We start from the raw sequence: 124970 nt of genomic DNA on the forward strand, positions 1-124970 counted from the left end.
TTATCAAGCCACACGCCACTTTTCCATTTTTATTTTCTTCTATATTTCTTGCAAAACAAACTCACGTAAGCATACTTTTATTTATAATGAGAAAAAGAGACCAAATGTTGACTTCCTTGGTGAGTACTGAACAGATGGAACCAGAAGCATCGAGGGGAGAGGAAATGGAGACAAATATGGTTGTCATGGTTTCCTTGAGCTGCAGTAAACACAGGGACCCCAATGGACAATGAAAGCCCCCACTGGGAAAAACCACATGTCGCGCTTTTCTTCCTGAGATAATTGCCAGGCTCACTTGGAAGATCTGAAGTCCACAGGAGATGAGAAAACAAGCAATGCTGTCACTCATCTCTGGCTATTCTCAAATTATATTTACCCTGAAACCACCCTCCCATCCCATATAATAGGCATCAAACAATTAATGACGATCTCATATTAATCAGTCATCCCCCTGGGCAATGCCCTGCAGAAATCCGTGACACATTAAACCCAAGACGTGAGGGGAGCACTACCCAAGATCATGTTCTCGGTTTCACTGGGAAGCAGTGAAGCCCCAATGCATAGAACAGCATCGTGAAAGATCTGCAAGTCCTGGCGACACGGTCAAGGTCCCAGGCTCAGGGCCACTTTCCAGTCATCTCCAAATTAACCTAAACCCACCTCCACTGTATTCTAGGTAATGTGTGAATCATATGAGAGCTTGATATACCTGCGTGGCCCAACTATACCCCCATAGTTTGTTTACAGGGGTGCTGGAAAAGGAGAGAATGGGAGTAGAGAGGGACCCTTTCGCAGCTGCTTTCTTTGAGGTTCAAATAAAGGTCTAGCACCATGAAGACTGTCTTCAAGTGATGGCGAACAGCTAAACGTTGGAAACATTCAAATGTTTGGCTGAACGCACGTGTTTTGTCTGGAGGTTCTGATCAAGTTAACACGAGGTCTTTTCCAAGGTCATTGCAGAGGCTGCCAGCGCTGAGGTCAGACTGCTTCAGCCCTGAGTCCAACGGCAGCCCCTCTCCCACACCTGCCAAAACAGGCTCTTCCCAGTCCACACGAGATTGGGGGTTGTTTTCTCCTAAAGATGCCCACGAGCGACCCTCCAGTTTGTTCCAGCCTTGTGAAAGGTGCGCAGATTCCCGTGTCGAGGGGACGAACGTGGGCTCTGTAGGGAACAGTGGTTCTGGGGTGATGGGTGCTGAGATGCCAGGCACTCGAGGAAGCTACAGACAGCAGGAGGAAGTGGGGTTCACTTTGGCTCAGCTGCATGTTCTCAGGAGCCAAGAAGAACTGTTTTTAGGCTGCTGAAATTTATCTCTCTCGTGAGTCTGTCCCCAAAGCCCAAAGCCTGCAACATCTCATTTCCTGTTTGGGGATTTCCTGAAATCGAAACGGAGATGCTGGCCTCTGTAAAGAAACCTGTAGAACGGCTTTTTCTTTGGAACTAGGACCATGTGCGGCAGCTTCACCGTACAATTTGGTCTCACCAGCTTGATGCTCTTTTGCCATCTCCTCTGAAAGTGCATGTACCACCTCTCCTTCATTACCCATGCTCTCTGTTCCTGGTCATCTGCATTCCCTCTCACTTTTTGAAAATGTGAAAGCCTCTTATAAAATTTAGTTGGAGGTATTGCTTTTCCAAAAGATGGGGGCAGAATTTGGGGGAAGCCACATTATCAGCTATAATTGCAAAACTAAAGGAAATTTTGGATAAGCCTCAAATTAGAAAAAGCACAGCCTTGATGAATGGTACCTTTGTTTCTTAGATGGGCGACTTGTATGGGAGAGTGGAGCTGGGCATAATAAACAGGACACAGGAAAGGACATCATAAGCTCTTTTCTTTCATCCTTAAAGCTGGTTTTCCTTCCCCATGATCATGGTTTACAATGGTGTCACTTACAAGATCCAAACTATTTGTTCTGAGTTTTTGATGTTTGTGTAAATACATCATCATTTTTGAGAGCTTTGCTCTGTCAGTTCTCACAGGAAAGAGAAAGGACTCATGTCGACAGAGTTGCATGAGCCTCTTCTAACAAATCAGGCACGATACCAGCAAACTGAGGCCTTCCCAAAGATGGGAGTAAGTTTTAAGGCCAACATACGAGCTTTCCTGTGGACTTCCAAGATGACTCAGTGGTAGAGAATCCACCTGCCAATGCACGAGACGCGGGTTTGATCCCTGGGTCAGGAAGATCCCCTAGAGAAAGAAATGGCAGCCCACTCCAGGATTCTTGCCTGAGGAATCCCATGGTCAGAGGAGCCTGGTGGGCTACATCCATGGGGTGGCAAAGAGTCGGACACGATTTAGTGTCCGAACAGCAACACAACAACAACGAGATTTCCCAAGTGTTTCACTTCCCAATACATACAAACCAAATTACTTATAACTCCAGTCCCACAAGAGCATTTCTGAAGAAGAAACAGACCGACTTACTAGAATGACACAAGCTCTCCTCCACTAGTAAAGAATACCTATTTTAAAGGCCGTAAGGGTAGAACTAGATTTTTCCATATCAGTGGGATATTTTCTTTTTTCAAAGGCACTGAAAAGAACGGCAGCAACCTCTCTGTCCCGCCATGGGACAAAACAGAGTATGGCAAAAAGGACGTGAACAAACAGTCTTGGGTTTGAAGTCTGGATCCGTCACTTACTAGTGACACAGAACTAATAAGCTATGTATATATTACGATGTCCTGCCTCACCATCTTAGGTGAAGGAAAAGCACATTTCTTTTAAAATGAGCTTCCATCTTCCTTAAAAATGTTTTTTTCTCAAGGGAACTCTCCTACATTATTGATGCAGCCACTACTATGGAAAACAGCATGAGGGTTCCTCAAACTAAAAATAGAGTTGCCATATGATCTTGCAATCCCACTTCTGGAGCTATAGTCAGAAAAAAAAACCATAATTTGAAAAGATACATGTAGCCTTATGTCCAAAGCAGCAGTATTTACAATAGCTAAGACATGGAAACAATCTAAATGTCCACTGACAGCTGAATGGATAAAGAAGATGGAAGATATTAGACACACACACACACACACACACACAATATTACTCAGCCATGAAAAAGAATGAAATACTGCCATTTGCAGGACCATGAATGGACCTAGAGATTATCATATTAAGCGAAGTAAGTCAGAGAAAGACAAGTATTTTACAATATGACTTTTACATGGAATTTAAATATGACACAGATGAACTTATTCACAAGACAGAAACAGGCTCACAGACATAGAGAACAGACTGGAGGTTGCCACGAAGAAGGGGATGGAGGGGATTTGTCATTTGGGATAAGCAGATGCAAACTATTATATATAGAATGGATAAACAATAAGGTCCTACTGTATAGCACAGAGAACTGTATTTAGTATCCTGTAATAAACCATAATGGAAAAGAATATGAAAAAGAATATATATGTATAACTGAATCACTTGGTTATATAGCAGAAATTAACATAAATTGTAAACCAATTATAGCTCAATTAAAGAAAAAAGATGACCAAAATATATTTTCAGTGGCATCCCTAGAGTTACTGCAAAAACAAACAAACAAACCAGGGAGCAGGTGTCAGAGAAGACGTGTTTCATTTTCTTCTTTCCACTTCATCACCTCCAGGCTAAAGACATACTGAAGCTGAGAGGTTGAACCATGAAAACAGGAAGTAGAAGACATCTGTGATTATACTATACTACTTAAAGATGTTCATCTAACTGACCTGCATTCTTTCAGACTAGCAGATATTATTATTTCAGTGGTGAAATGAGTCTTCTCATGGATGGTGTATGAGTTATATACACGATGACTGAATGCAGCCTGGAAGACAAAACTTTGTCAGGCGCTGCAACTAAGTAAATATTGACTTGCCCCAGCCCCTGTCATGAAGGTAAACAGATGGAGTTTAGCCACACCGCAGGACTGCTTGCCCAGTGAGCTTAATGCTGTTAACTGCCATTCCCAAGTCAGTTCTTATTCTTGCCGGAAATCACACAACGTCAGCAGGACAAATGCCTCTTCTTCTAGGAAACAGGAATAAAACAATGGAGTGAAAAATGAAAAGAACAGAGAAAGGATTTGCTTCTAGACTTCCCAACTCACTCCAAAATCTAACCTTCAGTACTTTGAACCATCTTGTCAATATAGCACATTTAATACACTCCTATCCATATAATCCGTTTATATCACACCTCATGTTTCAAATAGAGTAGCAGAAATTCAGGAAGTAAACTCCATCTCATGGGACTCTAACAGAATAAAGAAACAAAAACTTCCTGGAAGTGGTTTGTATTTTCTGAAGACATTTCTATTTTTATCCACTCCTAGAATTAGCAGGTAAGCTCTAATTGTAGCAAGGGTTTTATCATTTTCACTCACTGCTGTAGACTCTTGGCCCAGAATAATGTCTGGCACATATTAAGTGCACAATAAAAAAAATATTGAGTAAAGTAATAAATTCCAGGCAGCCTGACATTCTGAGTGACCCAAATAATGATAATTTCCTCAATATATTTTAAAAATATTTTTTGTTTTTTTGAACTTTTTTTTTCTGGTTTCCCAACTGAAAAAAACCAAAGGCTTTATTTCCCACATGGAAACCTCTGATTACCTTTTATCTCACCCCAATTTTGAAGTGATCTGTCATTTTCAAAATATCCATTGTAAACTCCATTTTCACTGATGGAACCCTTCGACCAAAAAAAAGTTATTTAAAATAAATGCCTATCTCTCTAGTATATAATACTATTGCTTCTTTCCTTCGAATCATAAAAGCAAAGAAATAAACTAAAAACATCTTTAAACATCATCATCTCTGTTTCCATTCAATGTCAGAAGTAACATCTGTTAACCTCCTAAACAAAGTCTCAAATATCAGGAAGCTGTCAAATTCAAAGTGACAGAAATTCATTTTCTAAAGTTTTAATGTGGTATATATATGCAAGGGAATATTTCTCAGCCATTAAAAAGAAAGAAATCAAGCCATTTGCAGCACCGAGGAGGGACCTAGAGATGTCAAACTGAGTGAAGCAAATCAGACAGAGAAAGAGAAATATCATATGCTATCTCTTATATGAGGAATCTAAAAAGAAATTATACAAATGCAGTTATTTCATTTGAAAGCTGAAGTTTTATCATTGGCAACAAAGTCTATCAAGCCTCTTAAAGTGATAGGCGCACTACATTCCCATGAAGATGACTGACAAAAATCCATCGCTGAACAACCACAGTTTGCCAGACATTCTTTTAAGCAAAAACGGTTTTCTGCAGAAAAGTTCAGTTCACAACTCGAACAATCACACAAGTGCTTTTCTTTGAGATTCCTGCTGTGCATTGGTGTACAGCAAACGCGTTTTATACATACGCCCCATTTTGTCACACAGAATATTAAAAAGACGTATACTCAAAGGTCAAGGTTTTATAAAATTAGTCATTTTTATTACTTCATCAAGAACACCATTAAGTAAACTTGCTCTATTGTAGTTTACTCTGTATATATAAGAAGCGATTTATGTGAGGCTCCTGGGATAATGCTCTTGCTTTAAAACCATTAATGTCACTTGCTACCTTCATTGATGGTCTCTAAAATCTTTAATTACCTACTCAATCAGTTTTTTTAAAATTAAGGATTTTGTAATAGTAAAGTTCCAAGTATCATAATGGCCTATCGGAGCTGGCTGTATAACCTCCCAAGCTTATTTACGTATTTATTTATTTGTCTGTTTTACAGTATCTATTTATTTATTTTTACTTTTTGGCTTCATAGCACGTAGGACTAGGGATTGAACCTGCACTCTTTGCATTGGAAGCGCGGAGCTGAACCACTGGACCACCAGGGAAGTTCCATGAACACAAACTTATTTAATTATCACAACAACTGCACAGAGAGCAAACATAACACATGAGCAAACCAAAGATTTAAAAGACCAAATAACTTGGCCAAGGTAATAAAGATGGTACATCGAAGAGGGGGGACTATAATCAGGTTTTTCTTACTCTAGAGTCACAGCTCATCATTCCATATTCCCTCTGAGTTTCTCAAGAATTTTCATTTCTGTAATCAGAAGGAACTAAAGATCTATGCTGACATAAGAATTATGTGTTCTTCTTAGGCACAAAAACGAAGGCCCAGGGAGGTCAAGAGGTTTGTTCAAAATATTTAGTTAATGGCAGAGCTGGGATGGAAAGAACCCAGTCCTAGGCGAGAAGCCCTGTGACGCTTCTTGCCTCTAAAAGAATGTTCTGGTTTCATCCTTATTTCTCTGGCATAGCCAGAGACAGACCTGCGAAGAGGAGATGCCCTTGGCAGGCACTGAAAGACACCGGCCTGTGATAAATGGGCAGCTAGTGTCAAGGGTGCCTTCCTCAGCTTCCTCCTTGTCCCACGGCAGGCACATGAGTACCAGGACCCTTCCTGTCCTCTGGAGCTTACGTCTTTCCGCTACAAAGCCATCACACGGCAAGTGGCAACAGGCTCAAGTGTCATCTAGAAGACTTCCCAGGCTCCCAAGAAAAGAGAATGGGAACTCATGTTTTCTCCCCATCTTTCATGAAGCTCCAGCAGAAGCTCCAGACAAGACAGCTGAAAGTCCTCTGTGACAGGGTCAGAAATGACGGGGGATGCTCCCAAAATGAAGGGCTGCCCACCCCAGGTTGTACATCTCCCTAAGACAAGTCAGCTTCCACACCACGGGAGTTCTGGCAGGCACGCGCTCTCACCACGATCCAAACACACAGACCATCCAGCCCAGCTCATAGGATTCGAGGTACTATTCTGCTCAGTGGGACATGGGACCTCGGGGAACTCATCACTCAGAATATCCGAAGAGGAGGCATGACTTCACAAAAGGAACTGGGGAGGATACAGGGCAAAGCGGAGATAAGAAAGGTGTGAGGGATGCTGAGAGCATGGGGGAGATGGAGACGCGCTACGTACTGTAGACTTGAGGCGACAGCGGATCAACCTCACGCAGCCTTCACGACACACTCACGGCCCTGGAAATCAACAGCTGGCTCCTCTCACTGCCAAGTTCTAACGCATTTCCTGTTCACGCTCAGCGTCAGGACACCGGGCTTGCCAAATACCAATCGATGCAGACAGCGAGGGGAGTGGAGGAACCCACAGCTATACACCCCTGCCTTCTTTTCAGGACCTCGCTCCTCGCAGCAAAGAAAACATTCACTCTGCAGCAGGTGAATTTTCACACAGGACAGCAAGGACATGTGTCCAGACATGCAGTCTGAAGGTGACTAGTATTTGGTAAGAAATGTTAAGCTCATTCAGGTTTTTCCATAAGATGGTATGGAAAAACCTAAACAAACTTTTTGGCCAACCCAATACTTGCTTTTTCTTTTCAGTATAAAAAATAGAGAAGCGACCTCTAAGGGTAATTCATATCTATCATCGGACGGAGCTCACTTGAGTACTGCAACCATTTATTCTCATCCTAATGGAGCATCAACAAAGCAGCTATTATATTCAAACAGTAAGGCAACCTAGAGAGTAAAACTAATACTTTTTGGATATTAGTCCTTGAATACTAGGGCCCAAAACTCTTGAGTTGAAAAGTTTTGATTCCTATCAACCAGCCACCTGAGTGCCCGGGCTTCTCTCTTGGATTGCTGGAAGCTTGGTATCCACATCTCTCGCAAGGAGCGCCGACGTGGGGCCAGCGGTGAGAAAGCAAACACTGCAGGCTCTGGGCAGCTCAGGTGGGTCACGTCTGCCTGCCATCTTTTGGGTGGTAAGCCCTGCATTGAGAGAAAGAGGGGAGAATGAAAAACGTAAGTTAGCACAAGTCTCATGTTCCCTCAGTACCGAAAGCAAGTACCTTCATTCCATGGAGTCTCCATAGTTACACTGCTGAAGAGTTAAAAGGAGAAAGAAAGTATCTAACGTTTATTGAGAATATCCTGTGGACTAGATGGGCTTCCCAGGTGGCTCAGTGGTAAAGAATTAGCCAGCCAATGCAGGAGATGCAAGAGGTGTGGGTTTGATCCCTAGCTCGGGAAGATCCCCTGGAGGAGGAAATAGTAACCCACTCCAGTCCTCTTGCCTGAGAAATCCTGTGGACAGAGAGGCCTGGTGGGCTACAGTCTACGGGGTCTCAAAGAGTCAGACATGGCAATGACGGAGCACTCAAAACACACATGCACTAGATGCTCTGCTAGGCGGGTTTCACAGGTGGTCTCATGCAGTCCTTCAATCCATTCAGCAACACCCTCAGGACAAAGCACATTTTTATGGAGTTTTACAACACAGATGAAAAGGAAGGGATTCCACAAACTTCCTAAAATGGAAAGATCAATTCGGAAGGTCAGAAGTTAGGATGGTTTTGGATGTCTGGACAGTAACACTAGAAGTTAAAAAGCAGTGGTGAAATTCATCGATGAGTATTAACACTAGTAAGTACAACTTTAAGGAGAAAAAGAAGAGTTGCACAGCCTCGAAACATCTCCCCCCAGATATTTACTAATTACTGTGGTGGTTTCAACATATGTCCAGGGACTTCCCTGGTGGTCCCGTGGCTAAGACTCCATTCTCCCAATGCAAGAGGCCTGGGTTCAACCCCTGGTCAGGGAACTAGATCCCACCTGCCATAACTAAAGATTCTGCATGCTGCAATGAAGATCAAAGACCCCATGTGTGGCAACCCAGTGCAGCCAAATAATTAATTAATTTAAAAAATATAAATATATATATATATCCTCAAATTAGTTTATATTCCTCCCCCAAGGAGGTGAAGCTTAATTCCCTTCTCTTTGACTGTGGGCTGGATTTACTGACTCGCTCAGTGTAAAGAGAAAATTAGTGACTTCAGAGAGGAAAAACCTAGCAGACACCACCTTAAGCACGTGATCAAAGAGAGCATCACCAGTAAAACATCATGTTGATATCACTCATCCTCTGACATGATACAATGAGAAGGGCCTTTTCACCTCTGTCCTCTTATTCTCCCAAATCCAAAACCCAAGTCTCAACATGAGAAAACATCAGAAACTCTATAGAGGAACATTCTGCAGAATATACTGACCAGTCTTCTTCAAAAATGTCAGTTATTAAAAAAACAAGGAAAGGTGGCACAGTTGTCACAAACTGAAGGTGTCTAAGGTGACATGAGGAGTAACTACAATCTGGTATCCTGGATCCGATCCTGGAACAGACAAAGGATGTGAGTGTAGAAGCTGGAGAAATAGGACTCAAGTCTGTACTGCAGTTCATTGTAGTAGTAACAGTTGATATTGGTTTCTCAATGTTGACAAATGTGCGTGGCTATGTAAAGTATTAACATTAGAAAAGAATTCTGGCACTCTGCACTATCTTTGCAAACCTTCTAACAATCTGTAATCCTTTCAAAAGTTAAAAAAAAAAATTTAAAGAAAGCCAATAACAAAATGCCTTCAAAATTCTGAAAAAACAAAAAAACCACTAATGTCCATTTTAGTAGTTTACAATTCAACTAAACTATAGCTTAAATGTTAGAATCGAATAAAGACATTTCAGACATCTCCCATACATCCTTTGTCAAGAAGCTGAGGGTCAGTTCAGTTCAGCCACTCAGTCGTGTCTGACTCTTTGTGACCCCACTGACGGCAGCACACCAGGCCTCCCTGTCCATCACCAACTCCTGGAGCTTACTCAAACTCATGTCCATCAAGTCGGTGATGCCATCCAACCATCTCATCCTCTGTCACCCTCTTCTCCTCCTGCCTTCAATCTTTCCCAGCATCACAGTCTTTTAAAATGAGTCAGTTCTTCTCATCAGGTGGCCAAAGTACTGGAGTTTCAGCTTCAGTATCAGTCCTTCCAATGGATATTCAGGACTGATTTCCTTTAGGATTGATTGGTTCAAACTCCTTGCAGTCCCAGGAACTCCCAAGAGTCTTCTCCAACACCACAGTTCAAAAGCATTAATTCTTTGGCCCTCAGCTTTCTTTATGGTCCAACTCTTACATCCATGCATGACTACTGGAAAAAACATAGCTTTGACTAGATGGACTTTTGTTGGCAAAGTAATGTCTCTGCTTTTTAATATGCTATCTAGGTTGGTCATAACTTTTCTTCCAAGGAGTAAGCGTCTTTTAATTTCATGGCTGCAGTCACTATCTGAAGTGATTTTGGAGCCCCAAAACATAAAGTCTCTCACTGTTTCCCTTGTTCCCCATCTATTTGCCATGATGGGACCAGATGCCATGATCTTTGTTTTTTGAATGTTGACTTGTAAGCCAGCTTTTCCACTCTCCTCTTTCACTTTCATCAAGACGCTCTTTAGTTCATCTTCACTTTCTGCCATAAGGGTGAAGTCATATGCATATCTGCGGTTATTGATATTTCTCCCAGCAATCTTGATTCCAGCTTGTGCTTCATCCAGCCCAGCATGTCTCATGATGTACTCTGCATTTAAGTTAAATAAGCAGGGTGACAATATACAGCCTTGACGTACTCCTTTCCCGATTTGGAACCAGTCTGTTGTTCCATGTCCAGTTCTAACTGTTGCTTCTGGACCTGCATACAGATTTCTCAGGAGGCAGGTCAGGTGGTCTGGTATTCCCATCTCTTGAAGAATTTTCCACAGTTTGTTATAATCCACACAGTCAAAGCTTTGGTGTAGTCAATAATGCAGAAGTAGACGTTTTTCTGGAACTCTTTTGCTTTTTTGATGATCTAACAGATGTTGGCAATTTGATCTCTGGTTCCTCTGCCTTTTCTAAATCCAGCTTGAACATCTGGAGGTTCACAGTTCATGTACTATTGAAGCCTGGCTTGGAGAATTTTGAGCATTACTTTGCTCGTGTGTGAGAGGAGTACATTTGTGTGGTGGTTTGTACATTCTTCGGCATTGCCTTTCTTTGGGATTGAAACGAAAACTGATCTTTTCCAGTTCTGTGGCCACTGCTGAATTTTCCAAATATGCTGGCATATTGAGTGCAGCATTTTCACAGCATCACCTTTTAGGATCAGGGTACAATCAACCAAATACAAAGAAAGAAAGTTAAGAGAAAAGGAGAAAAACATACATGAAACAGAGGTGTCAACATAAAAGAAAAAGACAGGAAAGGCAATTCCCAAAATGCTAAAGAAGGGAGATCTCAGGGTGGTCTCTACACAGTGTAGAGGGCAACCAGATGTACCTAATATATGTCACAAGGCTCCAGGAGAGATTTATTCAACAAGATGAAATGATTTGAATGCCTGGTATAGCTGAACATCTTCAAAGGAGGTTTAAACAATCAACAAGAATTGAATTAGTTATGTAAAAGAATAAAATAAAAATAAACAAATAAGAAATAAGACAATTATTAACTCGAGGGAAACCAAAAGCTGTACAGGTAAGGGAAATAAATAAATCATAGTATACTACATGGTTCATCTCTACATAAGTTACATGATCATATAAACAGTGGATATTAAAAAAAATTGTGTATAAGAGCATGTTATTTAGAATCATTGAGTAATAACCAAAATAATTAGCTAAGTATGGTAGTAAGTGGCTTCCCAGGTGGCGCCAGTGGTAAAGAATCTGCCTGCCAATGCAGAAGACGTGGGGTTCGATCCATGAGTTGGGAAGATCCCCTGGAGGAGGGCACGGCAGCCCACTCCAGTATTCCTGCCTGGGAAATCCCATGGACAGAGGAGCCTGGTGGGCTTCAGCCCGTGGGGCTCCAGGGAGTAGGACCCGCCTGAGCACAGCACGTGGCTGGTGGCAAGTGGCTGCCTTCTAGGGAAGGAGAAAAGGAAAAAGAAATAGAAGATTGCTTTGTTTTGAACTAACTTTGCAGAACTATCTGATACAAGTACAAGATATACTTGTACCTGTATACCTTTTTCTTAAAAATTCTTTTTATCTTTTGGCCACACCATGCGGCATGTGGGATCTTAGTTCCTCAACCAGGGAAAAAACCCACACCCTCTGCATTGGAAGCACAGTCTTAACCACTGAACCACCCGGGAAGTCCTAAAAAAAAATTTTCATGTGAAGATATTAAGAGTCGATAATAGTCAGGTCTGCAATGATTACTCTTCGTCCATACCAAATTTAGAAAGCAGAGCAGAAAAACCAATCTGAAATATACTAGAGATGTTTAGCCTATAAAAGAGGTGACTCTGAGTGAACATAAAGCTTGTTTTAAAGCATCTAAAGAGATTACAAACGGAAGAGTGAACTAACTTGTTTGGTAGAGCATGAAGGATAGGGTTGCCTAAATTCTCTCTCCTCTTGATAACTACTCACAGATGGTCATGGAGTTTGGCTTCCAAGAGCCTGGAACAAGAGTAAGGATTCTTTACCAAGACTAAATTGAGCACAGAAAACCAGAACAGGAATCCAAATGACAAACCACAAGAAAATGCTAAGACTTACAATCTGGGGAGTCTCAATACCCATCCAGTGACTTCCCTGATGGTCTAATGGCTAAGACTCTACGCTCCTGGGCTCGATCCCTGATCAGGGACTAGATGCCACATGCCACAATTAAAGGTCCCACATGCCACAATGAAGGTCCTTCTTGCATGCTGCAACTAAGACCCGGCATAGCCAAATAAATAAATACCAACTCAAAGTTCAAAGGAATAGATGCAGGTTCAAACGTGGGGTTACTACAACCAGAATTCATGGTTGGGGAGAGACTGTATTTGGAGCAAGACCACAATCAAATAAGGAGGACCCCAATCGACTACTACAAAACAGCTTTGGAAAGGCCATTGCTCATCTTTCCTGACTGATGGTCACACATGCAAAGCTGTATGTCACTGCATTATAGTCAGACGCGGGAAGCTAAGAAAAAACTATAGAAGGGGAAGTCTTGGTTCAATACAAAGACTGGTATAACTGTAGAAACTTAACAAAAGATAAGATTTGCTACCCTAAAAAAATGGTGAAATCGCCAGCCCTGGAAATGTAACATAAATTAGCAGATGACTTGGTCGTGACATTTGAAACATCAGTTTCATCTGTACTGACCACACCACCTTCAGTGGCCTTCCCAACCCTGACCTTGCGTAACTGTCTACAGGAGAAAGTCAGTCGTAGTACTCTTTCCCTGTCTGCCCACTCGAGAGTTCTTCCAGTTGTGTAGGATAAAGTCCCATTTAAGGTGACATCACAGAGAAAGGAATCTTGTGAAATGGACTCTTTTAACTCTAGTGTTCTTCCAGAAATGTTTCATAGTGTGACCTGAAGAAAGTGTGTCTGATGAAATAGTTATGGCATGTTTAGTAGTAACTAACTTTCAGCATCCCAAATTGCCTTTCCAGCGGAAGTCCTGGGCAGAAAAACAAGTTGTTTCTAAACTACAATTAATAAATATTTTGCTTCCAAGGAGAACATGGCTCCTATTTTAACAATAAGGAAAAAGTCAGATAATCTACAAATTCGTAACTCTTCTTGAGTTCGTCAGGGTACCAAGATCACACAACAACCAAGTGAACTGAATCCCAAAGTGACATGTTTTTTTCAGGAAAGATATACACAGGATCAATTTCACCTTTTGCAGAACACAGGAGAAAGAGGTGGCTACCACAAAGTAGGTAACAAGAAATCAACTAAAATTTTAACAAATCCTTATAGGTATGGGCTACCATGTTAGTTTGGAATAGCTGGGTTACACCAAAAAAGAGATCAAACTTACTCAAAAGCTCTTTTCTTTAAAAAAAAAAAAAAATTATTTATTTGGCAACATTGGGTCTTAGTTGCACGCAGGCTCAGTAACTGGGGCACATGGGCTTGGTTGCTCCACGGAATGTGGGATCTTAGTTCCCAGACCAGGGATCAAACTCACGTCCTTGGTACCGCAAGGCAGATTCTTAACCACTGAACCAGCAGGGAGGCCCCACAAGCTTTTTCCATGTACCTCCATCAGATGCCCAGGAAGAAGACTGGGGCCAGGGCAAAACACTGGAAACAGCCTCCTTCTTTGGCCCAGGGCAGGGAGGGGGACGTCAGGAAGCCCCTTCCATCTCCCCAGAACCTTCCCTCACAAAGAGAAGAAGCCTTACGACACTGAGGAAGCAGGAGCTAACCTTTTATCTTCGGATCCAAGGGATGAAAAGCTACCACTCCCCCATACAAAATTCACCTGTCTCATGGTCTGGGGGGAGGCTGGAAACCAATCTGGACCTAGGATCCCACCATGATACCAGAGGTCACCTACCCCTGAAGGGACACAGAACTCTCTTCCATCCAAACCAACCACAGATGCAAGGCAGAGTCTGGCTTGAAGGAGAGGCAAGAACACTGAGAAAGCTTCACTCCTGAGTTCCAGGAATGCAAAAATCTAAGCCTGATGCTGCCGAGAAAACAAAGAACCCACCCTGCCCACGCCACGAGCCAATCGCTGAGCAACAAGCAACAGGAGTTTACTGCTAATGGAGGCGCAAGAGAAGGGAGACCTCCCCTGTGACCCATCCATACAGGACCTGACAAAAGCTGAGGGTGGGGGGGGAAAGGCTGAGAAAAACCACTTAGTGCCAGGTCCCACTGTAAGTACAGGTAATCATCAGAGTTAATAATGATAATATTTAATTATTGATTACTCTAATTATAAATACTGGAATAATTTGAAGCTGCAGAGCACTAAACGTAACAGTAACAACACAGACCTTTCTTTTTCTCTTTTATGGCCACACCCCGTGGCATGTGGGGTCTCAGTTCCCTGGCCAGGGGTGGAACCCTCACCTCTGTAATGGAAGGCAGAGTCTTAGCCACTGGACTACCAGAGAAGTTCTGCAAACCCAAATTTAGGTCAGCTCTTGACTAGACCCTCAGGTGGCACTAGCGGTAAAGAACCCGCTTGCCAATGCAGGAGACACAGGTTTGATCTCTGGGTCAGAAAGATCCCCTGGAGGCAGGCATGGCAACCCACTCCAGTAATTTTGCCTGGAGAATCCCATGGACAGAGGAGCCTGGCCTATGGTTCACAGGGTCGCAAAGAGTCAGATACAACTGAAGCGATTCGGCACTTGACTAGACCAACTCAACTGGCATTAGATTCTCATAGGAGCGCAAACCCTACTGCAAACTGCACCTGCAAGGGATCTAGGTTGGGTGCCCCTTGTAAGAACCTAATGCCTGATGATCTGAGGTGGAGCTGAAGTGGTGCTGCTAGCCCTGGGGAGTGGCTGCTACTGTCTCCTGTCACCCTCAGATGTTTTCTAGTTGCAGGAAAACAAGCTCAGGGCTCCCACTGATTCTGAATTACGGTGAGTTGTATGACTATTTCATTATATATTACAATGCAATAATAACTGCAATAAAGTGCACAATAAATATAATGCACTTGAGTCTTCCCAAAACATTCCCCTCGCTGTCCCCTGGTCCACGAAAAAACTGTCTTCCATGAAACTGGTCTCTGGTGCAAAAAGGCTGGGGACCACTGGGTTGAAGGACTGAAAATGTGGATGAGATTCAGAACTTCCCATTTTTTAAACTTTTTTGGCCTTCATGCCTCCCCTGCAGCTTCCATGCATCACTGCCCAGCACCTGTAGTGTGGTATCCTCCAGAAGAAACAATAAAGTAGAATTTAAAGCCTTCAGGACAGACTAGCAAACTTCATGGCACTCCTCAAATAGAAATGAAATATCCACCCTTCCCGCAGAACCTGGCCTCTCTGATAAAAGTGAGGACCAGTGATAAGGCAGCTGCAACAGAAGAATGCAGAGCAGCGGAGAACATCAAGACGGCCATCCCAGCACCTCTCTGCCAAACCTGGGCTCACTCACCTTTTCCTGGAGCCTAATGTTATCCCACACCTTGGTGCACACCATACACTCAAATGCGTCGATGTAGTTGTCCTGCTTAATGTCCTGCACCCCCCATTTCCGTTCCCTGAGCGTGGTGAGAAGTCGCTGATTTGAGATCTCACCCTTCAGCTTCCATTCTATGTAGGCCTGGTAGCGTCTGTCATCCTGATCCAGTGCTCTGATGTAACTTGCCAGTTCTCTAGGGTGAGAAAATTCTGATACCAGGATAGCGCTTCTATTACTTGGAAGCCAGTCTGCGATGCTGGGGGATCCGTAATAAACAGGGACGACCCCCAGTTTCAGAGGTCTCCAGAACTTCTCGGTGATGTAATCATCACACACCGCATTCTCAAAAGCAAGGATAAACTTATACTGGGCGAGGATCCTGTAAAAGCCATCTGCGTCCATAGAGGCTGGATTGCTCAACTGTGGAGGGAGAGGTTTGTTTTGCAGACACTCGCCGTAGGAATCGACCTCAATGTATGTCATCAGCTCTCGAACATAACTGTCCCTGTCTGAGGGCGGGTCACAGTCGGACTGTACATACACCAGGGGAGCAAGGATCTTCCGGAGGTTGTTTTTAGACCGCAAGGGGACCAGGTATTGGAGGGACGTCAGGACTTCCGTGCCCTCCAAGTACTGGGTGGTTAGTGGCAGGTGGGAATGCCGGCTGAAGGTGGCGGTGTAGTTGAACAAGGTGATTACTGGCTGGTGAAAGAGCTTATAATTATTTTTTGGAGACTCTTCATGAAAAAGGGCCCAGTCGTGATGGGCTTTCCGAGGCAGAGGTAAGCTATTTATGCTAAAGTCAGTACCTAGGAGAAGAAAAGACAATGTTAGTATGTCCAAAAGAACTCTGGTGTTTCAGATTGAGTTCACCTGGGAAAACTAGTACACAGAGGAGGTTGAGGCTATACATAAGAAGCCTGTTATAATGCCTGCAAAATGCCTGCCAGTTAGACTTCCCTGGTGGTGCAGTGGATAAGAATCTGCCTGCCAGTGCAGGGGACATGGGTTCCATTCCTGGTCCTGAAAGATCCCACATGGCATGAAGCATCTAAGCCCAGACGCCACAAATACTGAGCCCAAGCACTAGAACCCAGGAGCCACAACTCCTGAAGCCCCAGTGCCCCAGAGCCTGTGCACCAGGACAAGAGAAGCCACTGCAGTGAGCAGCCCGCACATCCCAATAGAGAGCAGCCTGTGCTCACTGCAACTAGAGAAAAGCCTACACATAGCAACAAAGACCCAGCGCAGCCAAATATAAATACATACATAAATATTTTTTAAAATGCCCAATAGTCAAATCATGAAGCTTTCATCCTAGAAACTGCTTATAAGGAGGGTCATCAAGGAAAGGGACATTCTCTCTCATTTTATAAAAAGAGAAATGGGAGTAAGTGTCTAGCCTGGTTCTAAAGAATTTATTCCACTGCCTCCTGCAACTGGCTTTTTCCTTCCAGAGGCATTACCCAAAGAGGAAAGGAGAAATGAAGAGAGACAATTCTTAAAAAGGGAAAGAGAAAGGAAGCCAAAAGGGAGAAAGCAAACTAGCTTGGCAGATTGATTAAATGGAAAAAAAAAAAAAGGAAATTATGCAAAAGTAGCCAGAACAAATACACGGGATAGTTTTTTTTTTTTAATCCAAAATGATCGATTTTCAACAAAGTGCAGTGAATCAGTCTTAGTCAAAATGGTAGATAAGAGGCTTTTAAAGACTTAAGAGCTGATAATAGCACTATGTTACAGATCGCTGAAGGATGGATGTGAAATAACAAGCACATCATGAAATAAAGAAGGCATAACAGGATTATAACTGTGAGTGATTCTAGCTTCCAGAGGATTAATTGGGGAAAACTTCGAAACATGACAATGTGCAGACAGAAATGATGGATGTGGTAAACCATTGTTTCCTGACTGTGGGTGGAAACCCAATCAGGAAAAAGTAACTTCCATGACTGAGAAAGAAGAATTAAGACAATATCACAATACATAACACAATTTCTAAGGTGTTCCAGACACTGATGATATTTTGGCCCAGTGACTTGATTTTTTTTTTTTAATGCAAGAAAATGGTATACACACACACACAAAACCCATCTAGCATCCACTGGGGAAAAGACACACCAAATAAATTCTTCCAGGAAAATGAGACATATTCTCTGGTAGAACTCATAAAAATTAATTATGTAATGCCAGTGCACACTCTTTCAAATAAACACATACTCTTTTGTGCCAACAGTACATCAATGAGAAATCAATTAATCAAGAGAGGCTTTTAAACAATTGAAGACCAAAGAAGTTTATGCTGGAGGACGTATACTGAGCCCAGAGAAACGGCTGAAGATTGTGTATTACTGTCTTGATAATAGGCTTTTACTCTCAATGAGGAGGAATGAAAGACTAACATCTAAAAATGGTCATATCTTGGTTTACTTGGCATTTGCTACACAAGTCCTTTAGAAGCAAAAAGAATACTCAGGGGACTTCCTTGGTGGTTCAGGGGACTTCCCTGGTGGTCCAGGGGTTAAGAATCCATCTTCCAGGGCAGGGCACTCAGGTCCATCCCTGGTTGGGGAAGTAAGATCCCACAGACAGCAGGGCAACTAAGCCCTTGCCGCAACTACTGAGCCCAAGCACCACACCTAGAGAGAAGTCCGCGTGACACAACTAAGACCCGATGCAAATAAATGAATAAAAAGAATACTCACACATGCCTGACCGTAATGGCACGCAGAGCTGAATGGTCAGCAATGGTTAACAGACAAACATCGGACATGAAAGAGAGCTGGAGAAGAAAGGCAATTTACCACCTTGAACTGGCAGCTGCTCACAAAGGTTCTAAGTTGGTCAAGCGGCCAATGATGGGCACTGAACCCATAAACTTGAGTTAGAACATAAAGCTTCCACAGAAGGCAGAGCAGAGAATCAAGGCCATTTTCCTGGGAGAGGAAGATCCAGAGTCCAATCCATAGGCACAGAGGGCAGGGATCCAGATGTACGATCAGAGGCTGGAGGTGATACGGTTAAGATGAAAGCAGGTCTAGAATTAATGATCAGGCACAAGTGCTCGGAGTGAGGGACTCAGACACCAGTGGCCGTACGCTGTGGGTACCTGGCACATGGGTGACTCTTAATCGCCTCACCCTGTGGTCCGCATGGCAAAGATCCAAACTGCAGAGCGAGGAAGCAGAAAGACACAACTAGGGCTTCAGAACAAGGATATGACCTGACTCTCATCACTGCTTGTCTACATCTGTAAAGTATAAGAGGAAGTAAACACGTTGAAACCTCGTCACAGCCAGTATCTAAGTCTGTGTGTTGGTAATAAGAATGAGACTTATTCTTATGAAACTGCAACCAGTTATAATGAGCTTTTCATTCATTTTAACTAGGAGGTGAGGGCTTCCAGGCTCATTACACCTTGCATTATATGCCCCCCCACACACACACACACATTGAAATAAGTTGTGTTTTTTTTTAAATCATATTCTTCCTAACTAAAATTCTCTGAGGAAGATTAAAAAATATATGTCATCTCGCCCAGCAAGCTCCTCCCCTAAACTTACAGCTTATCATTGTAAACACCGAAGAATTCTTAAGTTTCAACCATGACAAACCTAAAACACTTCCCTGAGGATATTACAATCGATAATGCGGGTGGCGGTATTGAGCAATTTCGCAAAGGTACTTGGATGTGGGTTGGGCTTCCCAGGTGGCGCTAGTGGTAAAGAACCTGCCTGCCAATGCAGGAGACATAACAGACTCGGGTTCGATCCCTGGGTAGGGAAGATCCCCTGGAGGAGGGCATGGCAACCCACTCCAGTACTCTTTCCTGGAGAATCCCATGGACAGAGGAGCCCGGCAGGCTACAGTCCATGGGGTCACAAGAGTCAGACACGAATAAGCAACTTAGCAGGCACACACACACTGGATGTGGGTCAGGAAACAGCTGAGTTATTGAGCTCTCTCTGACTCCAGGGCAACGCCCGCTGTAACAAGAGTCGGAACCGGGGTATTTAAAGAAAAGAAAATCCACTGAACTATGATAAATCCAGACAAATGTGACTAACTTGCATGTGACTGGTTCAGGAGTTTGGTACAGCCACGTACACTTGCTCTTACAGGTAACAACTTTGGATTCAAACTCCCATTTCCCTGGGTTATTCTGTGTTTCCTGAATACTGACTAATTCACTCGTTCCTTAATTAGCTGACAAACAGGTCTTCAGCACTAAAGTGCACTGTAAAGGAAATCACAACTAGAAGCACGAAAGCAATACAATTCATGTTGGCAAATGGTGCTTCAGCCTCAGACGGGAAGGGGAGGGGGCCACCCGCCACAGCGCGGACAAACCTTGAGGATGTTGTGCTGAGTTCAGTGATGCAAGTTAGTTACCAAAAAAAATAAAAAATAAAAATACCGTGTGATTCCTCTTATCTGAGGTCCCTAGGATAGTCAAATCCACAGTCAAATCCAAACGGTGGTAGGGTGCTGATGATGGGAACTGAATCTGAAAAGGCAGAGAAGCAGAGTGACCATCCTCTATCTGTTTATGTGCTCTCTTTCTTCTTCAGGGGCATATACACTTCTTTTATTATTCCCACACAAACTGGGAAAAGCACGAGGCAACACACATTACTAACCCCGCTCTATGAAGAAAGTTTGGCTTGAGTTGTGTATCTGAAGTTAAAGATCCCTGGTGGGGACCAGAATTTTCAGACTGGTTAATGGCAAAGGACCAGAGAGATCACTGGCCCCACTACAACGCTGATGCTGTTGAATAACCGACTCTCGGCAGTCCCAAGACACTCACAGAAATATGACCCAGCTTACACCCAGTCCACTCGGGAAGAGGCATGCCTTAACTCAGAAAAAAGAAACGTTCCCACACAATGTCCCCCAAAGGTCACCTGTTTTTTAAAAAAGGACCTCTACTGTAAAACAGTATGGCCCATAAAATGTGATCCTGCAAAAAGACCCCAATAGAAGGACCTAAAACTTCGGAGGAAAACAATTTAGGCCAAGGGGCTCCCTGATAATATTATCATCTGCATAGTCCATTGCTATTTTTTAAACCATTTCACGTGAATTTTCTAGACTTACCCACACAGCCCCATCAGAGTGTTTATTTTCTGTAAGGTTCTGAGGGTTACCTAAAAATACCGCACACACACTTCCGCAGACAGCCTGGCCCCGCCACTTCAGAGGGACTCTGGGAGAGGTCCTGACTTCCAGACCCATATTCTCCCCTCTTCTCCCGCCATCTCTCTTCATGAGTCTGCTTATCTGACCGTTACATCAATTCTATGTCATGTAGCCCAGCAGTCCCCAACGTTTTAGGCACTGGGCAAAACTGGTTTCCTGGAAGACACTGACCGCCAGGCAGAGACTGGTTTCGTGCAAGACAATCTCTCCATGGATTGGGGGACAGGGGATGGTTTGGGGATGATCCTATTCAAGAGTACACGATCTAGGGCCCTCACACGTGCAGTTCACGGTAGGATTCAAGTTCCTCTGTGAACTGCGAGAAACGAATGAATGCCGCTGCTGAGCTGACAGGAGGTGACAATGCAAACGATGGGGAGCGTCTGTAAATACAGAGGAAGCTTCACTTGCCAGCCTGCTGTCCACCTCCTTCTGCCCAGCCCAGTTCCTAACACGCCCAGGGCTTAAGGACCTTTCTCGATGATACACATTCAGCTAGGCATCTGTGCATTCTACCACTAAGCATGGAAATCTCTCAGACCACCCTGAACTGAACCTGTGCTCAGGCCAGTCAATAACTTTGCAGTCTCCTTCCTAACAGCACAGGGCCAGATGCAAGAGTGCAGACAGAGTCCCACCCGCCATATGCCTTGCATGTTTCAAGGCTATAAATCGACCTAACAGGCTGTTAAATGTTTTGTCTTCTACCTTTACCATACATACACGACTCATGATTTTTTTTTTAAATCACGCAAAGCAACAGTTCACACCAAACATGGATAACATCTATTCAAAATTAACATCTTTCTCTACTACAAACCACAGTTCTCTTTGGGGCTTGGCAGGGCACGACAAGAGGAGAAGGGAGAGGATTCTTCCTCACTTGCTGACTCACCCGCACCTAATCGCTCAGACCTTGCCCTCCATTTACTCAGGACACCACAGAGGAAATACCCATTTGCTCTCCCTCCTCGGGGTCTCTCCCTCTCTGTCCCCCACTGACCAGTGGCCTCAGGAAGCACCTGAGTGTGTCGTCTGTAAGGTTTCTCCCCGGTTGAAAGAGCCTCCACCAAAACACCTCTGCCCCACCTTGCAAGTCCTTCAAAAGAACTTGCAGCCAGAAGGCCAGGTTCAAGCTCAGGACTCTCAGGCTCCTCCGAGTTCCAGGCTGGAGGGCAGTGGTGCCTGGACCCTCCTCCTTCCACCCTGGCTCTGTCCCACACTCTGGGGATCTTGCAAACATCGACACTGAAAACTGACCTCAATCTGCAAGGCCAAGTTCCATCACGAGCGCTCTTCTCATCACTCTTCAAGCTTGGTCAGCCACCCCCCTTGGCCCACAGAGCCCAGTTTCAGCAAAGAATCCTGCTATGTTGGTTTGGTGAGACACACCCCCAACCCCGACCCTCAACCCTCGATGTCTGAACAAGCTTCTCAATCCCCACACTCAGTGGCTAAAGTCTCCCTTTAGCAAGAATCCTGTTAGGCCAGTTTAGCACGAATCTTCCTGCCTTTGAGGTCCTCTGAGTCACTTTCTCTCGGCTGACTCCTCATTCTTGCTGGCTCTCAGTCCCCAGCTGTCTTTGCTGGACTTGGAGTTGAGCTCAGTTCTATACCGAAGTCTCTCTCTTCTACTACAGTAACTCCAGTAAAATCTTCCTTGCTGTTTTTAACAAGTGCCTAGTGTAGAATTTTTCTTCTTTTTGGCTGCACTGTGCAGCATGTGGGATGTTAGTTCCCAAACCTGGGGATCAAACCCCCTGCATTGGAAGCAGGGAGTCTTCACCACCGGGCCGCCAGGGAAGTCTCCAAAATTATTCTTTTACACTCCCCACGTTTGCAGTCACCCCAGCCGTCCTTCAAGCCCAGGAGTGCATACTAGCAGCCCAGTTTGACCTTGGGAGGAAAAAGCAGAGAACTGCCCAGTGCAAGGTCTGGAAGTGGGCTCCACCTTGGCCTTGGGGCAAGGAATTCTGGGGTCCTGGTGTGTGGAGTGTGATGCCTCAGCCAGGAAGCATGGGCTCTGTGAGCAAGTGACCTTGGTCTGTGGACTCTTCGCCCCACATGAAGGGGAACAGCTGAAGGAAGACCAGATAGACTCTTCCTGAACAAGTACAAATGCTCCATTATCCAAATTCACATTGCGTATGATCCTCTTCAAACACGGTTACTGGGAGGTTGGAATTCATGCTCTGAACTAGACAGGCACCTGATGTGCCTTTTCTGTTCCTTAAACCAAGAATACAAAGTAAAAGTGAAAGTCGCTCAGTGGTGTCCGGCTCTTTGCGATCCCATGGACTATACCATCCATGGAATCCTCTAGGCCAGAAGTAGGTAGCCTTTCCCTTCTCCAGGGGATCTTCCCAACCCAGGGATCAAACCCAGGTCTCCCGCAAGGATACAAAGTCAGACTTAAAACCTCTGAACAGTAATACCCAATATGGTTGGGGAGGAAGAGGAGTGACCAGGGGGGTGATCACTTCCTTTTAGCCCTTTTCCTTAAAATGACTCCTTTTTCAATGATTTATTCTAAAAGAGGCCTACATAACTACTGTTGTTCCATCTCCACTGAGGTTTTCAACTAAACCATGTTATGATGGATCCTAAATTTATACTCTATCCAGACTGTTCCCCTAAGCTTCGACCGGATATGTAACAGCATTCAGAAAAATTCTGCTTGCAGAGTCCAGAGACAATCACAAAGTACTGGGCTCTGACTAAATTAGCCATCTTGCTCTGAAACCCGTTCCTTCATGGGTCTTCTTTTTGTCCATCAATGTCATCACCAAGGTTGGTTTAAAACTCTTAGAGTAAGCCAGGTGTTCTACCTTTGAGCATAATGCTTCATTTTTTAAAAAGAGATCTCAGGTGCACAGAATTGGAGTTATCATAACCTTTGGTACATGAAACACTTTCAAAGGCCGAGTATAAAGCTACAGAAATGACATCACAGATATTTGGAATCTTAGCTCCAACACAGGACTCCAGAATACCTAGGAGCTGCTGCCTGTGTACAGCCCCAGAGATCTGAGCAGTTCCTAAAGCTTTTACAAGATGGACCGATAAATAGCTTTTAATGCTCATTTTTCCTTGGAATCCCTATGAGGAACAAAACATCATGCACGTGGAAGATTTTGCCATTTTTTAAACAATTTCCACCAAAATGGACCCAAGGTTCTCTGCAGTTACACAGGTTACACAGCCTTCCTCTCTCTTCTTGTGCTTTACTGACCCTTCAACCCCTCTGTAATCAATTCCTGTAATAAATTCCTACTGTTTGAAATACCTAGGATAACCTTTATTCCTATCAGACTATGATTAATACAGAAGCCTGTTTCCAAAACCTGAGATTTCTGTCTGATCACAACTTTTATTCCAAGTTTTGTTCTGAGTTTTCTCTTGGTATCTTTCTCTTTGGTTTTTCTAAAAGTGCTATCTTTCTTCACAGTTCTACCCCCTTGTAACCATTTCCACTTCCCAGGCTTCCATTTTCCCCTAAGAGAATCACCTTTCTGCTTAATCTCTTATTCCATCTGGTGAGGACGTGGAGGCAGAAAAAAATGCAAACCTTCTATTTAAGAAGAGAAAATATAAAATCAGAAGATGAGACTCCCTTTAAGGAAGGAACCCTCAAATTACTGGAAATCAAAAGCACATTCTTCATTCAGGTACTATGTTGAAAAGTCTCTCTCTGAGTTGCTAATAAAAATATACAGAATACTGATGACCTCAGTTCAGTTCAGTCGCCCAGTTGTGTCCGACCCTTTGCAACCCCATGGACGGCAGCACGCCAGGCTTACTGATGACCTAGGTAGTACAAAGAATGATGAGGTAGAAGTGAAGATCTTCCAGGAAACTCTACCTGACCATATTCTAAGTTTTATCACAAATTACAAATCTTCTTCACTGTATTTTTGGCACAATGTAAAAAGAGATAAAGACTTTCTTGTTGGTCTAATAAAATAAAAAATTTTATTAAAGAGCCTTTACCCATCAGAAATGAACACTTCTATGGCCAAAAGATAAAAAAGCTAATGAAACAATGAGCAAAATATGGTTATTGTGGGAGACAGCAATAGTTCATAAATCACACCTATTGTTAATCATCTCAGCTGTAGCTAAACTTCCAGTGACCTCACTGAGTTTGTTCTCATTTCCTGCCTTGGATTAAATCATAAAGCTCAAACAACTTTTAGTTTTTGAGATAAACTATTACAATTGCTACCTCCCTGCCCCAGCTGTCTGCAATAAGCTTAAGAGCAAATTTAAGTACTAGACAGTTTCTAAATCTAAGTGAAAAAAGAAATCCAGTGTCTTTCCCAGTAATAATTAGAAAAAGTGAGGATGAGGTTGCTGTGAAGACCAAGGAGAAACCAGAGCAGAAGTCACCCTGTGCAGTGAGCCAAAGCACCGCCCTCTGCCCGGGGAGACGAGCTGGTGTCACCAGGGCTTGTTAGCACAGCCACTTTGACAAGTTCCAGAAAGTCCTGCTCAACAGGAGACTTTCAAGGCCCTGGGTAGGGTTTGTGGTCTCTCTCAAGGCATGTGAAGAATTTACCCTCTGATATTAAAACCCACATTCAGGCGTTTCTTTGCCCCACATTCTGAATCCTGCTGCTATTGCAGGCAATATACATGGGGACAGGAGACATCACCACTAACTCAGAGAAACACAGCCACTCCTAAAAGAGCGAGGTTTTACCGAACCCTCCTACGTGGAAAACATTAAGTTGGAAACCCTGTGGCTTCAAACATGAACCAAACAGGTCCCAGGTATCTTATGATTATAAATGTAAATATTAAACCATTAGCTGTAATTCAACATTTCTTGTTGTTGCTCAGTCATTCAGTTGTGTCTGACTCTTCTGTGACCCCATGGACTGCAACACGCCAGGCTCCTCTGTCCATGGGATTTCCAGGCAAGTACACTGGAGTAAGTTGTCATTTCATACTCCAGAGGACCTTCCTAACCCAGGATTGGCAGACGGGTCTCCTGCATTGGCAGATGGATTCTTTACCACTGAGCCACCAGGGAAGCCATAATTCAACATTCAGTTCAGTTCAGTTACTCGGTCGTGTACGACTCTTTGCCACCGCATGGACTGCAGCATGTCAAACTTCCCCGTCCATCACCAACTCCCGTAGCTTGCTCAAACTCATGTCCATCGAGTCAGTGATGCCATCCAAATTCAACATAGAATAATACAAAGGCAAACAGCTAGGGCAGGAGAAAGAAAGGAATATTTACTTCTGACCAGTAAGATAGCTGAAAATTGAATTTCTGATAATTACATTTAAAAAAAAATCAACTGCAACACGATGGAGATAGAAATGAAGAAAGCAAAGAGGCCAGCAGGAAGAAAAAGCCATCCAGTGAAGAGAGAGACTGAAATATCTCTGAAAGATTCTAAACTAGATAACTAGGTTGACATACCTGGAATATAAAGAACATTTGAGAAGTTTGCAATGGCTTTCATTTGAAATATTTTGACTGCTGGAAGTTTTAAATTTCTATAAGCATAGGTTTTGATGTTTAAAACTTGTTTTGAGGGAGAACTCTCCTTATCTTTGTTTAAAAGTGACTAAACATTGCTAATTGTACTTGTGCAATATTAACAGCTACCTTATACAGTGAATGTGAGGGGAAGTTCAGTTCAATTCAGTTCAGTTCAGTCACTCAGTTGTGTCCGACTCTTTGCGACCCCATGTTTCGCAGCATGCCAGGCCTCCCTGTCCGTCACCAACTCCCGGAGTCCACCCAAACCCGTGCCCATCGAGTCAGTGATGCCATGCAGCCATCTCATCCTCTGTCGTCCCCTTCTCCTCCTGCCCCCAATCCCTCCCAGCATCAGGGTCTTTTCCAATGAGTCAACTCTTCACATGAGGTGGCCAGAGTACTGGAGTTTCAGCTTCAGCATCAGTCCTTCCAATGAACACCCAGGACTGATCTCCTTTAGGATGGACTGGTTGGATCTCCTTGCAGTCCAAGGGACTCTCAAGAGTCTCCTCCAACACCATAGTTCAAAAGTATCAATTTTTCCGTGCTCAGGTTTCTTCACAGTCCAACTCTCACATCCATACATGACCACTGGAAAAACCATAGACTTGACCAGACAGACCTTTGTTGGCAAAGTAATGTCTCTGCTTTTTAATATGCTATCTAGGTTGGTCATAACTTTTCTTCCAAGGAGTAAGCGTCTTTTAATTTCATGGCTGCAATCACCATCTGCATTGATTTTGGAGCCCAAAAAAATTAAGTCTGACACTGTTTCCACTGTCTCCCCATCTACTTCCCATGAGGTGATGGGACCAGATGCCATGATCTTAGTTTTCTGAATTTTAAGCTTTAAGCCAACTTTTTCACTCTCCTCTTTCACTTTCACCAAGAGGCTTTTTAGTTCCTCTTCACTTTCTGCCATAAGGGTGGTGTCATCTGCATATCTGAGGTTATTGATATTTCTCCTGGCAATCTTGATTCCAGCTTGTGCTTCCTCCAGCCCAACATTTCTCATGATGTACTCTGCATATAAGTTAAATAAGCAGGGTGACAATATACAGCCTTGACGTACTCCTTTTCCTATTTGGAACCAGTCTGTTGTTCCATGTCCAGTTCTAACTGTTGCTTCCTGACCTGCATACAGGTTTCTCAAGAGGCAGGTCAGGTGGTCTGGTATTCCCATCTCCTTCAGAATTTTCCACAGTTTATTGTGATCCACACAGTCAAAGGCTTTGGCGTAGTCAATAAAGTGGAAATAGATGTTTTTCTGGAACTTTCTTGCTTTTTCAATGATCCAGTGGATATTGGCAATTTGATCTCTGGTTCCTCTGTCTTTTCTAAATCCAACTTGAACATCTGGAAGTTCTCGGTTCACGTATTGCTGAAGCCTGGCTTGGAGAATTTTGAACATTACTTTGCTAGCGTGTGAGATGAGTGCAATTGTGCGGTAGTTTGAGCAGTCTTTGGGATTGCCTTTCTTAGGGACTGGAATGAAAACTGACCTTTTCCAGTCCTGTGGCCACTGCTGAGTTTTCCAAATTTGCAGGCATATTGAGTGCAGCACTTTCACAGCATCATCTTTCAGGATTTGAAATAGCTCAACCGGAATTCCATCACCTCCACTAGCTTTGTTCGTAGTAATGCTTTCTAAGGCCCACTTGACTTCACATTCCAGGATGTCTGGCTCTAGGTGAGTGATCACACCATGGTGATTATCTGGGTTGAAGTTCATTTAGGAAATGTTAAACTGCTCTTCCAGACATTGGCTGTAGTATATTTTCAGTTAGAGTGTGTAAGTTAATGTGTAATTGATAGTAGAAAAAAGTTACATTTTAAACTGCTCCTTGTATAAACCTCTCCTCTTTTCCCAGATACTGTGGGTTTTGTGCATAATTTTTCCAAATCTTTGATTTACCAGACTGTCTTTTCACTGTTGTGGGTTTTGTAGAAATTAAGCATTTTTTTTTTAAGTTAAGCATTTTTATGGTTGATAAAATGTTACTTCTATCTAAGTACTCACTCCCTCCTTCCATCAAAAGTTGATTTAATCTCAGTCTACCTTGTGCTGTATTAGCCTGGTGCTTTGTAACAAGGTGCAGTCTGCATGCCTTTTTGTATGACAACTAGATACCCAACTGACATTGAACTGACAATTCTACGAGGTGCAAAACTCATGTTAACTTCTGAAGGTAATTTAGTTTTGTGGTTGAGAATTCAGTGAAAGTCATATGAGTTTCCTGCAGTAAGCAGTAGTGTATGTAGGAACGAATCTGGCTTTTAGGGTTCAACCATTTAAGATCCTTTACAGGTAAGTAGTAGCTGAAACTGAAAACTAAATGATAAAAGTTTATTTTTGAGAAATGTCTCAAGGTCTGAATTTTTTAAAAAGCCCCACTCATTAAAGAAGTCATTAAGTATTTTTTTAATTGGAAAAAATGCAATCTGTAATGCTTTTTGCTGTAAATAAAAATAAATACTATATAAGGAAACTAACCTATTTGAAAGCATGGCTGTATGAGAAGGGAAATTTTATTTCTAATGCATACATGTGACAGGATTGCAAAAAGTTAGTTACTCCGAGGTAGTAGACAAAAGTAAAGAAGTTGTCTGTATATTCATGTATATGGACTAAATGAGAGTGAACCAAGGTTAACACAAAATTTAAGAACAACCTTAACAAACAGCATTTCTAAGATATTCTGAATACTAGGTCAGTTGGTGGTTTGCAGTAGCTTAAAAGATGCTTCCCTTGGACTGCAAGGAGATCCAACCAGTCCATCCTAAAGGAGATCAGTCCTGGGTGTTCATTGGAAGGACTGATGCTGAAGCTGGAACTCCAATACTTTGGCCACCTGATGCAAAGAGCCAACTCACTGGAAAAGACCCTGATGCTGGGAGGGACTGGGGGCAGGAGGAGAAGGGGACAACGGAGGATGAGATGGCTGGATGGCATCACCGACTTGAAGGGCATGAGTTTGACTAAACTCCGGGAGTTGGTGATGGACAGGGAGGCCTGGAGTGCTGCGATTCATGGGGTCGCAGAGTCGGACACGACTGAGCGAATGAACTGAACTGAAAAGATATTTCCCATCTTTGAAAACTAGGAATACAGGGAAAAGGCTTAATACCAGTGTTTGCATGTGACATGCATTGTATGCTTTGACCTCTCGGGTAATTGTTTTCATCTTTATGAAAACTTGGAATCATTTCAGTAATTGCAGTTTTGCTTCTGAGAGGCCTTACAATGGAACTAGGACCCACTGTTTTAAGGGAACTCTGGCTATTATATCTGTTTGGTCTTTACACAATTTAAACTTGGACAAATTTATTCTAGTTAAGCTGTAAGTGTCAACATGTAAACTTGTTCTGATTAAAGAATTTTTCTATCAAAAAAAAAAATCAAGCAAATTTTAAAAAAATCTATTAACTCAGGGTAAACAAGAAAAGTAATCAGTGTACTGATTCATCTATGAATATCATTTGGATGGCCATATAATGATGGTGAATATTGATCTATCAAATATAATAATAAAAGTGGAAGGCACGGAAACTAAAAGGGGAGTGTGCATGTGTGTGTTGAGCAGCAGAGGGTAAAAAAATAAATCCTGATCTACCAAGATAGAGTCAGAAGTTAACACCTAATGTTGAAAAATTATGAAACAGTAATATCCCTGGTTACTCAGGCTTCTCACTTGGCTCAGTGGTAAAGAATCTGCCTGCCAATGCAGGAGACCCAGGAGATGCAGGCTCCATCCCTGGGCCAGGAAGGTCCCCTGGAGGAGGAAATGGCAACCGACTCCAGTATTGCTGCCTGGAAAATTCCATGGACAGAGGAACACGGGATCGCGACGAGTCGGACACAACAGTGACTACGCATACACGCACGATGTTGTAACACTTAGAGATCCGGTGACGGCGACCAAAGGGGTCAGACGGAGGTCGTGAATGGTAACACCAGGAGAGAGCTATCCGCTGTCTCAATTCGGAGTATGTATGGCTTTCATAAAAATTAAAATGACGTGAACAAAAGCTTCTCTAAGAAACAGAATCTTCCTCCTCATCCCTCAGGCACCCAGATCCCTCTCCTGTGTTTCTTCTATGTTCCACATGTTTTAAAAACGGCTTCCCAGGCGGCACTGGTAGTCAAGAATCCACCTGCCAATGCAGGAGATGTGGGTTTGATCTGTGTCTCGGGGAGATTCTCTAGAGAAGGAAATGGCAACCCACTCAGTACTCCTGCCTGGAGAATTGCATGGACAGAGGAACATGGCAGGCTACAGTCCATGAGGTCAAAAAGAGTTGGACACAATGGAGCACGCACACACACACATACACACACGCGCACACACGTGCATTTTTTTTAAAAATGGAAGGATGGATGAGAGGAACACATACACACACGCACACACACGTGCATTTTTTTTTTAAATGGAAGGATGGATGAGAGGAACTAGGGAAGGAAGGAAGGGAGTCACACTTATTGAATCGAGAAAAAATAAATTATAATATGTACTACTACTTTTTGTGTCACTGAGAAAAATATTTCAGAATTTTCTGCAGGTCCAACGGTTAAGACCCTGCTCTTCCACTGCAGGGAGGCACGGGTTTGATCCCTGATCCAACTGCCACAAGGTGTGCCAAAAATAAAGAAAAGAAAAATATTTCCAATTAAACTATTGATACAATGCTTCCACATACTGAGAATTTTTATTTATACTTACTGAAAGAGCTCTTTCAGATTTTCTCACACATTTTTTATCACATCACTCCTGTGAATATTGTGAGAAATATACAGGTGAAAATTTGTTTAAGTATCGAACACACTTTCACAGTCAGAGTCCAGCTCTTCTGAATCGCTTTCCAATCTCTGATGTCTGTTTTTGAACACACTATTTTGTTCTGTGCCATTAAGACTGCTGGCAATTCTAATACAACACTGTAAGTCAACTACAACTCAATTAAAAAGAAAAAGATTGCTGGCAATACAGACTGCTTAAAAAAGTGCCCCACTATTGTCTCCAAGATTTTTCTCCCAAACCACTGACACCCATTCCCAACTTTTGATGCCGATGCTTTCTCAGTGTGACCAGAAGCCGTCAAAGAAAGGTTTCTGACACCACCTTGACTCATATTTTCCTCAAATGACCCTTCATTGGTTTGGGGATGGAAACGTCCACGAGCTGCCGTGGTCCCCTCATGCCAGACGGAAGGACAGCCCAGTTCATGCCCACACAGACAATCTCAGCTCCATCACTGGTGATGCTCCATGGACACTGATTGAAGGAAGGCTAGAAATGCACATGGCCACCTGATACACAGAGCTGACTCACAGGGAAAGACCCTGATGCTGGGAAAGAATGAAGGCAGGAAGAGAATGCAGTGACAGAGGATGAGATGGTTGGATGGCATCACCGATTCAGTGGACATGAGTTTGAGCAGACTCCGGGAGATGGTTTAGGACAGGGAAACCTGGCGTGCTGCAGTCCATGGGGTCACAAAGAGTCAGACACGACTTACCAACTGAACAACAGAAATGCAAAATACATGCTGATTTCAGAGATGTTAAATTTGAAAAAGAACAATGCTCCTTCTGCTCTTTTTCTAAAACAGGCTAAATTGCTACTGCCAGTGGACCTGAGGAGGGGAACACATCCGAAAGATGAGTTTTCCAAACTGCCCTACTCCTCATTTCATTGTTCCCTATTCAATTATCTCATGGTCTTCTGTAGAGCCCTGAACTGTAGCACTTCTCACACTCAACTATAACTATGTGAGCACCTGTACAGCCCCCCAGCAGACAGAGGGGCTTTCGAGGACCCAGGTCTTATTTCATCTTTGCTGTGGAACCTAACATAGTATCTTGAATATAGCAGGTACTCAAAGATATTTGGGAAATAAATATAAATACATTTTGATCTTATTTTGCATAAGCTTACTTGGGCCAGAAGAGGTAGTGGAAGAGAAAGCAGTAAAAGTAAAAATGGGGTGTTGGGACTTCCCTGGTGGTCCAGTGGTTAAGAATCTGTTTGCCAATGCAGGGGACAGGGGTTCGATCCCTGGTCCAGGAAGATCCCACGTGCTGCAAGGCAACTAACCCCATGCGCCACAACTACGGAAGCCCAAACTTGGGAGCCTGTGCTCTGCAACCAAAGAAGGCACCACAGTGAGAAACCCACATGTTGCAACTATAGAGTAGCCCCGCTCACTGCAACTAGAGAAAACCCACACTCAGCACAGCCAAAAATAAATAAATAAGTGATTTTTTAAAATGAGAAACAGGGTGTTAACGACAAGCATGTGTCAAGGGAATAGAGCTCAAATGTGGAACCACTGAGAATTCTAAAAAAGAAATCTTTCATACAAGCGTCATTGGCAAATTATTAATATATCATTCCGATCCCAAGCAAACAAAATTTCAGTTCTCAGTCCTAGATGTCTGATTTCATGACCTGCGTCTCCACCCAATGAGGTCAGCAGGTTTCTGTAAATATAAATGGATATAGTAAGTTAGGGAGAAAGAGATGAAATGATGAGAAAAATCACTACATCATCTTAGGACTTTTCTCCTGCCTCATTTGCTCTGACAAGTAGAGCAATTTTATTTTAATTACTTATGATAATACTTCATGGTAGACTAGTGATACTACTGCTCATTAAAAAAAATAATAATAATGAAGTCTTCGCAACACTTAAGCATCCAGTTATTAACTCTTTGAAAAAAAACAAAAAACTGACAGAGCCAATGATTGAGAAAGGATTAGTGAGTTATAAAAATTAAACATGGAATAGTGGAGTTCCCTAGTCTGGTACAGTGGATGGCAGTCTGCCTGCCAATGCCGGGGACACAGGTTCAATCCCCGGTCCGGGAAGACTCCACTTGCCTCAAGGTAACCAAGCACACGTGCCCCCAACTACTGAGACCCAGCTCTAGAGCCCATAAGCTCAGCTACCTGGTCTGGACGCCTCAAGCCAATGCTCCACAACAAGAGAAACCACCACAGTTATTAGAGAGTACCCCCACTCACCGCAGCTAGAGAAAGCCCTCCACGCAATGAAGACCCAGCACAACCAAAAATAACTATATTGTTTAAATGGGATCATAAGGAAATACTAAAGAACTAGACTCTTAGCTGAGTTTCCAGGCAGGAGATCTTTCAGGCGGAGGTCGTGCGTGCATGCCCAGTGGCTCAGTCGTGTGTGACTCTCTGTGACCCTATGGACCGTAGCCCACCAGGCTCCTCCGTCCATGGGATTATCCTGGCAAGCATACTGGAGTGGGTTGCCATTTCCTTTTCCATAAGTAGAGTTCTAGAGAATCCCATGTTGACCGCATTTTCATTAGTGTTTATTCTAATGAAACATCTTAGCAGTCAATCATGGAAAATGATTAAAACTCATTCTAATCCTGGGCTCATGCAAAGTCCATGAAATTATAACTGGCAAGTTAAATCAATAAGCCAAGTGTCTAAAGTCTTTTCTGAGCTTTATACAAATCAGATGTATAAATAAGCAATAAATAAGATTTTATTGAAAACAGAGCAAATTCTCAATTTGCTGTTTGAGCTTGCAAAATTTAATTATCCGTTTTCATTTTGTTTCAAAATTTTCACATGTTAAAAGAATTTAAACTTTGAGGGGAAATTGGTGCAGCCTTGTTGAGGCCCATTTGGCAGTGTGTACCAAAATTTAATTTAATTTATCCATTGACACAATAACTCCATTATCAAATATCTAGAGAAGTAAGAGTACATATGGGCAAAGACAGATGTATGTTTGTGGTAATGTAACAGAAAAACAGCAACCTAAATAACCATGGACAGGAGAATAGTTAAGTAAATGTAGGTACTGCCATACTACTGAATCAACATAGCTTTAGACATAATGAAGTAAACTGATATAGTCTAATGTGAAAAAAAATCTTTAAAACACGTTTAAATGGAAAAAAAACAATATATATCTATGGTATGATTCAGTTTAAGGGAAAAAAACAGACAAAACTACAGGCTGAATTCAATTATACATAAAAATTCTAGAAGGAAAAGTCTAACTGGAGAGGGATTAGGAAAGTAAGGTTGAACGTTTTCACTTGCTATATTTATTGTTTAAATTGCATCAGTGATTTGTTCATACCTTAATTGTGTACATTTTAAAAACCAAAAAAATTAAAGGCAGGACTTTCCTGGTGGTCCAGTGGTTAAGACTCCAAGCTTCGAATGCAGGAACAAGGGTTTGACCCCTGGTCAGGGAACTAAGATCCCACATGCTGCGCAGCAGAGCCAAAGGGGTTCTTTTCTTTTTTTTTTTTTAAGGGAAAAAATGAGACACCTCTCTGAAGAGAAGCATTAAAAAGCCTCACAAATTCTGTATCGCACATAAAGGCTCCCAAATCACAGCCCAGAACTGCCACCTAACCCCAGTGCTACTTTCGAAAGATTTCCGTTGGAATCCAGCGTGCTTACAAGAGCATTACATTTCAGAATTTATGTTGGAAATTATGTGACTCAGTCAACTGCCAGGAATTTCATCCGCCCCAGAAGGAAAGCAGGCAGATTACAGCTTCCTTGACCATCAACAAGTGAATGTGTTCAGCTAACATCCAGTGAGTGAATTACTTCAGATATAGACAAGAGATTGGCACACATCCTCAGAGAAGCCACCTTAGGGCAGAGCCTTGCAATTCAGTCGAAAAAGTGGCTGGATTTTTAAAATTAAACACATCAAAATAACCAAGCTGGAGCCCATCAAACCAAGCACCTTGAAGTAATAATAATAATTATTATTATTTTAATGTTAATCTTCGTGTTTTCAATAGGGCGTCACAATTTTTGATTACATTGAAAAGTATTAAATGCTGGCAGTGCTGGAGCTCTTAAAGGAGTATTCTGGAAAGTAGAAAAGTAATGAAACAGAACACGTCCTTAATAAAATAAGGAACTGAACTATAAAAAAATTTTTTTTACAAAAATCAGTTGCGTTCAGGGCTCTGTGATGAACCCTAGGTCTAAGGGTGGGATGCGTGTGGTGGGGAGGGAGACTCAAGAGGGAGGGGATATGTGCATATCCTTATGGCTGATTCTCGCTGTTGTATGGCAGAAACTAACACAACACTGTAAAGCAATTATCCCCCAATGAAAAATTTAAAAAATAAACAGAATTTTAAAAAATCAGTTGAAACCGGGTAAGTGTGGGCAAGGCTCGCAGAGGGTTCTCCTGGAGCCCGGGTCCTTGGAGCTCAGACTGAAGGTGAAGAAACCAAACGTGTCCCTTTTTCTTGTCCTTCGTCTGTTGTTTAGACGCTCACTCCCCTGGCAGCCTGATGTTCTTCACCGTCTCTAGTACAGAAGCCAGGGCGAGCCACTCATCCCAACTTGCTTGGGGCATCTCCAGTGAAAATCCGGTACCCGAGGAACTACCTGAGCCCCCGGCAACTCGGGACAGTCAGTCACCCCCCCAGGCCACACTCCCACCAAAGAGAACAACGTCCAGGCCCTCGACAGCCGCAGGCAGGAGTCTCATGGCCTGTCAGATACGTCTACAGTGTGGGCTACAAATCAGAGTCTCATTGCTTTTTTTCTTCAGGTCTTGACTAAATTTGTTACAAGACTGCTTCTGTTTCTGTTTTGGTTCTTGGGTGCCAGGCATGTGGGATCTTCACTCTGCGACCAGGGATCGAACCCGCACCCCGTGTGTTAGAAGCCAAAGTCTTTATCAGTGGACCGCCAAGAGAGTTCCAAGTTTCATCTCTTTCTGATTGGAAGCTAGAGGAATCTCAAATATATGCTAAGAGACAGAAGACAGACAAAAGACAGACCACAGTCTCTAAATGAGCAAAACGATAATCGATGATGCTAGAAATCAGACCAGAGGGATAGCAGAGAAGGGGGAGTAGGGCAGACTGGCTTACAGAAGGCACAGGGGAATTTTCTGGAGTGAGTAATGCTCTACATCTTAACGAAATAAGTTGCAACCAACTGCTGACTTAAAACCTGTGCATTTGTTATATGTAAACTTTACCTTTCAAGAGTTTATTTTATTTCTATTTTATTATTGGAGTATAACTGCTATACAATGTTAAGTTTCTACTATACAATCAAGCTAATCAGCTCTGTGTCTACATAAATCCCCGCCCTCTTGGACCTCTCTCCTACCCACCCCCATCCCCCCACCCAGGTCATCACGGAGCTATACATAGCAGCTTCCCATCAGCTATTTATTTTACACACACGTAGTGAAGCTGAAACGCCAATACTTGGGCCACCTCATGCAAAGAGTTGACTCGTTGGAAAAGACCCTGATGCTGGGAGGGATTGGGGGCAGGAGGAGAAGGGGACAACAGAGAATGAGATGGTTGGATGGCATCACCAACTCGATGGGCATGAGTTTGAGCCAACTCCGGGAGTTTGTGATGGACAGAGAGGCCTGGTGTGCTGAAGTCCGTGGGGTCGCAAAGAGTCGGACACGACTGAGTGACTGAACTGAACTGAACTGAGTGTATACATGACATGAGTTGATTTTAAAAATAAGAGTGAGGGACTTCCCTGGCAGTCCAGCAGTTAAGACCCCATGCTTCCACTGCAGAGGGTGCAAGTACGCTCCCTGGTGGGGGAACTACATGCTGCGTGGTGGAGCCAAAAAAATTGAGAGCCAGATCTTCCATCACCCAAAGGACGCAGGACAGACTGGGGCAACATCTTTTAGGGATGCTGTTGGAGGGCTCCCTGAAGCTTGAGGAAGGTGGAAGATCCATGGTCACTCTCAACTCTACACTTACAGGAATCTAAGGCAGCAGCCCGTTACCCCAGTCCCTACGAAAAATAAATCCGAAATTCACTCAGAGCTTGTGCAGTCCTCCATTACAGGAAATTGTACAAATTCTTTCTCTGGAAACATCGAAAGAAAAGCACAGCCACTGTTCTCCCCTGCTGCAGTGTTCTGTTGTTGTTACAACTATGAACTCATCAAAAGACTAGAAGACCAGGGGTACAATAGAAGGGGAGGCGGGGCAGAGTTCAGTGCCTTCTGAACAATGCACTGGGGCAGCCCAACATAAACAGAGATAATCCCGACTATGGGAACCTAATCTAATAAAAACGTGTGAGGTGGCTCTTGTTCAGGAGGTGGTCTCCGTTTTGACCCTGAGGTCTTATCTACTTACTTCGAGGAAACATCTGAGAGTTGGCGAGATACTAGGGAATGGAGGCACAGGCCTTCAGGATGGAGGGATGGGGTACCTCAGAGGGGACCAGAGAAGTCGATGCCCTTCAGCCAATCATGAAGTGACGCGACCCTTCACAGCCTCGAGTATTGGGTTTTTTAGAATATTATCTTGCCCTGCTCCCAGGAAACCATCACTTCTCAGTTCTCCGTCTCTTCCTTGATTCCAACGCTGCCCAGAGATCTGGGTGGCACTGCAAGTTGTTGGCATCCGAGGCTGGAATGGATGGAATCTGCCTTATTGCTGGGCAGCCCCGAGACAGCGGTGACCTTGCAAGGCCCACAGAAGGGGAGGCTCTGCCTCCTGGTGGTGACCGGGGGCGAAGAGAGCAGTCCGGCCGGCTGGAGCTCCCACGAACTTGCACTGGAAACTTCTCAAGCGAAAAGCCAGAAGTTCTCCCACTTGATACATACCTGGCGAGGGATAAGAGACGCCTGAGCCTCGGGTGTGTGCATGCGTGTACACTGCAGTGTGCCAAATGTCTGCTGGTTCCTGCTAGCCAGTAAAGCGGCTCCTTGCGCTGCACCCGCAGAGCCAAACGTCTTCCCAGAATTATTTCCCGTCTGGGAAATGGAAAGTTACTGGGTTGCCGCTCCCATCTGCTGGTATGTAATCAAGTCTGGTCCATAGCTGAGATCCTGGCCCCGGGGAAACAGGAGAGTCAGTCCTGGAGCTGAGCGAGCAGGCAGGGGCCCCAGTGCAGCATCGTCCGCCCAGGTGGACCCCTCGGGCCAGCTGCCTGGCACTGATGACCACCCCGGACCCCATTTCACTCAGGTTTCCTACTGTAGCCTCAGTCCCCTTCCGTCTAATAACGAGCCGTGGATAGCGGCTGGGTTTTACGGTCCAGGCCATTCAGGTGCCAAGCTTTGAAAATAAATCCTCCCCCAGTACCTCGGAGCTAGTGCTCAGGAAAATAATGGCACCAGAGAGATATCTTTGAGCTCGCTTGAAAGGAGTGAGAGGATTAGAATCGGTGAATGACGTTATGAGAAAAATAGCACTTTCGTTGATCCAAGGTACATAAGAAAATTAAGACAGGATAACACAAAATCAGGATGAAGGAGAGAGACAGGGAAATACCAAAGTAGTGTCTAATCTACAGCACAGCTGGAACGAGGCCAAGACGAACCACGGAGTAGTTTTTCTACTAATCTGCTCCCTCGCAGATACGCTGAAGAGGATGCGTTTACCGAATGGCTCTGTCTCAGGATGAAAAACTGCACAGTGCCATTAGTTAATCAGAAAAGGAGTCTTTAGACGATCTTCATTTGGGGTTTAAAACAATAACAGGCCAAACAAAGAGGGAGTAATCTAGAGCAGCAGTCCCCAACCTTTTCAGCATCAGGAACCGACTTCATGGAAGACAATTTTCCCACAGATGCGGAGGGGATGATTTTGGGGTGATTCAAGCACATTACATTTATTGTGCGCTTTATTTCTATTACTATTACATCAGTTCCACCTCAGATCATCAGGCCTTAGGTCCCAGAGGTTCAGTTCAGTTCAGTTCAGTTGTTCAGTCGTGTCCGACTCTTTGCAACCCCACGGACTTCAGCACGCCATGCCTCCCTGTCCATCACCAACTCCCAGAGTTTACTCAAACTCACATCCATTGAGTCGGTGATGCCATCTAACCATCTCATCCTCTGTCGTCCCCTTTTCCTCCCGCACTCAACCTTTCCCAGCATCAGGGTCTTTTCAAATGAGTCGGCTCTTCGCATCAGGTGGCCAAAGTACTGGAGTTTCAGCTTCAGCATCATTCCTTCCAATGAATATTCAGGACTAATTTCCTTTAGGATGGACTGGTTGGATCTCCTTGCAGTCCAAGGGATTCTCAAGAGTCTTCTCCAACACCACAGTTGAAAAGCAACAATTCTTAGGCCTTCAGCTTTCTTTACAGTCCAACTTTCACATCCATACATGACTACTGGAGGTAGTCAGACGGTCCCCAGAGGTTGGGGACCCTTTATCTAGAGGACCACGTCATGACCAGCTCTAAATAAAGCATGTGTGCACCTCACTAAGCACATCAGAGAGTCTTAAACTCAAAACTCATAATTGTAGTTGACCAGCATTCGCCGTTTACAGCTCAGAACAGGCATTTAACTGCTTCCAACCAATTCTGAATGGACATCAGGTCACACCTCCTCGTGGACATTATATAGGCCTAGGGAACCATTTTGACAGTTCACATTCAAGCAATGATTAAATAACAATTGTTGTTTAGTGGCTTAGTCATGTCCAACTCTTTTGCACCTCCATGAGGAAGCCCGCCAGTCTCCTCTATCCATGGGATTTCCAAGGCAAGAATGCTGGAGTGGGTTGCCTTCCTTCTCCAGGGGATCTTCCCAACCCAGGGATCGAACGAGTGTCTCCTGCATTGGCGCGGATTCTTTACCACTGAGCCACCAGTGAAGCCCTAAATAACAATGTATCGTATTTAAAACCCATCCTTACTGACTACACATTTTCATTATCTTTAAAGACCTTAGACAATAAAATCCTCGACCAGCACTGAAACTCTCAACCTTTAAAATCAACATTACCAAACTACTTTCTTGAAGAAGCCTTCAACATATCTTCAAAGACATAGAAAAGCCAAGAGAGCAAAAGTGAAGCCCTGGTTATAAAGAGTACACCAGCATGAAGTTTAAAAAGGCCTCAAAAACCCTCAGCAATGACTGTACCACTGGAACGGCAATTTGATCCAGTCAATTCACTCTCCAACCTCAGAGCCACGCGAAGCAAGATAGAAAATACTCGCCAGTCAATCACAGGCCTAAGAGTCCATCCCAATGGGAAAAAAAAATCACTATGAATTTTTAGAAAACTGGTTATTTGCAAAGGAATGAGAAGAAAAATACCACCAGATACAAAAAGGTAATAACCTAATATGAAGGTGAACCCAATTTCAGAGTGTTCTTAGTACAATACTTATGGTATCTTTCCTTCAAAGACAGAAAACTGTACCAAAATCAGAAATCTAATGTCCCTTAATTAAATGAGACTGTGTGACTGACTGCTCACAAAGTTCACTTACAAAGGAAAAAGAATCAGAAGGACAGTGGACTTCTAGAACCCACTGGTGCAAACCTTCCAAAACTCTGAAGGAGGATAAACCTGCCCTATACAGACCCTTTCATGTTAAATTTTATTTATGTACCTAAAATTCACTTGTTTTATACAAACAAACATTCTACCTACATAGATATATTATATCTATAGATATTATATATCAAGAGCTCAACTACATAGATATATTGATATATATATAGATATTATATATCAAGAACTCAACTACATAGATATATTGATATTATAGATATTATATATCAAGAACTCAACTACATAGATATATTGATATTATAGATATTATATATCAAGAACTACATAGACATATTGATATATATATACATATATACACATACATATATATGTCAATATATCTATGTAGTTGAGTTCTTGATAGTTGAGTTCTATATATCTATGTAGTTGAGACACTTGATATATTGGACAGAAAACTGCTTAAATAAAGTAAATGATAATTAATAAAAATTAAGCAATCATTTAAAGACAATTATTAGCTCTAGGTAAAAATATCCAGGAAATGTAAGATGATATAGTGCTTACAAATTATTTAAAATAATTAGGAGGGCAAGGAGGATTGTGGGGATGGTCAAACACAAATTAGAAAAGATTGATGACTGTTGAAGCCAGATGAAAAGTGCCAAGATGAAAAGTTAAAATTCTCACAATTATATAGTAAACAATGATTTCTGATGTTATTAAAAATAAGCTAAATAACTATCTCAAGAACTACAAGTATGCACATATCATTTAGAAATATGAACACAAATTCCAGGAAAGCTACAGGGAACAGAAGTATAGGGGAGAGGGGAAAGAGAACTTTTTCTTAATTAAAAAAAAATAAGTTTAGAAGATGTGATATACGATGGAATATTACTCAGCCATAAAAAGGAATGAAATAATGCCATTTGCAGCAACATGGATGGACCCAGAGACTGTCATACTGAGTGCAATTAATTCAGAGAAAAGACAAATATCATACAATAGCAGTCAATGTGAAGTCTAAACAGGGAACAAATGAACTCATCTCCAAAACAGAAACTGAGTTACAGATGCAGGAAACAAACTTATGGCACCAGGGGTAAGGCAGGGGAAGGATAAATTTGGAGGTCGGCATTGACATATACACGCTAACATATGTAAAATAAGTAACTAATAAGGACCTACTGCATAGCACAGGCAGATACCCTCAGAGCACTGAGGAAATGGCAAACATATAGATCCATTTCCCCAGTTGAATAAATAGTTGTTAAGAACTCAACTCAATACTCTGTAATGGCCCATATGGAAAAAAAAAAAACTAAAAAAGAAGGGATATATGTACATGTATCACTGACTCACTTTGCGGTGTTGTACACCCGAAACTAACAAAACACTGTAAATAAATGACACTCCAATAAAAATGTTTAAAAAATCTTTTAATACTATCTCACTTTTTAAATTGTTCATGCATTACTTTGGTAAAAGGAAATGGCAACCCACTCCAGCACTCTTGCCTAGAAAATTCCATGGATGGAAGAGCCTGGTAGGCTATAGTCCATGGTGTCGCAAAGAGTCAGACACGACTGAGTGACTTCACTTTCACTTTGGTAAAAACAAAATTCTTTATCCTCATAAGTTATTTCTTGTTATAGTTGTATATGATTTCAATGTCTTCTTCCCATTATTTATGTAATGCAAATTAAAAATTAAGGGGTGACATTTGTACATAAAAAAGCATAACTAGAAACGATAAGAATTCAATAGCTGGTTCCATTATGAGGTTTGACTGTACATACTGCCCTCTAGTGTCAAGTCATGGGAAATCATCTCAAATTTTATAAACTATCAGTCAGTCAGTTCAGCGGCTCAGGGTCTGACTCTTTGCGACCCCATGGACTGCAGCGCGCCAGGCTTCCCTGCCCATCACCAACTCCCGGAGCTTGCTCAAACTCGTAACCAAGTCGGTGATGCCATCCAACCATCTCACCCTCTGCTATCCCTTTCTCCTGCCTCCAATCTTTCCCAGCATGAGGGTCTTTTCCAATGAGTCAGTTCTTTGCATCAGGTGGCCAAACTATTGGAACTTCAGCTTCAACATCAGTCCTTCCATTCAGGACTGATTTCCTAAATTTACTTAAATCTTCAAATGTCACATGCTCTCTTAATCTCGGATCTTCTATCCTCTCCATGGAATAAGTCTCCTATTTCTAGGACCCAAAAATCGGGTTTGGACTATTAGTTTGATGGTCTGGCTTCATTATGGATTCAACAGGTTTTGATACAGAGGTCTTGGAACCTAGTCATGATTAATGGGGAAATGTATCTTGAATTCTTAACAACTATTTATTCAACTGGGGAAACGAATCTATATGTTTGCCATTTCCTCAATATTTTGAGGATGTATGCCTACAAAATCAAATATAGTGCTGACAGAAGTCTGACACATAGATGCTCAAAAAGCAATGCGTGAGTCCAACAAGTGACTGATTTCAGAACTCATTTTGCTATCTGTGGGCAATTTGGAGGGATGAAGTATCTCATACGAAAGTGTTCACTGTTGCCATGAATAACTGCTTTAAACCAAATATTTAAGGAATATGGACAAGGCAACACAGACAATATGATCAAAATCATTTCTGGAGAGAAAATGGAGAGATTAAATGATGGAAGGTCCCCCTTGACATCCTCCATCCCCTCTCAAAAAAAAAAAAAAAACAAAACCAAAAAAAAAACCCACTTTTCACCACACTTTTGCAATGAAAAGAATGCACTTTCTTCCTAAACTTTTATTTACTCCTTGATAAAATCACCCACCTTTCCTTGCCAAAACACTGACACACGTTCAGTTCCAACACGTGTTAGTATCTCGACACATGTTCAGTTCCAAGATTTGTTCCTCTGCTCTTCGATAAGGGAGGGAGCCCTGTGGTTCTTCAACAGTTTTCTGTTTCCAGAGTGGCTGCCCCCTTCTGTCCCACCCTCGCTCTGCTGATCACAAAAACGTGCACTTAGACCTGAGTGTTCAATCGATCATGCTGTGTCAATACCTACAGCAGCGTGGGCTGGGTTCTCCGGAGAAGCACCCTCTTCCAATCTTCCTCCTCCAACAGTTCTATTCAAGGTCAGAAGTTCTTTACCTAGCTCAAGGTCATTCTGATGTTGGCTCCTAACCTATGAGCAGAGATCCTATTTCCTACATTGGTATTGCCTTTTTGGGGGGGTGAGGGCACTCGGAGCCACATGCAGGATCTTAGTTCCCTGGCCAGGGATTGAACCTGCACCCCTTGCAATAGAAGGGCAGAGTCCCAACCACTGGACCACCGGGGATGTCCCCCATCAGTACTCCCTTGATAAAGACTTTGACTACTCCCTTGATAAAGACTTTGACTAAGAGCACCACCCATGGAAAATCGGGATGATAATCCTTGCAAAACTTCTGGCCCTCGCAAACATGCCATACAGTACTTGGACATTTCAAATTCTGAGTTCTTTGTTGGCAATCATAGATCATAACCTACAGTTATGATCATAATGTCATAACTGATCATAATGTCAGTTACACTGCAAATTTTTTTGGTTTTTCTTTTTCTTCTTCCAGTTTAATGAGATACGATAGACACACCAGGCTGTATAAGTTTACAGCATAATGATTTGACTTATGTACATCATGGAATGATTATCCCAAGCTGAGTGGAGCTCCATCATTTCACAGAGATTAAATTGCAGTATTTTAAATTTATGGCACACTTGCTTTCCCGAAAGTCAACAAGTTCATAAACAGGGATAATAGTTTCTAGTATAAACACTCACTCTACCAACATGGCACATAATTGAAAAGGCTCTGTCTGCTTCTCTTTAGGCACAATAAGTTTTTTTTCAAAGGCCATTGCCAAAGTCTTTAAGAAAGTCACCAGAGTATCTGAGACAGAATGTGGGTTTCTGAGCCAAGGGAGTTAGGAATTAAAAAAAAAAAACTCAGTTTAGCTGTACGAATATGACTTGGAGCATATTATTATAACTCTGAGTCACAGCACCCTCATCGTTCGAATGAGGACAAGACAGACCTTCCAGGACTGTGTTGTGCCTGTAAGGCAGAGAGTTCTTGGGAAATGTTAGTTTCCTCCCTTTCGTCTTGCCGTGTCCCGAGGCACCCCTAGGTTCCTCCCCCTTCCCCCCAACCAGTCCCATCTCCCACTCAAGGGACGGAACGACCACCACATATCACAAGCTTCTAAACAAAGCCACGCCAGCAGGAGGAAACTGGCCTCACCCCTTGCTCCAGGCCCCCACCTGCATCACCACAGCTTTTCGGTTTCTTGGAGCAGGAATCTTTCCAACCCCAGAGAGGCCTCCTGGGGAGCAGTAAGCCACAGGCCTGCCCAAGTCACATCAGAGCTCCCCTCCCGACTCCAGCCCCGGCCCAGGCTCCTCTCCCGGACCCCAGCCACAAGCTTCTCCCTGTGGCTCCACTTCTCTTCTGGATAATCTGTTCCTGTTTTCTTCTCCGTTTCCACCCGTGTGTTCCCCGTCTCTCTTCCCCTTTACTCCCGAGTAAAACAGCCTGACAAAGGGCATCTTCTAACCTAAAAGACAAACCGGAGGCTGCTCCTCCGGCAGCTCTCTGCTGCCCCCTCTTGTCACAAAACGGAACTGGTCACCACTCCGGCCACAAATAATCTCAAATTTCAGGAATGCTCGGCATTTATTGAGGGCCTACTGTATGCGAGGCACTGTGGCCGGTATCGGAGATACAATGATGTGCAAAATCAGAAATGCCTCTGTGTTCCTGGAGCCTACACTACACAGTGGAAGAGGCTGGCATTTATCAGCCACTCACATAAGTCGATGGAAAACCAGAACTCAACTTGTTATGAAATGCCATGAGAGCCCTTAAGAGGGGATTGACCTTGTCAGAGAGGTCCAGGAGGGCTTCCTGGAGGCAGTGACCCAGGCTGAGACGGTGGAATAAACAAACGAAGAGGGAGAAGGAACATTCCAGTTCTAAAGGAAGTTTGAACATTCCAGTCAGGTGTTCTAAGGTATATGGTAGGAGGGATCACAAGAAAAATCAGTGTAGCCCGAGGAGGTGGGGTGGGGAACGCAGCTGGGGGGGCTGGAGGCCACCGTGGTGGGCCAGGTAAGAGTTACGGTGGATTAGGGTAAAGCTGTGAAGATGGAACCTGAGAGGATGAAAAGATTCGAGAAAACATTTAGGAACTATTTTCTATGTTTAGGAAATAGAATCAAAAGAATTTTAAGATGGATTGGATTCCCACAGAGGGTTAGGGGAACAGGGCTCCAAGGACCCCTACTTCCCTGACCTGTGTAAACGGATGAACACTGCACCCACTATGTGAGTTTGGAGGTGACTCTGTGACCAATAAAGTGGATACAAGCAGACAATCGGCTATTTACTTACGGAGTCCAGAAGAGAGGTCTGGAGTGAAGGCGTAAGGGCCTGTGTGCTATCTGAACATGGGCTGCAGACCTGGAGGGGACTGCCCAGGCCAGTCTACTGAGCCTACTGACTCAACTACTGAGCAGGACCCCCAGAGCGGGGTGGGAATTTTCCAGGGAAGGGGAGGTAGGGGCGGGTATCTCACAGTGACTCAGGGGTTGCGAGCTGCCATTCACAGTAGGGGACCTGGGATGCCAGACAACTTGCAAAGCTCAGCACAGTTCACCAAGAAGAAAGGTCCTGTGTCCCACGTGCCATGGAAGTTAAAACCCTGTTTTTAATTATGTGAGCCTAGAATCCAATTTTATCTTCCATATACACACCAAAGCTTGTATTTCATGCCTAGTTTCAATTTACACTGAATTTCCAAGAATGAAAGAACCATGTAAATTAAGGGAAAATCATACTACTGTTTAGTATTTACCCAGACCTACTCACCATTTCAGAAAACCGAATCACTACTCGAGGTAACTGCTGCTGCTGCTAAGTCGCGTCAGCCGTGTCCGACTCTGTGTGACCCCATAGACGGCAGCCCACCAGGCTCCCCCGTCCCTGGGATTCTCCAGGCAAGAACACTGGAGTGGGTTGCCATTTCCTTCTCCAATGCATGAAAGTGAAAAGGGAAAGTGAAGTCGCTCAGTTGTGTCCAACTCTCAGTGACCCCATGGACTGCAGCCCACCAGGCTCCTCCGTCCATGGGATTTTCCAGGCAAGAGTACTGGAGTGGGTGCCATTGCCTTCTCTGCGAGGTAACGGAGAGCCAGTTAAACAGCCCTCTGCCCGTCTACAAAGCAGCATCTCCGTAGGGAACACCCATGTTCACGACTGATGATTCTACAGAGAGGCTTAGCACGTGGCTACATCGTGATGCCTTCATATGGCCAAGCACACCTACTGAAATACCTATTACACACAAATTTCTTTCCTTTATATGACAGAGAAGGCATGGAATTTTAAAAATTACATACTGTTATAAGAAGCAGGCACTTAGGCTGATGGGATTGGGGACCACCAGGCCAGGGAGAAAGTCTACCGTCAGGAACAGAGAGGGCCTTGCATGAGTCTTGATTGCTGTTCAGTTGCTCAGTCGTGTCTGACTCTTTGTGACCCCACGGACTGCAGCACGCCAGGCTTTCCTGTCCTGCACTATCTCCCAGAGTCTGCTCAAACTCATGTCCATTGAGTCAGTGATGCCATCCAACCATCTCATCCTCTGTCGTCCCCTTCTCCTCCTGCCTTCAATCTTCCCAGCATCAGGGTCTTTTCCAATCAGTCGGCTCTTGGAATCAGGTGGCCAAAGTACTGGAGCTTCATGCTCAGCATCAGTCCTTCCAATAACTATTCAGGACTGATTTCCTTTAGGATTGACTAGTTTGATCTCCTTGCAGTCGAAGGGACTCTCAAGAGTCTTCTCCAGCACCACAATTTGAAAGCATCAATTTCTCAGCTCTCAGCCTTCTTCATGGTCCAACTCTCACATCCGTACATGACTAATGGAAAAACTATAGCTTTGACTATAAAGACCGTTGTCAGCAAAGTGATGACTCTGCTTTTAAATATGCTGTCTAAGTTTGTCATTGCTTTTCTTCCAAGGAGCAAGTGTCTTTTCAGTTCATGTCTGCAGTTACTGTCGATAGTGATTTTAAAGCAAAAAAAAAAACCAAAATCTGGATTCCAAAATTTTTTTTTATGATGTCAGTAGCTCTCTTATTATCAAGGTCCAACCTTCACTGATGGATTCTAATGTTTAACGGCTACCTAGAAAAGGGTCTTGCAAGGGCACATAAAGGAGAAAAGAAACAGAAATGCTGGGGTGGAAAAGCACAAGAAAGAGGATATTTCAAAAAGGAAGACATAGTTAATGACATCCAATGTTGCTGAGAAGTATGACAAGGACTAGAAAAGGCCTCCATCTTACGTAACAATCTGGAGGCCCTGACAAGAGAAATGTCACTGACAAGTCAGCAAGAGCTGTTTCAGTGGAAAGGAAGTAGTTTATTATTGCGTATAATTCCATTATATTAAATATAATTCCCTATGCTATTCAGTTGCTATTTATCCATTCAATATCATTCTTTATGTAATAATTATGCTGCTGCTAAGTCACTTCAGTCATGTCCGGCTCTGTGCGACCCCATCCCTGGGATTTTCCAGGCAAGAACACTGGAGTGGGTTGCCATTTCCTTCTCCAGTGCATAAAAATGAAAAGTGAAGGTGAAGTCGCTCAGTCATGTCCGACTCTTCGAGACCCCATGGACTGCAGCCTGCAAGGCTCCTCCGTCCATGGGATTTTCCAGGCAAGAGTACTGGAGTGGGGTGCCATTGCCTTCTCCGATTATAGTTATAGGACCTTGCTATTTATCCATTCAATACCATTCTTTATATAACAGTTAGGACCTTGCTATTTATCCATTCAATATCATTCTTTATGTAACAGTTAGGACCTTGCTATTTATCTATTCAATATCATTCTTTATATAACAGTTAGGACCTTGCTATTTATCTATTCAATATCATTCTTTATGTAATAGTTAGGATCTTGCCATTTATCTATTCAATATCATTCTTTACAAAATAGGACCTTGTTATTTATCCGTTCAGTATCATTCCTTATATACCAGCTTGCGTCTGCTAACCCCAAACGCGCAATCCACCCCTCTCTCACCGCCTGCTTGGCAACCACAGCTCTGTTCTCTCTCTGTGAGTCTGTTTCTGTTTTGTGGATAAGTTCATTTTTGTCATATTTTAGATTCCACATTCAAGTGATATCATATATTTGTCTTTGTCTATCTGACTTCACTTAGTATAAGATTTTCTCTAGGTCCAACCGTGGTGTGCGGATGGCATTATTTCATTCTTCTTTATGACTGAGTAGTACTCCATCGAATATATGTACCACATCTTTATCCATTCCTCCATCGATGGACATTCAGGTTCTTTCCATGTCTTAGCCACTGTGAACAGTGCTGCTACGGACACCGGGGTGCATGCTGAAGATCACTTCCTAAAGGGGCTGCAGATAAAGGTGAACTCCAATCACACAAGAAGCACTGCCGATGTCTGGGGACAGTGTTGAATGAGCATTGAATGGAAAGCAGTGAAAAATGGGAACTGCATCGCTTCCATTTTGGTGCTAAATTATTTTTAGGAAACTTCGAACACTAACTACGAGGCTTACAATGATCTTGTCTAAAGACCTTTAGAGACTCTGGGCAAGAAAACACAGCAAGGATGCAAAGAAGCTGTAGGAAACGGTGATGAACTGTTCACTGATCAGGATGCAAAATGTGCACACACCCAGCAGTTCAGACACTGCAGAGGAAATGAAGTAAATCTCCTGTGTAACTAACCCAGGTTTGTGCCTAAATCCCCATCCATTGGGCATAAAGGGAAAAACAGTGGATTCAGTCCAAATGAATGAAGACGCTCAAAACAATGCTCTGAAGTACCACCCATTCTCTCCAGGTAAAAAGGCCTGTCGGATTTCTCAGATTCTACCTCCCTCTTCTCCAGGACTATGTCTGCCAGAGGAAAAGATGCCCTGGAACCTGTGTGGTGTCCTCAGAAGGCTGTTTACTCTCTTACAGAAAATATCCTGTTATGAAAGTCAACACTGAACATGAATGTTGAGCTTTTCTTCTGTGTCAGTTCTATTCTCCCCCAAAACAGACAGATGATTTGAACCAGCAACAGAGACAATGACCTACTTTAAAGAAAAGAAATCTTCTTTACCCCAAAACCTCTATTAGTTTAATCTGTTACAACCCTATTATTATTGCTCTTTAACTTTATATTTGCTCATCTGAATATAAACAAAATGATGATCATAAAAGCATATACACTTAGCAACAGACCCCCAAACTTGATGAAGCAAAAACTGATAGAACTGCAAGGAGAAATATACAAGTCCACAATTACCCCCTGGAGACTTCAACACCCCTCTGTTGGAAATGGAGAGATCCAGCAGGCAGAAAATCAGTAAAGACATAGCTGAACAAAGCAACACCATCAGTCAACTGGATATAACTGACATCTACACGCTACTTCAGCCAACAACAAGAGGATACACACTCTTCTCAAGGTCACATGGAACATTCATCAAGAAAGACCAGATTCTGGCCACAAAACACATCTTAACAAACTTAAAAGAATAGAAATGATATCATGTCTGCTCTCAGACACAATGGAATTCAACTAGAAGTCAAGCACAGAAAGTAACAAAAATCCCCAAATATGTGGAGATTAAACATCACATTCTAAGTAACACATCAAAGAAGAAACTTTAAAATGGAAAAAAAAAAATTTAAAACACATGAAAATGAAAACACAACTTACAAAAATTCGTGGTATACAGAGAAAGAAGTGCTTAGAGGTAATTTCATAGCATTAAACGTATGTAACAGAAAAGAAGAAACATCTAAAATCAATAACATTACATCTCCACCCTAAGAAAGTACAAAAAAGAAGAGCAAATTAAATCCAAAGTAAGTAGAAACAAAGAAATAATAAAAAGTAGAGCAGAAATCAGTGAACTTGAAAACAGAAAATCAATAGAAAAAAATCAATAAAATCAAAAGCCAGATCTTTGAAAAGATCAATAACACCAATAAACCCTAGCTAGGCTAAAAAAAGAGAGGGGATATAAATTAGCAATATCAGGAATGAGAAAGGGAACATCCCCGCAGAAACCATAGATGTCAAAAGGATAATAAAAGAATATTATAAATAAATATTACAGTAACTCTCAGGTTGTATTGATAATTCTGTCATTATTTATTGAGCAACTACCATGGCAACTACCCAGGCAACACGGTGCACAATTTACATGAATTATCTTAAAACTTCACAAAAACCTTAAAGAAATTGGACTTCCTCTCATATTACAAACAAGAAAAGAAGCTTAAGGAGATGGTAACAGCTGTGACATCACAGATCTCACAAGTAGTGGAGATGAATTCAGCCCAGCTCTTACTGACTATCAAATCCCAGACCATCCATTCCACCACAGAGTTTCTCAAGCAATGTGGGGTACATAGCTTGGTTATAGTATAGCTCACCCTACCTCCTCTCTGCCAAAAAAAAAAAAAAAAAATGCCACATCATCTCTGCAAAATAAGGAAATATATAAAACTGGACCTGCCTTTGGTCATGAAGAGAGAAGTTCTTCCTGTCAGTCTGTGTCTTTAATAATAGTTTGGCTAGTGTAAGACAACTTTCAGCTTCTTTCTCCCAAGGAACAAAGTGATACAAAATAGAGTGTGATGGGGTATCACAAAGAGATTATTTCTATAGTTCATGCCAGAAATGAAGGAAGCAACTGAGGAGGAAGAGGAGACAAGGGCAAAAATGCTGGCCAGTAAATAAGTCAGAAGAGGTATGAGGGCAGAGGAAAAGAAGGAGAGACACTTGATCTCCGCTAAAATGAAAAAGATAATCTAGGGAGTTGATAGTTCTGTGGTTAAGATGCCACGCTTCCACTGTAGGGGGCACAGGTTCCAACCCTGGCTGGGTAACTACGATCCTGCATGCCACATGGGGTTAAAAATAGAAAGAAAGAATCTAGTTTATATCTAAGCCTAGCAAATCTTTTCCATGTGCTGAAACTCATCACCCCCTCTACCACCAGCACCATTACCATCCATCATTTCATATGCTGAAACTGAAACTGAGAAAATCATCCACTTGTGTGGGCACCATGGTGTCTTGGTACCAAATGTCAATTAAGACAGAGCATTGGCTAAAGTGATCAAAGTTAAAGGATAAGTAAAAACCAGGCAGTCACTTGGTTGCCATAAAAAAACAAAATGCTCGATTCTTTATGCTTTCAACTCCTCTCCAGATATTGGCCACCCAACCAGGGAGTGTTTGGAAAACTGAATTTAGAGGCTGAAAGTAGGCGACTTCAGAAATTTGAGTATTCGCCTTCACTTTAAACTACAAGACAACTAGAAAACCTGCAAGCTGCTTGATGCCACGTCTGAAAATAAAAACTAGAGTTTAGTGGACTTGAGAATAAAGAGAATATGGGCCACACTAGTCTCAAGACTTAGTCCCAAGAGTCTCTGAAATTAGGAGCTTTACAGGCATTGATCAATAAAGAATGTAAAGGGATCGTTTAAAGGAACCTAGGAATACATGCACTGCAGTAGACAGCTAAGTCAAATGACCTTGAACACCTGTCCCCTCTTCCCCAGCCAGCCTTACTCAATAGCTTTACAGAAACACGCAGAAGCCTCTCCTCTCTCCCTGAGAGGCTGTGCATTATGGGTCTGTGCACTGTTGGCTGGAGACAATCAAGAAAAACTTCTATCTCAGCCCTCCAGGATGCATGCTTTTGTTCAGCATCAGCTAAATAATAAGAATCAGATTCTAAGCAGAGGCCCCCGGTTTTAACATTTTCAGGCATCATCAGATGCTGTACTGGTCCAACAACTAAGTGCTTCCAAAAGACTAAATTGTGCCCATGTGACTAAAAGAATATCCTAATTGCATAATTCCTTTGAAAGAACCATCAAAATCCACATTTTCAATTACAAACCCTTTTCCAGTCTCAACATAAAACATTCTTGAAAACTCTGTCACTAGGCAGATGTCTTTAAAGAGGAGCTTATTTTCCCAAAGGCACGGAGTTATAATTGGATATTCTGTTACCAAAGACTAGGCATCAAATAAATCATAGGCATACAGAAGTGACAACGGGATATAAAAGCAAGGACATCTACAAATTCCCATGATGGAACTTAGAGACTTTATATTAAGTCATAAAATGATAGTGGTGGAAGCCACCTAGGAGATCAGCTGTCCCCAATACCCCTCCACCCAGTCTGGCCCCATCATAACGTCCTGGTAAGGTGGTATAGAGCACAGGTTCCCAGATCTCATCTCCAGAGACACTGATTTGATACGCGGTGGAAAACAAAGTGCTGTATTTTCTTCTTAACTCTTCCAGGTGAGTCAAGACACTAGCGAGGGGGGCATGACTCATATAAGTAACACTACATGTTTTTCTCTACATTTACTGATCAAATGCTAATGGCTTCATCAGTAAACAAATGAGCCTGATGAATGTGTATTCACATTTTTAGATGTTAAAGTTTTTGGCTGTGAATTATATGATGACCCTTGCACAACTTAGATTTTAATCACTGCGTCTCTCATGCAACTGAAATATATAGTCACTATTGATTTAGCTTCCCTAGTGGCTCAGATAATAAAGACTCTGCCTGCAATGCAGGAGACCTGGGTTCGATCCCTGGGTTGGGAAGATCCCCTGGAGGAGGGCGTGGCAACCCACTCCAGTATTCTTGCCTGGAGAATCCCCATGGACAGAGGAGCCTGACAGGCTACAGTCCATAAGGACACAACTGAGCAACTGAGGACAGAGCAGTGATTTGAATGTCAAATTCAGACGTCTGTACTCAGGAAAGTAAAGTATGCAGATGTCAGTAACCTTAAGGATTAAATATTTACATGCTTATGGAAGCAAAATATTCAGTGATCAATAATTTACTTATTTTTTTCCATCGCATCAGGAAGGAAATGAAGAGCATTTTTTATGCATCACAGTTGTGGTAAGTTGGTAACACAAGATTGAATTAAGCATCTGAGAGGCCAAGGAGTTAAATGAATGTGTGCAGTGAATCTTGCTCCTTGGACACCTACATAAATGAAAATTGGTACCACTAAGACATTAGGACGTTCAGTCTATCTTGAAATCGCATCTCAAACCTACCCATTTCTTTCTCCCCGGCCTCCCACCCTAACTCAGAGCTGCAGCATTTCCACTTATTTCACAGAAACTGTGTCCTGCTTCTACTTTCAATTTCCAATCCCTTCTCCAAGGAGAACCCACAGGGCCCTTTTCAGGGCGCAGCACATATCAGAACGGAGCAAAATAAAAACCAGAGCACAGCTTAAAACCTTAAAAAAACCTTAAAACCTTAAAACCCTGCTTAAAACCTTCTGCTATTTCCCCATTGCCCTTACAACAAATCCAACCCTCTCACCCTATGTTAGGGAGCCCTTTCACCTGGCCCCCGTCTCCCACTCAAATCTCATCTCATACTATCCTTCTTCACACGCACACAGACTCCAGCACAGTGACCTTCTTTCTGACCTTCCATTGTATCAAACTCCTTCCCCTCTCATCTGCATCTGCAGTTCCCTATCCCTGAAATGAATTCCCTCCATTTCACAGGACTGATTCCTCTCACCTTTCAAGATTCAACGTCAAATGCTACATCTTCAGAGAGGTGTCCCTGATCACTCAATCTCAAGCCAAAAGGCTTATCCCTGCCTGGTAGCATCCTATTTACCAAACTCATAAGCTCCATGAGGCTTTACTCTTGGCTCAGTGGTAAAGAATCCATCTGTCAATGCAGGCGACTCGGCTTCAATTCCTGGGTCGAGAAAGATTCCCCTGGAGAAGGAAATGGCAACCCACTCCATATTCTTGCCTGAGAACCTCATGGACAGAGGCGCCTGGCGGGCTGCAGTCCACAGGAGTCACAAAGAATCAGACACAACTTAGCAACTAAACAACAGCTACCAACTATGCCCCAGGAGGGCAGAGTCTGCTGCAGACAAGCTTACAGAACCAGGTCATGGAACCACTATAATCCCAGCAGCTAGCACAGTGCCACACACATAAAAATTGTTCTTCCATCCCAGCTGTACATCAGGAAGGAATATATACTGAGATATTCTCAAATTCCCCCAAATTACATGCAGCACACGATTTCCTCGAAAAATGGGAGTTCCGTGGCCTATTCATACACATCCAAACCTTACGTTAGTCCAGTGTTCTACTCCTTATCTAAATATCTAACAATTCCATGGACAGTCCATGGGGTTGCAAAGAGTCAGACACGACTGAAGCGACTTAGCACACTCGCCTGATGACCGTTGTTTCTTAAAATACATCTCTTTGTCCTCATTTCCATTATCAGCCCTAATGGATTACTTTCTTCCTTCAGAGAGGTTACTTTTTCACTATTAAAGAAAATGTTCAATATTTCAGGAGATTTCCAGCTTACTCAACAATACAACACAGAGCCAGCTAAGAGATGGACAGATGTTGGTGGTTCTTTTTTCCTTCTTTCCTTTCCTCCTTTTTAAAAATTTTTATTTTGTTTTGGAGTATATTTGACTTACAATGTTGTGTTAGTTTCAGGTGTAAACCAAAGTGATTCAATTGCACATATATCTATTCTTTTTCATATTCTTTTCCCATATAGGTTATTACAGAATATCAAGTAGAGTTCCCTGTGCTATACGGGAGGTCCCTATTGATGATCTATTTTATATACAGTAGTGGCACATGAATCTCCCCAACAACCCACTTCTCCAAGGCCAGAAAACTCTAATCTGTGCCCTAGAACTTATTGAGATGGGGTGGATCAAACTGTGAATGTAAACTCTGCGACAAGAAATTTTCTGCTGTGCTTCCTTTCCAGCTGAAGCTGTTTTGGGTTTGTTTTGTCTTTTAATTTTTAAGAGCAAGAAAACTTATCCATTAAAGCTGCCTGGTTTTATTCTGGGGGCCCATGAGAGATGTGGCTGCCTGCTCTGAAGAATGAGCTGTTAGCTGGTCTTGCAGATTTCTAGGTGTCGGAGAAGCAGCCCAGAACCGGATGGGCACCAGCATGTCCAGTGGCCCAAATTGCTAAAACTGCAGTAATGCAATCTGTCCGCTGCCTCCAGCAGGACAACGCCTGGCTCCTGGCACTTGTCACTTCCATGCTTCCTTTCCGATCAGTAAGTCTAACCTGAGAAGCACTTTCCGATTTTCAGTCCACTTCTGTTCTTCCTTTGATCTTTATACCATCACACACTCTCAGAGACCAGACAGGGTCAAAAAGGCTGAGTCAGGAACAAGGGGAAGAGAGCGCCCATCCTGACCAGACGACTCTTAAAACTAAACATTATGACGCTCACGACAGCCTTTGTCCTTAGACCAGACTAACTCCAGCAAAACTCGGCTAATTTATTTAGCTGGAAAGACTGAAAATCAGATAATACGAAAAGGCAATTTCTTGATGGAAGGAAATGAGTACCTTAGCCGTAAAATATTAATGCCTTTGCATAATGAACACTCTTCCTGAAAGGTATCTTGATAAAGCAAAAAAAGTCTAGGATTTGGATAATTTATTAATAGCTGTTCTTACTATCTTTGTGCTTCACTACCTCCTAGGACAAAATGTCTTTGCTAGTTCACTTTTCATTGATATCAAATTAATACCTGCATATAGCTTTCAGTGTGAAATAGTTTTATCAAGATAGTAACACAGGAGAGCAGGGTACTACCCACCGCATTCCCTATTTCCACGTGCCAAAAGTCACCACCTCGATTTTTCCAGGTATTTCTTCTGTATTTGCATTTCAAAAATATCTAAACAGCATATTTACTGGGCTATTTCTTGATTTTTCAGTTTTAGAAAATACCTATTATCTTGTTACTATGGAAGGTATAGATTTAATTCTCCCATCACCTCACACACACACTTGTCTTCCCTCTTCATCCATTTCTGATTAAGTGTCTATCAAGTGCTTTCATTATTACAACTATAAATGCTATTTATGGCTGCGCCAAATCTGTGCATTACTGCTAAGTTTTCTTTCTTGAAAATCTGTTTTAATTTGGTTTGGTTTCAAAATCTCTGGGCCATCTGTCCCCACACCTTCCAACACCTCCCTACAACCTGCAAAAATCCTTCTCAAGCCAATCTTACTCGCGGACAAGTTGATATATAGCTGACAGATCATGAATCTTAAACACTAGAGATTCTGAGTAAGTCTGCAGTGGGGCCCAGAGACTTAGGGGTTTGTTTGTCTGTTCATCTATGATCTTAGGATGAGCTCAGTTTGGGAACGACTCACCCACAGTAAAACAAGTATGATCAAAAACTCTCAAGCTTTAGAAATTTAAGTGGCAGAGAATTTAATTTTGGATAAGTTCTCCTCCATTCTTGTATCACTTGCAGCAACTTCCTAGACATAGTAATGAATGTGAAAGAACTACCCACACCTTCTATTACATGAATGATCAATAAAACTTTCACAACTCCTACCCAAAGGGCTGAAGTTTTGGTCAAGGTTTTGGTTTTGTTGCTTTCCAACCATGGACAGTGACACCATAACACTGAGGATTTTATAGTAAGATTGATAAACCATCATCTCTCCCTGACGTGATAAAGGTTACAATAGAGCTGTCGGCAGGGCCTGCAGAGTCAGAGGCCATGGTGAGGATCTGGAATTTTAATGAGATGGGAGGTCACTGCAAGTGTCTAAGCAGAGCTCTGAGAATGGGCTTACCTTCTGTAAAGATTATGTGATAATTATTTGCTCAAGCAAAAATGAAAAGTCAATTATTTTAATTGAGATATAGTTGATTTACAACATCATGTTCATTTCAGGTATACAACAGAGTGATTCACAAGTTTCATACATTATACTTCATTTATAGTTATCATGAAATATTGGCCTTATTCCCTGTGCTGGACAGTATATCCTTGTAGCTTATATTTTTTATACACAGCAGTTTGGACATAGGGCTTGATTACTGCAAAGATGTACATATGCAGGTAGATACACCTATACATATCTATACATACATCATACATCACATATGATCTATCAGTTATGAACTTCTTTTCCATGTTCGATGTTGCTGCTGTCCACACAATCCAAAGTAAGTCCATTTCTTCCTCCACCTCCTAAGTAAATATTAATCTGGCAACAGCAGTTACCTATTACCTACATTCAATAGGCAGGGCCCAGGAAAGTCAGGTGGTACAGAGGTAAAAATGCAGGAGACCCGGGTTCAATCCCTGGGTAGGGAAGATCCCCTAGAGGAGGAAACAGCAACTCACTCCAGTATTCTTGCCTAGAGAATCCCATGGACAGAGGAGCCTGGCAGGCTACAGTTGGTGGGGTTGCCAAGTCGGACATGACTGAACATGCACGCACGCGCGCGCACACACACACACACACACACACACACACACACAGAGGAAAGTCAACCTCCAGAGAAAAACCACTAATAAGGATTGAGTCATAATGGCTGAGATCAGCAGAAATTACCCCTGAGTACACCCTGAGAATGGTTCACGGATACATTACTCATGAAGTCTCAGGGACACTCTACAGTGCAGAAGTCCCCACTGGCAGAATTCACAGAGGCAATGAAGGAGAGCTTGTTCTACAACTCATGGGTTCCTCCTCGAGGTCAAGAATACAGAAAGGGGTGAAAGGGGTGAAAGGCCAAGAATACAGAAAGGGTGAGGAGATGAATAAAGTGCTTCCCTGGAGAGGGCTATTGCCCTGCTCTGAAAACCCTAGCTCCAACAGAGCTACCTAGAGAAATCCGAAACATGTCCTTGAAATTTAGAGACACAGAAGATGAGTGCCTACCTGAGGAGCTCAGGAGGGTGAGGGTCAGGTCTGACCGCCCTCCCCCGATACTCTCACCCGGGAATGGTGATCTGCCTGCATGACAGAGGACAGGGGCGGCTGTGTTGTGGTCTGCCCACACCCCCAAAGCTCCTCCCACTGACACATGTGAGCGCGTGGGGAGTCTTGGGTCCTCCTAATACAAAGAGCCCTAGGCAGACACAGCTCAGCAGAAAGGAGCTGGATGCGCTGCCAGGACCAGGAGCTAGGAAGCCAGCCCACGTGACTACCCAGAGCAGAGATGCAACTTCCTGGGAAAGGACACTGGGAAAGCCAGGGTTCCGGGAGGAAAACTCCAAACGCCAAGAAAATGCCCCAGAATAGAAAAAGTATACTTTAATCATCTGCCAGACCCACTCAAAGCCATCCTCTCTAACCACCTTTTGAGTTCACAGGACATAAAACCATATGGCCGAGTAAGAAATATCCTGTCTGCTTAATTCTCCTCACTCTCTTCATGGCATCTCTGCCAGTCTCCAAGAAGCAGGTGGTGCAGGACAGAGGAGGTGAGGAGAGGTAAGAGGGAGGAAAGACCTGCCCTGCAGAAGGAGAAGCATCTCAGGCCTGCAGCAGTATAAGAGAGGTCCCTTGGCAGTGTGAGAGGGAGAGTCCCCTGGACTGCAAGGAGATCCAACCAGTCCATCCTAAAGGAAATCAGTCCTGAATATTCACTGAAAGGACTGATGCTGAAGCTGAAACTCCAATACTCTGGTCACCTGATGCAAAGAACTAACTCACTGGAAAAGACTCTGATGCTGGGAAAGATTGAAGGCAGGAGAAGAAGAGGATGACAGAGGATGAGATGGTTGGATGGCACCACCGATACAATGGACATGAGTTTGAGTAAGCTCTGGGAGTTGGTGATGAACAGGGAAGCCTGGAGCGCTACAGTCCATGGGGTCGCAGAGAGTGGGACACGACTAAGCAACTGAACTGAACTGAACTGAGAGAGGTCTGAGCTGGGGACGCAAAAATATATAACCCTAGGCATGGCCATGGGGCTGAACACTCCATTTACTAAGTTTGAAACTGTTTGCAACTGAAAGTGACCACACGATTGTCCATTCCCCAAGAGTGAGTACAAAAGTCAGAGCTCTGCCAACAGTTTCCAGTTAGGAGATGGTGAAAACCCCCTGAACGAGGTCTTAAACGATCAGCAAGAAACATAAAGAATGTGTGCTTCCAAACATAAACTGAAAATGGCTTCAAAACTTACATGTAAGACAGGATACCATAAAACTAGAAGAGAGCACAGACAAAACATTCCCTGACATAAATCCTAGGAACGTTTTCTTAGGTCAGTCTCCCAAGACAATAGAAATAAAATCTTTAAAAAAAAAAAAAAAATTCTGGTTCACAAAATCTTCGAGGTCACAAAATCCTTCGAGTTTCCATTTCCATTAATTAGGTCAGCCTTTGATACCTGAATCATTTTCCTGCCTTTTCTTCTTCAATCCTGCTGAGCCAGAGTCCCATCTGCAGCTTTCGGTGACCCACTTAATTAGAATTCAGAAGCCTCAGACGGAAAAAGTGTCCTGTATTCACTCTGTTTTGCTCAACAAACCTTATTAAAGAACTGAATTTCTAATTCAATCTGATAAACCATCTACTGTAAGCAATTTCAAAATCCAAATACCCAGGTGTTACTATAGTCATGAGTGTACATTCACATACAGTTTGGGGGAGAGAGCACTGGATCGGGTCAGGGCACCTTGGTTCTCTGCCCAACTCCTGGCTGTTAACCCCTGCGGGTCATCTGGACACATCCCTACCCTTCCCGAGCCTCAGTCTCCCTGCCTGTACAAAGGGGAGGTTATACTCCTAGGGCCTTTCGGGCTCTAAGTCTCTGTGACTGTTTCCCGAGTGTCAAATGTGCCCAAGGCATTGTGCTCATACAGAGGGAAGGAGAGACACAAAGATGTGGTGATGCTGGCCTGTCATCATAAAAAAGAAAAGAAAAGAAAAGAACTTCACACTCTAATATGCAAGAAAAGATGATATAGGACAGAAGCAGATATCATCGTTACCTTATTTATCTCCTTTATTCCCCATTATGGGTGCGGTGCCCGACATATTGTAGAGACTCAATGAAACAACATAAAAAAGATACAAAACGCCTATGGACATTTAGAGAAGAGAAGCTACATCTAATAGAGGGGAATTATAAATACAGATGAGTTGAGTTTTTTAAATAATTTTTATTATTTGGGGGGGCGCATTGCATAGCATCCAGGATTTTTGTTCCCCAACCAGGGACTAAACCCACACCCCCTGTAGTGGAAGCACAGAGTCTTAACCACTGGGCCACCAGGGAAGTCTCCTTGAGCTGGTTTCTAAAAGGCCATTCAATTTCACTGGCTCTGTAACACCGTCCTCTAATTTGACACAAAATCCTAAGCCAAAGTTCAAGAGGCTCCATGCTCTAGTTCCAATATATCCTTCAATCTTAATCTCTCTCTTACATGAAACTAGGCTATAGCCAACCGATCTCCTTGCTGTAATTTCAGCTATTACCCATAATTTTCTAACTCCATGCCCCCATTCATGATGATTTTCATATTGAAATGTCCTCCATTCCCAATATAATCCAATTCCATTCTCCTTCAAGTCCCTGTTCAAACTCCCTCTATTTTATGAAGGAGATCTTATGAAGTCTTTCCTGATCCTTCCAATCATATGTGCTCTCTCCCATCTTTGAAATCCCACAAGACTTGTTGACATTTCTCTTACGATATATACAAAGGTGGTTCAGTGGTAAAGAATCTGCCTGCCAATTCAGGAAATAAGCGTTCAGTCCCTGGGTGGGGAACTGCCCCTGGAGGAGGAAATGGCAACCCACTCCAGTATTCTTGCCTAGAGAATCCCATGAACAGAGGAGCCTGGTGGGCTACAGTCCATGGGGTCACAAAGAGTCAGACACGACTGAGCATGCACGCACGCTAGGCTTCCTGGCAACCAGATATTTGCATGCTCTCCTCAACAGAAGGAAATAGACAAACAGCAAAGCAACCATGACTGAATTTCTTAACATGAATGTCTCAGATAGAATGCCAATTACTCAGTAATTTGGTAAAATACTATGTTTTGTGATGATGTTTATGATTTCAACAGAGTAACTCCCCCTTAATTGGTAAACTTTCAGATATTTTCCCCAATAATTCGAGATCATCAATTACCGATCTTTTAGAAAGTTTTGTCTGATTTACCTCACATTTCAAGCCTGAACACGTGCCCCCGTAGTGGTTTTCGCTTCATCTACATTTTATCCTGTATTCCAGAATATTCTTTTTATGTAATCTGTCAGCAGAGTCAAGAATGCCAAAGTCTTAATTCCAGGTAGGCTGACCTCTTCAGATTCCCACACACGTACACGCTTAACACTATTTTATATTTTACTTTATTTTAAATAATAAACTTATTTTTGTTAATTTTTCATCTTCTCAAGTGACACTTTAAAGGTTAGTGTAAAAAAAAAAAAAATCAGTGAAAAAAATCATTACTGAATTTCCAAACTGGTGAAAATGTGAAGGTTCTGTATTTTTCCAGAGAAAGAAGGGAACAAAAAAGCACACCACAAAGGATGGGAAAACAAAATAGCTCTGGATTCCTCAGCTGTATCACTAGAAGTCAGAAGACAGGGGGACAATGTCTTAAAAATTCAGAAAGAAAAGAATTTCCAAACTAGAATTCTGTCCTGAGCGAAAGCATCAGTAAAAGTAAAGGTAAAATAAGCACATGTTCGTACATATAAAGTTCCTAAAAAACTTACTTTCCATGAACCCTTCTCAGAACACACTGAAATAAAGACACAGACTGGGACTTCTGGGGGTCCAGGGGCTATGACTCTGCGCTTTTCACTGCAGGGGAAGTAGGTTCGATCCCTGCTCTGGCAATTAAGATCCCACATACTGCACGCTGCGTGTGTGTATGCTAAGTCACTTCAGTCGTGTCTGACTCTTTGTGAACCCACGGACTGTAGCTCGGCAGGCTCCTCTGTCCATGGGATTCTCCAGCAAGAATGCTGGAGTGGGTTGCCATGTCCTCCTCCAAGGGATCTTCCCAACCCAGGTCTTCCGCATTGCAGACAGAGTGTTTACCATCTGGGCCACGACGGAAGACCTCTCTCTTTATACATAGCACTGATAGTGTGTATGTGTCAAGCCCAATCTCCCACTTTACCCCACCCTCTTTTCCCCCTTGGTAACCATAAATTCATTCTCTACTTCTGTGTCTCTATTTCCATAAGCAAGTTTTCTTTTAAAACAACTTAAAATGTCTAACAGCAAGAAAATAGTTAAAAGAAGTGTGACAAATACAATGGAATTCTATGCAACAGTAAAATGGGTAAACTAGAGCTATAAGGACACATTAATAAGTCTTCAAAAATCATGTAAGAGAAAAAGTAAATTACAGAAAGTTAACTTATCATGCTATGTAGGTAATTTTTAAAACATACAAAATAATACTTTATGTTGTTTAAGCACACACACAGACACACACACAGACACACGAATTTCAGAATTACAATCCCCGCTGGGGTAGGAGCGAAGGGAATGTGATGGGGTCAGGAAAAGGCTCATACAGGCTTTCAATTTTACTTGTAATATTTTATTTCTTAAGCTATGTAGTAGGTTTTCTATATACATTACCTATATATTTTTGTGTCTAACTGAAATATGTCTAGGAGCTTCTGTGAAAATTTGGGAAATTAAACTCATACATTTAATGTTGCCTTATCTCAAAACACCATTAGAGGATTATTTGTTGTTTAGTCACTAAGTTGTGTCTGACTCTTTGGTGACCCCCATGGACTGTCGCCCTCCAGGCTCCTCCGTCCATGGGATTTCCCAGGCAAGAATACTGGAGTGGGTTGCCCTGTCCTCCTCCAGGGGATCTTCCCAACCCAGGGATGGAACCAGCATCTCCTACATCTCCTTCACTGGCAGGCGGGCTCTTTACTGCTGAGCCACCACGGAAGCCCCCCTTGCTCTGGAGCCCTGACCAGCTGTAGGACCCACACACCGCCTGATTCCTGCTGAGGCCACTTTCTGCTTTATTTAAGTTGTTGTTAGGGAGAACACTGAGGATGACTCAGCCCTACACCCCAGTTTCAGTCCTGCCACTCCAAAGCCAGCACCACTGCACGCGCGCGCACACACACACTCACACCACTCTAAAGCAGCTGTCCTTTCAGACTTCCTAATGTAAGTGACTGATCTTGCCTATCTTCCGTTGAGCTTGCTAACCTGTATTCCCCAACACCCCCCAACCCTCAGCATCCAAGAGTTCCATATTTCTAACAGCTGCTGGCATCTCACCACCTCCACCCGGCTGGGTCTGGCGGCCCTTCAATCCAGCAGGACATGTAATCAGCCTGGGGGAGGGATGAATACCCACTTGCTCTCGAAAGCTGACGTGGAACACTCTTTTTATTTCTGACTAATGAAAAGTCAGACTAATAAATTAGTCTGACTAATAAAAAAAATGAAATAAAAAACACTGTGCTGAGCCTGTGTCCAGTGACACCTCTGTCACAGTAATCAGAATCTCCCGGCCATTATCACAGATGATATTCTGAACTGGTATCAGCGGGATAATCAATACCCAGTTCCTAAATACCAAATCCAGTGAGCATGGTACCCAACTACGAAAAGGTGAGAAGAAGCAGTTCTTCTCCCCCATAATAAATACCAGGTGGCCCGACCAACCACCCCACTGCTGGTGCAGCTCACATATTTATCGTACTGGCTCAGTGCTCAGGCCTTCTCCGGGGCAGGTGTAGGGGTTCAGGGATGCAAGGAGCTTTCACGGGGAGCCCCCATGTCCTCCTTGAGAGAAAAGCAGTAACTCAGCTTTGAAGGGGGATGTCAGCAAACACGGAGAAAGGCAGAAGCCCAACCTACCGTAGAAGAGAAAGGCTCTGGTCCTGTGATGATGGAGGTAGGTCCGGTTGATGGTGAAGAAGCAAGCATCCGCCCCACACTGGCCGAGCCTTCCGGTTTCCCCGGTCAGTGGGGACCACCAGAGCATGATGGGGAAGCTGTCAGCTAACAATGTCTTCTTCCTGTTCAGGGTCAGTCCTCCTCTGTTAAAGAATGGATGGAGGTGGAGAGGCTCTGCTTCCATTTCTGCACGTCCACCTTTCAAATGAGAATTTTTAAACTTCTTGCCTTCAAATTTTCCCAGCTCAACCACGACCTAAAAGAGATGATGACCTATGTCAGGCTGGTTATAACTTCCTTCTGCATATTTCGAATGCATCATGAGGATTTCGCTTCTTGCGTGCATGCATGCTAAGTCACTTCAAGTCATGTCTGACTCTGTGGGACCCCATGGACTATACCCTAAGAGGCTCCTCTGTCCATGGGATTCTCCAGGCTAAAAATACCGGAGTGGGTTGCCATTTCCTCCTTCAGGGGATCTTCCCAACCCAGGGATCAAACCTGATTAAGTGTCATATTAGCCTCCTATTGCTACTCTAACAGATTATCACAAGTGGAGCAACTTAGAATGATACAACTTTACTATCACAATACTAAATTGGTTCTGGAGGTTAGAAGTCTGAAACGGTCTCGCTGGGCTAAAAGGTGTTGGCCACTTCACCGATGAGGACAGGAGACTCCAAGGGCTAGGACTGCACGCTGTACTTAATGGCTGGACTCCTGCCATGGCCCTGGAGGCAGATGTTCAGGGCAAGGCAGGGTGGCGGGCACTCCACTCCCATTTGGAGGGACTTCTTACCCTTGTCTCTGTGCCCCAGCAGCTTCCTGCTCTGCCCCCTAAAGTCTTCCTTTCAGCATGTGGAGTCCCCTCAAAAAATAAAGAAAATTAAGGTGTCAGAAGGGCTACGTTCCTTTCAGGAAACAGGCGGGAAATTCATTGCTTGGTTTTCTTTCAGTGGCACCCGCAGTTCTTGGCTCGTGGCCCCGTTCCTCCACCTTTGGAATCAGAAATGTTGCCTCTTGGGACTTCCCTGGCAGTACACTGGTTGGGCCTCTGTGCTTCCCCTGCAGGGAGTACGGGTTTGAGCTCTGGTCGGGGAATAAGGACCCCACATGCCTCACAGCATGGCCAAAATAAATAATACACTTTTTTAAATTAAAAAAAAAAAAAAGACATGCTGCATCTCTCTGACCCTTCTTCTGTCATGTCACTCTCTGACCACAGCCGGGAAAGTCTTCTCTGTTAAGGACTCCTGTGGTCCCACCAGGCCTGCACACGCGATTCAGGGCTGTCTCCTGACCTCCAGGCGTGCCACTGTCATCTTACGTACAAGGTCCCTTTTGACAAGTAAAATAACACATCACAGTTTCTGGGGCTGAGGGTAGAGACACAGCCTCCAAACTATCTACCAACAAGGACACGCCTCTCTACTAAACACTTAACAGATACATCTCTCCTCCATTTTGTAGGCATATACAGAATCCAGAAGTGGTTGTGTCTCTTCATGAAACCTGCAAGAGCCAGGGCTATTATCTGGCAAAGGCTGGAGATTACATTTTGGGGAAAGTGAATGATAAAAACCCTATTGGTTTCCTTTTAGTACAATTATAGGCATCATAGGGCTTCCCTTGTGGCTGAGCTGGTAAAGAATCCACCTGCAATGCAGGAGACCCTGGTTCGATTCCTGGGTTGGGAAGATCCTCTGGAGAAGGGAAGGGCTACCCACTCCAGAATTATGGCCTGGAGAATTCTGGCCTGGAGAATTCCATGGACTGTATAGTTCATGGGGTCCCAAAGAGTTGGATGCAACTGAGTGACTTTCACTTTCACTTTTCAAAGTGTCATAACATGGGTCTTATGTTTGTAAAAATATCCACCATGGCATGGAGATGGCCTAAGTACTGGGCTCCTTCTCACTTAAAACTCTGTCCATGGAATTTTCCAGGCAAGAATACTGGAGTGGGTCATCATTTCCTGCTCCAGAAAATCTTCCTGACCCACGGATGGAACCCACGTCACTTACATCTCCTGCATGGGCAGACAGATTCTTTACCACTAGTGCCACCTTGGAAGTCCAATAATATTCACCATGGCATGGAGATGGCATAGTACTTGGCTCCTTCTCACTTAAAACCATGTTTTTTATGTATTTCAAGACAGTCTGGGGACTTCCCTGGGGTCCAGTGGCTAAGACTCCATGCTCCCAAGGCAAGGGCCCAGGTTCCATCCCTGGTCAGGGAACTAGATCCCACAGACCACAACTAAAGCTCCCACATGCCAAAACAAAGATCGAAGGTCTCATGTGCCACAACTACTAACAAGACTTGGTACAGCTTCCCTGATGGCTCAGGGGTAAAGAACCCGCCTGCCAATGCAGGAAACATAGGAGATGTAGGTTCCATCCCTGGGTCAGGAAGATCCCCTGGAGAAGGAAATAGCAACCCACTCCAGTATTCTTGCCTGGGAAATTCCATGGACAGAGAAGCCTGGTGGGCTACAGTCCATGGGGTCGCAAAGAGTTGGACACTACTGAGCACATACATTCACGTTCACAGCCAAATAAGTAAATTTAAAAGAGACAGAGAGTCTGGGTTCTGGAGAACAAGGCCATCAATCAAAGTAATCTGGAGGGCAGGGTGGGCAAGAGTAAAATCAGAGGCAAAATTCCTGCCATTTCATCAAACTTTAAGGTTTGATATTCAGATGGCAAACAAATGTAATACATTACAAAAAAATGTAATGTATTTCTAACATATTACAAAATATGGTAGAAAGAGCAGTATAAAAGTAGGGGCTGGTCTGCACCATATATAACAAAACATTAACAGTCAGACTGTGCAAAGAATAAAGCAGTTAAAAGAAGACATATTTACATGTATTGACTGTTATGTATTAGTCACTGTATGTATTGACTGTTATGTATTAGTCACTGTATGTATTGACTGTTATGTATTAGTCACTGTATTAACTGCATGTATTAACATGTATTAACTGTATGTATTAGTCACTGTATGTATTGACTGTTATGTATTAGTCACTGTATGTATTAGTCACTGTATGTATTAACTGCATGTATTAACATGTATTAACTATATGCATTAGTCACTGTATGTATTGACTGTTATGTATTAGTCACTGTATGTATTAACTGTATGTATTAGTCACTGTATATATTGACTGTTATGTATTAGTCATTGTATGTATTAACTGCATGTATTAACTGTATGTATTAGTCACTGTATGCATTAACTGCATGTATTAACATGTGTTAACTGTATGTATTAGTCACTGTATGTATTAACTGTGTGTGTTAACATGTATTAACTGTATGTATTAGTCACTGTATGTATTAACTGTATGTATTAGTCACTGTATGTATTAACTCTATGTATTAACTGTATGTATTAACTGTATGTATTAACATGTACTAACTGTTTCACCTGTCAACAGAGGAGACTACCCGTTGGCCCTCAGGCCCCACTCTCAGCAGCCAAGGGCGGTGTCTTCTTTATGCATTTGCTACCTTTGGTGTCAGAAAAGGGCCCCTACCCACTGACATGATGGAAGGTCTGTAACTCCCTGGGGAGGGTCTGTAATGTTCACTGGATTCTCTGAGGGGTCCAAGGCCAAAAAAACTATTAAGAGCAACTTGGCAAAAAGCCACACAGTATTCCAAAAGGAGGAAAGAATTCTATTAGCCTTGAAGAAAGCATGGATCATTTGTGACACTAAAGTCATCATTAGAACAGTACAACTGTCACTGAAAACTAAAAACCCTTGCCAACAGCGTCCGCAGCACTTTTATGATGACATAATAAGGTGGCTGGGCTTTCCTGCTGGCTCAGATGGTAAGGAATCCACCTGCAGTGCGGGAGCTCTGGGTTCGCTCCCTGGGGTAGGACGATCCCCTGGAGGAGGGCATGGCAACCCACTCCGGTAGTCTTGCCTGGAGAACCCCACGGACAGAGGAGCCTGGTGGGCTACAGTCCATGGGGTCACAAAGAGCCGGACATGACTGAGTGACTCAGCACAGCTCAGCAAGGAGACGGCTACTCCCCAGAGCTCGATGGAATGGTGCTGACTTTAGCCACAAATGCTCTACATTTTCACCCAACCTTTCCCTGCAAATGTACAACCAGCGACTTTAAAGAATCACATTGAGAAAGTCGTGGGTATAACTTCGAAGATAAATTTTGCTCCACATTTCTGATCAACATCTACTGTGCAAGGCATAAGGTCATATCCAAATAACAGGGATTGCTTTAAGGAGAGATTGTCCTACCAAACAGCTTTTTAAAAAGTGCTTAGCCTCAGACATCAGTAACAGGTGGTAGGAAATACGGGGCACAGAGGAACATATTAAACAAAACCATGAGGAGAAAATCAGCCAAATCCAAGATCTGGGAAATTCAAAATGACAAATGACCTAGTTTCTTCCACAAACCCTTGACATGGAATAAAATGTGAGGCGGAAGAAACTTTTATAGAAAAAAAATCCACAAAACTTAAGATAAATTCAAAATGTGGATTTGTTTTATTCCAGAGTCAAATCAACCCGATAAAAGTATTTTTGAGATAACTGGGGAAAATTTAACATGGCCTGAGACATAGATGGCCCTGAGTAATATTAATTTTGCTGAGCATGACAACAGTCATATGGTTATACTAAATTTAAAGTTCCCATCTGTTAGAGCGGCGGTTCCCCAACCTTTCTGGCACCTGGGACCGATTTCATGGAAGACAATTTTTCCACGGACTGGGGGAAGGAAACCAGGGGGAGGATGGTTTAGGGATGATTCAAGCACATTACATTTCGCGTGCACTTTAAATCTATTATTATTTCATCAGCTCCACCCCAGATCATCAGGCATTAGATCTTGGACACTGGGGGCCCCTGTGTTAGAGAATCACATTAAAGAAAGTCCAAGTGAAATAATATGTCTTAGATTTGCTGTAAAATGATTTCATCAGTTATTTGTGAAACTGAAAGGTATATAAAATTCAAAAAAAAAAAAGATACCATACACCCAAAGAATCTACAGATACTATATACAAAATATAGTTAAATGTGAATCAAAAACAGTGTCTCAGATGACTTCCTCCAGAGAACCAGGATGTTTTAGTTTAACTGTAGGTCAATGAAACATTTTCAAGTTTAGACTATTAATCACGTTATAAGATCTGTTATGGGTTGAACTGTGCCCCCTCCTCCGCCCCCCTGGCCAAATTCACATGTTGAAGCCCTATCCCCTCCCATCTCAGAATGTGACTGAACTAGGAGACGGGGTCTTTAAAGAGGCAATTAAGTTAAGACGAGGTCATCAGAGTGGGCCCTAATCCAATATGACTGGTGTCCTTATAAAAAGAGGAGACGGAGACGCATGGAAGTATAGGAAGAGGACTGTGTGGAGACAGAGGGAGAAGACAGCCATCCACAAGGCCAAGGAGGAAGCCTCAGAGCAACAACCCTGCTTGCTAACACCTTGACCTTGGACTTCTAGCCTCCACAACTGTGAGAAAATAAATTCCTATTGTGTAATCACCCAACCCAATCTTTGGTATTTTATATACGGCAGCCCTAGCAAACTAATACAGGATTCATGACATGATCTTTTTGTTGTTGTTTAGCCTTCCTTTTCCCTACCTACGTGGCAAATTATTTCATCTTGCCTAGCCTACAAGTCAGTGAAAACAGGAACGGTCCTAAATGTGGAGCTCTCTACCGAGGTCACAGGTGTAAAGCCTTGTACCAAGGACACAGATGTGGACCCCTGCACCAAGGTCATCTCTGGAACTGATTAAGCACCATAGCAATCGTTGCCATGAGCCTCCCTGACCTTATATTAGGTAAAAATACCTACCCTCTAGCATCCTAACCAATCATCTCATGTTACCCTTCCAGCAGGAATTTTCTCTGTCTTGAGGCTACAAAAATTGGCTGTTCTGTGCTATGCTTAGTCGCTCAGTCATGTCCAACTCTTTGCAACCCCAAGGACTGTAGCCTGCCGGGCTCCTCTGCCCCTGGAGATTCTCCAGGGAAGAGTACCAAAGTGGGTTGCCATGCCCTCCTCCAGGGGATCTTGCCACCCCAGGGATCTAACCCAGGTCTCCCACATTGCAGAGACCACAAAAGGGGTCGGCTCTCCCTTGAACCTGCCCACTGTTCTTTTTTTTTTTTTTTTTTCTGCCCACTGTTCTAACAGCGTCTCCCACCCTAGTAAACTCTGTTCTCCTCTCATTCTGCCTCGTGTCTGGAAATTCTTTTCCAACCTGTGCACAGACTATGACACTAAATATACAGGCATTATATTTGTTCATTTTATGGTGTTCAAATAAAAAAGTATAACAGCAACGGTGAACAATGAAGCATTCAATGTATCCATGAGGACTGGGTAACATCCCAAATCAGACCACCGATGGCAAACTGCGATCAAGATCCAGGCAAAGGTTCAGCTCCAGGAAACACACTACCTCTTCTAGTCTGGAAACTTACGAGATAACAGGCCTACCAAAAGCATGGTAATTTATTCTGACATCAAAGGCAAAATTCTTAACTTGTACACTGGCATTCCTCAAGCCTGGAAAAGAGGTCAAATGTCGAGTAAGATCAAAGCTTTCTCATAATTTCCCACAGAATGAAGCAGAAAACTGCAGCCTTTCCAGCTCAAGCAGGTCCTGGATCCTTACCTCCAAGAGAGACACAATGACAGCCAGGGGTCTGCTCTGACCAGAATCTCAACCTGGCAGCGGAAGGTGGTGGAAACAGCACAGGACTGCCTGCCAAAGTGTTGGTATAAGCATTCGTTCATTCCGTCCTAAGCAAGGAGAAGGGCAATCCTCCAGAATAAAATGCCCAGAGGACACCTTCGTCTCCATAGGGCCTGCATGTGAACTACTCACATCCGCAGGTAATCTTTAAAAGTCCTTTTGGATTTTGAAACGGACAGCAGGGACGCAAGTAGGGGGCTAAAAAATCTGAACTCATATTTATACTTTTACCCTCACTGTGAAATTTTTATTTCACTTTGAAATCAGCAAATGAAGTTCAGAAGAACCAACTATATGAGATAAACGGGAGGACTGAAGAAGTGCTTCAGTTCACTCACCCTACCACCGACAAATTTACTAATGCCGCTGTCTATGTTCTGCAGAACAAACTAGCTTGTCCTCTAAATAGTCACTGCTTCTTCAAGAATGGGATCTTTCAGAAGGGGTCATGACTTGGGAGGAAGTCATCCAAGCTAAACCTTCATCTGGATCTTAGTTGCAGTTTGCCATCAGTAGTACAATTTGGGCTGTTACCCAGTTCTCATGGTTACACTGAGGGCTTCTTTGTTCAGAGTTGTCTTGAGCCAACAAGACAGACAGGGCTCTACTAGAACCAGGACTCAGGGATTTCCCCGGTGGTCCAGTGGCTAAGATTTCACCTTCCTATGCAGAGGGTGTGGGTTCGATCCCTGGTCAAGACGCTGAGATCCCACACACCTAGTGGCCAAAAAGCCAAAACATAAAACAGAAACAATATTGCAACAAATTCAATAAAGACTTTAAAAATGGTCCACATCCAAAAAATTTTAAAACTAGGATCCTGCGAGAGTCACAAATTGATGTCCCAACTCACTGATCTTGTTTCTACCTACCACATCCACTCACTAAACCTCAATATCATATGTTTAAAAGAAGAAAGTATTCTCCTTGCCTTAGAGAGAACATCCTGACCTTGAGAGATGAAGCAAAAAGTAAAGTCCTTGGCGAGCATGGGATGGGGGTGGGGGCAGGGGCAGAGGCCCAAGAATCAACACTACATGACCCAAGCTCTTGGTACCTGGAGTGTGATGAGCAGAAAGACGGCAGCCATGACGCACAGGCAAGATGCCAGCAGCTTCCCCCTCTGAATCCGCACCATGCTGCCCTGCCCTGGGTGACTGACAGAGGGCGAGCCTGGTTACCAGGTGTTCCCGAGTCGGCCCGCAGACCAAGACGACTTCACGTGGAGGAACCATCTGCGTGCCAATTTCCCCCACTGCCATTCCTGCTGGGACCCGGGCTCCATGAAGGACTGAGATGTGAGGTTCTGAGGGCGCCTGGCCTGGCATTGAAAGGGAACAGCATGCAGTCTTCTTAAGCTATCATCAGAGCAGCTGGGGATTCTTTAAACCGGAAGGCATCCAAAAAATATCTGTAACAAATGAACAACAGTTTGGCCTTAGCACAGGAGATTTCATTAATGCAGACTTGCAGGGCTGCAGTATAGAAACGAAAGGCTTTAAAACTAAAGGGAAACTTTGGGATCATGTAGACCTAACACTTCACTCATAGATAAGGACACCAAGACCAGAGAGGTGAAGGGTCTTGCTCAAGGTCATACAGTCCATTAGAAGAGAGTGAGAGATCGACAATCAGGTCCCAAGACTAAAATGATGCTTCCACTTAATTTTCTTTGCCATCAGACTTGAATTCCGAAAGTCACTGACATGTGATCATTTCTTTCCATCTACATTTCAAAAGAACAGACAAGTGGAGCAGAAATAGCCGGGACTGTCCCCTCAGTTTGTTAAAAATTAGGGAAAGAACAAAAGTTTCAGGCTTTGCCCAGAAATGGCAAATGATTGACTGACCTCTGTTCCCGCCAGGGAAAACCACTTCGGCCACAACATAAGGAATTTAGATTACTGCTTTATTTGCTTAGTCTTTTGCAACAAGTGCACTAAAGCAGTGGATTGTGTGGACTGTGGGTCCCCTGGATGTCTTGAAATAAGGTGTCCATCTATCTGAAATGGATGGTCTTTTGCAAAAACTTTTCAAATGAACTAAATAGTCCCACAGAATGCCTCTTATTCCTGTGGTTCCCTGAAGTCAAACAAGCTGAGCAAACCACACTGTCGAGTTCAGAGGAGAGCAAGGATCACCATTTCAGAGGAAGGTGGTGCTCCAAGAGCCTGGTCCTAAGATCTGACTGTACACCTCTCAGATATGGAACTGAAGATCCAATGAGAAATACAAAAGTGATGCAGAATTCTGCTTTAAAACCTTGATTTTAAAGGTGTGCTCCCTTCTCTTGCATCTACCTTGGTCAAAACTCTTAAGTCCAGGCTATTTCTTCCCCTCAGCAACAAAATGACTCTTGGTCTCAGAGATAGCCAAAAGCTCATTTTTTTTTTTCATCCACGGAAGTCTTACAATCCACAGGGTATAAGAAAACAGATTCTAGTCAGTCTGCCAGGATTCAAATCTCAACTCCTCAGGCTGTCCGTGATTCCACAATTCAATTTCCAAAATATAGGTCACAGAGGTGCCCAATCAGAGAGATACTGTGAGAATTCTATGAGATAAAATTGGTAAAACACTTTTTTCAGAGCCTGACACAAAAGAAGCATCTGATAAACGTTTGCTCTTATTCTCACTCTGGGCTTCCCTCGTGGCTCAGCTGGTAAACCATCCGCCTGCAACGCAGGAGACACGGGTGCCATCCCTGGGTCGGGAAGATCCCATCCCTGGGTTGGAGAAGGAAATGGCAACCCACTGCAGTATTCTTGCCTGGAGAATTCCATGGGACAGAGGAGCCATGGAACACAGGGCTACAGTCCACTGGGGCACAAAAGATTCAGAGAAAAATGAGCAACTAACACTTTCACTTTTTCACAAATTATGCCAGAAGAATTTAAGGTTACAAAAATCCCTTCCATCCAAAGAATCTCAGTAGAGGTCATAGTCCCCAAACCAGGAGTACAGAGAACAGTCTCGAGGACTGAGCTGTGGGTAAATACTCAGCATTAAAGAACAGAATGAGCTGGGGTGGATGGTCTGATGATTTCGAGCAGGCAGCAGCCAACCAGGCCTTGGGGCACATCAATCTAACTTACATACAGCACGAGTTACCCGGGAGTTTGTCATCAAATCAGCGGTTTCCCGACGGCGGGGACAGATGGACCTGCAGAGAGCACCCTGAAGGCTGACAAGCTCCAAGACAAAGGGGCCCCAAGAAGAAAGTTCCCTTCTGTTTCCTCATTGCTCTCAGGGTGAATTTCAGACCCTCACTTCTAAGAGAGCACCCCAGAACACCCCTTCCCAGGCTGCGGCAGTGTGTGTTTGCTCAACCAGGTCGATCACAGCCGAAGTGGACTCACTAACCGACCCCCTTGACCCAAGCGCTGAGCCCTGAGATGCATCACTGGGCCGTGCACACGGTTCATCTGCTGCCCGGAGAGGGGTCTGGAGCTGAGAGTCACCACCGCATAATCCTGCAAGGGCTGTCCAGTCAAAAGCAGCAACACTTTCAGTCCAAAATAATTTCCATGGTCTCTGCTTTATGTTGAATTAAAATGGAGAGGAGGGACACTGGACATCTTAGTGAATTAGCAGCCTGAGGATGCCAGCTTCCCACACGGCCCCAGCCATGCAGCGCCAGTCCCTGCTGTGGGTCAAGGGTCTCAGCCATGGGACCCAGGTGATTTCCACCCTGTGGTCCCGAGTGGAAAATGAGAAGCCAACCCTGGGTGACACCCACCAGGGAGCTCTGGGAAGTCTCAGATCCTCTCTCCTCTAGTAACTGGTGAGTCATTTGGGTTCATAGTGGAGTGAAGTCTCTCAGTTGTGTCCGACTCTTTGTGATCCCATGGACTGTAGCCCACCAGGCTCCTCTGTCCACGGGATTTTCCAGGCAAGAATGCTGGAGTGGGTTGCCATTTCCTTCTCCAGGGGATCTTCCCAACCCAGGGATCAAACCCAGGTCTCCCACATTGTATGCAGATGCTTTACCATCTGAGCCACCAGGGAAGTCATTGGGTTAATAACTGACTCTTAACTGAGTTTGAGGTTATGCCAGGGAGAGTCTTTTGAAGGAATATGTCTAATTACCAGACACGTTATTCACACCAGGGTGTCATTTCTCAAACGAAAACATTCCAAGATGTTTTCATTTCATAATGTATAAAATTCTCGGAGCATCCCTTAAGTAGGGGCTGCTCTCCTGGGAAAGAGAGATGACATGGCAGGCAGATAGGAAAGTCTAAGGGCCTCTGGACAAATTTCCAAGCAATTTTTAACTAACTGCCTTCGACTCTACTTGACCTCACCGACACTCTGCATCTATTCCTACTTGGTAACTCCAAAAGCCTGATAAGAACTTCCCCAGCAGTCCAGTGTTAAGACTGTGTTTCTAGGTCAGGTTCCATCGCTGGTTGGGGAACTAGGATCCCACATGCTTCTCAGTGTGGCAAAAAAAAAGAAAGAAAAAATATCAAAAGTCTGATGACTAGGATTTCTGACCTGCTAGCATCTCCCACTCAGCTCAGAGATGTTGTTAGAATGTAGCCTGGGTATCTCCCCTCTGATTAGAATCCATCAATGGCTTCCCAAAGAGTTCAAGATAAAGATCAAATTCATCAGCTTAGAAAACAAGAGTCTCTGGACTCTGCCCTACTTTTCCACCTTCTACCTGACAAACCCTTTGTTCTAGCTGTTCCTGGAACATAGTTTCCTGTTCTGTGCTCTGGTCCCCACCTACAACACCCAAACCTCTTTCACTACCAGAGCCATTCTGGGCATTCAAGGCTACCTGCCTGGAGAAGCCTTACTCCACCCTAGCGCCAGGTCAGAAGATGTATGACCATGCATTATGCTTGTTTCTTCATCAGTGGACAAAATGCTGGGGGAGGTTACGAAACTCTTTAAAGCTGTTTTATTGGGTGAATATAAAACTGTTGAACATTAAAAAGTTGACCAAACAAGCAAAAAAGCTGACCAGTGTTAATTTGCAGAAGGACTGTCCCCCTGGGCACCTGATGAGCATGGTGTGGTGGATCCACAGTTTCCCTTTTCATCCCATTTTCTTTATTAACACTTATTTGTGTTAATATGTTCCTCACTCTTTTTTAATGGACTGCATACTTTGTTGAGCTTTTCTTTCTTTTTTTTTTTTTTTTGGAGTGGTGCGCTGCCTTACAGATTTCTATCTGGGAAGGTCATCCTCTTGGAACCACACATTGCAGGAGAGACAGAGAATCACAAGAAAGGGATACTGGCAGCTGCTGGAATCAAGACTGGTGATTAGGGGCTTCCCTGGTGGTCCAGTGGCTGAGGTTCCATGCCCTCAGTGCAGGGGTGCCAGGCTCAGTTCCTAGTTGGGGAACTAGATCTTGCATGTGGCAACTAAAGAACTCCCATGATCCCGCATGCTGCAACTAAGAGCCAGAGCAACCGAATAAATAAAGAAATACCTTTTTTAAAAATTAAATGAAAAGACTGTGTTAATAAAAAAAGAAAGATTAATGGGAGGATAAACGTGGTGGCATGAGCGTCTTCACTCTTCTACTCCTGAGGGTGACGCCATTCTCAAATTCTTAAATTCCAGACACAAACTGAAGCACTGGGAGTATACAGTATTAACACAATCTCACTTAGTGGGTCTACTTAAACACAGAAACTAGATAAAAACAAACCCACTAAAGAACTACATAAAAAGACTGACATGAAGACCCAAATAGAAGTGTTCAAAAACAATAGGTTTTTTAAATGCAAGAGGGGGGTCCACTATTGGGAAGATTCTGTATCACACTAAGAGCTGAGCTTCTTTTTCCTTGGAAGGTGTTCTTTATAACTGTTCTTTCTCCAGGAAGGGCTTACTGGTTATTCTGTAACAATTTTCCTTCCTGGCAAAGATGGGAACTAAAATCCCTCAGCTGCTTTGATCACTCCTATAATCATGAGTGAGGAAACAATCAAATAACATGATAAAATCTGACTAATACTTCACCGGCCTAAAAACAAACAGCTGGAACAAATGATCTTCTGGGGATCTTCATCCCAAAATTAAGTTCTCTGATCTCTTGAACAGTGCCCAGGAACTCTCCATAGAAGAAAAGTCAATCAAGTAAAGAGACAGTAATTGGGACAAGCTGAGTCATCACAAACTAAAGATTTCTGGAAATATAAAACAAGAAATATTTCTATATGACAATTTAGAGTTACTTGATCTTCATTCTCCTTTTGACTAATTCAGCATTAACTTTTAAAAACTGAAATCTTATTTTCAAGTAAATAAATATCTGAAAAATACTGTAAACAAAGACGAACTTGTTTTTAATTTTTTAAAAACTCATAGTCAAGAACTCTACTACAAATGTTTATTAATAGAATACTAGTATGTGAAATAGGTACTGGATTGCTTACTGAAATCAATTCTTTTAAAAAAATATATAATTGCTTTACAATATTGTGTTAGCTTCTGCTGCACAATGAAGTCAATCAGCTACATGTATACATATACCCCCTCTCTCTGGGCCCGCTCTCCCACCTCCACCCTCTCCTACCCATCTAGGTCATCACAGAGCACCTGAAATCAACTTTTTACCTTCCAAATTTAGAAAGTATTTAAATATGGGTTGGAAATGCCTGCAAACTGAGCAATGCTTACACTTACATGAATAACATCATTGTTTGTCCAAACAATATGCTCATCTTCTGTACTTCCTAACTTTAATCCTGGTTTGAAATTTTTTTCAAATATGTTGTTTGTAAGATAAAACTTGAAAAACACTTTTTTTTTTAACCGCAGAGTGAAAGATGAGCCGTAAGAACAGTAACAGTTGAGGCTGTGTGTTTAAATTCACTGTTACACACTGCCATCTAGCAGGAAGGCAGCAAACGGAAGAGTCGCCACAGCAAGTCCAAGAAAGGGGCTGACCTAAACGACGCAGCCTCGCCAGGACCCTGCCGCGGGCTTCAGGCAGGAGAGGGAGAAAGTTCTAACCCTGAGGCTAGGCTGGTGTCTCTGCCACTTTATTGTGCAAATACCCGGGGCTGCTTATTCAAGACAGACAGGCAGGATCCAGGTCCTCCTCTGGAGACCACGTGGACCGGCGGGAGAAACAATGCCCCCGTGGTAGAGTGACGTCGCTAACACGCCCACCTGTGGCCCTGAGCGGCCGGGGCGGAGGGGGGCGGGGGGTGTCTCATCTTTAGTGAACGGAGGACGTAAAAGGAGAACAAGGTCCTGAAGACCAACTTGCCAAATTCAAAACTGCACGTAGCCCTCAACTGAAATAAACAACCCAAGTTCGGACATGCATACTACTCTCTCCGACTATCTTAGACGGCTGTGCGGAGGGGGTGAGGTGGGGTGGGGAAGGGATTCTGTTGGTGGTGTTAGGGGTTTGGAGGGGGCAGCCTGCTGGAGCCACGGCGTTAAGAAAAACCGGCATTTTACGTGGCACTTGCTACATATTATAGAATCATTGACAGAGTCCCAGAAAACGTCTTAAAATCACGCCAATGTTCTTTCCATAGCTTACATAAAATGTGTCCTATTCTGAGGATGCTAATCGGGTACCAAAATACTTAAGAAATGGCTTGCATATCGTAGGCAAAGCCTACAGTTCCGGAGTTTTCTCAGAGCATCTTCTGCCTTAAATAGGCAACGCTCTCCCCAACTGGACAGCCAGCGTCGCTCCTACTTCAGCACACAATTCTAGCAACAAGTGATGCTCGACTCAAGACAGGGAGAAGGAAGCTGTTCACAGCGCACAGAGGTGGAGTTAGGTTCTGGAGTTAGTGGGGCTGGTAAGATGGTGGCAGACGGGGAGGGATGCGAAACCTTCCTGGGGGGAAGAGGGGGTGCTGGGACGGGGTGGGGGGCGGGAACCCGCTATCACCGAGGCCCCTGCGCTTCACCTCCCTCCCGCCTGTGCTTTTCAGCAGCCAGATGGGTTTGCATCTCAGGGAGGGTCCCTGGAAAGCGCTGCCCAAGGCTTCCCAAAGCGGACGCGGACGCTTTCTCAGCGCAAAACTCCGTCTTCCTCTGAGACACACTCCCTTCTGGGCACAAAGAGGTTTCCCTAGGGCTGTGAGTTCGGCGGGCAGTGTCTCAGCTTCGGCGCGCCTCTGTAAAGACCCTTTTCGGTTCTCCGCACCGAGTCCCTGCTCCCACCAAGCCATCGCTCAAGCCAGAAAAGACTCTGAAGATGCTACTTACCGCAGCGCGGAAAAGGAGGCGCGCTCTGCCGGGTGCAGCCCCGCGGCTTTCCACTTTCGGTTCGCTTCCCAGCCGCAGCTCGAGCGAAGACTCGGAGAGGAGATTTGGGAGAAGGGATAATAACCCCGAGTGCGCCCAGGCCTGGCGATCCTGGATCCGGGTTTTCGCGCGGACGCCGCGTTTAAAAGCCTGCGGGAACCTCCTTGCCCGGGAAACACCCACCCGCCCCTCCCTTGCCTGTCCCGGGCGCTCCACCCTCTGGAAAGTTCCTGGAAGGCTCCCAAGATCCTCTTCTTTAGCAAGTTGTTGTTTTAGTCGCTAAATCGTGGCCGACTCTTTTGTGACTAGATTGTAGCCCGCCAGGCTCCTCTCGCCTTGGGATTTCCCAGGAAAGAATACTGGCGTGGACTGCCATTTCCTTCTCCAGGGAATCTTCCTGACCCAGGGATTGAATCCGGGTCTCCTGCATTGGCGGGAGGGTTCTTCACCACTGAGCCACCAGGGGTTTTTGCTTCTCAAACTCTGAGCGCAGCTCATTCAAAGTCACCTATCCAGAAAAACTGAGAACATTTTAAGCAAAGCGGAGGCCTCGGTACCTTTCATCAGCTATCAGTGTTTGGTAGATGATCACTTAGCTCTACTTTACTGGAGAAGGAAAAGTGATTTTAGTTACTTGACTTCTAAATTCAGAGAATCCAATTAAAATTCTTTTGGCCTAGTCTAGACCAAAGGGATAAACCTAGAGGGGTCTTTTCAGACTTTGGGAGGGCCAGGGCTACGTGAGTGTCTAGGGGTACAAATTTGAGGAGGGATTAAGACTCATGCACCTCCTGGGCACATTTGCAGACAGTGACTGCTGTTTGCTGCCCGGGGCCTGCCTCTCTCTCCTCCAGGCCCTCAGAGCACCAGTGCCCAGCACCTCTGTTAGCTTCTCTGTAAAATCAGGTTGATGATAATGACATCAACTTTTAGAAAACACCAAACACAAAGGGAAAGACTGATAAACTGGATGTCATTAAAAATAAATTCTGTTCATCAGAAGACACTATGAAGACAATTAAAAACAACCCAGGGAGTAGGTGAAGATATTTGGAATAGATTTATCAAACAAAGAATTCATACTCAGAATATAGCAACAACAGCTACAATGCAATAAAGAAACACAATCCAGTAGAAGAGGAGAGGGAGGGGACCAAAGACACACAGCATTTGACCAAAGTGGGATCCAAAAGCCAATGAGTACAGAAAAAGATAGGGCTTCCCAGGTGGCTCAGTGGTAAAGAACCCACACCACCCTTGTGGCAGAAAGTGAAGAGGAACTAGAGAGCCTCTTGATGAAAGTGAAAGGGGAGAGTGAAAAAGCTGGCTTAAAACTCAACATTCAGAAAACTAAGATCATGGCATCTGGTCCCATCACTTCATGGTAAACAGATGGGGAAACAGTGGAAACAATGACAGACTTTATTTTCTTGGGCTCCAAAATCACTGCAGATGGAGACTGTAGCCATGAAATTTAAAAATGCTTGCTCCTTGGAAGAAAAGCAATGACAAACCTAGACAGCGCATTAAAAAGCAGAGATATTACTTTGCCAACAAAGGTCCGTATGGTCAAAGCTATGGTTTTTCCAGTAGTCATGTATGGATGTGAGAGTTGGACCATAAAGAAAACTGAACACCAGAGAACTGATGCTTTTGAACTCTGGTGTTGGAGAAGACTCTTGAGAGTCCCTTGGACTGCAAGGAGATCAAACTCAGTCCATCCTAAAGGAAATCAGTCCTGAATATTCATTGGAAGGATTGATGCTGAAGCTGAAGCTCCAATACTTTGGCCAGCTGATGCAATGAGCTGACTCATTGCAAAAGACCCTGAGGCTGGGAAAGATTGAAGGCAGGAGGAGAAGGGACGAGATGGTTGAATGGCATCACCGACTCTATGGACATGTGTTTGAGTAAACTCTGGGAGTTGGTGATAGACAGGGAAGCCTGGCGTGCTGCAGTCCATGGGTCGAAAAGAGTCAGACACGAACGACTAAGTGAACTGAACTGAACTGAAGTAAACTGACAGGAAAAGATAGTGCTTCCCAGGTGGCTCAATGGTAAAGAATCTCCTGCCAGTGCAGGAGACCTTGGTTTGATCCCTGGGTCAGCAAAGATCCCCTGGAGAAGGAAATGGCAACCCACTCTAGGAAATCCATGGACAAGAGGAGCCTGGTGGGCTACGGTCCATGGGGTCACCAAAGAGTGGAACACGACTGAGCATCTGAGCACGCAGTTCATCAGGGAAATGCAAATTAGCACTATGATGAGACACTACTACACACCCACCACAGTGGCTACAGAATTTAAAACATAACAAAGGCAAAGCTGTGGAACACATGGAACTCTAGTGCATGCTTGGGGGGGTGTAATTGTTACAGCCACTTTGGAAAACTTGTCTATCAGTATTCTCTACAGCCAAATATGCACTTATTTTGTGATCCACAATTTTACTCGAAGGTATACGTCTAGGAAACATGCATATGTATATACATCAAAAGACAGGAAACACACCATAACATATTTAAAAGAACAGACATCATACAAAATATGGCTTTTGATCACAATAGAATGAAACCAATTAAATCAATAACAGAAATATTCTAAAATACTTGGGGGTATTTTGGAATATCTCCAAATATTTGAAAATTAAAGAACACACTTCTAAATAACACATGGGTCAAAGAAAAATTCTCTAGAAAATAAAAGTATTTAGGACCAAATGAAAATGAAAATATAACCTATCAAAATTTATGAGATACAGTAGAAGCAATGCTTAGAGGGAAACTGAATTATATTATCGAATGTTAGAAAAGAAGATATCTAAAATCAATATGCTAAAAAAAAGATTAAAAAATAAAATAAAATCAATATGCTAAGCTTCCACTGTAGGAAACTAAAGAAAGAGTAGCAAATTAAATTCAAAGTAAGCAAAAGAGATGAAATAATAATAACTAGAGCAGGAATCAATGAAATTGAAAGAGAATTAACAGAAAATCAAGGAAATCAAAAGCTGGTTCTTTGAAAAAGATCAATAAAATTGACATGCTTTTCTAGGATAACCAGTAAAAAGGGGAGAAGACACAAATTACTAACATCAGAAGTAAAAGAAGGGTCATGCCTACTAACCCCGTGAACATTAAAAGATAATAAAGGTCAAGAGAATGAGACAAGTCCAGACCAGGAGAAAATATTTGCAAAAGTTATATGTGATAGAGTCTGATTATCCAAAATGTACAAAGAACTCTTAAAATTCAACAATCAGGAAGCAAACAACCCAGTTTTTAAAATGGGTGAAAGACCTGGACACATCAAGGAAGATATAGAGATGGCAGACCAGTGTAAGAAAGGATGCTCAACATCATGTCATCATGACTACTGTAATACCTTCCCAATGGTTCCCTGTTTCCACACCTGCCTCCATATGAAGCCAGGGTGATCTTTTCAAGTCACAAATCAGATCAGGCCCATATTCTGCTCAAAAATATGGTCCGGGAAGACCCCACATGCTGAGGGACAACTAAGCCCATGCACCACAACTACTGACCTCAAGCTCTAAAGCCCATGAGCCGCAACTACTGAGCCCGAGAGCGGCAACTACTAAAGCCTGGGTGCTCTAGACCCCTCGTGGGCTGCAACAAGAGAAGCCCCGGCAATGAGAGGCCCATGCACTGTCACTAGAGAGTAGCCCCCACTCGACGTAACTAGAGAAAGTCCTCGCACAGCAACAAAGACCTAGAGCAGCCAAAAATAAATAAATAAGTACTTTTTAAAAAGAAGGGCAATATGTTAACTGACTATGAGAAAATTTAAGGGACAGATGAGACATGTTGAAAAGGTCTAACAGCAGTGTCTTAAGTCAATTTTCTTTTTTTTTTTCAATTTTCAATTAATACTAATTGCAATGATAACTCATTCCATAACTTTTTCTTTATACATAGAGCTTTAAGATTATAGGACATTAAAAAAACTGTTTAAATGTATAATAATATTTGTGGAAGGGAATTTGATAGGATAAAGTACCAAAAAGAATAAATACTCAGGAATAAATGTAACCAAGAAAGTAAAAGATCTGTACACCAAAACTGTAAGACACAGGTGAAAGAAACTGAAGAATATGCAAATAAATGGAAAGATATTCTGTTCTTGTGTTTTGGGAGAATTAATATTGGTAAAATGTCCATACTACCTAAAGAAATCTATGGATTCAATGCTATCCCTATCAAAATTCCAATGGGATTTTTCACAGAAATGGAACAATCCTAAAATTTGCATGGAATCACAAAGACCCCGAATAGTCAAAACAATCCTGAGGAAGAAAAAAGCTTGAGGCATCATACTTCCCAATTTCAAACTATATGACCAAGTTATAGTAATAAAAGACAGTATGTTATTGGCTTGAAAACAAACACACAGATCAGTGGGACAGAATAGAAAGCCCAGAAATAATCCACAGTTTTACAGTCAATTAATTTACAACAAAGAGCAAAGAACACTGAATGAAAAAAGGACTGCCTCTTCAATAAACAGTGCTGGGAAAACTGGCAGCCACATTCAAAAGAACAAAACTGGACCACTGTCTAACACCAGACACAAAAATCAACCCCACATAGATTACAGACTTGAATGTAACACTTGAAATCGTGAAACTCCTAGAAGAAAACATAGGTAGTAAGCTCCTTGTCATCAGTCATGGTGCTGATTTTTTTGGATCTGACACCAAAAGCCAAGGCAACAGGAACAAAAACAAACAAGTCCACATTAAATTAAACAGGCTTCTGCATAGCAAAGGAAACCATCAACAAAACGAAAAGGCAGCTTACTAAATGGGAGAACATATTTGCAGATCATATGTCTGATAGGGGGTTAAGGTCCAAAATATATTTTTAAAAAGCTCATACGACTCAGTAGCAAACAAAACCCACAAACAACTGGATTAAATGATGGACAGATCTGAACAGATATTTTTTCAAAGACATACAAGATGGACACAGGTACATGAAAAGATGCTCAATATCACCAGTTGTCAGGGAAATGCAAATCAGAACCACAGTGAGGTATCTTCTCACACCTGTTAGAATGGCTTTTATCAAAAAACAAGAAATAACAAGTGTTGGTGAAAATGTAGAGAAATGCTCAATGTGGAGAAATGTTCAAGAACCCTTGAACACTGCTGATGGGAATGTAAATTGGTGCAGCCACCGTTAACAGTACGGAGGTTCCTCCAAAATTTAAAAATAGAACCACTTACATGATTCAGTAATTCCACTTCTGGGTATTTATCCAAAGAAAATGAAAACATTAACTCAAAAAGATAGACTCACTCCCATATTCATTGCAATATTATTTATAATAGCCAAGATATGGAAACAATCATGTCTACTGATGGATGAATTTAAAAAGAAAATGCAGCATATATGTACATACATATATATAGATATATGTACAATGGAGTATTAGTCAGCCATAAAAAAGAATGAAACCCTGCCATCTGCAAGAACATGGATACACCTTGAGAGCATAACGCTAAGTGAATTAATCCAGAGAAAGACAAATACCCCATGATCTTACTTACATATGGAATCTAAAAACAAAACAAGAGAGCTCATAGCTACAGAGAACAGATTAATGGTGGCCAGAGGAGAGGGGTGGGCTGGTGGGGTGGGGACAAAATGCTTGGAGGGGAGATATATATATGTATATGTATATATACATATATATTCAGCATGGTATGTATATATAATAAATAGTAAGGTATTGATAATTTATCACACTGCTGCAAATTTGAAAGTTGCTAAAGGAGTAAATAGTTCATCACAAGAAGAAAATTCATAACTATGTATAGTGATAAATGCGAACTAGACTTAATGTGGTGATCCTTTTGCAACATAAATATCAAATCATTGTTATAGTCCTAAAATTAACATATGCTAATTATACCTCAATTAAAAATATATTCACAGAACTCACCTGGTGATAGTGAGCAGGGACAGAGTGTTATAAGAAACCAAACTGAAAAAAATACACTGTTTCTGATAGCCAAAGACCTATTATATAGCACATGGAACTCTACACAATGTTATATGCCAGCCTGGATGCGTAGGGGGTTTGGGGAAGAATGAAAGCGAAAGTTAAAATCGCTCAGTCCTGTCCGACTCTTTGCGACCCCATGGACTGAAGTCCATGGAATTCTCCAGGCCAAAATACTGGAGCGGGTTGCCTATTCCTTCTCCAGCGGATCTTCCCACCCAGGAATTAAACTGGGATCTCTTGCAATACAAAATAAAAAGTTAAAAGTTTGAAAAAAAACCCCACACGATTTCCCCTACTTAATTCAGAGAGGGTGCTGTAGTCCAGGTGGTAAGCGTAGTCTAGGTAATATCCAGCTTTTCAGTTCTTCCACATTGTTTTATACTTGATTTTACTAACATAAAAGGATACTTGTATTTATAATATGACTTTCCTCTGGTCTCTAACCCAGTCTTGTATAAGGCAGTAGGCTAGTGAGAAAGATCACTGCTTTTTAGGAAGCAATGTAAACCACACTTTTAACATACTGTTACTGAGTCCAAGCTCCTACTGCTGGCTGCAAGACAGGCCAATGAATAAAAAGATTAATTGTTGAAGCAAGGAATAGCAATTTTATTTGGAAAGCCAGACAATGGAGAAGACAGAGGACTCAGGCCTTTTATTAATAAAAAAGGAAGGTTAGGTTGGTTGTTGCAAACTTCTTAGTGCCAGAATCCTTTGTTCTTACGGCTGTCAAGGTGGGTCAGGTCACGATGTTCCTATGAGTGTCCAACAAGAGAAGTGTTATTCTCTGTTCTGCAACTTTTTCTCTCTATATGAATGGGACAGTGTTACACCTTGAAAGGTCTGATCCTTGAGAATGGGCCAGCCTGTATACTTCAGGCTATAGGTAACATCCCTTTAGTTATTAAGGAGTAGCAAGAGCAATGGAATACAGACGTGGGGGAAAAAAAAATCCAGTATGAAGTCAGACTTGTTCTTCCCTATTGTAATACCTCTAGACCTTGCATACTCCTAAGTTTGCTAAGTTTGCTAAGTTAAGTGACTCATCCACATATCCAGTACACTGAAGTCGGTTTTTATACTAAGTTTGGCTTCAAAACCCAGTGCTATATCAATGCTTTCTAACAGGGTGGTTCCAATTCCTGGTTTTCATCTGCATGCAACGAAGTTATACTATTTATGACACATTGAATTATTTTATAACATGGTATGCAAATCAAGGACCATCTTTATTCTGAGAGTGTGACTTTCTTACTCTTTTCGTGGCCTTTCTTTTCGAAAACGGTATGAACTAGTGAAGATTTTCTTCTTTCCTTGTCAAAAGAAAGAGCGTGGAAAAAAACCTGTTGCTCTTGAAATATCCTCTGATGCATGAATTTCTAGTCAGGACCCAATTCCACACCAAGCAAATGCGTGTTAAGAGCGGAAGAGAGGGTCTTAGGTCTGAAAAGACCGCGTCTGAGGTCCACAGACCGGGCGAGGAAGCGACAGCCTGGCTTAGCGCCCCGCGCGCAGCCCGAGCCCGCGTCCAAGTCCCGGCGGCCGACTCTCCAGAGACCGACACACCGCGGGCTCGACAGGGGGCGCTCCTGGCGTCCCCAGTCTTCTCGCATCGGAATCGGCCGGCTCAGGAGCGGCCTCGCACGGACCGTCAGCGGGGTTGACGAGAACCAGGCGACACGAGCGTGTGGGGATAGTCCGACAACTCGGCGGCGAGCGCAAAGGTTAGACCACCAGGGGCCGCTGCTGCAAGGCCGCGAAATCAGAACTCTCGCGATAGGCGAGACTGGGCTTCGCGGAAGTGATTCTCCGGAAGCAGCATGGCTGCTCCGCTCAACTGACCCGGCTCTACCTACCTGGTGAACCGCCGACGAGATGCAGTCGGACGATGTGAGTCCTGATGCTCTGCCACCCAAGTTTTGCACAGGGTGTCTCGCCTGCTTTAGGAGACTCAGGAGCCACCCGTTAGCCTCGCGGGGCTCCGGAAGCTAGCCCTCCAGAGCCCTGATTTCCGAGCATGGGGCTCTCACGTGTCTACCCGGGTCCTTCGGAGTTAAGGGGACCGCTCACCGCCACCTCGCCCCCGGTTTCGGTGTAAACGGCCCTTGGTGCCTCGCAAGGGAGGCTTTTGCGTGTGGTCTCTCGGGATTTGGGAGGCGGCGGGGCGGGGCGGGGGGGGTGCCGGCGTGGGGGACGGTACGGTGAGGTTTAGGCACCAAAGTTAAGCATCCTTTTAATCCACGTGCGCGTTATTCTTCAGCCTGCTTCCCCTGTGTTAGATTTTTCCTTTACCTTTGTTCCACTCTCTGCCCGCGTCATAATTTTGGAAGCATCCTAGGTTCATTCATTATTTGTATGAAATATACTCAAGCGCCTACAGCGTGCCCGGCGATGTAGTGATTACTGGCAATTTGGTTGTTATTAAGCCAGGCAAAAGACCTCTGCTTTCCTGGAGCTCTGGCGAGGGAGACAGTAAACACGTGAACGAATTAAATACAATGGAAATGTGTAATACTACTGTGAAAGAAACACCGGGGTGATAGAGAGTGATGAGAGACTACTTCGGATCAGAGATTTCTCTGAATAGAAGATATCTTAGCCGAGATCTGAAAGATGAGAAGGAACTGCCACTGGGGGCTGAGGGAAAAGCAATCAATCAATCCAGGCCACAGGAACAGTACAGTACAAAGATCTGGAGGCAAGAAAGAAGGAATGTCGTAAAGGACATCGGTGTAGAGTCTCGAAGGAGGTGTTTTGAAGGTTTTAATGTGAAATGACATCTGACTTACTTTTGTGAACATTTCTGTCGTGTGAAAGGAGAGAAAGAATGAAAGCTAGGAGACTACAGCGTGATGAGAGTAGGTTCAACTAAGGTAGTGCTGGTCATGAAAAGAAGTGGATGGATTTGATATCTGTTTTATCATAACTGGCAAGACTTGGTTATGGTGAGATGAGGAGAGGGGAGAAATCAAGTGGCTTTTGGATTTGAACAGGCTGTTCAATGGTGATTCTGTTTATGGATGTGGGGAAGACTAGGGAAGGTGTTCTTTTGAGAGGTGTGGAATTGGAAGCTCCGTTTGGACCTGTTTATGTGTTTGAGACCTTTCAGACATTCAGGCAGAGATGTCAAGTAGGCAGCTGGATGTATATACCAATCTGGTGCTCAGAAGTCTGACTAGGAGATGACAGTTTGGGAGTCATCAACTTTGAGATGATGTTTAAAGCCACAAGCCAGAATTCGCTCCTGCTTTTCCAGTTTCATTTCCTCTTACCTGTTTCCTACCATCCCTCACCAAGAAAGCAAAAGTGAAGTCGCTCAGTCGCCTCTGACTCTTTGCGACCCCATGGACTGTAGCCTACCAGGCTCCTCAGTCCATGGGATTTTCCAGGCAAGAATACTGGAGTGGGTTGCCATTTCCTTCTCCAGGGGATCTTCCCAACCCAGGGATCAAACCCGGGTCTCCCACACTGTAGGCAGACGCTTTACCATCTGAGCTACCAAACAGGTCCCATAAAGTTCCAAAAATGTTTCATTCTTTAACGCCTCTTTGTGTTTTTCCCTTTAACTTCTCTAGAGCCCTCTCCCAGCTCCTCAAGGCAGCGCGCTCACAGGTTCTCAGCCATTTATACACCTCTGTTGTGGGTATTTCGGAGAAGGCAATGGCACCCCACTCCAGTACTCTTGCCTGGAGAATCCCAGGGACGGGGGGAGCCTGGTGGGCTGCCGTTTATGGGGTCGCACACGACTGAAGTGACTTAGCAGCAGCAGCAGTATTGTGGTATTTAGCAACTACTGCTTCTTGATGTTTTGTATCTTCCTAACTAGATAGAGAACACTCTTTAAGGACTGTACCTTCCTTCATTCAGCATGTGCTTGAGTATCTCCTGTGTGTCAGGACTTTGAAATGTCAGTGTCTTACATAACTACTAAATGTACATTAAATGCCGAATGAATATAGAGCACATGAGTTAGTGGAAGATAGTAGATGATTTTCCTTGTCCTCAATGAGATAAAATCATGGAATGTATATCTAAAAACCTAGTACTGTGCCGCCTTTCACAATGGATAATGAACATATTAATTAAAAAAGGAAAGTTACTATTATATATATAATATAGTTTATATATACTTACTACAAACTCATGTTGTTCAAAATATCCATGTAGGCATATTAGTTGGTGTAACATACAAATATTTACAAAATACTAATGAAATTATATCTCTGGGCAGTAAGGTTATGGTTATTAATTTGTATTTACTTTTCCTGTAAGAATCTGTTATTTGTGTAAAATAACAAATAAATCAGACTATTTTACAAAGCACTTTGTCCTCAAAAGTCCTTAGAGACTTTTTCTTAGTAAAGCAGGGCATTGTTTTCTTGGATTAATGTGGCGTCTCTTAGGTGAGAGCAACTGAAATGGATTTCTACTTTTGTCTTACAGGTTATCTGGGATACACTAGGAAACAAGCAATTTTGTTCCTTCAAAATAAGGTGAGTCTAGATTTTCATCTTGAACAGAGATTCTTTCAGTTGCCCTCTTGGTAACCCACCTTATAATTTTGGTTCTTTCCCTCTTATTTAGAACCAAGACTCAGAGTTTCTGCAGAAATGAATATAGCCTGACTGGACTATGTAATCGGTCATCCTGTCCCCTGGCAAACAGTCAGTATGCCACTATCAAAGAAGAGAAAGGTAACTCCTACAGGTTTATCTTCCATGAGAAGTACTTAGCAGCTTTTAAAAGGATGTTCTTCAGTCTCTCTGAAAATAATAATAGAAGTATTTACTGTATCCCACAGGACAGTGCTACTTGTATATGAAGGTTATAGAACGAGCAGCTTTCCCCAGGCGTCTCTGGGAACGGGTAAGACTTGGGGTATTAAATTACCATGACCACTGATCACAGCAAGAAGGCCACATGCTTTTTCTCCCTTCCTTGACCACACCAACTTAAACTCCTGGAGTTTAAGGCCTCTAAGAGGCCCCATGGGTGTCACTAACAGTGAAGACCTGATCATTTATCCTTGTTCATCATGCTTCCGTTAATCTGTTCAACAGGTCCGGCTTCATAAAAACTATGAGAAAGCACTGGAGCAAATAGATGAAAACCTAATTTACTGGCCCCGTTTCATTCGACACAAATGTAAGCAGAGATTCACCAAGATCACTCAGTACCTAATTCGAATTCGAAAACTTACACTTAAGCGACAGTAAGTATTGATCATTCATTTTTAAATGTCTTTGCATGCATCATATTATGAAAGCTGAGAGATGGTGAAACCTCTAGAAATGCTTTTTCTTAAGTTGAGCTTTGGGTAATTTTTAATGACTAGCATTGCTAAGCAGCAGCAGTTTTACCACAAATTAAAATTGTGCTCTTTGATTTTGCAGGATTTTAAAAGCATATAGTACAACTTGATTAGTCCCTTCCTGTCTGAAAATCAGCTTCAGAAAACTGTCTTTATAACCCTGAGGGAATCCTAAAATTAGGGAATTTAAAATGAGTGTAAGAACTTCACTCTGGGTTCACTGAAAACTAATTTTTAAAGTGATATGAAATCCACAGAATTAATTGCATGCCTTCTTTAAGGAGTAATAGCCCTAATGCTTTCTGATTGTGACCTGCAGAGAAGGCTAGAACTTTCAGTTCTCTAGAAAGTTCTTTTCTCGTAGTTCACAGAAGCGTTAATCTTCAGCATTGTGAGTGCCCTCAGAGATCTCAGAATGCCTAAAGAAACAAAAACAGCCATGCATGTGAAACATGTCTGTCAAATGTGTGTAAAATTACTTGACTTTATAGCATTATCGAGGATATTTTAGTATATAATCTTGCTATATTGAGGTGAGCCCTACATCCTTTTTTCTTCTCATTTTTTAAATAAAGGAATGTGTTTTCTGATCCTGTGTTTTACTTCCCATAGGAGGAAACTTGTTCCTTTGAGTAAGAAGGTGGAGCGGAGGGAAAAACGAAGAGAGGTAACTTATTGTTCTGACAGTCACGACATCTCCATGTTCACCGAAGAGTAGGGATGTATAAGCAGGGCTCATGAGCACTATTCAGTGACCACTGTCTGTGAACTGTTCACGCCCTGGATAATAGACAAGTGTTAGCTGCATACGGTATCTGGTATCCTGTATCTGAAGATTATGACTCTTGGGGCCAGATAAAATGTGGGTGCTTCAGGGACATTTATAATACGAAACAGGGAAACTTCAACAGAGATCCGCAGCTCCTTGTCTGAAATTTTTGAGTCAGGGTTTTCAGATTTAGAATCCTATGATGTTTTGCTGATCTTATATTTTACATTTTACTCAACTAATTTTGAGTATTCTAGTCACACACACTAGTAGTTGTACAGTGATATATAACAGTGTTTCACTAGATGAATTTATAGTAGGTAGAATTGTTGAAAAAAACTTCCTCTGTCCATGGAGATTCTCCAGGCAAGAATACTAGACTGGGTTGCTGTCTCCTTTTCCAGGGGATCTTCCCAACCCAGGGATCAAACCTAGATCTCCTGCATTGCAGGCAGACTCTTTGCCGTCTGAGCCACCTGGGAAGCCCAAGAATACTGGAGTGGGTAGCCTATCCCTTCTCCAGGAGAACTTCCCAATCCAGGAATCGAACCAGGGTCTCCTGCATTGTCGGCGGATTCTTTACCACCTGAGCTACCAGAGAAGCCCAAATTGAGCTTTGGGGGTTCTGAAATTGCTGTTAAGGGATTGACATTATTCATGTCTCTGAACTAGTCAGCTTTGTTACTGAGGTAGTGAACAATGATGGTAATATTGTGCTAACCGTGGAAAATCTAGTCAGGAAATTACAGCCTTTGTGGAAGAGAGCAGTCTCCCTGTCCACTTCATGGGACCTCACTCAGGCTGAACATTCTTATGGTTGTAAGACCCAGAATGAGGTCTTCCTGACAAGTTGACATTTTCAGTCATTTTAAGTATTTGCTTTGCTTACCGCACATCCACAAACATGCACCTCATCATTTCTCATATCCTGTCAAGAAAACAGCTTTAGTAATCTTGATGCTTTTGTTTCCATTAATCACATAGAATTCTGCATTTCAAGCCTGAGTCATTGGTCTCCAAACTTTTTTGATCACTCCATCAATAAAATTTTTGAAATTTCCTCCCCAGTAGATTATTTGCAGATGTTATTATACATGTACATTTGTGCTATAGATATATTTAAATAATAGTTTGTGATGTAGTGAAGGTCTGGTTCTCAGCAAAGTAAAATTTGCCTCTAAGGGCTGTCATAGGTGATAGAGCTCAGACAGAGAAAGGAGGGTCTTGTTGAGTGCCTGCATTTCGTACTTGCTGTTCATTTTTCCTTCTCCACCACCAGTTATGCAGACACCTTTGTTTAAATCTGGCTAGGGAGTTTTCATCTTCCTTGACTGTCACAACTTTAAAAACTTCTTCATATTACATACCACCAATAGCCATTTGTTATCTTAGAAAATGTTGACAGATCTGAACGGGGGAGGGGTGTGTGTGTATGTGTGTGAAAACTGCGTGGTTCTTTAAGTTCTGTGACTCCAGTGCTAAACCATTAAATAACCAGCATATATAACTACTGCCTATCTTATCGCAAACTATTCACTATCATCTATAGAGCTACGTAACCAAACTTAACCAAATAGCTGTATGCTGCAAGAATCTGAATGAGAGCACGACTTTTACTCTTTGTGTGGTATTTTAAAGAAAAAATATTTACAGAAGTTTTGAGCATTTGGTTCCTACATCTCAGTAGATCACCCTTGAGGTGTAAGCACCCACTTTAGAGAAAAATGTAGAATATCACAATAACCTCTTGACTGCTCTGTGAGCCCCCATCTCCTTTGTAACTGATCCTGTGCACGATTCATTCTAACCCAGCTTCAGAGTGTACCACTAACATCCTCTGAGATTTCCACTAACATATTAATGCAGTCTTTGGGGAAAAAGGTAGATTGAGGCTACATTTTGGTTTTTATGTCTCAGTTTAGTAAAGGTAGAGATACCATGTATCATCACCTATAAGAAATCACTAAAGGAAGAGATTTATTTCGTTGAAGTCTGATTTACAGTATTGGTGTTCATTTCTGCTCTACAGCACAGTGCTTCAGTTACATATATAATATTCTTTTTCTTTATGGTTTATCACAGGATGTTTAATATAGTTCCCTGATTTATACAGTAGGAAGAGATTTTTTTATCTTCTTTTCTAACATGTTGTATCTATGGCTTTAGAAAATGTAAATAAGTGAAGGTCTCTGTTCCTTTCTTGCAGCTTTTATAGAGTCTTGCTTCGGGATTGCTAATTTTCTGAAATATTTAAGTGTTCATATACCAATTTGCTTTATCAAAGACTCTGTTAGAATTTAATTTAGAAATCTATTCATAAAACCATAGGAATTTTTTTAAGTTGAAAGATTTCCAAAGTTTGACAAGGAAAAAATATATCTGGTTAGACAGGCAGAAGTTCCTGTTATAACAAGAGGGAAAAGGTGATTACATCTTTCACATAAAAACTTGGTTTCTTAAAAAAAAAAAAAAAAACTTGGTTTCTTCCCTTCTACAGGCTGAACAATGAGTACTAATGAAGTAAATGGGTTTGTTCTCTCTCTCTCACAGGAAAAGGCATTAATAGCTGCTCAGCTGGACAGTGCCATCGAAAAAGAGTTGCTGGAGAGACTGAAACAGGATACGGTGAGAAAGCTAGAAACTTTGGGGTACAGATTTTATTTTATTTATTTTTTTTTTTTCAGATTTTATTTTTTAGGTGGTAGGTAATATGCCAGGAGACATGGGACTAGTTGGAAATGGGTTTTATTTTTAAAGATGTTAGAAAGAGCCTTACCTCGATTTTATTCCTGGAATAAAATAAGTATCATATTAGCTCTGGCTTGTAATGCAAGCATGTAAACTACTGCAGTTAACCCTTGATACTCCAGTTTGGAGACCTTTCCTTTTTTGCCATTATTCCCAACTCCTCCTCCAAACACAGCAATTCCAGGTCTCTACAAAAGACACACAGCTTTGATCCTTCTGCTTATTCATCCTAGTCTTTTAAGGTTCTTTAAAATGAATTTTTATTCTCTTTTGAAAAATGAATGTCATTTAAAGAAATAACATGAATAAAATAGGCTTTTTACACCTTATTTCCCCTTTGTTGGCAAAACTACATTTGTTTCAATCCATGGGTTTTATATACTACTATATTTTAACTGATCTGGTGTCCATCCTTCATAGAAGTTACCAGTTTGGTATTGCTGATTATTTAAATGTCAAATATGGGTTTTTTAAAGACACCACTGGCTCTGGGCTTGAACATAATATAGTACTATTACTTGTCAAACTAAATGTTCCTATTTAATCACTGAGGAAAATAATACGCTGGTTGGACAGTGGACTTTAAGCACAAGGTCAAACGTGGCGAAAGCTGACCCCCGTTTCTTTTCTTCAGTACGGTGACATCTACAACTTCCCCATCCATGCCTTCGATAAGGCCCTGGAACAGCAGGAGGCAGAGAGTGACTCTTCAGATGCTGAGGAAAAAGATGATGAAGAAGATGAAGAAGTAAGCTTTGTGTTTTTGCTCTGTCAAGCAGTACTCTGTAGGATTAGATCTATTTTTATGTAACAGAAACAGAGTATCATTTTTAGTTCCCTAACCAAAAATAGTTATCTGGTCACTCATTTCCTATCATTTTTTATTAATTTGGTTCAATAGTGGCTTCTTTGTTCTCCAGGATCAGCCAACAAACCACACATTGACAATTTAATCTTACTCAGTAGCCTTCTAAAATTTTTCCTGCAAGGTGACAAATAACAAGTCCTTATTGCCTAAAGGAACATAACGTTAAGGAACCTACTAAAATTTATCAAGGGTTTTAATCTTACTGTTAATATACAGGAAGTACTTAAGTGATAGTATTTTGGGGATAGGGGCAGATTCAACAAATTGATTCACAGGAGACTCACATAGGTACACAGTTGTACTTTTCCTATTAGTAATATAGTTTTTAATATTTGAAATGAATAGTTTTAGTTGAATGTATAAAGAATTGTTTGTTCCTATATACTGATTTTAACCGATTAAACTGATGTTTTATCTCTGATGATTTAAATCAGGCATGAGAATTGATATCCCTAAAGAAGTAAGTTGATTTGGTTGCCTAGTAACCATTCTCTCATTGTGTTTTCGTTAGTGATGTACTTATCAAAGAATAATACTAGATGTCTAAACTGAATTCTCATTATGTATCTTGAACCTAACAGTTAGTTTTATTTTAGGATGTGGGGAAAAGAGAGTTTGTGGAAGACGATGAAGTGGATGAGAGCGACATAAGTGATTTTGAGGTGAGGTTCATGGGTAAAACACTGTCCTTTGGCTTCAACCAGAAATGGGGGTTGGGGTTCGGATCACACAGAACAGGTGAATTCTCTAATTTTAGTTCTAAATAGAACAGAGACGGGAGTTTAGGGAATGAATCTAGTGTCTTCTTTTTTTCCCTTCATGTGGTAGGATATGGATAAAGTGGACGCCAGCAGTGATGAAGATCAGGATGATAAATCCTCCAGTGAAGAAGAAGAAAAAGCCCTTGATGCCAAACACAAAGGCAAAACACCTCTGAAAGGGCCTTTGAGGAAGAAAAGAGCCTACGTAGAGATAGAGTACGAGCAAGAGACAGAGCCCGTGGCCAAGGCCAAAACCACGTGATTTCCCTTCAGACATTTGTAAATAGGACTGAACATCTTCCTTTTTTACATCTTAAACACATAACACTTCTGGGTTTTGCTCTTCATCTTGTTTCTTAACACAATATTTGTGTTTTTAATATTTATGCTAGTTCTGTGGGGCAAAAAATCTGGGAGTGGAGAAAAGCCTAAATTGTGAATATTTTTATAGCATTGTTACATGACATGTGCTGAGGTAACAGCTTGAGCCCAAGAAGCATAAGGGATGAGTCTGTGGGTATAAATATTTCTAAATTTAAATGTTACCCACTCACCCCTGTTTCCTTGGCATCCTCCCTCTTGCATGCCTCCCCCACCCCTTTATTTAGAAATGTCCAGATTCCATTTTTTCATATTCTCCTTTCCCTACTTCTGTGGGAGTTAAAAAGAAAGAAGGAAAGAGAAAGTTTAAGTTATAATGTTTAGTATAAATATACCTTTTGCCTGAAATAATTCCATTTAAAACAACTGGAAGAGAAAATCCTTTTCAGGAAAGTAATACAAGTCTTAAGTTGCGTCGCAGGGAGCGCCTTCAGAAAGCTGTTGCACTCTTCGGATGCAGCTCCCCACCTGACTGTCTTCACAGCTGTGGGGGATTTTAGCCAGGAGACCCTGAAACGTGAAACCAGACAGGCTTGTTTTTTTGACTGTTACTGCACATTGGTGGTTTTTTCTTGGTATCAGACTCAAAGAAGGAAAGAACCAACGACACCAGGGCAGTTCACAGAACTGGTGTGACTTTAGGAACTGGAAATGTCCTACTGGCTCACGAAGCAGCAGCTTTCTACCAGCCAGGATGAATCAGATTTGATCTAGGGCTTGAAAACTGATGGAGGTTAAAAAGCCAAGATGAATAAAATATCCCTCAATATTTTTAGGATGTTAATTTCTTTTCATGCTGCCTATAACTTTAAATTGAAGATTTTGAGACAATGATTTATAAATTATGTATACATGGACACACAGCTGTTATATGCGATGGCTTGGAGAAGTAAACTTCTGTGGAATATGAGACCAAAGGAAGAATTCCCACATGGATAAATAAAGTATGTGGAAAACATCATTGTCTCTGAAAAATTGGAAACATCTGTTATCTGAATTACTTACTCTACCTAAATTATTCCTTGGTGGATTACAGCCCATTATTTTAACTTTTTCTCTTCATTCAGACCACTAGAACAGAATTTCAATTTTGAAAACTCGATCATGATCCTTTTGCCCGTTCTCTGTCCTAGTTCCAGAAGCATCCACTGATCCTCTTGCCTTTTCATCTAAAAAGTTCTGAATAGCTTTAAAGGGAGAATAAGGTATTGATCAAACTCTGCTGAAGGCTAAAAGACTGAGAGGTAGAGACTCAAACCTTCCATGTCCAATTACAGACTTGGTCAGGCACAAAACTATCACAGAAATCGCCTGAGGATGACGAGGCCTAACTGAAACCTCTGTCCCTCTGAAACTAACTGTCCCTCACCTTTACCCGTCCTGAAGAGCAGTGGTCCAGGAGAATCAGGCAGTCAGTGGCCTCTTCTAACAAGGCGCTCTTAACACACTCTGGTGTGAGGCTTGAATCCCTTGCCACGTCACATATCAGTTTCAAGAGAGCCTTCAGTAAGACCACAAGTCTACAGGAGACTCTGGAATCAAGAAGAAACATGATATTCATACTCTGAATCAGGATATTAAAACTGAAAAAGGCATCTGGGATAAAGCCCTCATTTCATAACGGAGGGAACTGAAGTCCAAGTTTAAGACCATAGGGCTGGAAGCAGAACGAGAGACCAGAGTCCAGACTTCTGAACTCCAAGCCCGCTGGTTTCTCTACAGCACACTGCCCACACACCCGGACACGCTGGCATGCCCAAGAGCACCTGGTTGCCCTCCAGAAGTTGGTGGTTTTACTGTTAGGAAACAGCCCTCCTGAAAAGGGAGAACTGGGCCCTCCCTACCAGGGGCCTATACTTTTGGCCAGAGAACAGGAAACGGCCCACAGTTCTTTAGCTTGGATGTGGTCTTAGGCCTGGAGGTTAAAGATACAGTGAGGGAAGTAAGCTTGGCTTCTGAGAATTCAGAGTTGATTTAACTTTTCTGTCACTTCAATGCTAGATCCTAGATTACCACCCTGTCTCTATTTACTTCTGCTTTGCCTTTCTAAAAATTTTTATGATGATGATTACATAAAATTGTAAATGTGCTTAATGCCACTGAATTATACACTTGAAAATGGTAAATTTTGTGTATTTTTTAACCATAATAAAAAAACTAAAAAGCCCTAAGGAGGCTGAAAAATTTAACTTATAGTGTGAAAATACCACACTTCTGGGCAGAAATATGACTGGGAGAAGAAAAGTTTACATTCTTCATCTTGATCTGAAAACCATTAAGTGGTTTCCTATAATGTGGGTGAGGTTCAGTACTTCACCTGTCGTCTTTCAACACAGTTGGGCTCTGCGTTCCACTCCCCAGACCTCACCCCCTCCATACTTCACATTTGTTTTCTGACCTCTCCACATTTTCTTGACTTCTACTTAGTATCAGTATTGATTCAATTTCATTCATCCATCTATTCCAGTCACTTCTGAAATATCTGTGTACTTAGTACTGGGCTTTCCCTGGTGGCTCAGTAGGAAAGAGTCCACCTGTCAATGCAGGAGCCTTGGGTTCAATCCCTGGTTCAGGAGGATTCCCTGGGTTGGGAAGACCCCCTGGAGGAGGAAATGGCAGCCCACTCCAGTATTCCTGCCTGGAAAATCCCATGGACAGAGAAGCCTAGCAGGCTATAGTCCATGGGGTTGCAAAAGAGTCAGACACCACTTAGTGACTAAACAGCAAAACTTAATACCAGGTTCTGAGTAAATCTGGAGTTCTCGGTATACCAAGGTGATCTTCCATCTTCCTGGAGCTTGGAGTTCAGCAGAGAGAGACAGTAAGTAAATAAATGCAACCTGGGAACAAATGTGATTCTGGGGTACATTATAAGGAGATGAGAGAATACAGTTCAGAACAGACACATACGTGTTGCTAAGACAATGGGACTCTCGCCCAACTAAGTCTTGTTTCATTCAGACTCAGTGGAAAAAGCCCTGATACTGGGAAAGATTGAAGGCAAAAGGAGCATGGGGTGGCAGAGAATGAGATGGTTAGATAGCATCACTGACTCAACGGACAAGAGTTTGAGCAAACTATGGGAGAGAGTAAACGACAGGGAAGCCTGGCGTGCTTCAGTCCATGGGGTCTAAAAGAGTTGGACGCGACTGAGCAACTGAACATTTCCTGCAAGACAGCCTCTTGCAGACTCAATGTGTTTGGGTTCCAGCTTGCTGTTCATGACACCCCCCTTGAGCCAGAGTTGGAATGCTAAGCAAATGTGTCCCCAGTCAGCGTTCTGACCACACACGTTCAGTGTGTGCTGGGAGTGCTGCACCCTTGATCAGACTCAGGAAACCCAAGGGTGAACAAAGTCAAGGCTGTCTACTGTCGCGCTGCTCAACAGCCTGAACGTTCTAACAGGCCTCATAAATAGAGATGTCACCTGAGGAACTGAGTCTGTATCTTGTCAATGCCACTTTCACAGTAAAGTCCAACGGGTATCTGTACAGCATGTCCTTAGTACTTGGTACTGCGCGCACACCTGGCCAAGTCCTGCGGGGAGCATGGGTGGAGTCTCGCCCCTCAGCACGCCTGACCCTGGCGGTCATACCTGGGCCAAGTATACTGCAGGAGAAGCTTCAGGGTTTCCAGCATCTTCAGTCTGGCCTCCTCCTCGGGTCCATCATATACCTCCAAGTAACCAATGATGACTCGCTCCAGCCTTTTCAAGTGTCGGACACTTAGGATCCCCAACCTAACGACAACAGAGAAGATGCGATGCAGAGTGAAGTTGAGGAGTATGGCCAGATCCAGCTGCTCAGGGACTCACCTTTTCACAAAAGCTGCCAGGTTTCTCGCGTAAGTCCTGCGTAAGAGAAGGCGGTGCTCGGGCTCCATGTGCGTTAGGATCAGCTGCAGGACCTCGTCACAGTGTGTGGTGGGTCGGGCCCCATCTCCCTTCCAGTGTAGGGCTTTCTCCAGGACGGGGAATAAATCCAGCAGACACAGGAGCACAGCCTAGGAGGAAGTAGGAGAAAGGAGCTGTAGTTCACCAGTTGGTAGTCATGACACTCAATGATTTCTCTTGCAACTTCCACTCATCTACCACCCTCAGTGTCCATGTCATAGAATTCTAAAAGATGTGAGTAATACTACATTAAGTTTAATGTATTACTTTATATTTTCAAACTTTTTAAACATTCTTAGTTTCCATCAGACAGTCTCAAGTTAAAATCTCCTAGGATAGTTCTTTGCTAATCTATTGAATGGAGCAGAGCTAAGACTTTAATCCAGAATTTAGGAGTCTCAGTCTATTGTCACTGAATACCTAAGTTTAAGTTGATATTTACAAGTATAAATATCTACTATAAGACCTCTCCCCAACAGAATCTTAAGATGACTCTATTTGTATCCACTTTTGACCTCCCTATCTGAAGTTTCAAAGTCCATGTAATCCCTTTTAGCTCTCCTGGGATCATTGCTTTTTCTCTTACTTTTTAACTACCATCACAAGAGTCTTAACCTTACTGGTTTTTACTATAGCCTAGATTCTCAAAACCTAAAATCATATTTTAAAAAGAAAGGGGCAGGCTGAGGTACGAGGAGGGAGAATATCTGGTCTAAGATAAGAAACAAGGTTATTTCTACCTCTAATTTTATGTAACTTGTTTCTTGACTTCAGAATGGTCTTGGTGCCCCTCCCACCACACTATCCCCCAGAAATTCTCATTCTTTATAAGCAAGTATCACCTCCTTACCAGATCCTCTTAAAACACCCCAATACCACCAAACCTTGTTAGCTGCCTATTGTTAAATACCTACTGCATTTTATACAAACCTCTTTGAATAGATGTATTACTCTGTACTGTATTTATATTTACAGTATATATATATTTACATCAACATGTCTGCAAAGGATTTCTTAAAGCCAGAAACCTTGCCTGACTCATTCAGTCTTGGAACCTACAGTGGTGACTGGCACACAAGAGATACTCAGTGTCTACTGGAGGAAACAGCAAATGACGCTTACCCAACATGCAAAGAGGTCCCCGTGTCTGTGCTGATATAAAAGCAGCCCAGAAGGAAGGATACTTAATAAAAATAGAACTCATTCGGGAGTTCCCTGCCCGGTGGTCCAGTGGTTAGGACTCTGCACTCCACTGCTGGGGCCAGGGTTTGAGCCCTGGCTGGGGAACTAAGATCCTAAAAGCCATGTGGCTAAAAAGAAAAAAAAAGGAGGGGGGGGGGAGGGGGGCAGTGGGAAGAAAGAACACTTCTTTCTCTCTGGTTCACAAATAGGTGAGAGACTACAAAAAGAAAATCTTTTTAAAAACTAGAACTTTTTCAGACATAAAGCTGCCCCCAAGTGATATATAATTGACCAGATGAAGACAAAACACTGGCTTTTCTGTGGAAGCTCAGAAACATGGATACCTCTTTGGTACTGAGACATTTTCACTAGCCATTTGCTAACCCCATTTTTTTTTTTTTAATGTATTTATTTTTGCCTGTGCTGGGCCTTTGTTGCTGCTCAAAGGCTTTCTCTAGTTGCAGACTGCCAAGGCTACTCTTCGCTGCAGTAACCTCACTTCTCAATGCGGTGAGTTCTCTTGTTGTGGAGTGTGGGCTCTAGGCGCACTGGCTTCAGCAGCTGCGGCCCAAGGGCTCTAGAGTGCAGGCTCAGTGACTGTGGCACAGGGGCTCAGCGGCTCTGCAGCATGTGGGGTCTTCCTGGGCCAGGGATCGAACCTGTGTCCCCTGCATTGGCAGGCGGACTCCTGACCACTGTACCACCAGGGAAGTCCAGCTATCCCCATATTTTCAACTTGGTAGTGGCTCTCAGTTATCATCCCCACCTTCCAAGAAGAGAAAAATGCTACCAACCATTCTTATTCACATAATGCCTCCTTCTCAAATTTGAAAGCTTAAGACTTAGAGTTATGAGCAAATCTTACAGTTAATCACCTGAACGAGGTGGTGCTCCCGTGTGTACAGGTGGTTGAAAAGGGCGTGGTAGACGACCTGGGCCCTGTTGTACTGCAGCAACTCAGCAGCTGGCTGCAATGAGACAAATCACCCAATTAAAGCTTCCCAGGGTGGGCAAAATGTTGATAAATTTTGAGACCAAACATGGTACATGGGATTTATTACACTACTCTATTTCTGTGTATATTTCAAAAGCTCCATAATACACACAAGAAAACAAGTTTCCTTGAGTAATAGCTTACACATTTGGGTATAATCCCTTTCAGCTTCTGAATTTTTTGTTCCTTGAAAGTCAGTTGTTAATTAGTCAAAGTCTGGTTCTTCAGTCTGACAATGGTCTGTGTTTCTTACATGTATCACCTCTGAGATACAAGCTGCTTGTATTGTTGCCTGGGAAATCCCATGGACAGAGGAGCCTGGGAAGCTACAGTCCATGGGGTCACAAAGAGTCGGACACAACTGAGAGACTTTCACTTCACCTCACAAGCTAGTAGATTGTTTGAGGAAAATATAGGCAAAAATATAAATTACTGAATTGAGGTACATAACAGCATTAATAGTTAATAAAACATATAAATACAAACAATAAAATGGTGATACTGTGAATGAGGAATGGCCACGAAGACTCAGTCTGTGCCATCAACACACATACCAGAGAGCGGAGGTCACTCACCACATTAAGCACAATGTGATGGAGGCAGCGGACACCCAGGATTTTGTTTTCAGTCTGATAGTCATCTGACATGAGCAATGATGGAGGAAGTATTCTCTCCAGATGTTGGCTCAACCAGGGTCGAGCGACCTTTTGCAAAGTCCATGAGAAAACGTATTTGGTGGCCGGGTTATTCTTCCAGGAGTCCCTAAATAGAAATGTGAAACCACATTAAGTGACATGGTGTCCTGTTGAAGCTCAATGGATTTTCTTGGACTTGAAAAAAAAAAAAGTCCCGCGTAAGGTAACTCTTGATGTTATAACATACATTTTTAAGATTTAGATAAAAGTAACTTACTAAAATTACACTAAATCCATTTATTACCCAGGGCTCTGAGCCTAAAGCATATCCAAGGAAAAGTAGCCAGTTACAGCCACTGCTATGTAAAGAATCTGTGGCGATGGTAGTGGTGGTGGTTACAGGGAGAAAGTCTTGAGAAGGGAGAGAGGAGGAAAGGAGATGCCTTCAGTAACGTTATTACTATATGGGAGCAAATGATTCAACATTTAAACAGCAATTTATAGCTTATAAAGTGAGTTTATACACATTACTCAATCTTCAAATACAGTGTAACACGTAATGTTATCTTTGTAACAATGACACTGGTCCTATTCTGAAGCAATAAAAACGCAATACCAGGCTGCCTCATAACTAAGCCTTTTAACTCCATTGTTGTTGTACAGTCGCTAAGTCATGTCCAACTCTTTTTGACCCCATGGACCGCAGCCTGCCCGGTTCCTCTGTCCATGGGACTTCCTAGGTAAGAATACTGGAGTAGGCTGACATTTCCTTCTCCAGGGGATCTTCCCTACCCAGGGATCGAACCTGTGTCTCCTGCACTGGCAGGTGGATTCTTTACCACTAAGCCACCAAACATGGCTACCACATCTAACAAAGGCAAGGATGAGTTTCAACAGCCCTGAGTTTAAATTTAAACCCTACCTTTAAATCTCCAAATCCCCAACCTCACCTAACTAAAGAAAGTTAAGTCTAAATAAATGAGACTTAATTTCCAATTTCAGGGCAGTTGTCAGGAGCACTGGAAAATCGAGTCTGAAGACCTAGGTTCTAATGTCGAATTTGCCACTACCTAGTTAATGTCATTTATAGCAAATCACAATCTTTCTGGGCCTTGAGACCTGCTATTAAACGCCCTCATCTTACTGATGAAAATACAAGACTCCTTTGAGCTCTAGCCTTCTAAAACATTAGGCTGAAGCTCAAGTTGATGGCCCTTATTGGCAAGAGTACTCACTTATTCAAATCGGGTTTGAGAAGCCCCATGATCGCACTAAATCTCCCTTTCTCCTCTTCATTTTCTCCGTGGAGGAATCCAGCCACAGAACCACAATCTGTGACCTGAAGCAATAAGGCGAGCACCTGTCCAGCGACCTCTTGAGATCTTTGGCTGGTCCACGGTTGCTCCAAGCTGTGTGTGACCACAAAAACATAGATGGGTCCTGCCAAGGGACGGAGGCTTGTCTTCCATGCAGGGCAAACCAAGGAATTCTTGGCGGCCTCGACCTTCCTCAAGAGCTTAAGAAACAGTAACGCAACTGCCGCCGCTTTCTCCGCCACTTCGGAGTGGCGGTCACCTCTCCCTTCCGGCTCCTCCGCAGGGGCTGCATACTTCCCCAAGGCTTTTACCACCTGCCCCAGCATCTCGGGCATTCCACGGAGCGAGGCGTCACTCCCCTCAAATAACCGATCAGATTCTTTAGCTTCGAGCAGAGCAGCGAGGTCCTCAAGAGCTGCATTTCTGGCCTTGCCCCGTCGGGATTCCTGGCCGGCAAACTGGTGCAAGATCTGGGAGAAGGCCTGCCCGAGGGCGGAGGAAGGCCACGCTCCGGGCAAGGAAGAACCTTCCCAAGGTTCCCCCGGGGATTCCCGAGGGCCGTGAGGCTCCATCCCTCAGACCGAGAACGCCGACGGAGGCGGCCGGGGATCCGCTACAGAACGGGAGGAAAGATCACCTCGGGGGCTGGGATTCTCGAAAAGCACAGAAGGAAAAAAAAAAAAAATAAAACGGTGAGACGTCTAGGAGGACAGCGGGGAGAGACGGTCTAACAGGCAGAAGAGTAAAGATATAAAGGAAAAGATGCGAGAAAGAGGTGTCTCTGGAAGTAACAGAGTCTGATTCCCAAAATGGAGAGGGGAAGTTACTCTGGCCTTTCTAAAGACTTTAAAAAAAAAAAAAAAAGACTTTAAGAAATAAACCCCATACGCACGACTTTCGCACGGCCACCGTTATCTGAAGTCCTTCCGGCGCGCCTGGGCGTGTCAGGATCCGACTCAGCCAGCGTCGCTGCCGCAAAGCAGAAGGCTAGCTTCCGCCATTACCGCGGCAACGCTCCATCATTTCACGACGGACGATCGTAAAGCAATGCCGTCCCAGGATCAAAAAGGGCGGAGCCGTGAGGAGGATTTTTGCATGGGGAATAACCCCCCTAGATATTTTCTTTCTGTTTCCGCCCACTAAAGTAGAAACAAAAGAAATATCACGGAACGTCGGTGACGGTGATAAAATGTACAGGATTTTATATGCAAATATAAATAAATAAGCCCTACCTCTGTCATCCTTCGTGAAAAGTGAGTGGGCCGTCTCTGGAGTTCCTTAATCAGCTAAGCAGGCTGATCCTTTTGTAGTTCATGAGCATGATGATTGGGTGTTCACGCTGCTGCGTGACATGTGCCTCCCTCACAAACCTTGTTACGACATCGGCACATTACCTGTCTGACGTGAACTAAGAGGATCGTTTATAATTACAAGAAGATATTATGTTTTAGCTGTGTGTTTGTTGTTGGTAATTTTTACATATTTAGTACACGCGCAGTTGTTTTTATTCTGGTTTGACGTCAACTTTTGAGGAACATTTAGTGCGTGTAGTCGTAGTTCTCTGGGAACACTTACCCGCAAGAAACGTTCAAGGGTCGCCAGAGTAGAGTGTCAGGCGCATATCATGCTGTTGTTCCCGCGGCTGTGGGGGCGGGGCCGCCCCCCGAAATTGCCGGAAAAGTGTCGGCCGCTGACGCAGTGGGTTCCCGACGTGAAAGGTGGCTCACGCGTTCTCAGGTCGCGGTGCTTGGCCGTTCTGGGAATTTGCCGGGTGATTTCCCGTAACTTCCATCGTGCAATAGGAATCCGGGGAAGCACACTCCGTCTGTGCCCTGGCGTGGGCGGGAGCGCGCTCTGAGAAACGCGCGGCGGACACCCGGGGCGGGAGGCGTCGAAGAGCCTACTCGGCCGCTTCTCAGAGGGAGGCCTCGGGTCGCTGCGCAAATCCACGCGGCCCCGGAGGCCGGCTTAGTCTCTTCCGTGTGCCCACAGGTCGCCTCGGGTCTCTTGGATTCCTCTGGGCTCTGAGCCCCTAGCCGTCCTGAGGCAGATCTTAGGGCGTGGGACGGTGTCAAGAGCAGGTTCCGGGCCCCAGAGCGTGATTAGGGTGAGGGGAAACTTAAAAGACTTTTGTTCCGTCGTGGACAGCTCCCTGATTTGTTGTCCCATCGCTCAGTCCGGCTCTGCGACCCCATGGACTGCAGCACGCCAGGTTATCTGTCCATCACCAACTCCCAGAGCTTGCTCAAACTCACGTGCATCCAGTAGGTGAGGCTGTGCAACCGTGTCAACCCTGTCCTCCCCTTCTCCTCCCGCCTTCAATCTTTCCAAGCATCAGGGTCTCTTCCAGTATGTCCGTTCTTTGCATCAGATGGCCAAAGTATTAGAGCTTCCGCATCAGTCCTTCCAATGAATATTCAGGAATGATTTCCTTTAGGATGGACTGGTTTGATCTCTTTGCAGTCTAAGGACTCTCAAGAGTCTTCTCCAACACCACAGTTCAAAAGCATCAAACTCCCTATCTGTGGATCTTGTCTGTAATTCTTTCCTGCTTCCAACTCCCTCCTCCCCCCGACCCCCACCCCAGCTTGGCCAAAATTTCAGTACCTTCTCTGTGGGTTATAATACTGCCTACTTCTTAGGATTGTTATGAGAAATAAAGAAGTTAAATATACGTGGCTCAGAGCAATCCCTAGTCTCTCGTAAATTTAATACAGGTGTTAGTTCTTATTGTTAAACCACAGCTTCTGTATTAACTTTTATTTCCTCCTTTTAGGGGAATTTTATGGTTAGGACCCTTCCTCTCTCCCTTTCACTTGACCTTCTTTTCTCTGACCAATTGGTGGCACTGATGGTATTCTTAGCAAAATCCAACGTTGATTAAAAAGTTCTCCCAAGGAGATTCTCCCATATCAGATATCGGCCCCTATGGGGGCAAGATGGCAATCCACAAACCATTATTGTACCCCTCCTTTGCGGACCCTGTCTGTTCTGTTCCACATTCCCCTTGTGCTAAGTGGATTCGAGTTAATTCCTTATGAGGAAAGTACTTTTGTTGCAAGAGCTCACCCCCTCTGCTCACTGAGTTTCCGGAGGCCAGAGACGGTGGCTTTATCTCCAGTGCCTGGCACGATTTAGTCATGCAATGCATGTTTGTTGAACCCACAAGTCCATCCGCAAAGGCCTGGCTGAATAAAGCAGGGTGCATCCACACAATGCAGTTCTGTACAGCTGTACAAAGGAATGAAGACCATCTCTGTGGAGGCCATGGAACCCTAGGATATGTTGTTAAGTGAAAAAAAAGCAAGGCTGAGGGACTTCCCTGGGATCCGTTGGTTAAGACTGCGTGTCCAACGAAGGGGGACTGGATTCCATCCTGGGTGGGGGAAGTAAAATTCCACATGCTAGGCAGTGTGGTCAAAAAAAAAAAGGAAAGCATACATCAGATATATGTTGCCTCCTTCCTAAGAAACATGTGGTGCATTTGCTCACATTTTTTAAAAAGCAGCAATGGAAGAAGAAATTGCACACTAATTTTAAAAAGGGCTACTTATAAGAAAAGAACAAGGTGAAAACCATGGGTGTGGAGGCTTAGACTTCTTTTGATCTACTCGGTCTCATTCTAAGTTTTGAATTTGGGATCTTGTAAATACGTAATTATTTTTAAAAGAAAATAACAAAGCACTTCCTACAAGGAAAAAAAAGCCATGAATCAAAGTATATTTCAAGTTACTGGCATAACCACATGGAAAAATAAGAAACTGACTTTAAAACTGATGATTTTGGCTGTATATCCTTAGTGTGATATAGCCTAAGAACAGAAAAGAATGGCAAAAAAACCAAGCTGCTTTCAGTAACAGTAGTTGTTAGTAATAATACTGGTATTGTTATTTAGATGCTGTTGCATGTATATTTTACATATTTTGTGTATATAAAATAGCAAAGAAGTCTTAATGTTGTTAGAAACCAGATCTACGGTGAAAGATAAAGATATACAAGTATGAAATCAATGAAGTTAGGTGTAAATTCCATAAGCGAATATTTCAATCAGCAATGGTAGTGTGATTAATCATTAATTTTTCTTATTCTGTAAAATAAATATATCCTGTGTTCACTGAAAAGATCAAGAAGTAATGATAATCCAACAGTTACGAGCAGCTCTTGTGTCCAAATGCACAATTTAAAGGCCATTGTCCACTAAGAGTAGCCAGGATTCCTTGAGGAAATGACTGATGTTAGAACTGGGGCAAGGATTGTGTAAGATGAGCTTGAGGTGTTTTATAATGACAGAAAGCAAGGTAGCCATCAAATACTACTGAAGTTATGTGAAAAGAACCCAAGGGCAAGGATGAAGGGGGACCCTTTGGCCAAAGATGGAGCAACTTGAACTTAAGAAAGAATAATGACTAATGGATTGAAACACATCTAATATCCACAAGTCCATGAATTCACTTATAGTAATACTAAAAAATAAAATAAAAATCTCTCATCATTCACGCTTGATCACCTAAGGAACCAAATCTTTATTTTACAATTGGTAAAAGGTGAAAAAAAACAAGCATTTATTCTACTATAGATTTCAGGATACCCAGATAGTTTGTAAGGGCACCAAATGTCACAGAACTAGTAGAATTAGAAAATTACTGTTCACAGCTCTTAATGAAGCTCTGGGACTAGGCAATGGCCACAGACAGTGGCTATTGGAATTATGAAGTGGAACATTGATGGGAAACTTATAATGGCTGGATCAAGCTAACAAAACCTGAACCCACTGATTATCTTAAATCATTAAAAGAGAGACAATCAGATGCCATGTGCCTCGATGCAATGCAACAGGAAATACACACGGTCTATGAAATATTCTTGCACAAAAACTGACCCCAAATCTAATCAAACTTCTAGATCTAACTTCGTGAAATGGCAAGAAACATGGAGAACACAGAAATAGATCAAAACACCAAGTCGATATGAGCAGCCGAACTAAGGATACAGGAAATTTCACAAATTATCTAGTTTCTTCAATAAATAACTCAGTTCAGTTCAGTCGCTCAGTTGTGTCCGACTCTTTGCAGCCCCATGAACCGCAGCACACCAGGCCTCCCTGTCCATCACCAACTCCCGGAGTCCACCCAAACCCATGTCCATTGTGTCGGTGATGCCATCCAACCATCTCATCCTCTGTCGTCCCCTTCTCCTCCCGCCTCTCAATCTTTCCCAGCATCAGGGTGCCAAGTCTGCCATACTGCCGTCCATGGGGTTGCAAAGAATCAATGTGATTGAGAGACTGAACAACAACTATCTGCTTTTATTTTCTGAATGAGATTGTTTTCTGAAAGAGTTTTTTTTTTTTTTTAATAAATGTTTGGTTGAATTCACCAGTGAATGATTCAATATATGTATTGCAAAATGATCACCACAAGAAGTCTGGTTAATGTCCATCACCACACAGTTAAATGTTTTTTCTTGTGATAAGAACTTTTAAGATGGATTCTCTTAGCAACTTTCAAATAAATAATACAATGTTTATTAATTATAGTCACCATGCTGTACATTACATGCCCAGGACATATTTATTTCAAAACTAGAAGTTTATGCCGTTTGACCACCTTCACCCATTTTGTCTGCCCCCTTCTCCGCCTCTGGCAATCACCCATCTGTCCTTTTTCTATGAACTTGTTATTTATAAAAATGCTTTTATGTTTTTTAAAATTATTTGTTAGAAAAGCAATCGTCAAACTTTTTAGCCTCAGAAGCCTTTACATGCTTTAAAAATTATTGAGTCATACTCACAAAGATAACTGGAATCGAAAACACCGAAAATAAATTTTTCTAAGGATGTGGAGATGGTGAAACACTCATACAGTGGTGGTTGAAATGTAAAATGGTGCAGCTGTTGTGGAAAGCAGCTTGATGGTTTCTCAAAAAGTTAAATATAGACTGCATGCATGCGTGCATGCCAAGTCGCTTCAGTTGTGTCCGACTCTTCACAACCCTAATGGACTGTAGCCTGCCACACTGCTCTGTCCATGAGATTCTCCAGGCAAGATTACTGGAGTGGATTGCCATGCCCTCTTCCAGGGGATCTTCCTGACCCAGGGATCGAACCCACATCTCTTACATCTCCTGCACTGGCAGGCAGGTTCTTTACTACTAGCACTACCTGGGAAGGCCCCTAAATATAGAATAACAAAGAATTAATCATATGAGACCCAGCAACTCTATTCCTAGGTATGTAGCCAAGAGAACTAAAAACATGTATTCATACAAAAACTTAGATGCAAATGTTCCTAGCAGCAGTATTCATAACAGCCAAAAATGAAATCAACCTAAAAGCCCATCCACTGATGAGCAAAACGTGGCGTGTACCTGCCGTGGAACATTATTCAACCGTAAAAAGGAATGGGTTTTTGATATCTGCTGCAATATGAGTGAACTTTAAAGACATTATGTTAAATGAAATTAGCCAGACGTTAAGGATTTCATTTATATGAGATGTTCAGGGTAGACACATCAGTGAAGTCAGAAAGGGATTGAGGAGGAACTTCCCTGGTGGTCCAGGGGTCTAAGACTCTGTGCTTCTAATGTGGAGTGCATAGGTTTGATCCTTGATGGGGGAACTAAGATCCCACATGCCTCTTAAGTGCAGCCAAAAAGAGGAAAAAAAATCTGGTTGGGGAGAACAGGGAATTGACAGTGGCTGTTAACAGCTATGGGGTTTCTTTTTAGAGTGATAATGTTTGGAATTAGCTAGTGCAGAGTTCCAAAGAATAGCAAGGAGAGATAAGAAAGCCTTCCTCAGCGATCAATGCAAAGAAATAGAGGAAAACAACAGAATGGGAAAGACTAGAGATCTCTTCAAGAAAATTAGAGATACCAAGGGAACATTTCATGCAAAGATGGGCACAATAAAGGACAGAAATGGTACGGACCTAACAGAATCAGAAGATATTAAGAAGAGGTGGCAAGAATACACAGAAGAACTGTACAAAAAAGATCTTCACGACCCAGATAATCATAATGGTGTGATCACTCACCTAGAGCCAGACATCCTGGAACGTGAAGTCAAGTGGGCCTTAGAAAGTATCACTACGAACAAAGCTAGTGGAGGTGATGGAATTCCAGTTGAGCTATTTCAAATCCTGAAAGATGATGCTGTGAAAGTGCTGCACTCAATATGCTAGCAAATTGGGAAAACTCAGCAGTGGCCACAGGACTGGAAAAGGTCAGTTTTCATTCCAATTCCAAAGAAAGGCAATGCCAAAGAATGCTCAAACTACCATGCAATTGCACTCATCTCACACGCTAGCAAAGTAATGCTCAAAATCTCCAAGCCAGGCTTCAACAGTACATGAACCATGAACTTCCAGATGTTCAAGCTGGATTTAGAAAAGGCAGAGGAACCAGAGATCAAACTGCCAACATCTGTTGGATCATTAAAAAAGCAAGAGAGTTCCAGAAAAAACATCTATTTCTGCTTTATTGACTATGCCAAAGCCTTTGACTGTGTGGATCACAATAAACTGTGGAAAATTCTGAAGGAGATGGGAATACCAGACCACCTGACCTGCCTCTTGAGAAAGCTATATGCAGGTCAGGAAGCAACAGTTAGAACTGGACATGGAACAACAGACTGGTTCCAAATAGGAAAAGGAGTACGTCAAGGCTGTATATTGTCACCCTACTTATTTAACTTATATGCAGAGTACATCATGAGAAATGCTGGGCTGGAAGAAGCACAAGCTGAAATCAAGATTGCTGGGAGAAATATCAATAACCTCAGATATGCAGATGACACCACCCTTATGGCAGAAAGTGAAGAGGAACTAAAGAGCCTCTTGATAAAAGTGAAAGAAGAGAGTGAGAAAGTTGGCTTAAAGCTCAACATTCAGAAAACTAAGATCATGGCATCTGGTCCCATCACTTCATGGCAAATAGATGGGGAAACAGAGGAAACAGTGTCAGACTTTATTTTGGGGGCTCCAAAATCACTGCAAATGGTGATTGCAGCCATGAAATTAAAAGACGCTTACTCCTTGGAAGGAAAGTTATGACCAATCTAGACAGCATGTTAAAAAGCAGAGACATTACTTTGCCAACAAAGGTCCGTCTAGTCAAGGCTATGATTTTCCCAGTGGTCACGTATGGGTGTGAGAGTTGAACTATAAAGAAAGCTGAGTGCCGAAGAATTGATACTTTTGAACTGTGGTGTTGGAGAAGACTCTTGAGAGTCCCTTGGACTGCAAGGAGATCCAACCAGTCCATCCTAAAGGAGATCAGTCTTGAATATTCATTGGAAGGACTGATGCTGAAGCTGAAACTCCAATACTTTGGCCACCTTATGCGAAGAGCTGACACATTTGAAAAGACCCTGATGCTGGGAAAGAGTGAAGGCGGGAGGAGAAAGGGATGACAGAGGATGAGATGGTTGGATGGCATCACCCACTCAATGGATGTAAGTTTGAGTAAATTCCGAGAGTTGGTGATGGACAGAGAGGCCTGGCGTGCTGCAGTCCATGGGGTCACAGAGAGTCGGACACAACTGAGCGACTGAACTGAACTGAATGGTTGCCCAACTTATAAATATACTAAAATCTACTGAATTATAAACTCTAAATGGCCAGTCCCATGTTATGTGATGGAGGAGGAGATGGCAACCCATTCCAGTATTCTCGCCTGGAGAATCTCCTGGACAGGGGCGCCTGGCAGGCTATATAGTCCAGGGGGTTGCAAAGAGTCAGACACGACCAAAGCAACTGAGCACCGTGGTATGTGAATTAAATGTCAATTTAAAAACTAATTTTAAAAAATATTGAGGATTCCAAATTGCTTTTCTTTATGTTAGATATTATTTTGATAGATAAATTTTTCTATGCAAGAAATGAAAACTGACAAAATTTTAATATTTCCATTGAATTGCTTAAAACATAGCAATAATAACCACATTCATTATATGTTAACTAAAACTTATTTTTATGAAAATCAATTCTATTTGTCAAGATAAAACAAAAACCAAGAAGAGTAGAATTACTTTACATTTTTGTAAAAAGTGAAAAAAGTGTGAAAGTGCCAGTTGATCAGTCGTGTCCGACTCTTTGAGACCCCATGAACTGCAGCCCGCCAGGCTCCTCTGTCCATGGGATTCTCCAGACAAGAATACTGGAGTGGGTTGCCATTTCCTTCTCCAGGAGATCTTCCTGGCCCAGGGATCGAACCCACGTCGCCTGCACGGCAGGCAGATTCTTTACCGTCTGAGCCACCAGGGAAGCCCCTCATTTTTTTGCAAACATTTCTGTAAATATTTTCAGCTGTCATATGTGGTTTAATAGGAGAAAGCTGGATTCTCAGATCTGCTGCTGCATTCACCCTGTTGAAAAACTCCACCATACATTCATGAAAGAATGAGAATGAAAATGATAGACAATATATTAATATTATTATAAAAATAGTTTTGACCTGGCAGACCTCCTCATAGAGTCTTGTGAACCCTCAGGGGGCTCCAGATCACACTCTGAGAACAGCACCTGGAAATTCACACACAAGTCGGACACAACTGAGGCAACTGAGCACGCATGCATGAACAATCGATATCAGTTGATATCTAGGATTCACATTGAAATACTTCAGAAAGAGGGGTGGTGGGAAGGAGTGATTGAGGGAGAGATGAAACAAGATTATCAACATGTTGCATCTGGGTAGTGGGTCATGGGTGTTCTTCTTATCAGCTTCTCTAATGTACATCTGAAATCTTCCCATGATAAAAGATGTGCTGTTGCTCCTATTTTAACCAGTGTTGGTTTAAGGGCTTCCCAGGTGGCCGTGGTGGTAAAGAATCTGCCTGCTAATGCAGGAGACACAAGAGACTTGGGTTTGATCCCTGGTTCATCAAGATTCCTTGGAGTAGGAAATGGCAACCCACTCCAGTACCCTTGCCTGGAGAACTACATGGATAGAGGAGCCTGGCAGGCTACGTCCATGAGGTCGCAAAGAGTCAACACGACTGAGCACACACACGCAGGGAGCTAAGACCTTACATGCCTCTCGGCCAAAAATCCAAAACACAAAACAAGAACAATATTGTAACAAATTCAATAAAAACTTTAAAATGTGGTGCACGTTTGAAAAATAAAAATCTTGGGACTTCCCTGGTGGTCCAGTGGTTAAGACCCTGTGCTTCCAATGGAGGGGATGAAGGTTTGATCCCTGGTCAGGGAACTAAGATCCCACATGCCATTCGGTCAAAAAATAGAAATAAATACTTTTTTTTACAAAGGATACAGAGATGAATTTGACGACGTTCCTGCCTTCAACAGCTTTTCATCTGCTGGGGGAAGAGCTATAAGGAAGGCATTTGAGAAAAAGTGGCACCTTTAAGGGGCACCAGGCATCCTGCTCCGGGCCTCAAATCCGATGTTTCCTCCTCACAGTCACCCTACGAGGCTGGCATCATTATCTCCGTCCTGCAGATGAAGAAACTTTGAAACTTCAAAGTTTAAAAACTTACCCAAGATCTCACAGTGGAAAGTGGTAAAATGCGATTAAAACCGGATCTGATAAGTCCCCAGGTCTTTGCTCTTCCTGGCTCTTCCTTTTCTCTGTAGACCCCCCGGGTGCCCAGTCCCGGAATGTCACTACCACTGTGAACCTCGTGAATGGGCCCCCTCAACAGAAACCCGGGTGGTGACGTGGGGAGCCCACAGTCTCCAGGAAAAGAACTAATAATAACGTCAACTGGACTGGTCTTTACCCTCCACCTGTCCCCTCATTCAGTCTATACAGCTTAACTCCTTGGAGTGGGCATGTTGTCCATCTTGCCTCCCTCTCCTCAACTCTTTCTCCTCCCCCAACTTTTGGAAAGCAATCTGGCAACATCCCTTGAAAGAATGAATTCAGTGGCAACTATAGTCTTGAGACTCCATCAAATACAAATAACCCTATAAGGATATGGCTTTAAGACCACATAAGAACAAGTAGGTTCCTTGTGTGACTGTTCGTGGGGCAAAACCCTGAAAACAAAATGAAAGTTCATCAAGAACACATCCCCACTGGGGAATTCCCCAGCCATTTATTAAAAGAATGAAATAGAGCTAAACCAGAGGACCAGGAGGGGTTTCCACAAGGTCTTGTGCAGTGGTGAGTGTAAGATGCAAGAGATGGTATGATCTCCCAGTTATCAGACAGTGCTTTAAAGTTAATGCCTTTAGATCTAAGAATACTTGCATGAGGAGGACATATGCCAGGCTATATCCCAGAGTCTCTGCACAGATGACTGTGGATGCTGCCATGGGGTAAAGAAGGAACAGAGGAAGATGCATGAGCTTAAGAAAACCAAACAGAAAGGGGGAAAAATGACCACATCTTTTTACAAAGCATATACGTGATTATATTTATATACTTAAGTAAAATTATATATGAACGTGGTTATGTATGAAGAGATTAGAGTTTTAAATCTTTCTTTTAAGGAGAAATGGAAGAATGTAGTAAATTCCAGAGATTTTGTGGCTAAACCTTTAGTAGTACCTCTCAGGTTTTCCAAGACCATAGGTCTGACAACTTAAAGTGAAAATGAAATTTTTGCTCCCATTTATTCAACTAAGTGTAAAAGCTGATGTGATTACAGCTTGACTGTATTTCAACTATGTCTTTCAAGGCTCGGATGGTCTAAACATGGTTAATAATAGGATTCTGAAATACACTGTAAGATAATTACTGCTTGCGCAGAGAGACTTTTCTGCTTATAGGCCAAATAAAAAATGATAATACAATATTTAAACCCTGAATACCCACAGAGAGTGAGGCAACCACTATATCCTTTTGCATATAAGGCTATAAAATTTTTAACATTGATTATGACTATAACTCTTGGACTAAGAATATACTAATTATTTTGAAGTTTCTTTACATTAATAAAACCCGTAGAACAAGCACCCAATGGCTCTTAATGAACCAAAATTCTTTTGAAACAATATCAGTTCAGTTCAGTTCAGTCGCTTAGTTGTGTCAGACCCTTTGCGACCCCATGGGCTGCAGCATGCCAGGCTTCCCTGTCCATCACCAGTTTTCAGAGCTTGCTCAAATTGAAGTCCGTCGAGTCAGTGATGCCATCCAACCATCTCATCCTCTGTCAACCCCTTCTCTTCCTGCCTTCAGTCTTTCCCAGCATCAGCATTTTTTCCAATGAGTCGGCTCTTCGCATCAGGTGGCCAAAGCATTGGAGTTTCAGCTTCAGCATCAATCCTTCCAATGAATATTCAGGACAGATTTCCTTTAGGATGGGCTGGTGTGATCTCCTTGCTGTCCAAGGGACTCTCAAGAGTCTTCTCCAACACCACAGTTCAAAAGCATAAATTCTTTGGCACTCAGCTTTCTTTATAGTCCAACTCTCACATCCATCCATGACTACTGAAAAAACATAACATTATAGAGAAGTATAAAGCAAAAGAGGCTTGTAAATATGGATTGAACCCGGGTCTCCTGCATTGCAGGCAGATTCTTTACTGACTGAGCCACTAGGGAAGCCCATAAACACAGAACATCCATCAGAGTAACAGCTGTAGCCACGCTGAAAATTTGACCAAGTGAGTTGACTTTCACAGTGATATGAGCCCACTGCATCTCCAATTATATATCTTTCTCCCTCCTAAAATTTTAGGGCTACTTAGCCTCCTTTTTGTGCCTGAGCTCAGTGTAACATTTCTGCAGTCATTTCTTTTGTTAAGGCGGCGTATGATCAAAGAACATCTTCCCCACGTGCTGGTCCTTCCACAAGGGTGTGGATCCCGCTCACTTGTTTTTCCTCGAGGACCTCATTCCAATGGCATGACCTTGCTATGTTCTCTACTCCATCATTACCATTAGTTTCCAAAAGGCTCACTCTAGTCCACTGCTAAAATGTCCTCCCTGACGCCAGATTCCTCTGGAGCTACCCTGTTTCTCTGCTTAGCAAAATGTCTCTTTATTTGTCTGCACCAGGTCTTAGCTGTGGCACTCAGGATCCCCGCTGCACCTGTGGGATCACTCGTCGCTGTGCGCAGACTCTGTAGTTGTGGCTTGCCACCTCAGTAGTTGCAGCGCATGGGCTTAGTCGCTCCATGGCAAGCGGGATCTTAGTTTCCCGGCCAGGGGTCGAACCTGCATCCCCTTCAGTGGTTAAGGCTCCACCTTAACCACTGAACCACCAGGGAAGTCCCTCAGCAAAATATTTTACAAAAAAAAAAAAAAGAAAACAACAAACTATTCATGTTGTCTCCAACTCCCCACTTAACATTCACTCAGATTTCTTTTTTTATGAAAAGTTCACATCTGGTTGTATCTCTTAAATTTTTAATACTTTAAAAATCTCTCTCTTTAAAAAAAAAAAAGGCCATTGAAGAAGAAGGGCCATTTCTTCCTGTAAAGGGACCAAAGCTCTGAATTTGGCAGATTGCTTCTGCTTGGCGTCATGTAAATTGTTCCTCTATCACCCCCATTTCCTGTGAAGAGCTATTTAGATCTAGAGGCAGGACTACAGCCAGGATCAGTCTTGGGGGGCAGGGCTGTGCCCTGACTGTATCGCAGGAGGCACGTCATTTCCCACTCTTATTGATAAGAGAAATATCTGACATAAAGTTCCTTATCAGCCTCTCCCTTGGTGGCATTAGCAGCCATAGATGATCTCTGCTTTATTAGGGGCTACAAAATGGCAACTTCTAATTTTATAACAGGCAGACCTCTTTTTATTGCCCTTCACTTTGTTGCACTTTGAAGATAGTACCTTTTTTTACAGATTGAAGGTCTGTGGCAACCTTGCGTCAAGCAAGCCCATTGGTCCCATTTTTCTAACAGCATTTGCTCACTTTATCTCTCCGCATCACCTTTTGGTAATTCTCAAGGAATTAGAAGTGAAGCCTGAAGATGGGACTGAATTGCTGCAATCACATAAAACAAAAACAAAAACAAAAAAAACTTTAAGGGCTGAGGAGTTGCCTCCTACAGATGAGCAAAGAAAATGATTTCTTGAGCTAGAAGCTACTCCTGGTGAAGATGCCGTGAAGACTGTTGAAATGACAACGAAGGATTTAGAACACAACATAAAACTTAGCTGAAAAAAAAAAAAAACAAAACTTAGCTGGACAGAGTTTGAGAGGACTGATTCCAGTGTTGAAAGAGGTGCTACTGTGGATAGACTGCTATCAAACAGCTGTGTCTGCTAGAGAGAAATGATTCATGAGAGGAAGTCAATCGATGTGGCCCACTTCACTGATGTCTTATTTTAAGAAATTGCCACAGCCACCACAACCTTCAGCCACCACCACCCTGATCAGTCAGCTGCCATCAAGATGCCAATCACTTGAAATAAATTTCCTTTTCTTTATGGCTGTGTGACCAACTTGATAGACATTTAGATCCACTTATTTCTTTTCAGTTTTTAAACAATGGCTTCTTTCTTGCTTCTCATTCACTTTTCAAGATGCTCAACCAAGCCTGCACCCCCTTGAATCGAGCAAAATGGCTCTTGTTCAGGCCATCAGTGTCCCCTTCATGGCCAGATTCGGAGGACACTTTCACATCCCTCTTACCTGATTCCTAAGAAACACCCGGCTCTTGACCTTCCTCTCCTTAGCACCATCTTCTCTTGCTTATGGGGAGCCCATCCCTTCTGGTTTTCCTTCCGTCTCTCTGTCACCCCTTTCCAGGATCATCTGCTTCTTCCTGGTATTGACAGCCTCTAGTTTCTCAGAAGTCATCAGGTATCTATTTTTTTTTTTTCATCGCCAACCCTCTCTCCCGAGGTGATCTCTTACTGCCCACAGCCTTCAACACTGTGGGTTAGGGTTAGGGTGTCCAAACCCCACTGTGGATGTCCATACCCACCACTGACCTTCAGAATCACACACTCAAATCTCTACCTCCTTCTATCCCCTTTTGTAGGTCTCGTGGGTAAATATAATTTTTTTTTTTAAACCTATTTCTTTTTTCTTGTTTGTCTGCACTGCAAAGCCTGCAGGATCTTAGTTCCCTGACCAGAGAGCCAGCCCATGCCCCCTAGAGTGGAAGCACAGAGTCTTTTTTTTTCCAAATGTGAACCACTTTTAAAGTCTTTATTGAATTTGTTACAGCACTGCTCCTGTTTTTTGTTTTTTTTTTTAAGAGGCAGGATTGATTATTTCTTTATTTTTTTTTCTTTTTCTTTTTTTTTTTAATTTTTTATTAGTTGGAGGCTAATTACTTCACACTGCTCCTGTTTTTTATGTTTTGCTTTTTCAGCCGGGAGGCCTGGGGGACCTTACTTCCCTGACCAGGGCTTGAACCTGTGACCTCTACAGTGGAGAGTCTAACCACTGAACCGCCAGGGAATTTCCTAAACTTAACATTTTTAGATTGAAGTCTGAATCTTCCTCTCCAAAGCTTTTCTTTCCATAATCTTGCTCCTTTTGAATAACCCACCACCCACCAAGTCCTTTAGGTGGAAACCTGACAGTCATCCTGGCTGTTCCCTCCCTCCCATCTGGCCGCTGGCGTCCATTCTCATCCAGCGCCGAGTCTCCATGGAACCACTCCCTCAAGTCATGTCACTTCTGCGCTTCAATCCCATTATCATAAATTAAAACTTCTCACCCGGGCCCTGACGTGATCTGACCGCTGAGTCCCTTCAGCCTCATTTTATACTGTCTTTCCCGACTTCTCATGGAGCTCCAACCACGCTGGATTTGCTCTCCAAAAATTCAAGCCCTGTTTAGCCTCCAGGTCCTTACATATGCTCTTCTGTCTGGTCTTTTTCTACATCTTGTCATTCTTCTGGTCTCAGAAAGGCCTTTCCTGGACTCAGCTCCACACCCCGGGCCCATTTAGTTTAGGAAGGTGCTGCATACTCTGTCGTGGTTGCTGTGTGTCTGTTTGGTTTGCTTTTTCTCTGTCTTTCCCGTTAGACAGTAAGTGTCTTAGGAGCAGGGACCATATTGGTTTTGTGGGTTGGCGCATGGGAGGCACTCAATATGCACTGGCAGTTGAATAAAGAGGAAAACTCTGAAATATGTACTTTTCAACACGTGACTCTGAGTACAGTTATCCGTATGACTTCTCTATAAGTGTGGCATATTCCATAGGTCTCAGCTATGCCCAGTGAAGTAAAGCAAATCTTCTTTATACAAAATGAATGCAGAAAAAGAAAAATAAATATCGTATATCAATGCATCTATGTGGAATCTAGAAAAATGGTACACATGAACCTATTTGCAGGGCAAGAACAGAAACACAGATGTAGAGAATGGACGTGTGGACACAGTGAGGAAGGGGAGGGTGGGATGATTTGGGAGATTAGGGTTGACATATACGCACTACCATGGGTAAATAGCTAGCTAGTGGGAACCTGTTGTATAGGGCAGGGAGCTTGGCTCAGCGCTCTGTGATGACCTGGAGGGGCAGCATGGGGCAGGCAGTCGGGGGGAGGTCCAAGAGGGAAGGGATATATGTATACACAGAGCTGATTCACTTCACTCTACAGAAGAAACTAACATGATATTGTAAAGCAATATACCCCAAGTTTTAAAAAATGAATGCAACATCTGCAACACAGTCTATGCTCCATAAAGGATGCTGTATTCATTAGGACAACTGAGAGAAATCCACAAGACTTATTTCTGAGATATCTATCTCTTAATCCCCTTATCTGGAGACTTGACTTTAGAAACATAAAGAGCTTATATTTGAAAGGGACTTTGAGCCTTGTTACGTGTTCTTTTATGTACTCTTCCTAACCACACTCCCAGGCATTTCCCACGATCTCCATTTTACAGAGGAGAAAAACGAGGCTTAAAGAGAGTAAGATACAAGGCCAGTGCCTCCCAGCTAATTAGAGGCAGAGCTGGGTTTAAAACCCATTCTTTGGATTCCGCTGCTGGCTCTGTTTATTCCACTCAGCAAATTAACCTCATAATGAGGAGCAGAAGGGAGAGGACCCCTGGTTTCCTAAAACACAGCCCCAGTTCATCGCTGACTCTTGCCAGGCAACCATTTGTTTCTCAACCCCTGAGCCCTTACCCCTTTTAAAACAAGTCACTATGAGCAAAACTCGTTCATTCAAAACAGCTCTGTCTTGATCTGTGCTGGCTTCCTGCATTGTCAGCCAGGCTTTAAAGAAATTTTTTCTAATTTATTTTCTTCTATAGGCATGTCACACTTTAAAAAAAACCAAACAAACAGATTTTATATGAAGATTTTTGTGTTTCAAAGTATATAAATGAAAAAGTCCTTAGATCTCCTTTTAAAGACTTTCTTAGGCATTAAAAACTCAGACAGAGAATTCCTTTTAAATAATGAAATCCGCCTGGCACACTTAAGGCAATTATTCAATTCAGTGCGCACCGTGGCCAGAACACACAACGCCTGGAATGCACGGCCTGTTTCTTCATCTGAATGTATACGTTTTTAATCTTACAAACCTGTAATGAATTTGCTGCGAGACTGTTTTTGCCCTACCCTCAGCATACAATAAAGGAGGAGTCTGTGTCTTGGCCGAAGAATTAAATTGAGACCACGGCATCTTAACCACAAGGAAATGCAGAATTCCGCACCCCCCAACCCCCTAGCTTCTTCCTTTCAAAACAGTTGCTTCAAGTGGCGCCTTAAAGATAATTCTAGCTTGCTAAATTTAGGGTGTGGAAAAAGTCCAAAATGAGAATATTCCATGGGTAACTGTGCAAGCAAGGTTAATACGTGCAGGAAGAGAAGGATGTCTCACACTTTGGATGCATAGTTCTGTCTCTCTCATCCTCTCTCTCTTTTTGCCTGGACATCCAGTGTATAATTGAGCAAGGTGAGATGTTACCTGAGGCAGTGAAAGGTGCTTTACGGCCACATTTTCAGTATAAAATGATTTCATATCTGAGTTATTTCTCAAACCAGCCTGAGTCAGAGCCATTCATCCCCATGTATCCGCCAGTTATCAGAAAATGCTTATCTTCTTCATATGCAAGGCAGATTTCTGATTATACTCAGTTCACTTGTTTTTTAAAAAGTTGGTTATACAACTTAATATAAGTATACTGGTATTTGAGGACTTCCTGGTGGTCCGGTGGTTAAGACTTGGTGTTTTCAATGCAGGGTAGAAGAGTTCGATCCCTGGTTGGGGAACTAAGAGCCCACATGCCACAGGGTGTGGTCAAAAACTTTTTTTGTTAACGTGTACTGGTATTTGAAGCTTGCTTTGAAATGCAATTGTATAGCACATGAACTAAGGCTAGATGGATAGATATGGGATAAAATAGAAATAGCAAAATGTTTGTTGTGGAATGTAGGTGACTCACTCTACAACCGACTCTTCAGCCTGGAAAGGATCAAAGTGGCCGGTCCCAAGGTTACTGGGAACCTGCCTCTTAGCTCCCAGGTAGCTTCCAGAGATGGTGCCCGTGGAGCTCACTATGTGGGACTTGGACAAAAGGGCTCTCAACATCCCAACAAGTTTCACACACAACAAACTGGACACTGACAGTGATGGAGGCAGAGTCTCTGGGGACTGGAGAGTGGACATCTCTGTGGTTAAATCATCTTTTCAGAAGGATGGAGGGAGGGGGTTGATCTGTGTGAGACTCTGATTCATGAATAATTTGGGGAGGAAGGCAAGCACTGCAGATGGGAAGAGAATTGGTGGCTTGGGGTCAAAGATAAACTTAAAGAAAACAATACATTTCTGGAATATCAGAGTCCGTGATAGAGATGCATACTTGCAACATAATATTGAATGTCACCACTAAGTTCTTGCCCCTTGGTCTTTATCCATCCACACTTAAAATACTCCAGCTTTTTTCTCATGGTCCTTTTTATAGCTTTTTTGGTTTTTCGCAGACATAAAATCTGAGCAAAGTAATCCCAGAGAGATTTGCTCGATACTGAAGAAGGCCAGGAGGATGACTCCCGGACTGTGTACAGCTTCACTATTGCATTTTGGATTTGTATGGATTTTTTTTTTTCTGACATGCCCAACTTGACAGCCACTGTGTTTCCAGATCCAGTTCTCCCACTGAAGCAAGCCTGGTTTTTCCTTGTTTGGGGTTTGGATTTCTTGGCTTCTCTCACATTGCATCATGTCCTTAATGTATCAGCATCACCATGGATCTTTGAGGCTATCAGCCACCTTCTTGAGACTTAATGAACACATGTAATGTTAAATACATAGAAACTCAGAGCTGGTCCCTGGGGTTGCTCACACAACCATTTGGCAGTCAACCCCTCAGAATTGGTGTATCTTTTGAACCACTGATGACAATGATGGCCCATCATGAGGGTTCTGCAATGGCTTTGGGGCTCTGTCTCATACCAAAGAACAGGCTGGGATGGAGAAAAAGCGGGAGGAAAATGTTAGGCGCTCAGTCATGTCTGACTCTTTGCGACCTCATGGACTGCAGCCCACCAGGCTCCTCTGTCCATGGGATTTCCCAGGCAAGGGTACTGGAGTGGGTTGCCATTCCCTTCTCCAGGGGATCTTCCTGATCCAAGAATTGAATCTGCCTCCCACATTGCAGACAGATTCTTTACCATCTGAGCCACCAGGAAAGCCTCAAACAGAGGAAGAGGGAGAAAGAAAGGAAAGAGAGAGAAGAGAGGATGGATAAGAAAAATGTGCTGGGGATTCCCTTGGGGTCCAGTGGTTAGGACTCTGCACTTTCACAGTCGAGGGCTCGGGTTGGATCCTTGGTCTGGGAACTAAGATCCCACAAGCTGACAGGCATGGACAAAAAGGGAAAAAGGAAAATGTGCTGGGCTGCAGCACCAGTGGGGAGCTGATAGGTGGTGATGAACGGTCAGAAGCCGTCATCTTGGGCCTCCGGGTGCCGTTCGTTTCCCCTTTGTCTGCCAAGGGCAGGCTCTGGTTTGCAGCTGAGACTGTCATAAGGAGACAGGATCCAGGGCTATGACAAAGCACGAAGGTGACATCAGTGGCATCCTCCCTGTCTAGAGTCTGCCAGTTTATCAAGGAGGAAGCCTATGATGCTTTATAAAATCGGATCAGTGGAAATCGAATGCCATTGTTGGCCTGGGGCACGGTACACAGCTTGCCTCTTTTCCCATGAATGGCTTTGTTGTACAAGCTTGCATGACTAGTCATCCATTTGTCCTTCTCGCCCCCAATTCGGTCACATCTGTCCCTCTGAAACCATGTGTATGGCCTTAAAAGAAGCTTCACCTGTGAGTGATACAGTCAAGGGCACTCCAGGTGTTAATTCTGATGCCCAGAAAGACAGAAGAGAGCGGCAGAGTCAAAGGCAGGGATTGAGTTAGGTTTATAGGGGAAACATGGCACAACTGAGCAGGCATCAAAGGACCCAGTGAGAAGGGGGAAAGTGCCAGTGCGGACGGAAGAATTGATGGGAGAGAGGGGGGCTGGGAGGGCACAATTCATCAACATCGGTTATCCCATCCAAGGACATCCCATTCAAGTCAGTGCTTTTCAAATTCTGCTCCGAGTTTAATTATGCATTTTCTCAATGGTGGATCCACATAAGATTTCTTTAAAAGCAGCAA

At 43.0% G+C, this 124970-nt stretch overlaps 3 protein-coding genes and 1 non-coding gene across 5 annotated transcripts; 2 read left to right on the forward strand and 2 right to left on the reverse strand.

The window, feature by feature from the left end:
- Positions 1-5405: 5405 nt before the first annotated feature.
- FUT10 (fucosyltransferase 10) lies at positions 5406-79701 on the reverse strand. Its single transcript, XM_043893586.1, has 5 exons — positions 79549-79701; positions 72403-72756; positions 64538-64832; positions 15714-16549; positions 5406-7746 (listed from the first exon to the last, which is right to left on the reverse strand). The coding sequence occupies exons 2-5, from the start codon at positions 72481-72483 to the stop codon at positions 7522-7524; spliced, it is 1437 nt and encodes a 478-aa protein (XP_043749521.1). The 5' UTR covers positions 72484-72756; positions 79549-79701; the 3' UTR covers positions 5406-7521.
- Positions 79702-87380: 7679 nt separating this feature from the next.
- On the forward strand, positions 87381-97413 carry MAK16 (MAK16 homolog). The gene is made up of 10 exons (XM_043893573.1): positions 87381-87507; positions 90061-90110; positions 90202-90311; positions 90419-90483; positions 90678-90829; positions 91541-91595; positions 94248-94322; positions 95080-95193; positions 95910-95975; positions 96142-97413. Exons 1-10 carry the CDS (start codon positions 87493-87495, stop codon positions 96334-96336), a joined length of 897 nt encoding a protein of 298 aa, XP_043749508.1. The 5' UTR covers positions 87381-87492; the 3' UTR covers positions 96337-97413.
- On the reverse strand, positions 94427-105881 carry TTI2 (TELO2 interacting protein 2). Of its 2 annotated transcripts, XR_006339245.1 has the most exons (9): positions 105707-105879; positions 104394-105613; positions 103099-103285; positions 102405-102497; positions 100270-100457; positions 100051-100194; positions 97825-97987; positions 96791-96965; positions 94427-95161 (listed from the first exon to the last, which is right to left on the reverse strand). XR_006339245.1 is itself a non-coding variant. In XM_043893572.1 (8 exons), exons 2-8 carry the CDS (start codon positions 105044-105046, stop codon positions 96861-96863), a joined length of 1533 nt encoding a protein of 510 aa, XP_043749507.1. In that variant the 5' UTR covers positions 105047-105613; positions 105707-105881; the 3' UTR covers positions 96761-96860. The 2 variants fall into 2 exon arrangements, 1 of the variants encoding a protein (XP_043749507.1); XM_043893572.1 differs by lacking the exon at positions 94427-95161 and having other exon boundaries at positions 96761-96965; positions 105707-105881.
- On the forward strand, positions 105773-105878 carry LOC122688168. The gene has a single exon (XR_006339385.1). It is a non-coding gene; the product is annotated as a small nucleolar RNA U13 (small nucleolar RNA).
- Positions 105882-124970: the final 19089 nt, after the last annotated feature.

The sequence above is a fragment of the Cervus elaphus genome, chromosome 32 (assembly GCF_910594005.1).
Source record: "Cervus elaphus chromosome 32, mCerEla1.1, whole genome shotgun sequence".
Classification (NCBI taxonomy): Eukaryota; Metazoa; Chordata; class Mammalia; order Artiodactyla; family Cervidae; genus Cervus; species Cervus elaphus.

What these genes read in the sequence shown, in the direction of transcription:
- FUT10 (XM_043893586.1), bottom strand. Translation starts at nt 72,483, where the DNA reads ATGGTGCGGATTCAGAGGGGGAAGCTGCTGGCATCTTGCCTGTGCGTC. An exon ending in CAGAGCCTTTCTCTTCTACG is followed by an intron (nt 16,550 to 64,537) that starts GTAGGTTGGGCT and finishes TTCTTCTCCTAG; the next exon opens with GTACTGACTTTAGCATAAAT. An exon ending in ACATTAGGCTCCAGGAAAAG is followed by an intron (nt 7,747 to 15,713) that starts GTGAGTGAGCCC and finishes CTCTCAATGCAG; the next exon opens with GGCTTACCACCCAAAAGATG.
- MAK16 (XM_043893573.1), top strand. An exon ending in GGAGGGAAAAACGAAGAGAG is followed by an intron (nt 91,596 to 94,247) that starts GTAACTTATTGT and finishes TCTCTCTCACAG; the next exon opens with GAAAAGGCATTAATAGCTGC. An exon ending in GCGACATAAGTGATTTTGAG is followed by an intron (nt 95,976 to 96,141) that starts GTGAGGTTCATG and finishes TTCATGTGGTAG; the next exon opens with GATATGGATAAAGTGGACGC.
- TTI2 (XM_043893572.1), bottom strand. Translation starts at nt 105,046, where the DNA reads ATGGAGCCTCACGGCCCTCGGGAATCCCCGGGGGAACCTTGGGAAGGT. An exon ending in CTCAAACCCGATTTGAATAA is followed by an intron (nt 103,286 to 104,393) that starts GTGAGTACTCTT and finishes ATTTCTATTTAG; the next exon opens with GGACTCCTGGAAGAATAACC. An exon ending in GGGAGCACCACCTCGTTCAG is followed by an intron (nt 100,458 to 102,404) that starts GTGATTAACTGT and finishes ACTTCCTCCTAG; the next exon opens with GCTGTGCTCCTGTGTCTGCT.